At 43.2% G+C, this 106570-nt stretch overlaps 2 protein-coding genes across 2 annotated transcripts; both read right to left on the bottom strand.

Annotated features, from left to right (window-relative positions):
* Nucleotides 1–34278: 34278 nt before the first annotated feature.
* Nucleotides 34279–37273, bottom strand: Olfml3 (olfactomedin like 3). Its single transcript, XM_004667546.3, has 3 exons — nucleotides 37088–37273; nucleotides 36233–36518; nucleotides 34279–35548 (listed from the first exon to the last, which is right to left on the bottom strand). The coding sequence occupies exons 1-3, from the start codon at nucleotides 37199–37201 to the stop codon at nucleotides 34728–34730; spliced, it is 1221 nt and encodes a 406-aa protein (XP_004667603.1). The 5' UTR covers nucleotides 37202–37273; the 3' UTR covers nucleotides 34279–34727.
* Nucleotides 37274–39007: 1734 nt separating this feature from the next.
* Nucleotides 39008–102426, bottom strand: Hipk1 (homeodomain interacting protein kinase 1). Its single transcript, XM_045137908.1, has 16 exons — nucleotides 102309–102426; nucleotides 90629–91706; nucleotides 76084–76207; nucleotides 65777–65896; nucleotides 64932–65018; nucleotides 61702–61886; nucleotides 61239–61401; nucleotides 59228–59453; nucleotides 54064–54188; nucleotides 52652–52786; nucleotides 49851–49993; nucleotides 48859–49041; nucleotides 48199–48405; nucleotides 46355–46596; nucleotides 44844–44974; nucleotides 39008–43735 (listed from the first exon to the last, which is right to left on the bottom strand). The coding sequence occupies exons 2-16, from the start codon at nucleotides 91702–91704 to the stop codon at nucleotides 43247–43249; spliced, it is 3636 nt and encodes a 1211-aa protein (XP_044993843.1). The 5' UTR covers nucleotides 91705–91706; nucleotides 102309–102426; the 3' UTR covers nucleotides 39008–43246.
* Between the last annotated feature and the right edge of the window lie 4144 nt (nucleotides 102427–106570).

Genomic DNA, 106570 nt, shown 5'->3' on the forward strand with positions numbered 1-106570 from the left:
TCTCTCTCTCTCTCCCTCTCTCTCTTTCTCTCTCTTTCTGTAGCTCTCAAATAAATAAAATAAAATAAATTTTAAAAAAAAAAGAATATCATGCCCAGATATGAGTCACTCAAAGCCCTGCAGCAGACACAACATTGAAATGGCTAAAGAAGAGGAGTATGATAAGGGGAGCCTGCAGAGTTGCTGTGGGACTTCTGACTTGATGCAGTGGCTGTAGAGATGGAGAGAGGAAAACAAGGTCATGAGAGCCCAGGAGGATAAGAGAGAGAATCCAGAACTGGGTTCATAAGTGTCTGACTGGATGTTTTTCAAATCTTTTCCAGAATCAGAAAGGCAGGAGGAAGGACAGTGAATTCGGCTCGGGAGGGAAGGGGCTTGGAGTGCACAGTCGAGGACACACACAGAGAAGCCTGGAGAGGACTCCAGGATGGAATGTCTGTATGTGGAGCCTTGCAGTGTAAAGCCCTGGAGGAGATCATGTAAGGGAGAGACGAGGGTGAAAAGAGAAGATGGCCAAGGATGGGCAGAGAAATGAGAACCTGAGGAAAGAAATGAAGGTAGACAGGGAAGGTGGAAGGGAGAGAAGAAGGAAGAGAAAGAAGGAGGGAAGGAGAGAGGGAAGTGCAGCCAGAGAAGAAAAGCAGAATAAACGAGAGCCACGTGCTGTAGCACGCACTTATGAATCCAGCATTCGTAAGGCTTCTTACTTGAAAGCTGAAGGAGTATTTGCATCCAGTGGTTGAAGACCAGCCTGGACAACATAGTGAGACCAAAAAGAGCTCCAAAAAGAGGAGGAAGGAAGGGCAGAAAGAAGGAGGAAAAGAAAAGAAAGGAAAGAATTAGGAGGTAAAAGAAGAGAAACAAAATCAAGGAGGAAGCAGAGACCAACACGTAACGCTAACAGGTCAAATAACATCAAGACTGAGTCCGTACCCAAAAGGCCACTGGTAACAGCAGGAAGTGGGTCCTCACTGTAGGGGGTTGAGACACAAAGAAGAAACCACAGGTACCGCCCAGTAAGCACCTCTCTTAATGTTCATACCCATATATTAATGCTACTCTCACTTTTTCATTAAAGAACTTTCTCTTTTCAGATGGCAGTGACCTTGGGATGACTCAGAAGGCATCATGGTGCTGAGAAGTGACAGAGGAGTGCTCAGCACTGAGATATCTCTATTACACCTTCTAAGGCTCAGGATCCATTGTGGAAGAGGTGGCAGAAAGAATGTAAGAGCCAAAGGAAGGGCAAGACTCCTTACAACGTGCTCCTTCAGACACAAAATGATCTGGATATCCACGACCTCACAGTGCCTGACACTACCTACACAAGACCATCATAATAGGAAGAAAAGATGATGACATCAAAATAAAAGGGAGACTGAGCCGGGCTTGGTAGCACATGCCTTTATTAATTCCAGCACTCGGGAGGCAGAAGTAGGAGGATCACCTTGAGTTCGAGGCCATCCTGAGACAACATAGTGAATTCCAGGTCAACCTGAGCTAGAGTGAGATCCTACCTCAAAAAAAAAAAGAAAGAAAGAAAAATAAAAGAGAGACTGATTTTGAGGGGAAGGGGATATGGTGGAGAGTGGAGTTTCAAAGGGCAAAGTGGGAGGAGAGAGGGAATTGCCAAAGGCCATTGTTTACAATCATGGAAGTTGTTAATTATAAAAAAAAATAAATGAAAATAAAGCCAGGAGTGATGGCGCACACGTTTAATCCCAGCCCTCGGGAGGCAGAGGTAGGAGGATCGCTGTGAGTTCAAGGCCACCCTGAGACTACATAGTGAATTCCAGGTCAGCCTGAGCTAGAATGAGACCCTACCTTGGAAAAAAAAAAAAAGAGGGTTGGTTGGAATAGAAGCAAGGCTAGAAGATTCAGGGGAGGAATTTTCAAAGGATGAGAACAACTTGAGTAGATTCAGAGTTGAAGCTTGGAGAGAGAAAGGGGAGAAACACAGATGAGGAGGAAGAGTAGCTAGAAGGGGATCCTGGGAAAGAAGCTAAGGTTGGTACCTGTAAGGGAAGTCACATGGACAAAAAAGGGATGCTTCTGGATGCAATGAGCCTTCCAGCTTTCCTAAAATGATTCTCCACACACAGCTATCCGTTCCCTGTAAGATGAGACAGGTGACTGCTAATGAAAGGACTGGAAAGTTGGTTCCACTTCCTCCTTTCCTTATTTCCTTCTCCCAGGCTTCCTCCTACAATGACAAGCACATGGTGCTCCCAAAAGCCAGGAGCAAGGGCTTGGGGAGGGAGACAATAGATGCAGGGATGGGAAAAGGAGCCCAGCCTTTGATGGACAAAGGCTTCACAGCCCTCTTAACCCCAAAATCAGTGTTTTGCTGACCCATAAAGCAAGCTGAAAAGCCCACTGTTTAACCTTGCTGTTTCAACCTGTTCTCACAGACTCAGCCCCTCATTCTGGATCTACCTCTGTGAATTTTAATCTTGTGCCATGGGTGCATGTAGAGGTCAGAGGACATGTTTCAGGTGTTGGTCCTCACCTTCCTATGAGGCAAGGTCTCACATTGTTCACCACCACATATGCCAAGCTAGCTGGCCCACAAGCCTCGAGAGGTGATCCTTGTCTCCACCTCCATCTTGCCGTAGGCACACTGGAATTACAGACATGCGCTTGAGGGAATCCTAACTCAGGCCCAGACATTTGTGTAGCAAATGCTCCATCCACTGAGCTGAGACATCTTCCTCAGCCCCAACTCTCCATTTTTTTAATTGAACTTAAATATTTTTTTTTATTTATTTTTGATTTTCAAGGTAGGGTCTCACTCTAGCCCAGGCTGACCTGGAATTCACCATGTAGTCTCAGGGCTGCCTCGAACTCACGGTGATCCTCCTACATCTGCCTCCCGAGTGCTGGGATTAAAGGCGTGCGCCACCATGTCCAGCTTAGTCTCTCTTTTATTTTGATATCCATGATCTCACAGTGCCTGGCACTACCTACACAAGATCTTCATAATAGAAGAAAGAGAGTGACATTAAAAATATTTTTGTTTGGCTGGACAGATTGCTTAGTGGTTAATGCACTTGCCTGCAAAGCCAATTCTCCAGGACCCATGTAAGCCAGATGGACAAGGTGGCACATGCAGTGACTAGAATCCCTGGCGTGCCCATTCTCTTTCTCTGTGTCTGCCTGTCTCTCTCAAATAAGTAAATTTAAAAATTTTTTAATTAAAAAAAGAAATATCAAATATATATATATATATATATATATATATGTATATACATATATATATATATATATATATTTGCAAGCAGGGGGAGAGAGAGAGGTAGGGAGCAAATGGGTACTAGGGCCTCTTGCCACAGCAAATGAACTCTAAATGCATGCATCCCATCTCTCCATTTTTTTTCCCAAGGCAGGGTCTCACTGTAGTTCAGGCTGACCTGGAATTCACTATGTAGTCTCAGTCTGGCCTTGAACTCATGGCAATCCTCCTACCTTTGCCTCCCCAGTGCTGGGATTAAAGGTGTGCGCCACCACGCCCGGATTTTCGATTTTTTTTTGTTTATTTTATTTATTTATTTATTTGAGACTGACAGACAGGGAGAGAAAGAGGCAGGTAGATAGAGAATGGGCACACCAGGGCCTCCAGACACTGAAAACGATGCCACCTTGTGCATCTGGCTTATGTGGGTCCTGGGGAATCAAGCCTTGAACCAGGATCCTTAGGCTTCACAGGAAACTGCTAAACTGCTAAGCCATCTCTCCAGCCCCTCACCTCCCACTTTTAACCTAACCTGTCCCCTTGGCCTTGTGAGTTCTCTATTTCTGACTCCTCATTCTTAACTCCTTATCAGGGGTTCACCTTATGTTCTATTGTTTGATACTCTAGCTTTTTAACTGCCATTGTATCATGGGAAAAACTCATGTAATAAAGCCCCTCCTCGGGCTGGAGAGATGGCTTAGCGGTTAAGCGCTTGCCTGTGAAGCCTAAGGACCCCGGTTCGAGGCTCGGTTCCCCAGGTCCCACGTTGACCAGATGCACAAGGGGGCGCACGCGTCTGGAGTTCGTTTGCAGAGGCTGGAAGCCCTGGCGCGCCCATTCTCTCTCTCTCTCCCTCTATCTGTCTTTCTCTCTGTGTCTGTCGCTCTCAAATAAATAAATAAATAAAAATAAAAAAATAAAGCCCCTCCTCATTCAAATACTTGAATTAGTAAACAAAGATATAATGAATATAGTATAACAACATTTCTTTTAAATGAGGCCATGAAAGGAAAGGAAAAGCAAAGTTAAAAGAAGAAATAAGATAAACTAAAGGATAACATGAAAATGCCAGAAACATACTCCCTGGGTTTCTGTTTACCCAACTTTACATGGTTGTAGATTGAGTTCTGAGAGTCCCACTGAGAAGAGAGAAACACGCTGAAGAATGCAATTCATGCTGCTTTGAAAAGAAAAAAAGAAAACCTCAGCACAAGAAACAGGAAGTTCATAGAAGAGATAAATGGAGCCTCTAGGACGAGTATAAAGGAAAGAAAGCCTCAGGGTATTAGCCGCATCACTCCTTGAAGACATGGAATGTGCCAGGTGCTTGCTCTAAACAACTGTCTCCACTGGGAGAAACTGATGGAATAGTTGATAAATGTTCAAGTCTTAAGAGTTTAGAAAATCCGGAGAAAGCTTGTCTATAAGGGAGGGATAAATACATAAAAACTAAGCACAAATGAGACTATTTTAACCTTAATATTAAAAAAAAAAAGAACAGGGCTGATGAAATGGCTTAGTGGTTAAGGTGTTTTCCTGCAAAGCCTAAGGACCCCAGTTTGATTCCCCAGGACCCACGTAAGTCAGATGCTCAAGGGGGCGCACGCATCTGGAGTTCATTTGCAGTAGCTAGAGGCCCTGGCACACCCATTCTCTCTTTCTCTCTATCTGCCTCTCTCTTTCTCTCTCAAATAAGTGAATAAATAACTAAAATATTAAAAATAAATAAATAAAATAAAAAGAACAGTGTGGGCTTCAGATGATGGCTCAGTCAGGGAAATGCTTGCTACCTAAGCATGAAGACCTGCATTTGAATCCCCAGCACTCATTTAAAAGTTGGCAAAGAAACAAGGAGCCGCGGGGCTTGCTGACTAGCTAGGTTCAGTGAGAGACCCAGTCTCAAAAAAAAAGTGGGGAGGCAGGTGTGGTGGCCCAGAAAGCGCCATACCGCAAGGACCTCTCTCTCCATGGTGCTACCGAACATCCTCCCAACATGGCAGCTGACTTCCTAGCTCTCCCAGAGAGGGTGATATAAGAAAGAATATGGGGGCTGGGGAGATGGATCGGTGGTCTAAGGTTCTGGCTTACAAGGCCTGCTGGCCTGGGTTCAATGCCCCAGCCATCCACATAAAGCTGGATAGGTGTTCTTTTGTAGCAGCAAGAGGTTTTGGCATGCTGGCACACACAAACAAAATTAATTTTTTTAAAGATAGAATATGGTAGAAACCACAATCTTCTGTTGAATTTTTATTTTGTCCATTTTGACATTTTCATACATATATAATGCATTTTGATCTTATTACCCTCTCATGTCCCTTCTCTCCCAGTAACACCCTTCTCCATTGCTCACTATCTTAATTTCATGCCTTTTTTTTTAACCTGTTTTTAACCCATTGAGTTAAATTAGAGATGATTGCATGACCAAACAGGAAAGGTTATTTACTGTGGAATGGGAAACTTACCAGTAACTATAACACTGATGAGCTTGGCTCCCCCTGTTGTAGCAACCATTAGCTACTCCTGGAAGTGAGTATCATGTATCCTTCCCACATAGACAGTAAAGTATTGACAAGTAGAAACCATGATTTCTTCTAGGAGGCTTGGTGGGGAGGAGTGGTCTGGGGCTCAAACCCAATGCTTCACCTTTGGAGCTAGGCAAGCACTCCAGCCCCTGTAATCACAAAACATTTTATGGTCTGGCCTCAGAAGTCACTGTCATCATTTCTAGCGCATGCTATTAATGCACAGACCAGCTCTGTTCAACATGAGAGGTGACCACTCAAAGGCACCAGTTACTAAGAGGCAAGGATCAGTGACTAGTATTCAAAAAGGAGAAACTTGCTCCATACCATGAATGTCATGTTTAACATTCTCAATGCCAAGTACACGAGGAGTTAGGCCAGTTACATAACAGAGAAACCCTATTCCAAAAAGCTAGCTTGCCAGAGGCCAAAATTACATACACAGGTACCCAACTCTATGAAGGTATTGGGTTACTTGTGGATACAATTCATAATATCTAGAAGAATGGTGGGAATGGATGTCTTTTACCTCCACTGATGTTATTTTTTACCACCAAGCATTTGGTAAATGAGCTGTCGGGAGCTCAATGTTCTGCTATCTGACAAGTACATGGAGTTCAGTTCCTCCCTGTTAGCAGTTAGGGGCAGACCAATATTCCTTAATAGGCTGAGCTGAAGATGGGCTGTCAGCCACCTGTGAAAGTTCAGGAGCCTGGCTAGAACGTCTGGTTGGCAGGAGACTCTTGCAAGGAATACCTGCTCTGGTTGCAGACAGCCTTGGCATTTAGGGTGTTCCAACTCTCAATCCACACCTCTCTCCCTTGGCCAAGAGCAGAAAAACAATTCATTCCCTCCTGTTAATTTCAATCGACCCTTCAAATTCCAACACACAACCAGCCACTTCAACCTTGCTCTTCCACCATACAGCCCAGTTTCCTGGTCTCTCAGACATTCCTGTTTCCTTGTCCAAATTCCCCATGTCATACTCACTGACAGAGAAGCCAGGTTTGTCAGTGTACTCCTGTAATGCCAGTATTCTGGAGAATGGGCAAAATGATCTCCAGTTTGAGATCAGCATACACTAAAAAAAAAAGAAAGAACCAAGTGTGACCAATGGGCCACACAGAGGTAGATAGGTTGGCCCCCATCAATCCCATTTCAGATATAGCATAGCTCATACTTCATCCAGATCCCACTGGCTCAAGTTGTACAGCCTAAAACCTCATCTCTTCTCCAGAAGTCCTCCTCTGGCTTGCCATTACAAAGTGTACCTTTAGAAAAGGATTGTTCCAAGGGAGCCCAGAAATCATATCCGTAATTTTGTGTCAAGTTTGCTCTTCCCACCCCAATCCCAGAAAAATGCCTGAACATTCCTATCAGATTCTCGAGACCCAAAGAGGTTAAGAATCCTTGTCAAGGGACACAATGATGGGCCCACGAGCCAGATGCGGCCATCAGAGGTTGTTGGTTTGGACCGTTCTGTGTTTTGGTAGTTTTTGCCAACATTTAAAAGTCAAATGATTTCACATTTTTTTAAAAAAAAAGTCAGATTTCTGGCTTTTGAAAGACTTCGGGAATGGAGACAACCCCGAGTCCACATTCCCTGGCGGGGAGAATTGGCAAGCGGAGGGCGGCCGCTGCCCTTCAGATGGGGGACGGCTCCGCTTGGTCCCCTCAGGGAGCCAATTTCTTGTTTATGATTCTGCTGCTCCACACCCCAGTTCAGGTCTTTTGTTTCCCGTCTTCGTAAACCGGTGAATGCTCCCCACACACGCCAGTCTTCACCGGGTTCTCCAGCCTCGGTTGGGCCTTGCGGGTGACAGCAAGACAAGCCTCCCCACCTGCGGAGGCCCGGGTGGGCGGGGCCTAGCTCGGCGCGCCACGCCCACTGACCCCAGCGTCCTTCCTGATTGGCCAGTGGGCGGCTGGGTAACAAGCCCTCGTGTTAGCATTGCACAGTTTGCTCACACTTAAACCCGCTTCTGTCCGCTTGTGACAGCAAGGGTGATTTATTTTTTTAAGTTTTTTTTTGTTCATTTTTATTTATTTATTTGAGAGTGACACAGAGAGAGAAAGAGGCAGATAGAGAGAGAATGGGCGCGCCAGGGCCTCCACCCACAGCAAATGAACTCCAGAGGCGTGCGCCCCCTTGTGCATCTGGCTAACGTGGGTCTGGGAATCTAGCCTTGAACCAGGGTCCTTAGGCTTTACAGGTAAGCGCTTAACCGCTAAGCCATCTCTCCAGCCCAAGCGTGATTTTTGTTTCCACCGCTCCAGACCTTGGGTTCAGGAGTCACATGGCTCCACACTCTCTGTGTGACCTCAGTCAAACTGCATTTTAATGTCGCTTCTGCCTAGTTCCCTAGTGACAATGTGTCACTCACACAGAGCCATCATAATGGTAAAATAAGATCACTTCTTGTTAAAGCTTAGCCTAATATCGAGAACATAATAAGAACTTATTAACTCTATAGTTGTTGATAAGAATTTTAGAATTAGATAAACTAAACAAAATAAAGGAATGCAGATTTGGGGGTGGGGAGATGGTTCAGGGGTTAAAGGCACTTGCTTGCAAAGCCTGCTGGCTCCGGGGATTCGATTCCCCAGTGCCTACTAAGTACAACCAGATGCACAAAGTGGCACTTGAATCTGGAGTTTGCAATGGCAAGAGACCCTGGTGTGTCCATACTCTAGCTCTTAAATAAACGAATAAATAATTTTTTAAAAAAGAAAGAAACACAGATTTTTCTCTGGTCGAACCTAGTACTTGGCAGTCCTCTACCCTTCCTTCCGTGGGCTTTGAAGTGTATCTGGGAATATCCCAAGGTCCTACATACAGTTTAAACCTCTCTCCTAGCTGCTTGACCTGCCCTCCCTCTTACAGCAACACTGGAGCCAGACATCCATTCCCCACACCCCATAGTTCCAGGTCGTGTTGGAAGCTTCTCTTAAATACCTGCTCACCTCTCCTTTTTTCCAAGACCCCTCTTCTGCTGCCCCAGCCTTCGTGGACTTTCCCTTTCACTAATTCAGTTTGAAAGTCAAATATTCAAGCCGGGCGTGGTGGTGCACGCCTTTAATCCCAGCAGTGGGAGGGGGCAGAGGTAGGAGGATCGCCATGAGTTCAAGGCCAACCTGAGACTACATAGTGAATTCCAGGTCAGCCTGGGCTAGATTTAGACCCTACCTGGGGGAAAAAAATGTAACAGTGAGCAAAACGGACACATTCCTGGTCTCAGGAAGTTTCCATTCTATGGAAAGAGATAGATAAAGATACTAGGTAATGATGAGAGGCAAACAAAACTCGCAAATGGGAAAGGGAATGGAGAGGATGTGAAATCACTTCAACTCAAATGGCTAAGAAGGAGATGTCTTTGACACGGAGACACTAGGTAGAGGCTGGAAGGAGATGACGGAGTGGTCCATGTGAGTAGCTAATGAAGGAACGTTTCAGAGAAAGACAAAAGATGCGAGGTTGACCTGGCGTGAATGGACAGATTAGTGCAGCTGAGGGTGACGATAAAAAAGGAGATTGGGGGCTGGAGAGATGGCTTAGCGGTTAAGCGCTCGCCTGTAAAGCCTAAGGACCCCGGTTCGAGGCTCGGTTCCCCAGGTCCCATGTTAGCCAGATGCACAAAGGGGCGCACGTGTCTGGAGTTCGTTTGCAGAGGCTGGAAGCCCTGGCGCGCCCATTCTCTCTCTCTCCCTCTATCTGTCTTTCTGTGTCTGTTGCTCTCAAATAAATAAATAAAATATTTTAAAAAAAAAAGGAGATTGGGTCACTGAGTTACCCAGTCAGTCCATGTGCCTCCTGAAAGGTCATTGTAATGTCTTTTGACCTTTACTCTTTTTATTTTAATTTTTATTTATTTGAGAGAGAGAAAGAGTCAGATAGAGTAAAAGAGAGAATGGCCACATACCAGGACCTCTAGCCACTGCAAACAAACTCCAGGTACATGCACCACATTGTGCATCTGGCTTTACATGAGTACTGCGGAATCAAACCTAGGACCTTTGGCTTTGCTGGCAAGCACCTTAACAGCTAAGCCATCTCCCCAGCCCCTGACCTTTATTCTGAGTGCGATGAGAAATTAGCTGAGCCCTCACATTCTCACCTGCATGGCTGCATTAGCTGCTCTCTAGGCAGAGACATCTGCCTTGTGTCAGCTTTTTTATTTATTTATTCATTCATTTATTTATTTTGGTTTTTCGAGGTAGGGTCTCACTCTAGTCCAGGCTGACCTGGAATCCACTATGTAGTCTCAGGGTGGCCTCAAATTCTCAGTGATCCTCCTACCACTCTGCCTCCCGAATGCTTGATTAAAGGCGTGTGACACCACACCCAGCTTTTTTTTGGGGGGGGGAGAGAAGAGAGAGAATGGGTGTGCCAGAACCTCCAGCCACTGCAAATGAACCCCAGACATATGTGCCACCTTGTGCATCTGGCTTATGTAGGTCCTGGGAAATGGAACCTGGATCCTTTGGCTTTATATGCAAGTGCTTTAACCACTAAGCCATATCTCCAGTCTGACAGTCAGCTTATTATTTCATGCCCCTGCTTAACTGACAGAAGCTGTACATTCCTCTGGTAGAGCTTTGAAAGTCTGAGATTTGAGCTTAGGTCCGTCCCTCAGATTTCTCTTATGGCCATGCTAACCCAGCACCACCCCCTCCCTCAGGAAAGTGGAGCTCATCCTCATTCCCAGATGGGCCATAACATTCCCTCTGTTCTCAGTCCAGCTGCTCCCTATGCACAGCAACCCTTCCCCTTTCCTCTGCCTAGCTGCTCAATCATTCCACCTGGAGGTGGGAGGAGAGCTCCCCCAGCCAGAGGCTCCTCCGTCCTGAGTGTGTCTCGTCCTCCATCCATTCTTCCAGGCTGCCCTAATGGAGCTCTTGGAAGGAAGGGCAGTGTCATTTTTCTCTTGGTATCTAGTATTCAGTACAACTCCTGATATATAAGATAAACTCAATTAAATGTCATTGGAGAAAGGAAAACTCTCTCTGTCCTTCAAAGCCAAGCCATTCAGATAGAACCGGACCTTTTCTCTGAGCTTAAGCACTTCCCTGCATCTGGGTGCCAACATATGTCATGGCCCAGTCTTGTTGATTGGTTTTATCTATTTCTTTGTTTGAGAGAGAGAGAGAGAGAAGAATTGGTGTGCCAGGGCATTACAACTGAACTCCAGATGCTGGCACCACCTAGTACGCATGTGCAACCTTGCACTTGTGTCTCCTTTGTGCATCTGGCTTATTTGGGATCTGGAAAGAGATCAAACATGGGTATTTAGGCTTTGCAGGCAAGCATCTTAACCACTAAGCCATCTCTTCGGCCCTTGGTTGGTTGGTTTATTTATTTATTTTTGAGACAGGGTCTCTGTTGTAGTTTGAATGTAGAATGTCTCCCATAGATGCATGTGTTTTGAATACTTGGTGACCCCCGCCTGGTGGCATTGTTTGAGAAGGCTGTGAAACTCCTAGGTGGTGGAGCCTCCTTGCTGAAAGTGGATCACTATGGGGTAGGTCTTGAGTTACAGCCCAGCTCCATTTCCTGGTCATTCTCTGCTTCCTGCCTGCCAATAGGAGGAGCTGGCGTCCTGCTCCTGCTACGATGCCTTCTCTACCGTGATGGAAATGTATCTTCTCAAAACTGTGAGCCATAAGAAACCCATTCCTTCCTGAAGTTGCTTCTGTTCACGTCACAGCAAAAAGAAAGTAACCAATACAGTCTCATAATGGAACCGAGGCTTCCCTAGAACTCACCATCCTCCTGCCTCAGCCGCCTGAGCGCCCAGATCACACTGGTTCTGTGTAAATAGGCTAGATTTCCTCCTGGGTTATAAACTTAACAGGAATATTAGAATTCATGTCTGTGAGCCAGGAGTGGTGGTGCATGCCTTTAATCCCAGCACTCAGGAGGCAGAGGTAGGAGGATCACTGTGAGTTCCAGGCCACCCTGAGACTACATAGTGAATTTCAGGTCAGCCTAAGCTAGAATGAGACCCTACCTTGAAAAATAAACAAAATAAAATAAAATAATTCATGTCCGTGACCACATTTCTTTCTTGTCTCCACACTGTCTACACAGTGCCTCTCACAGGTAGATTCTTATAATACTAAGGGCATCAGCTTTGGATCAAATGGCATTTTGATCATGGTTTCCTGGCCTGTGTGGCGCTGGCCAGACAATTCACTCTAAGCTTCGGTCTCCTTTTATAAAAGATGGGGCAGGTGATGTATAGATCATGGTGCCATTGTAGAAGTGAAATGAGCCACTGCACACTTGCCAGTGCTTAAAGGCTCCATAAAGGCAGTTGTTCTCATTACAGGCAGTGTGGAATATTTCTCAAACTTATGTAAAATTCAATTTTTTTTTTTTACTTTTTTAAGATAAGGTCTTCCAGGCTGACCTGGAATTCACTATGTAGTCTCAGGACAGTCTCAAACTCACACAATCCCAGCTCTGCTTCCTGAGTGCTGGGATTAAAGGCGTGCGCCACCACACCTGGTTTCCAAGAAGGAAATATTTCATAGGATCCCTAAGAACCCACAAATACAAAAATCCTGACTTAAAATAAATTTGGGGGGCTGGGGAGATGGCTTACTGTAGCTTAGGTTAAGGCACTTGCCTGCCAAACAACCTCGGTTCTATTCCCCAGGACCCACATAAGCCAGATGCACAAGGTGGGGCATGCATCTGGAGTTTGTTTTTACTGGCTGGAAGCTCTAGCACACACATTCTCTCTCTGTCTCTTTCTCTCTCTCTGCCTCTTTCTCTCAAGTAAATAACTAAAAATAAACTATTTTAAAATAAATTTTGTCTTCAGAAACAGTATAAGAATTGCTATAGGGCTTCCTAAGGACCAATGTGTGACTTTCCAGATCCCACAAAAGCCAGACACACAAAGGTGAGGCAAGCACAAGGTTGCACATGCCCACTAGGTGGCGCAAGCATCTGGAGTTCAATTGCAGTGGCTGAGGCCCTGGTGTGCCAGTTCTCTCTCCTTTCTCTCTCTCTCTTTCTCTTGCTCTCTCTAAAATAAATAAATAAAAATTAAAAAAAAAAGAATTGCTGTAAAGCATATCTTGACACTGAAAAAGTCAAAAGTGAAACATTTTCTGGGGAACTTGCAGGCCTTGAGCTATGTCCTCGGGCCCATCTGAGCAGCTTTTGTTTACTAAACTGGAAGGCGAGCAGCAGAGGAGGCCCCTTCCTGGGTTGGCAGTGTGTTGCCCTGCAGGAGACATTTCTCCTGGTCTCTGCTGAGACCTCAGCTTTTAGTTTTTCCCACAGGCTGGGGGATGGGGATAGCCTATTTACACAGAACCAGTATGATCTGGGCACTCAGGCAGCTGAGGGCCTTGTGAGGAGAAGCCAAAGGCCACTGGTTTGTTCCTGGCAATTCTGCCTAGTGCCGGGCCTGCCTGTGGGTATACACACCCTCCAGCCCAGCCCAGAAGCCAGCAGTGCCTTGCATAAGACTGAAGGGCGTGGACTGTGGCAAGAGGACTTCTCATGAACAGACAGAAGTTCAGGGAAAACAAGCTAACTATAAGTTTGCATCTCTTACAGATGGAGAACTCACCATGATGAGAGAGGGCCAGATACACTAAGGCAGTTAAATACCTCCCTCCTGTCCCAGACCCACAGTGGAAAACGGATCTCTGTGGGACTGAGGACCCTTTGGGGGCTGCTGCACACTGCTCTCTAAACGTGACATCTCATCCTACCCCCACAAACACACTCCTCAACTCTCCTGCCTGACAGAAGCCGGTATCTGGGAGTCACCCTGACCACGAACCCAAAGTGGAAACTTCTAGAGATTTGCCAACATAGATTTTTGTTCAAAAGAGGCCTCCAGGCTCCTGCCCCACCAGTAGCATGTGGTAGTGTTTCATAGTCAGCCAGCTGAGACCACAGTAGTAAACAGATCAAGCTGTTCACCATTCCTTCTCCCCAAAACCTGAGTACAAGTCTCAGTGACCTGAGGGAACCAGCAGACTCATTCTGCAAGAACTAACAGTGACTACCGACACGCGGGATTAATCTGCGAGACAGCACCGGCCCCTGCCTCAGAAAGGGTCTCCCTGAAGCTTTTTCTCCACTAGGGACTCACAGTAGACAGAAGCTGATGAGCTTGGATGTTTATTTTTTCCTCCCTCTAGGAGATTTTGAAAAATGATGTTAACCAAACCCAGCATCCTAGAATGTTCCCAGTGGCAACTTTGCAGGGACACAGAGCTGCTGTCCCTGCAGCAATGGAATGTGACAGCTCCCGGAGCTCCCCGTTAGCAGGTTCACCTGTGATAGCGCTGGTACAGACAGGGCCGGCCCAAGCCACCTGGAGAAAAGTGTGGGGCTGGTGGAAGAATCAGCTCTTCTCTAAGTCACTTAGCACACCGTGATCTACCAGTACTAGAAGAAACGGGATCGCTGACCAGCAGAGCTTAGCGAAGCCAGCAGGCCCCCAATCTTGCCCACTTGATCCACAGTGTGAAGAACTCACGGGGCACAACTAAGCAACGTAGGTCGAAGCTCTTACTAGGTTTGACTTCTAGGAATTTACTCCAAGAAAAGAATCTATTTTGTTTTGCTGGAAATGGATGCGTTCACTCTGGAGTGTGCCATGGCTAATTTTCATTGTCAACTTGATGGGAGCAGGATCACGTAGGAAACGCTCGTGCGGGCATGTCTATGCAGGTGTTTCCAGAAAGGTTTAACTGAGGATGGAAGACTCTCCTTGAATGTGGACTGTACCATTCCATGATCTGCGGTCCTAGAATGAATAAGGAGAAAGCAGCTGGAATGCCAGTGTTCAGTTCTCTTGGCTTCCGGGCTGCAGACAGCATATGACCAGGCACCCTTCCAGCCCTGCCGCCATGCCCTCACCGCCCTGATGAACTACTCTCAAACTGTGAGCCGACAGAAACACTTCGTCCCTTAAGTTGCTTTTGTCAGGTATTTTGTCACAGCAACAAGGAAAGTAATAAGGAGTGTTATTTGTAAGAAACATAAATGACCCAACAGTAAGGGATGGATTGAGTGAGTTATGAGATTTTCGTACAGTACACCACCAACATCTCTCAAAGCAAAATTACTAATACAGGAAATTTTCTCCCACTGTGTATTGGTAATCATTAAAACAAAACATTTTTCAAACATTTCAGAATATTTCCAATGAGTTATTGCAGAATAAAACAACTAGCGTCAGCCTAAGCTAGAATGAAACCCTACCTTGAAAAAAATTTAAAAAAAAAACTAGAAAGATAAATTTTGTATGAGGGGGTAGGTGTTTTTCTATGTTTCTTTCACACTTTCCACAAGTAGCACGTATTGTTTTTCTAAATATTTTTATTTACTAACAGGCAGAGAGAGTGTGTGTGTGCTTATATATGGACATGCCAGGGTCTCTTGCCAATGCAAATGAACTCCAGGGACATGCACCACTTTGTGCATCTGGTTTTACATGGGTACTGGGGAATTGAACTGGGCTGGCAGGCTTTATAAGTAAGTACCTTTAACTGCTGAGCCATCTTCCAAGTCCGATATATATATTGGGTTTTTGAAGTAGGGTCTTGCTAGAGCAAGCTAGAGCCCAGGCTGACCTGGAATTCACTATGTAGTCTCAAGTGGCCTCAAACTTACAGCGATCCTCCTACCTCTGCTTCCTGAGTGCTGGGATTAAAAGTGTGTGCCACTGCACCTGACCCATATATATATATATATATATATATATATATATATATATATATATATATATATATATATTTACTATTTTATGTGTTTTTTTTTTTAAAGTAGTGCACTAAACAAAAAAAGTACTGGGAAGATGGTTTGGTGGGTAAGAGCACTTACTGTACTGTGCAGGCATGAGGAGCTGAGCTGAATCCCAGCACCTACAGAAAGAGCCAAGCATGTGACGGACAGCAGCTGTCACTACCTGCACAAGACCTCCTCAATATTGAGCCCATCTGTTATGCATGACGGAAGAGGGAGAACCAAAAAAGGGACTAGTTGGAAAGAAGGGAGCAGGGGCAGGGAAAGAAGAGAGTAGGAGGGGATTTTGATCAAAATTCATTATGTGCAGGTATGAAAATTACAAATAAAAAGTTAAAGGGATGGGCTGGAAAGATGGCTTAGCGGTTAAGCACTTGCCTGTGAAGCCTAAGAACCCTGGTTCAAGGCTCGATTTCCCAGGACCCACGTTAGCCAGATGCACAAGGGGGAGCATGCATCTGGAGTTTGCAGTGGCTGGAAGCCCTGGCGTGCCCATTCTCTCTCTCTTCCTCTCTCTCTCTCCCTCGCTCTCACTCTCAAATAAATAAATAAAGATTAAAAAAGAAAAAGTTAAAGGGAGCCAGGCATGGTGGCACACACCTTTAATTCCAGTACTTGGGAGGCAGAGGTAGGAGGATCGCTTTGAGTCTGAGGCCATTCTGAGACTACATAGTGAATTCCAGATCAGCCTGTCAGCTAGAGTGAGATCCTACCTCTAAAAAAAAAAAAAAAAAAAAAAAGTTAAAGGGAAGCAGGGCATGGTAACACATGCCTTTAATCCCAGCACTTGAGAGGGTGAGGTAACAGGATCACTGTGAGTTCAAGGCCAGCCTGGGCTACTGAGTGAATTCCAGGTCAGCCTAAGTTAGAATGACACCCTACCTCAAAAAGAAAAATAATGTACTGGAGATATGGCTCAGTGGATAAAGTACTCACTGCTCACGCTGGATTTCCTGAGTTCAACCCCAAAACCCCACGTTAAAAGTCAGAAGTCATGGTGGGCTTCTGTAATCCCAGTACTCCAACACTGGCCAAAGGATGGGAGGCTAAAACAAGAGAATTGCACAGAAGCTGGTGAGCCCCACAAAGAACAGCAGAGCGAGAAGCCAGAAAGAGAAAGGCTGCTTCAAATGAGGTGAACAGGTGAGGAACAATTAGAAAGTTGGCCTCTGACCTCCACATGCACATCATGACACGTGTGCTCACACTCACACTCATGCACACACATTAAAAAAAAACAAAGCTAAGCATGGCTTTGCATGCCTGTAACCCCAGTACTGAAGGCAGGGGCAAGAAGATCACTGGAGTTTATATATCAGCCAGTCTAACTGAAAAATAGGGAGCTACAGGTTCAGTGAGAGATTGTCTCAGAGAAATAAGGCCGAAGAGCAATAAGAGAATGCCTGCCATATTCCTCTGGCTTTCACGTGCACATGTATGGGTCATGCATGAGTCTGTACACACATGTGCATATACCATATATATATATGGTATGTGCACATGTATATACACACACACACCCCACATATACTATATACACACACATACAGTTGTGTGTCTCCCTAAAAGACAGACACACTTTTACTTAATATATGCACTTTTAGAGCAAACATTTTATCATCTTGCCCCCTGAGAAAAGACCACAGTTAGCAAAGGGCAGATGAATATAGGCAGAGCCATTATGAGAGTGCCGTTAGCAAAGCCAGCTGCGTGCTTTGCAGCACTCAGTGCAAAGTGAGAAGGTGGGTCCCTGTTTCAAAACCAGCAAGAATCTCAAGAAAGCAACAGGGGAATATAGAACCAAGCATGGAGCCTTTGTGCAGATACATAGGTCATATGCCCGGAGATGAACTCCGGTCACTGGCCTGCTATAGGACACGCTGGCTTGGCAGGTGAAGGGTTCCTTGTGGGAGCGACACTCAGGGGAACCAACAGGGAGTCTCGCTGCTTCCTCACTTGTCCCTAAGCCGATCTGCATTCCACACAAGTCCATGTTCCCAGCAATCAACCTTGGCCACACTTCATCATATATATGCAAATGAGAGCCAGCAAGATTACTTAAATCCCAAATCACAACCTCTTTTTTTAGAGCAATTGCTTATTTATCTACTTTAAAATACCAGAAAGATGTCAAGCCATCTTCTATCTTGAGATTAATGACTATCCTTAACTGACAGCAGGTAGTGAAGTATATATATATTTAAGATGTTTTCTGATTATTTTCAGAGTCATCAAGAGCCATGCTTTGCAGAGTATTCTAGTCTTTCTCTGACCCAAAATCTTTTTTTTTTTTTTTTATTTTCAGTACCTTCTTTTTGGAAGCAGAGAAGAAATTCATTAACAAATTCACTACAGAGCATTATTCATTTCACTTGTCTCACTCAGAGGTTTTTAATATCAGGAGTTTTACTGTAAATCACCCCTGTGTTGTGCTCGCATGAGCCAAAGAGCCATCTAACAAGGTCCACAGGGCAGCTTCCAGGCTCCCAACCCTGCCAGCAAGGTTGGAGGAGGAGCCTTGTCTGAGGGGGAGCGAGCTCATTACCTCACCCCCAGATTAAATTACGTGCAAAGCAAATTTCTCCCTTTGCAACCAGTCATGGTGCTGCCGACCAATGCGTGCCAATCAGCTTCGAACCACAGGCAGCAGGAGCTGGAGAGACGTGGATGGGGAGTCCCCAGGCAGAAACACGCAGAGCTGCTTCTCCAGGAAGCGGAGCAAAGCCTCAATTGAACCTCCACTCCAATAACCTTTCCTTGTTTCCTAAGGTAAGCCTGAGAGGTTTGCCCCACAGCCCCCAGTCCGATTCCTTTAACCCTTCCCCTCCTAGGCTTTCTTCTTTTCATCTTGCTCAAAATGGGGTGAACTTTGAACATTGGAAAATATTATCATGAAGAGCACCTAGTTTCTGTCCTCTGTACCGCTCTGCCGAACATTCAACAGCTTGTAAGGAGTTGGGCTCACAGCTGTTTCTTCCTCTTCCTCCCACCACCACCCCCCTTTTTAATTTTTTAAAATATTTTATTTATTTATTTGACAGAGAAAGAGAGAGAATGGGCGCGCCAGGGCCTCCAGCCACTGCAAACGAACTCCAGAACGCGTGCGCCCTCTGGTGCATCTGTCTTACGTGGGTCCTGGGGAATTGAACTCAGATCCTTTACCTCTGCAGGCAAACGCCTTAACAACTAAGCCATCTCTGCAGCTCCCCCTTTTTTAAAAGACAGAATCTCACGTCCCTCAGGCTAGCCTCAAGCACAATATTTGGCATGGACTGGTGTTGGACTCCTGATCCTCGTACCCCAAGTCCCTCAAGTGCTGGGATCACAGGTGTGTGCCATCCCTTGGCTTCATTTCTGTTTTTGTTTTGCTTTGTCTTACTTTAAAGTGAAACTCATGGTGCAGGTCAGCTAAGGCACTTGCGTGAAAAGCTAAATAACCTCGGTTCGATTCCCCAGGACCCATGTAAGCCAGATACACAGGGTGGCGCATGTGTCTGGAGTTCATTTGCAGTGGCTAGAAGCCTTGGCATGCCCATTCTCTCCCTCCCCCCTCTCTCTCGCCCCCTCTCTAGTAAATAAATAAAGATAAAATATTTTTTTTAAAGTCCTAATCTCTACATTTGTCCAAAGGATTAAATTAAACAGTATGGGCTGCAGAGATATCTTACTGGTTAAGGCGCTTATAGGCAAAGCCAAAGGACCGAAGTTTGATTCCCCAGTAACCATGTAAAGCCAGATGCACAAGGTGGCACATGTGTCTGGAATTTGTTTGCAGTGGCTAGAGGCCCTGGCACACCCATTCTCTCTCTCTCTCTCATAAATAAATAAAATATTTTTTAAAAAACTGAAGGGCTAGAGAGATGACTTAGTGGTTAAAGTGCTTGTGGACAAAGCCAAAGGACCAAGATTCAACCCTCCAGTACCCACCTAAGCCAGATGCACAAGGTGGCAGGCACATGCATTTGTGGCTAGAAGCCCTGTCATACCCATTCTCTCTCTATCTGCCTCTTTCTCTCTCTCTCTCTCTCTCTTTCTCTCTGTCTCTCTCAAATAAATAAATAAAATATTTTTTAAAAATAAGACAATAAGCCAGGCGTGGTGGCTCATGCCTTTAATCCCAGCACTCGGGAGGCAGAGACAGGAGGATCGCCATGAGTTCAAGGCCACCCTGAGACTATATAGTTAATTCCAGGTCAGCCTGAGCTAGAGACCCTACCTCGAAAAAAAAAAAAAAAAAAAAAGACAATATATTCATTGCTGATCTATGTGACTGATATTCATACAGCTTCAAACTGTTTACCTTGATCCAAATGAGTCCCTGTAGTGATGCGGCCTCGGTTGGGTTGGTTGTTGCTGTTGGGGGCTGGTTATTTCTCTCTGCATACAACTACCTTAGTCCTGTTTTCTGACCATGCATGCGCCAAAACCTTCTACCCCTGTGCTCAGGCTCCCCTTCCTCATGCCCTCTCTGTGCCTCTTCTCTCTAACACCCGCCTCCACCCTATGGAGCCTACTCAAATGTCCCTCATTGGAATATGGGCTCTTTCTCCTTGGAATTCTCACCATGTGCTGTCCCTCTCTTGAAGCACCTACCTTAAACCCCGAGGAGGGCTTAGGTAGCACAGGGAAACATACACTTTTTTTTTTTTTCCAGGTATGGGTCTTGCTGTAGCCAGGCTGACCTGACCTGGAATTGACTATGTAGTCTCAGACTGGCCTTGAACTCACACCGATCCTCCTGCTTTCCACCTTCTGAGTGCTGAGATTAAAGGCATGTGCCACCACACCCAGCTCAACACCCACTTTTTTTATCATCCCACCCTTAACCTCCTCACCTCCCACTCCAGGAGCTGTAAGCTACTGAGGATAGAGCCATTCTAAGCCTGGCCAGGGTTCCAAAGGCAAGTGTCCTGCAGAAGCTGTGGTCCAAGGCAAAGGTGAGTTAATAGGTAAATTATGTATGTCTGGGCTCCAGGGGATGCAAAGTTGGCAAAGAGACCACGTTCCCTGAGACTTACAAAGAAATCTTTGCAAGAGCATCTGGGCTCTGGCTCCCTGGCTGCTGCCCACTGGCATGTTTCTGTGCTTGGGGGAGGAACAGCTGCTTTTTGAAGGAACATAAGTCTGGAGAAAACATGATGATGGAGCACTCACTTGCCATGCATATGGAGAGCAATCTAGGAAAAGAGAAGCAAAAATCTGGATAGTCAAAGACCCTCTTTCCTTTCTGTTGTGCCACTCAGCCTGTTCCTCATCCTATTTTATTCAATTTCCATTGAGCTAGACCACTGGCCACGATGGCTGTACAGAGAAAGTTATTATCCAAGCCCTCAGGAATAGTCTCAGAATAGTCTGGTGAGATGGATCTTAGATTGGTTATGAAATACCTGACCAAAAAAAAAGGAAAGAGGGCTGGAGAGATGGCTTAGTGTTTAAGGCACTTGTCTGCAAAGACTTAGGACCCATGTTCTACTCTCCAGATCCCTCATAAGCCAGACACACAAAGGTGAGGCAAGCACAAGGTCACACATGCCCACGAGGTGGCACAAGCATCTGGAGTTTAATTTCAGTGGTTGAGGCCCTGGTGTGCCAATTCTGTCTGTCTGTCACTCTGAAATAGAAGAAGGAGGAGAAGAAAACTGGAGAAAGGAAGTTTAAAAAAAGAAAGGAAGGAAGGAAGGAAGGGAGGGAGGGAGGGAGGGAAGGAGAGAGGGTTGGTTTACTTCAGTTTCAGCTCCAGGTCACAGTCCATCATGGCAGGGGAAGGCATGGTGGTAGGGGCTTGAGGCTGCTGGTCATATTCAGCCTACAGTGAGGAAGCAGAGAGCAACCAGACCTCTCCTTGCCCAACAGTTAAGGTGGGTCTTCCCACCTCGATAAACCTAATCAAGATGATTCCTCACAGGTGATTCTAGGTCCCATCACAGACTGATAAATAATATTTAGAGGGATAAGAACAGATAGGATCAGAGGGACTTTTTAACAAGGCCAACCTGGAGCCCTTGCAGGAGCCCAATTGATGACAGCAGTTGGGGCCTGGAAAGAAGTCCTCGCAGGTTCCCTTGGCTTAGGCCACAAGGCTGCCAGAGGTGACCCATCCCTATACCAGGAAAGATGGGAGTAGAGCATCCTTGTCACACACCTACTAAACGTGTCATGTCCTCCCACTAGTCCACAGGCTGTGAAAATAGGTCAATGTGTCTTTACTTTTTTTGTTGTTTGTTTCGGACAGGCTCTTGCTATGTTGCCCAGGCTGATCACACACGTGGCCTTGTGCAATCCTCTCACCTCAGCTTCCTGAGCAGTTTTTAACTACAGGAATTAACCACCACACTGGTTTATCTTGTCACTGTTGGGAATAGAGGACACAGTAAACACTTCATCACTATTCATTAAGTTTTTAATTGATCAATTGTCTATTTCAGCTGGCTGTGACATTGAAATGTTCCCATAGTTTCTGCTTCTCCTCTGGGCTCCATTCAGACTTCAGCATCTCTCAATGGCCACTTCTGACTCTGACCTTTGACCCTGCTGTTCCTCCTGCTCCAGGAACTAAGCAAATGTGCCTCGCTGTACCCCAACATGATAGTTTCATGCAGCCTGAACACCATTTCTGGCTTTATGGGTTCATGTCTTGTCTGCTGATGGCCACTCCCAGAAGTTCAATCCCTCATTGTGATCCAGGTACCAGAGATTCCACATGCCCCTTTTGAGTACAGGATATGTATAAGGCACTTTTGCTTCTAACAGTTCCCCTAAATTATGATTTAAAAAAAATTAATTTATTTTTTTTTATTTGAGACAGAGAGAAAGAGAGAGAGAATGGGTGCACCAGGGCCTCCAGTCACTGCAAACAAACTCCAGACATATGTGCCACTTTGTACATCTGGCTTACATGGGACCTGGAGAATTGAACCTAGGTCCTTAGGCTTCATAGGCAAGTGCCTTAACCATTAAGCCATCTCTCCAATCCCCCAACTTATGATTCTTCACTTATATGGCGTCTTTCATTTTTGTTCCTCCATGCCAGACAGATTCCTGGCCCATCCCGTACCTAGAAACCCAGCACAGACAGGAGACACTGTACACTGACTATGGCGTGAACAATGAGAGTGGTCAACGTCTATGCAGCACCACGATGTACAAAACACTTCCGCATACGTTACCTAACTTGGTCATCACACTGACTTCGCAAGGAGATTTTAATAGTGTTGCTATCTTATAGATGAGGAAACTGAGGTCACATAGGTGAAAAACAGCTGCATGACAGACAGCCTGAACTTGGACATGGGCCCTATGTCCTCCACCCACACTGCCCTCTGAGAGGGAAAGCCAGCCTGATCCACTCCAGGCTATGAATCAGGAAATGTGTTTTTCTGCCTCACTTGCCCTCATTAACAACCCTCAGGACATAAATCACAATTTATGGCCGACAATTTGTCTGCAATTTACAGGCTTTCAAATGAATACTGAAGTGTGGTTTAAATGAGATTACTCCTATCTCAATTTAAAATCCAGTGATACAATTAGTATGCCCCATATGTCCCCTTTACCTACTAAATTATCCTAAGTGTTTCCAGTTCACATCTTTAAAGCTGCCCCTAGATGTCTAAGCAACATTTGACAGTAAGAAGTATTTTTACCTCAATTAGGGTTACAAGGGACTAGAAAGGATCGAATGGGAAAGAGAAGCTAGGCCATAATTAGGAATCAGTTGAAAGGTCACATCTGTTCACATCTGTGCTTGTTTACCTTCCTCGTGCTGGGAGAGAAACATGCCTAAGAATCCAGGTCACGGGTAGAGTTTCGGGGGTGAGGGAGAAACCACTGCTTCTTAAGCTACTACCAACATAAAACACACATGTGACACAAGTCATGAGTAAAGTAACACCGTGTGAAGAAGACTGGGAGCCAGGCCTGGTGGCACACGCCTTTAATCCTAGCACTCTAGAGGCAGCGGGAGGAGGATTGCCATGAGTTCGAGGCCACCCTGAGACTACATAGTGAATTCCAGGTCAGCCTGGGCTAGAGTGAGACCCTACCTCAAAAAAAAAAAAAGAAGTGACTTGGAAAAGTATGTGGGCCAGGCTAGGACACTCTTTCATCACTTGAAGAGGCAGACCAGATAACTCGGAGATTTCTTCCAGCTAAAAACAGGTGATGCTTCTGCCTCTGGAACACTCTGCCATCCTCCTTGTGACCCCCATCAAGGTACCTGGCATGCATGCCAACTGTAAATCTTTCAAAGCCCTCTCACTCCTGTTCTGCCTGAAACCAGAGTGGACACCTAATTAGAAGCAGCGATGGAGATTCCTCAAAATCCATCCAGTGGCTACAGGGAGAACTGACAGGTGACAGTGACAGAAGACAAAGAAGAAACACTAAGTAGAAACGCAAAAAACATAAGTAGCCACATTCTCTACATGGTATAATTGGCTCTGAAGGTATCATGACCTGGTGGCACAGAATAGTAATTGATGCTGACAATAAATGAGTCATAAAGAGAAGTTAAGTAATGGATGTGTCACTGGAAGCTGCTCCATAAACTTACAAACTATTGGGCACCCCAGGGCTCATGGGACTCTGTCTGGATGCTAGGGCTAGAAAGATGAATTAAGCATGGTCCTGGCCCTCAAGAAGCTTTGTGGACTTCAGACTCTCTAACAAAAGGATGGGGGCAGCAATAATGAAGTCCTTAGAGTCCCTTCCAGGAGTTGTGAATACTTTTGTGTATTGGGCTGTATTAGTTACTTTTGTGTCACTGTGACCAAAAGACTCCACAGAAACACCCAAAGTGAGGAATGATTGATTTGGGCCCATCTAGCAGGGAAGACTGGCAAAGGCAGCTGCTCCCGTCCTGCAGAACAAGAAGCAGAGTGGCCAGAACTAGGGGCGAGGTGATCAAGCTTCAAGGGCCTGCCTCTAGTGACCTACTTCCACCCGCTAGCTGCACCTCTTAAATGCTCCACAGCCCCACAAATTAGCACCACCAGCAGAGAAACAAACATTTAAACCATGAGCTTGTTGGGGATCTTTCAGCCTCAAACCACAGCACTAGGAGATGGTAATCCTAGTGATGCAATCCTATGTTGCAAGTGAGCAAACTGAGGCACAGAGGAGTTGACATCTCGTTCAAGGTCACACAGTTCATGAGGAGCAGAGCCAGTACACGCTGTCACAGAGGAAGGTTATCTTAATCTCACCTTGCTAGCTCTCTTCCTCCAAAAAGAGTAATCAGGGGCTGGAGAGATGGCTTAGTGGTTCAGGCGCTGGCCTACAAAGCCTAATGACCAGAGTTCGATTCCCCAGCACCCACACATAAGGCCAGATGCACAAAGTGGTGCATGTGTCAGGAGTTTGTTAGCAATAGCTGGAGGCCCTGGTGTGCCCATTCTCTCTGCTGATTTCTCTGCTTGCAAATAAATAAATATTTTGTTTTGTTTTGTTTTTTGAGGTAGGGTCTCACTCTAGCTCAGGCTGACTTGGAATTCACTATGTAGTCTCAGGGTGGCCTCGGACTCACAGTGATCCTCCTACCTCTGCCTCCAAAGTGCTGGGATTAAAGGCATGTCCCACCACTCTTGGCCTAATAAAAGTATTTTTAAAGAGAGTAATAAACTCCGCCCTAGCTGAAACCACAGAGGAATTGGGGAGATGAGCAAGAGTGCTGCTTTCACCGTGAACCTGATATCAGCATATCAGTGAAGGAGATAGACACTGAGGACACTCAACACCTACCAAAGCAGAGATCCAGAGGCTCCTAAGAGCCCATCACTGAAATAGACTTAAAATACACCCAACATGGCTCAGGGAATTTTGTGGAAGCGGGGGAAGAAAGATTGTTAGAGCCACAATTTGCGACATTATGCACAGACATTGCCTCTCCCTCTGACTGACTGCTGCCCCCACAATGCATGACTCACAATCCCCATGGGGTTGACCTACATCCCCAATGAGGAGGGCCTCTTTGGAAAAGGGACAGGGATGAGGGAAACGATGGTACCAACATGTGGTGTTTACATACTAAGTATGTCCATTACTAATAAAAATAAATTTAATAAGCCTGATGTGGTGGTGCACACCTTTAATCCCAGCATTTGGGAGGCAGAGGTAGGAGGAAAACTGTAAATTGGAGGCCACCCTGAGACTACATAGTGAATTCCAGGTCAGCCTGGGCTAGAGTGAAACCCTACCTCAAAAAACCAAAACAAGGGCTGGAGAGATGACTTAGTGGTTAAGCGCTTGCCTATGAAGCCTAAGGACCCTGGTTCAAGGCTTGATTCCCCAGGACCCACGTTAGCCAAATGCACAAGGGAGCGCACGTGTCTGGAGTGCATTTGCAGTGTCTGGAGGACCTGGTGCACCCATTCTCTCTCTTTCTCCCTCTGCCTCTTTCTCCCTCTGTCTGTCACTCTCAAATAAATAAAGAAATTTAAAAAAACAAAAAATAATAATAGTAATAATAATAATAATTAACAAAAATAGAGTAATCAGACTAGAAAAAGATCCGTTTGTAGTGATGGCTATAGGAACACATGCTGCCTATCTAAAATAATTTTGAGGGAAAGCATTGTAATAGGAAGGTTTCCGCCATCTGGGAACCACTGTGTAACACACACACACACACACACACACGTCTTGGCAGAGGTGATACAGATGCGGAGATAGGCCCACAGCACACCTTACTTTCTTCCCTAGTAACTTGTGCGGGATGCCTGTCACCTCTATTAATACTGGTAATGAAGAGATCTGAGGTGCAAAACTGGTGTCCTGCTTCCTACAGAACAGTGTCCAAATGGAAAAGGAAGGTAGTTGGGGAATTACCGGATCAAAATAGATGTTTTAATGCCACACGGAGATGGTCACCATCTATCCAACATCAAGATACCAAGCAGCACAAGCCTGGGAATGACATTTGTTGAGCACCTAGTAGATGGTTAAGGAGGACTAGTTCATCTGCTTTTCACAGGAAGTCTCTGAGGCAGAAAATAAGTTGTTGATGCTCAGAGAAATAACTTGCACAGGAGTACGTGGCTAGCATGTCGCAGAGCAAGGATTTGAAGTCGCCCAAGCTTGGACTTCCAGATCTTCACACTATCTTCAGGGCAGATTCTGGCCCCCATGGTTACTAGCTATGTGTCCTTAAACAAATGATATTACATGAGCCCTAGGGGTGTAATGTCTGCTGGTGTCTGGCTAAATGTATATACTATGCTCACCAAACTGCCCAGTAAGCACTTCTCTTAATGTTCATACACATATAGTAATGCTACTCTCACTTTTGGTTAGAGAAGCTTCTCTTCAGATAGCAGTGAGCTTGGGATGACTCAGAAGGCACCATGGTGCTGAGAAGAAATGACAGAGGAGTGCTCAGCACTGCAATATCTCTATCACATCTTCCAAGGCTCAAGGTCCACTGCAGAAGAAGTGGCAGAAAGAATGTAAGAGCCAAAGGAAGACTCCCTACAATGTTTCCTCCAGACACAAACTGGCCTGGATATCCATTACCTCACAGCACCTGACACTACCTACACAAAACCATCATAATAGGATAATAGGAAAAGATAATGACATCAAAATAAAAGAGAGACTGAATGAGAGGGGGAGGGATATGATGAAGAATGGAGTTTCAAATGAGAAAGTGGGGGGAGGGAGGGAATTACTATGAGTTATAGTCTACAATTATGAAAGTTGTCAGTAAAAAATAAATAATAAAAAATAATTAATTAAAACAACAACAACAAATAAATTACTTTAATCCCACTAGTTCCCAGGTTCCTGAGGCCTCCATTGTCTCCTGGGATAACTGAAGACGTAAGGAGATAAGCATCTGCAAAGGCTTTGCTACTTGAAAGGCCTTATACAATGATATTAACAGCAGCAATGAGACTTTTTCACTTAATTCTTTAAAGCTGTTTAAAAAATGTCTCATTTATTTGAGAGAGAGAGAGACAATGGGCACACCAGGGCCTCCAGACACTGCAAATGAACTCCAGATGTGTGCACCATCTTGTGCACCTTGCTTATGTGGGTCTTAGGGAATTGAACCTGGGTCCTTTGGCTTTGCAGGCAAGCACCTTAACCACTAAGCCATCTCTCCAGCCACTCCCTCCCCATTTTTTTGAGGTAGGTCTCACTCTAGCCCAAGCTGACCTGGAATTCACTATGTAGTCTCAGGCTGGCCTTAAACTCACAGTGATCCTCCTACCTCAGCCTACCAAATCCTGGGATTAAAGGTGTGCACCACCACACTAATCTTCCTTTAATTTGGACAGTTTCTATTGGATTTCATTTTCATAACAATTTGTGAAGTTGCAACTATGACTTTAACTTTATAGATGAAGTGAGACTCAGACATGAAATTGCTTACTTGCTCCAAGTCACGCTCTAGCAAGTGGCAGGGCTGGCATGGGAAGAGGTTTAACCAGAGTCCTTGCTCTGATCCAGAGGCTGAGCGCCTAGTGCTTCCCACTACCTTCTGTCGCTCTGTCATCTCTGTCCCCAGAGACACGGGACATGTGTGTGCTACTCTCACCTGAGAGTTTCCCCTTAGATGTTGGCGCTTGAAGTCATCACTGCGGGAAGTCTGGTATGTTCCGCAGCTGAATGGGGGATTGCTCTCAGTGTGTATCTACAGCTTGTCTTCATCCAACAGAATAATAAAATAAAATAAATGCCACTGAGAGTATTACTGCTTGCTGGAAATGTGCCACTCCTGAGACAGGCTCTGGGTTAGGGACTGCATGCTCCTTTGGGAATGCTTCTCAGGGGTTCACAGTGGAAATATGTGGGAACATGAATCCATGCAGATATTTACTTCTTCAGGAAGTAGTTACTGAGCACCTTCTAGGCTTTAGCGACACAAGTGTGAACCAAATACCACGCACTGCGCCAGGGGCACTAGGGAGAACAGGTGCTTATAGGAAAACACCTGACCCCATGTGGGCGGGAGAGGAAATGGTCAGAACAGGTGACCAGAGGTGGGGTTTCAGAGTCATCACATACTAACTGCACTGCCAGAGTCTGCACAGGTTGTATTTAATGCCCACAACAGCAATCCGAATCATGGATGAAGCATTACATCACTTTCATGTCAGAGGCAGATTCTGACCCCGAAAACTCTGGCCCAAGCTTGTCTGACTGCAGAGGTGGTGGTCTTATGGATACGTGGTTGACCTCTGAAAACAGTGTGCTCCAGCTCTGCTGGCAGGAGAGACAATATCCTTGTGTGAGTCAGCTTTTGTCCCTTTGACAAAAGACAGAAGAAAATGAGCTTAAGAGGAAGAAAGACTTGAGCTCATGGTTTCAGAGACTTCAGCCTATGGTTAGCTCCCCTGCCACTTTGGCCTGTAGCAAGGAGGCAAAATCCCATGATGGGGAGCAGGTAGTGAAACAAAAGTCACCTTCTGGTGGCTGGGAAGCAAAGAGAGAGGGGAAGGAACCTGTGCATCCCAATGTCCACTTCAGGGGCACACACCCTCTGACCAAATTCTTGAACTAAGAAGGCGCCATCATCTCCCAACAGCTGAAGACCAAGCCTTCAACATGTGAATTTGGGGTGGGGAGAGGCTTTTAATATCCAACTTGTGGATAGCTGACCTGGCCACCTGGAAGGCACCTTGGAGGACGTATGACTTGAGGGAGCTGTGGAGGATTCCCAGGCCTAGCTCAGGGCCTTTCATCATTCTACTGAGTCCAGGGAAGGAAACTCTAGTAGGTCAAGGATCTTTTCCCAAGAGCTCGGGATTATTTTTGTCTTCTAAGATATTTTTGTTGCTGTTGTTTTGTTATAAAGTCTCACTCTGTAACCTAGGTTGGCCTTGAACTCATGCAGTCCTCTGCCTCAACCCTCCAGAGTGCTGGTATGAAAGGTCTGAACCACCATGCCTGGTGGTTGGGATTAATTTTTGGATGGAGAGGTGAGGAGAAGATGAGGAGGAGTCTTTGAGTGGTAAGAAATGGAACCCCAGGTTGGAGAGATAGTTTAACAGTTAAGGCACTTGCCTGCAAAGCCTGAGGACCCATGTTCCACTCTTCAGGTCCCAAGTAAGCCAGAGGGACAAGGTGATGCAAGCATGCAAGGTTGCACATGTGCACAAGGGGGCTCACACATCTGGAGTTTGATTGCAGTGGCTGGAGGCCCGGGTGCGCCAATTCTCTCCCTCCCTCCCTCTCTCTCTCTCTCTCTCTGCATGTGCACGTGCTCTTTCTCTCCCTCACTCTCGTAAAATAAAAGGGCAATCTGTTGGGCTTGCCTCAAAAAATTTTTTTAAAGAAATAGAATCCCAGTCACACTGACTTACTCAAAGCCAACAAACCCAAACAAGGAGGTATTCATTTTAAAGACTAAGCATTCTGCAGAACCTAGGAGGCAGAGGATGCTGTCACCCCAGAAAGGATGGCTGGAGACAGGCTGTGAACATAACCCCTCTCCTGCCCTTGCAAAGTGCTTTCCGAGTGTCGACCTTGGCCTGCAATCTGGCTTTCACTGCCTCTTGGTAGTTAGCCAACATTACCTCCAAACACTTCCCTTCTAACTTCTGTAACCTGCAATTCTAAATCCCCAGAAAAAAGAATCTGATTTGTTCCTCCTTATGTTTATGCCTCACTGCTAATGTCAGGGAGTAAGGGTGTTCGTCTGCAAAGGGAAAACTATTCAAGGGAGTATTCAAAAGAACCCCAAAGGTCATGCCAGGCTTTTCTGGAGAGGGGCTTTCAGGCCCTAGCTGCTGGTGAGATGAGGCTGGGAACTAATTCTTCCTTTTTACTCTCATTCCATCCTTTACAGTGGTGATACACTGGCTTCCACATTTTTCAGTATAGTTATGAAATCCATAAAGATTTAATCTATAATGCTCCGTCTGCCTTGTGAAAAATATGCAAGGCAGAAGAGAGCTTACAGCCTCGGTGGCTGAGGCAGCAGAGGACTTGGCATCTGGGACAGAGGCTGCTGACAAGGTTGAGTGGGCAGGACAGCCCTGCCTTCCATCCTAGGGCTGAAGAGGTGGCTGCTGCCCTGAGTGTGCTGCAAGGTAGCCAACAAGCCAAACAGGATGGACAGCAGGTCCTAGAGACATCCTAAAGCCAGAAACACCAGAACAGCCTCAGTAACTCTCAAAATAAGTGCATCTCAGCTGGAGAGATGGCTTAGTGGTTGTTTGCCTGCAAAGCCAAGGACCTCAGTTTGAAACCCCAGGACCCACGTAAGCCAGATGCACAAAGTGGCACATGCATCTGGAATATGTCTGCAGTGGCTGGAGGCCTTGGCACACCCATTCTCTCTCTCTTTCTCTCTCTCTCTTTCTCTCACTGGAAAAAATTTGCGGGAAAGGGATGCTCCCAGGAACCCTAAGAACATGAACTAAGAAGGGACCCAGAAAAATCTGAGACTAGAGGAAGAAGTAGAGGGGAAGGGATCTGCTTCCTGTTGCACATGGCATCACCCTTTACATCTCTGTCCTCTCCCTCCCCACCATCCGGGGTTCTCACAGCACTGGCTCAGGGTCCTCCATTAACGTGACCAGGTGAGCAAGCACTAGGATTTCTCTGGTAGGCACTATGGAGGCAAGGACACTGAGAGCAATGTGGAAAGCTTACACAGTATGACAGGAAATTTGGGGGCCTGCTATGAAGATGGGGACCCTCTCAATCCTGCCTCATGATAGAAAAGCACAGATGAATCAACTCTCTGAAGGACAGTCCCTCATTCTTTTTTTCTTTTTGAGGCAAGCCCAACAGACTAGCCTTTTTTTTTTTTTTAATTTTTTTTTCTTTGTTTATTTATTTGAGAGTGACAGACACAGAGAGAAAGACAGATAGAGGGAGAGAGAGAGAATGGGCGCGCCAGGGCTTCCAGCCTCTGCAAACGAACTCCAGACGCGTGCGCCCCCTTGTGCATCTGGCTAACGTGGGACCTGGGGAACCGAGCCTCAAACCGGGGTCCTTAGGCTTCACAGGCAAGCGCTTAACTGCTAAGCCATCTCTCCAGCCCAAGACTAGCCTTTTTTTAATGCAAAAGACACACAGAGAGAGAGGGGGGGGGAGAGAGAGAATTGGCATGCCAGGGCCTCCAGCCGCCGTAATCAAACTCCAGACTTGTGTGCCACCTTGTGCATATGTGCAGCCTTGCACGCTTGCATCATCTTGTGCGTCTGGCTAACATGGGTTCTGTAGAATTGAACATGGGTCCTTCGGCTTCACAGTCAAGCGCCTTAACTGCTAAGCCATTTCTCCAGTCCCTGATTCTTTCTTTTATTCTTTTTTAAATTTATGTGTAAGATAGAAAGAGAGAGGAGTTGTGAGTATGGGGGTACCAAGGACTCTTGTTGCTGTAAACAAACTCCAGATGCACATCTACTTTGTATCTGCTTTACATTGGGGAATTGAATCCAGGCCAGCAGGCTTTTTAAGTAAGTACTTTTCACCACTCAGCCATCTCCCCAGGACCTCTTCCCTACTTGGTGAGAGTGTCTGGCCTTGGATTGGAGGCAGATATAACTTTTTCCATGGGCTTTTAACCCTACTCTCTTCCTGTCAGGCTTCTGCTCAACCAGAGCAAAGGTCAGCATATGTCTCTGCCACAGGATGGGCTTGTGGGGGGGGGGGGTGGTTGAGGAAGGGGTAGTGAGGTTGTTTGTACTGATTCGGCTGCCAAGGTGCTCTCTCAGAGAACTTAGCTTAATGGATTTGGACAGCTCATTGGATCTACCCGCACAGTTCCACTCACCTACCAAATGTTTCTAAAATAGCACTGGTCATTGTGTAAGAACCAAAAACAGAAAAAGAAAAGAAAAAAGAAACAAGGCCCCAGAGATTCCTGCTCTTTCTGAAAAGCCCCAGTGAACTTTTCCAAAGAAAATTTAAGCCTAAAAACAAACAAACAAACAGCACAAAGTCAGCTTTTTCCTTTCCCATTGAAGATTCTGGAAAAGGCCACACACACACGCCTGTGAGGCAGAAGAACCCAGTTTTATAAAATACAATTCATACACAGTGTTCCTTGCACTGATGTAATTTACACATACAGTGTGAGTTATTCTCACTGGGGCATCATAAAAAAGCCACTCCTTTATCAACAAAACCCCACAGGCATGTGGTTACTCATCAGCCACAGCTATACACAGTCATAATAGAAAGGAGGCAAGTACCCCAGCCATGTACACACACACACACACACACACACACAGTTGTATCGTCATGCAATGCAGGCATACACACAGTCTCAGAAGCCCCTCCAGTCTCACCCACATAATCTCACAGCAGACGTGTATAGTCTCGCTCAGTCCCACGCAGTCTCTCACACACAATCTCAGTCGCACGTGGTCTCACAGAGATGTGTGTGTGCATGCAAGCACAGTGTTCCAGTGCCAAGCTGCACCCATCTTGTGGACCCTGCTCTCTCCGGGCCTCCACTGAGAACTCCCTCCTCCACAGCCCATCCCATGCGTGCTGCACGGGAGCCAGATGTTCCGTGGGCAGACCCCTCTATGAGCTGACAGGCAATGATTATGGCTGCCAGCCCCACATTAGGAGAGAACTGAGTGGATAAGAGCCCCACCCGCCCCAGGATCCCAACAATAGGGCCTTTGTAAGGTGCTTCACTGCCTTTCTCTCCCCTTCCTTACCAACCTACGTCAGGAGAGAAGAAAGGAAGACAAAAGGAGAATCACAGGGCCCTGACTGATCCTAGGGCGGAAGGAGGGCTATACTTTAGCAAGAAGGCTGTGCACCCCACCACCACACACACACAGATAAATAACTCAAGAGGGTCCCCAGGGCTCCCAGAGGCAAACTCTTCCTCAGAAGCACAGGCTTTAGTCCATCAGCTAATCTTACTCTTATGGGCTGAACATGGGGATGAAGGCTAGGTGGGGACTCGGTGCTGAGAACAGCAGACAACATGAGTTGAGAGTTCGAAGCCCAGAGCTTTCCCTTCTGTGTTTTTCTGCCTTTCCCAAACAGCCTTGTGCAATCCAGTGCCTGAGGCCAGGGAAGTAAGCCAGTAAAGGGTTAAGTTTCCAGGACTCCAAGGCATACTTGAGGCAGCTTTCAGCACTGGAATGGGTGGGTGGATGAGGGTGGAGAGAGGGAAAGTGGCTATGTGTTGGGGAACTGGTTAAGACCAACATCTGGGACGGTCACTGCCCCTCCTCCCTGCCCAAACCGCAGACGCTGTGGCAGCAGGAAAATCAGAGCGGTTCAGACCAAGGATTGTGCAACCCAGCCCCTGGGAGAGCCCGGTGCCGGTGCCGGTGCCGGTGCCGGTGCCGGTGGCGGCCATGTGAGTGAGGGTTTGGGCTGGAGCTCAGAGAGTCCACTTCAGAGGTGAGACTTAACGTTCTCACTTGAAACACTCATCCGTTGCACTCTGGTATCCACACTCGACTGTGATGCCAGTAAGATGTATTTTCTGGTCAGAAATCTGATGAAACCTGGGCTAGAAGCTCTGCCCCTGGGCCCCAGTGTCTGACAGCCAGAGACTTGGTGCCATTGGTGGTTCTTGGTGGCCGCTGTGAAGGACAATGGGTGTGGAGGGAGGCCTTTTGACCAGCCTCCTTGCAAGCTGGATTCTGCTGCTTCCCCAGGCGCCTTGCAGTCAAATTTGTAACTGGAGAAGTTACTCTCCCTCAGTGAGGGGAAGACAAAGCCCAGCCAAGTCCCTAATGTGGCTAAAGGGGGGGTATAGAAAATGAAGGGCTATGGAGAGAACTCTGATGCAAGGGCTACCCCAAACAAACACAGGAGAGGAGCAGTGGGTTTCCTTTTAATGCAAAATGCCATACAGAGTGACATGGAGAGTTTCAGAACTGGAATGAGAGAGAGGTGGGGCTGTCTCCTTGAGTTCCTTTCTCCCCAGGTTCATACTGAGGGCAAGAATACTGTCATCTGTTGTCTGAGGATGACCCCGTTTGAGGGCCAGAGCTCTAGATCTGAGCTGTTCTGGGCTTAAACTTTGAGAGCATGGTGCAGGAGAGAGATCATTTAGTGTTTTTACTATTTTAGCACTAAAAGGAGTACTTGAGGTCTGGAATTCCATTTGAAACAAAGGGGCTATGAGAATGTGGATGTCATTGGTTTAAAAAAAAAGATAAGGAATTTGAACTACAACGGGCAATACATTTGGAGGATGAGGAACAGGAAATCTAGTAGGGCTGTACGTGTATGGGATGAGATTCAAAAAACACAGGCTAGCTCCTCAAACTTCCTCCTCTTTCTTCCTCATCTCTATCTTATAGACAATCTGGTAGCCATCATCCCAGGCATAGAGCTGGCGCTCACGAGGGTTATAGCGGAGGCTGGCATGGGCACCATATCTGCGAGGAAAGTAAGAGAGTGCTGCTCGTTCAGGGGTCAGGGTACCGCTGGCATCAAAGGAACATTGAATACGGGCCCGACTGGCAGGACGAGTGTTATAGACAACGTACAGGGTCCCACAGATGACAAAGGCAGCCTCTGCATTCTCTCTGGGACATGGTGTATCCCACTGCTGCTCTGTGTCCAGTGTCTGCGGATCTAACTTGGCAAGACACATATGCCTGTCATCCTCCTGAGTGGCATAGATGGCCCAGAGACCCTCCTCATCAGCGGCCAGGTCAATGTACGTGTCTGCTGTCAGCCCATAGGGGGGGATCAACCTCTCTGCGGGGAATACTGAGCTGTCCACTACCGTTCGGTTTCCCAGGTGGAACTTGATGAGCTGCAGAGTATTTTCCAATTCACTGCCCCCTCCAGGTCCTCCAGGAGGCCTCCGGGCATAATAAAGGAAGCCACCATACACCAGCTGCCCTGTGCCTACCCAAGGAAAGGGCACACGGATTCGGGAAGCTTTCCTGGCAGCAATGGCAAGGGTGAAGTCACGCAGCCTTGGAAAGACAAAAGCAGTGTCATTCTGAGTCCCATCTAACACGTAGATCTTCTCTGTTGGCCCCAATGGGTCTTTGGTCCATAGACCAGCTGGGCCACCAAAGCGCTTCAGAATCTTCATTGACCTCACCTGGGAGATGGTGTAGCCACAGTCTGTGGAGGAGAGAAGCAGGGAAGAGGAAATATAGGCCAGAGTTCAATACCTATTGCAGGAACTCCCCCACAGTGGGCCATCTGAAGAACAGTGGGCATTCATTCATCCTATGGATGTTTCTACTATCATGGAGGCTTGACAGAGGAGTAACTAGTAAGGCATGGGCTCCCAGAACTTTTTTTGGGGGGGGGGTGGATTTCAAGATAGGGTCTCACTCTAGCCCAGGCTGGCCTGGAACTCACAGTGATCCTCCTATCTCTGTCTCCAAGTGCTGGGTAAAGGTGTGCCGCCACATCTGGCCAGAAATGTTTTTAACCATGTGTGTGTATGTGTGTGGTGTGCATGTGTACACGTGTGCACATGCACACACATGTGCTCAGGGTTCACTGATTCAGCTAGTCTAGCCAACTTGCCCCCAGGATCTCATCTCTGCCTATCACTGGAAGTAGAGGTAGGCTACTACGCCCGCTCAGCATTCAAGTGGGTGCTGGGAGTGGAACTCCAGGCCCCAGGCTTGCACAGCAAGCACTTGATCCACTAAGCCATCTCCCCAGACCCCCGAAATGCTTCCTAACGGACTCGTCTTTAGCGATTTCCTTGAAACAGGTTACAGAAGCCAGAGCCACGGTGGCTTGGGATGAAGGGGTTCTGAGAGGGTTGGGGACCTCAATGGGACCACTCACCTGTCACCATATCATATTTCTCATTTCTTCGGCCCTTGCCCTTGGCCCCAGGGCCTGCAGTCACCTTCTCATCTAGCTCCACACAAGGCAAAGCTGGGTTCTGGGTCTCCAGATAGTCTACTTCCCGTTCAAGACGGTCCACTCTCCCAGCGATAGTGTCCGCCTCAGTTCTAAGGGCCTCCCGCTCCTTCTCTGCCACCTCCAGCAGAGGCAGCATCTTGTTCTTGAAGTCCCGCAGCTCCGCGGCATGCCGGCTGCTCTGGTCCTGGCACTGGGCCAGCCGTTCCTGAACGGATGGGGGATCAGGAGGGAGGGCAGGCTGCAGAGTTACAACTCTCAGGCAAGGAGAGGCCCAACTAGGGAGCCGGGGAGAGGGAAAGGAGAAACCTCAACTAGGCTTCAACAGCTCCTTCCACTCCTAGAGCAAACAAAACCAGTTGTCCAGAGGTGACAGCTCGGATTCACCTAGGCCAGAATCTGTCAGCCTGTGTTCTCTGAGCAGGAACCATGTGGGCCACTAAGATGCTATACACTTCACTGTTTTAAAAGGGTTGGAGGCAGGAAGTTGCAGGCAGATTCTCATCCTGAGATGCATCCCCACCATCCTGACTCTCATTTACACTGTTCCCTGAATTCCATCCCATCTCCAGAGTATAGCACAAAGGTCTACTTTCTTTGCAATAGTTTTATGTGGGTATATGGGCGTTTGTAATTTTGAGGGTTACTAAAAGGTAGGATTTGCTGTGTTTTTACAAAGCCCTCCCTATCTCTTCATCCCCAGAACCTTGACAAATTAGTTGAACCAAGGGATGTGGAATCATCCCAGGCTGGCGAGAAGAGAAAGGAGTCCCTCACCTCTAAGGCAGCTAGTCGGCGCTCCATGTACTCCACAAGGTGGTGCTGCTGTCCTTGAAGGGGTCGCGACCAGGACAAAAGGAAGAAGAGAAGGAGAGGAGCGCTGGACCCCATGGCAGCCTGAAGTGGGGCCAGAGTAGGAGTGTGCTGTGGGCCTCTTCCCCTCCAGCCAGCCCACGGGTTAGCTTTGGAGGCGGGGTGGGGGCGGTGCCTTCTCTTTCTGATCTCTGGGTTTCCCTCACTACTCTGGAATGCTTTCAGTCTCTTCTCAACCCCATCCCCCTCCTTTCTGCTCCAAATGATCAAACACAGATGGCCCCCTTGCACAGCAGCCAGAACCCTTAACCACTTCCAGCCTAGGCTTGTAGACTTTTCAGAATGGGAAAGAGGTAGAAGCCTGAAGGCAGAGACAGTCAAACAGGAAAAGGAGCAAGCTGCAGAAGGCCCAGAGTCTCCCCAGAGAAAATTCAGCCAACTCCATTCCTGTTTGAGGAGATGCATGCTGACTTCCTTCATTAATCCTTCCCTTCTCCAGCCATTCCAGAATGGATTTTCGGCCTTGTTCAGTGAAACTGGAAACGTGGAGATGAGGTTTGAGGGAAGGAGATGGGAAAAAGAAAAGGCAAAGTGAAGTCAAGTTCTGTGGCTCACTGGCACCACCTTGTGTTGAGCACCTGGTGCTGCCTATTGAGATTAATGGAGAAACCAAGCCTTGGACCTCAACCACATGGAAAATCTGCACAAAGCAAGCTACGTGGACCGAATTGAGAGGTTTCATGCCCAACTTTCAGATTTCCCTACAGACTACCCAATGCCACTTCTCTTATTAGGGTTCAGTGGGGTAACCCTATGTATGTGGTGCTCATTTCCATATCCCAACCAAGGCTGCAGAAGTGTATTGGTCACTGTGAAGGAGCCAGGAACACTGTCAGAAGTCAAACAAAAAGTCGGGCGTGGTGGTGCACGTGTTTGATCCCAGCACTCAGGAGGCAGAGGTTAGGAAGATTGCTGTGAGTTCTAGGCCAGCCTGAGACTACATGGTGAATTCCAGGTCAGCCTGGGCTAGAGTGAGACCCTGCAGGGGGGACGGGACACAAGATGTCAAGCAAATACAGCACTTCCTCAAGAACCTGTAGTGATTAATCTAGACAAATCCATAGTTCTTTTATTCACTTAGGAATCAAGAGCAGACTTGACCTCTTTACCAGTGCACCTCTCATGGAGAAGCCTTGGTGTCTTTCTGTGGTGACTCGAGTTCCATTCTGCTACTTGAGATGTTCAGTGAAATATGCTAGGTTTTATCAGTTTAGCTCAGAAGTCTCTTTCAAAGGGTCAGATTCCCTAGACGCTTCAGTCTTGGGAAATATTCTCTAGCAAACCCTATTTGTTTACATTATGAAGATTTGTATCAAGAATGAAATAATCAGGCTGGAAAGATGGCTTAGCCATTAAAGTGTTTGTCTGTGAAGCCTAAGAACCCAGGTTCAATTCCCCAAAACCCACGTAAGCCAGATGCACATGGTGGCGCCTGTGTCTGGAGTTCATTTGCAGTTGCTAGATGCCCTGGCACACCAACTCTCTCCCTCCCTCCCTCTCTTTCTCATAAATAAGTAAATAAAAATAAAATATTTAGCCGGGCATGGTGGCACACACCTTTAATCCCAGCACTTGAGGCAGAGGTCGGAGGATCATGGTGAGTTCAAGGCCATCCTGAGACTTCATAGTGAATTCCAGGTCAGCCTAGGCTAGAATGAAACCCTACCTTGAAAATCCAAAATATAAAATATTTAAGAAACTTAAAAAAAAAAAAGAATGAAATAATCTCTAGCATTCTCCTGATGTTCAAATGGAATGTGTTTAGTTCAAAGATGTCATTCATTGATTTCTTTGTGTCTCTAAAGAAGTAAAAACAGTCACGAGTCAGAAAATTTACCCATTTTATTGATGCATTGCCATTGCTCTACGTTTTATCATATTATGTAGAAAATACTGAAAATACAAGCTACTTTGTAAAACCAAAGACAAACATTGAATCCAAAGATAAACTATGTTTTACAACCCTTTTCCCATAGTTAGTATTAAATTTTAAATAACTATTTCTTTTGTTAAAATGATTATTTTACATACTCCCTAAGTACACCTGCATTACAAACACAGCTCAGGAATTCTCAGAAACTACCTGTTTCTAGAAGCTTGTTGTAAGAGGAAGCACACAACCAGAAAAGGGAGAAAGCAAAAAATAAAAATTAAAAAATAAAAAAAGGTTAAAATCACACACAATAACTAGCATATCAAATACATTTAATAAAGTAGGAGTTTCATTGCAATATCAAGGATTCAAAGCAGAAATACTAACATTACATATAATGTACATATAATGTACTGCTACATGTATGAGATTATTTTTCAAGCTGAATTGAAACCACACATTATATAAAGTTTAACAACAAACAACCATGTAGACATGCTGCACCATCCATCAGTTTAAAAAGAAATCAAAACAGGAAGCAGGCTTGGGCCATTCCTGTCACTGAGAGGCAATTTCATTTCCTATCCTAAAACAAACCATCTCAACTAGAAGACTTCTGCATTATAATGCAGAATAAAACACACCTTACTGTGCTTGCCTGGCTAAGGGAAGTCAAGCTTAGCCCCTCTAGTGGAGGACGATGGATGAGCAATCACAAAGCAGGCTCAGAATGGCCAGTACTGATTGAAATGGGGTTTTTGTTCCTGGGGTTGGCATGTTAGTTGAACTCGACAAATGGTATCACTTCCTGAGAGCTATTAGGAACTCTGGAGTGATAAGTGTCCTGATGTGCCTAGATGGCCATACTGGCTCTCCTTACCATTTCCACTTCTCTCACCTAGAAAGGGAAAAGCTGGAAATGCAAGTTCTCACAGAGGCCTGGCCATGCTGACCCGAGCCAGGTGCTCACTGCATTTACAGGGCTTCCTCCTTGCCACTGGGGCTAGCAATCAAAGTGAAGCCCTGGGACAGATTCTAAACCATGTCAGTACATACACATTCAGTAGACACAGATGAATATTTATCTTGGAAAATGTGAAATGTCAGTTTCCAGACTGACAATCTCTGAAGTTTTGAGAGCCACACACAATGCTAGTCAGATGATAAAAGGTAAAGATACAAGCTCTTGGACACTATCTTTTCCCATGGATTTAGGACTCCTATCTTCAATGATATCTGCTTATTGAATGGGGAGACAGGGTAGGGGTTGTTTTTTTTTTCCCCTAGCATCTCATTTATTACAAAAACAATAAATCTTTTTCCTTGAACAGGAAATATAAGGAACAAAAAGGTTACCGTTAGAAACTAGACCTGCATTTAACAAAATCTGAATGTGTTTGGGGACAAAAGGAGACAAAAATGTCATACACACTGACGAGAGAACTGTTTACCACTAACTTCACAAACGGCTTAGTTGTCTTGACCAAAAGAATGCTGAACACATAGCTTAATAAATATTTTTAAAACACAGAAAGCATGTTCCTGGTAGGCTGTATGACTACCTGCCCCATTCTGGAAGCCCTACTCCCTATGATGAAGAACTCCCAACACTTTGACAGTTCCTTGGTGTTTAACCTGGTACAGAGCTTGCTGACCAGGTTCCATGAAATCTCCCATCTCCACCTGCACCTCCCTGACACCATCTCTCTACAGAACCGGTCCTAGAACTACCTCAAATACAATTTTCAATTCAGATGGAACACATCAGTAGCTTAGGGTCAACCTTCTCCTCTCAAATCCTCCATGGGCAGGAACGTTCCCATCCCCAGTAGCTTCAGCTTGATCCAGACCCATGCAGGAGCTAAGAGTACTAGGACAAGGTCACAGCTTGAAGGGCCCCAAGAATAGAAAGGCTGTTAAAAAGAGCCCTCAAAAGCCTCAATGACCCAATAAGGCTCTGGTTCCTTCTTAACATTCTTCACTGATGAAGAAACTTTCTGTGAGTTTCTTGTCACCAGTGGCTCTACAAAACTCCTCCTTGTAGTATGGGGACATGGTAAGCAATACAACAGGCTCTTTGGTATAAACACATCTGTTACATGGTTTTGTTTTCTTCAACAAGCAAATATTTTACTAGCAATGTCAACTATGTGCAGGAAGGACTACCACATGGGAAAAGGAAAAAAAAATCTGATCCTAAGTGATTGCACATACTTTTAAAATACATATATTTAAAATTGGCTTGACTCCTCTCACCTGCTTCCTGAACTCTCACAGAAGCAAAGTAGCAATGCACAGTGAGAGTGCCACATAGGAAAATGCTTCTGTGAGAACTGAGCTGAGAATTGGAAAGGGATAGAAATAAATGGCAGTAAAGAAGACAAGCTGCTGTTTTTACTTTTCAATGTTGGCAAGGAAACTGAGAACAATGCATTTACACAACACAGCTACTAATCCTGTTCTGATAAATCCCAGCGAACAGCTTAGGGTTCACGGGGATTTGCTGGTCCATCCTAAGGCAAGCTCACTGTAAACTATTAACCACTACATTATCATATAAGGCACTACAATAAGGGAAGGGAGGAGAAGGGGAAGAAAAAGACACACACTAAACAACTCCTCACCAGACACACCTGTGCAAAACAATTCCAAGGGTCTCCTCTCCTTGCAGGCAATGCCCCTGCTCATTCAGCGCTACAGTAATATGCTCTAAGATAATTGCAATTAGTTCACATACATTCCAACAAGTATCAGTTCATTTTGGTTTAAATACAATGGAGACATTAATTCTATCTCCGGGGTTAACACTGGAGGATCAGATACACACTAAATACACAATTCAAGTGTAATCACTACACATCTGATTACAAATAACATTTTGGGTTAGCAGGAAAAATTGCTTGTTATATTTTCTAATCAATATGTACATATTTAATTATGCAAAATATTAAAACACCACCATTACAAAACTTCTAAAATATCTTTAAATTCAGTAATAAACTTTTAAAATATTTTTTGCAATTCCTACATGCACTTATTATATAAGTCTTCATAAGAGAGCATTCAATTGCTGTTGGCATACAAAGGAAGCAACTTTAAAGTATAAAAGCATACACAACAACCTTCTTATCTGGTTGTAGTTTTTCAGCCTTCTCCCCAAATAAATCACATAAAACAGAAGGGAGAGACGAGGAAAACATAGAGGTGTATTACTGAACTTCACAGAATTTTTCAGGCAAAGCTCATCATTGCCAGTATCTCATACTGGAGAGATTTTGCATATAGTTAAGCCACTGCCATACAACAGAATCACCTTTAATGGCTTTTCTAGTAATAAAATTTAAGTTGAACCAGAGCGAGAAGGAGGACTTTAAAAAAATAATTTAAAAAAGAATTCACGGTGCTTCATTTAAAAATACTTGGTGCTTTCATGGTGAACATCAATTCTCTCACAGTGAGTTACCAGCAAAGAGTGAGCTATCTTTTCACCACTACTTTGTAATGAACACAGCACTAAGAGGGAAGATCTCAACACTTAACCAGTCAAAAAATAAAAACTGCCCCAAATATAATGCAACATGAAAGAAAAACTAAAACACTTTAAGTTTAAATGTTCCATAAACAAAGATAAACTTTGGAGGAGAAATGCCTAACTTGTATAAGCTGCTTTTTAAAATAAGAGACAAATATCTCTTGGTTTTTAAACAAACACAAAGTAATGATTTTTCTCTTCTCACCTGTTATTAGATTTCAAATCCTTTTTATCTGCATTTTCCCTCTGGCCAGCAATCACAATAAAATAAAGTTAAATAAGAAGGTTGTCACTTGTTTTGAAAAGCATTTATGGAAATCAAGCCAGAGAGACAAAATAGATCTTATAGAGGAACTTCAGAACAATCTCTGTTTGGTAACTGCAGAGATGGACTTCCGAATTCTTCCAAACACCAAAATTGCTGTCACAAAAATAAAGAATTAAAAAATAGGGCAGACTTTGGGAGACTACAACAATGCAGTCAATACTGAGACAGGTTCTCCAGAGAAAAGACTTCTGCTTCAGTGGGCCCCTGCAGAATGAGTTGCTGGCTAAGGAGTTTCAAGAGAAGACAATGGAGGTGCTCACCATAGCCCGTTATTAAGAACTCGGGGCCAGTAGCAGTAGCCATGAACCCTCCTCCTTCGAGCTCACCAAACTACAAATAAGAATACTGGCTGATCTTGGTGGGACTCAGCGGGTATCCAGTGTAAATTGTTGAGCCTCGGGACGACCCAATGTAGGACTGAGTGGCAAACTGGTGTTGGTACTGAGCAGGGCCAACACTGGCAGAAGTGAGGAGGCTAGGCCCAACACTGACAGGGACCTGGTGCACCAGAGTGCTAGGGTGGGTGGCGTAGGCTGCAGCATGCCTTGAGGAGCCCTGTGGGGAGAAAAGATGAGCAATGGAGCTGGTGGAGCCCAACGCAGCAGCAGAGGTGGGGGCAGCGTACGTATACAGGTGAGGCTGGCTTGGCAGGTGAGCAGGGGCTGGGGCCAGGTGTGGATGCCCTGTCGAGTGTAGTGGGCTGCCGTGCTGAAAGGCATAAGGGGCTTGGGAGAGTGGGGCAACAAATGCCTGCTGTCTGCGGGGAGCAGGGTTGCTGCTTCTCTCTTGCGAAGTTGGAGCCGACGATGATTGCTGGTTCTGGAAGGAGGAAGAAGGGAGTGAGGAATCTTGAGGTCACTATGGCTAGGAGTCAAGGTTCTGATGTATATTGTTTCTAGACTGCCTAGGCAGAAAATCTCCCAAACTGGCAATGAGCATCCCTTTGCCTCCTGGCAGAACAGATCCCAACTCAGCAGAGACAGCAGTACTTCCCTCTTAAGTATGACAGGAAGAAGAGAATCATGAGGTCACAGAGTTGCCCACTCCTGCAAGTTTGTAACTCAGCTAACGCTATCCTGAAGTCATTGGTTTTCAGTTTTGCTCACTTTCCTTCCTATCATTTGTTCTCCCCCAAGTTTTGGAAGTGCAGAGACTGAAGCACACGCCCTACCACGGACTTCATGCCGGGGCTTGCACGTGCTCTTCCCACAACCATGCCCTCACACCAACACACAAGCACCAGGGTTCGCAGAGAAGGGGTGAGCATAAATGGAGTGAAGTGGCTCTTACTACCCAATCAGAAGACCACTTGACAGGGCAAAGGGCAAGTCCAAGGTTCTAGCAATAGGTCAGATTAGAACCAGTTTATTTAAGTGCCTAAAATTTTTTTCCAAGCCTAGCATGGTGGCACATGCCTTTAATCCCAACACTTAGATAGGCTGAGGTAGTAGGAGGATCACTGGGAGTTTGAGGCCAGCTTCAAACTATATGGTGAATTCCAGGTCAGCCTGTACTAGAACAAGACCCTACCTCAAAAACAAAACAAAACAAAATTTCCAGTCTCTTGACTCAAGTAAACAGTGTGAGATTCTGGATACTCATGGTCTGAGGATAAAGGAAGAGGGTCTGGTCCGAAAGCATGTGCTGGTGTAGAGCCAGGCATGGCTGAAGCACCAAGGTTCTTTCTAAATTACAGATGGGCTACCCTAAGGATTTCTGATGGAAAAGCTAAAATGAGCATCCCAAACTCACATCAAATGCAGAGACATACACATGCATATACGACGCAGGCCATAATGACACCAAAGTGTATGACACAAAAGAAGCTTCATTTGGCTTTATTCAGTAGTCCAGACCGAAACAGGGTTCTCCAGAGACTAACAACAGGAGAGAACTGAAACAGCAGGCGGCAGCCGCTAGCTCTTACCTGGCTGAGGTTGAGTGGCTGCACTGCGCTGGTCCCCCCGCGTTGAGCTCGGTACCCTGTGGGGGTGATACAGCATCCAGACGACTGCCCACTCACTGAAGCCACTGGCTTAGTCTTACTGCTAAGGAGACCTGAAAAGGGGCCAAGGTTAGCCTCGCTGAGCTAAAGGACGGCATCACATTAGTCAGTCCACATTCGTACGTGGTTTGCAAAAGTTGAAATCTCAGGTATATCTTACCTCAATTTCATCTACACCAGAAAAACAAACTTTTTTTTGCCGGGCATGGTGGCACACGCCTTTATTCCCAGCACTTGGAAGGTAGAGGTAGGAGGATCACCATGAGTTTGAGGCCACCCTGAGACTACTTAATGAATTTCAGGTCAGCCTGTGTTAGAGTGAAACCCTACCTCTACAAAAAAAAAAAAAAAAAAAAAAAAATTTTTTTGTCCTGCCATAAATGATCCTCAAAAAGTTACTTGAGGGCTGGAAATTTGAGACTTGTTATTGCAATTAGTAATACTCAACTAACACAATAATTAACCAAGGGGCCTAAGCCAGAATCCAACAGAGCAAAAAAGGTAGTTGATAATAAAACTAACAAAAATATCACTGCAGTGACATTTGGTAAGGGAAAAGTCTAAAGTATTCCAAAAATACTTTTGTAGTAATTTTTAATGTCATTAAGACCTATTCTATCCTAGATCATAAAATTCAAACCATCTATTACAAATCTACTTGCTCACTAATTTTTCTTGCTACATAACACGTCTTGTCCACTTTTCCTAATCAGCACTAAATATGTATGAAACACTATGTTAGTACCAAATACAATTTCATTTTTATATCAAAAAAGACACAACAAATAAATTCGACATTATAAGGAACTGATTTCTAAATTAAGTACTCTGCCAGACATGGTGGCACACTCCTTTGATCCCAGCACTCAGGAGGCAGAGGTAGGAGGGCTGCTGTGTGTTTATAGGCCACCCTGAGACTACACAGTGAATTCCAGGTCAGCCTGGGCTAGGGCAAGATATTACCTCAACAAACCAAGTATATGTATGTATGTGTGTATTTGTACTTATATTTATATTTATATTGATGCTATAGGGCAAGACTGGCTCAGTGGTTAAAAGTACTTGCTGTGTAAGCCTGACAACCAGAGTTCAGTTCCTTGGATGCAAGTAGCACATGTGTCTATAATCCCAACACGCCTACTATATCGGGTCAGGAGAATCCCAAAGCTCGCAGGCCAGCTAGTCTGGCATTCACAACACAAAAATGAGAAATCCTGTCTCTCAAACAAGGTGGAAGGCAAGGACCAACACCCTGAGGGTATCCTTTGACCTCCACACAGGCTCCCTGGCAACGTGCATACACACCCACACAAACACAATTATCTATGCTACCAATTTTAACCACTAGCATAAGTATCTTATATTAAAATGTTAAGTATACAAACACTAAAAAGAAAACTCAACTCAACTCTAGCTGTGAGGATAGCACTTACCTGAGGCCTGGGTTGCTACGGTGCAGTCACCAAGCTGTGTCTTCAGTGGAGGCACAATGATGGTGCGGGCGCCACTGCTATCTGCCACAGTCCTGCCAGCTCCCTCAAGCAGTGGTCCGCTACTGCCCCGGAGAGTGCTCAGGGCTTCAGTGGAATACGGGCTGCTCAGGGAAGAGTCAGAGTCTGGAGAATCATTCACAGTGACATAACTGATGACATTAGACCTTGCCTTCAGGCCAGAGCTGAGGAGAAGAAAATGTATAAAGATTCAAGTGCTTTTTCATGTCCCATGCCTTCTATGTCTCTGCTTCTTACATAACAATGATGACAATGACAGCATGTTGATGATAATATCAGCAGCAGCCAACTTCTGCTTATTCTCTAGCAAGCACTATCTTATAATTTCCTTGTATATTTATGTGTCACTGAACCCTAACCATTTCATGAGTAGGGAGTAGCAGGTGTTGTTATATCCATCTTGAAGATGAGGAAACTACAACAAGCAAAATGAAGAAATTTATCAAAGGTCACACAAAGGATGAATGGTGAAGAAGGACTGGGACTCAGGACAGAATGACTCCAGAGTCTATGACTATTCTACATTGCCCCTCAGCCATTCTCATTCACCACTATTTCATATTCTCCAAGCACCACCTTTGCCCTTAACGTTTCTCTAGATTCAAAATGGTTCCTTCCTATCCATAATCAAACTTCTCACTATAGGTTTGTTTTTGTTTGGGCTGTGTGTTCATGACAGGGTTGGCTTTAGTCAAAGCAATCAAGCTGGCAACATCATAATTTTGCCACTATTATTACACTGTCCCCTCACTGGAAAGTTTACTATATTTCTCCTCTCAAAATCAACTCAACAACAACTTTCAAAACTTACTTGGGGGGCTGGAAAGATGGCTTAGCAGTTAAGGCGCTTGCCTGCAAAGCCAAAGGACATAGGTTCAATTCCCCAAGACCCACGTAAGCAAGATGCACAAGGTGGCACATGTGTCTGGGGTTTGTTTGCAGTGGCTGAAGGGCCTGGCATGCCCATTCTATCTCTCTCTCTCAAATAAATTCAATAAATAATTTAGCAAAGGATGCACCTCTTTAAAAAAATGCTAGAAAGAGGAAATACACACACACAAAAAATAAGTTCTTTTTGGCTTTTAGGTCATCTGGTAGGACAGGGGCATTCTGCATCTTTCAGAAAAAAAAGAAAAAAAGAACCTTTTTAAATTAAGGTATGAGTTTCAAATAATCTCCTATCTACTCTAGTTCTTTTTCATATGCTTCTGTTAATGGTACCTGTTTTCAGGACAAGCTGCTTGAAGGCAAGGAGCCTGTCTGTACTATGATGTGTGCCAAGCCAGAATAACCTATCAACCTACTCACTAATGTATGAGAAAGACTGATTAAAATGATGAGTGTATTACATAACATTATAGAAAACTTGAACAGAGTTCAGCTATGTGAACTTAAGTGAATGGGGTTTTTTTTGTTTTTGTTTTTGGGTTTGTTTGTTTGTTATTTTGGTTTTTCGAGGGAGGGTCTCACTCTAGCCCAGGCTGACCTGGAATTCACTATGTAGTCTCAGGGTGGCCTTGAACTCACAGTGATCCTCCTACCTCTGCCTCCTAAGTGCTGGGATTAAAGGTGTGCGCCACCAACTGGCTAACTTAAGTGTTTTGACTGAATGGATTTACCAAGGCCATGTTTCTAAAATGCCATATATATATATATATATATATATATATATATATATATTTTTTTTTTTTTTTTTTCAAAATTACACTTGCATAAAGCCAACAATCAAAGACTAACAGTGCCAGGGAACCATTTACATCTCTTACCTATTGGGCTTGTATTTGTTGTCCTCTTCCTCATCAGTGTCACTTCGGATGGTGATGACACTCACAGGAGGGCTGGGAGTATCAGGAATGATGATTGGCTGGTGCTGATCTTGGACAGGGACTAAGGAGTTATAAGAAGACGTGGTACGGAGAGGACTGCTCCCACCCAGGGAGTAGACTTGGGAAGGCAGAACATCCAGAGAAGATCTGTGGTACAAGTTCACAAGGAAAGATGTTCAGTCCTAAGCCCGCCAAATGCATACCTTTTCCCTAGATTGTTTTCTAATCTGCTCTTTGGTTCCTTGTTATCTAATCACTAAACTAAAACAATTATAAGAGTTCTAATAAAAAATTAACTATGTTGGCTAGTGTTTCCCAAGACAAGAATTGCAAACTATGAAAGAAATTTTATTTTTGTGGGCCTGTTATCCCCCAAGGTGAAATTTCCCTATATAAATTGGGAAGATAAAAACACCCTATGGGTGTCCTGTGACAACAGACCGAAAGGAAGACTCTAACCAGTACATGCCTGCCATATACGCCCATATGAAAAAGTTGGAGTGCTCAACTTGGCAGGCACTTGCTGCGTCACACCAAAACTGTCCATACCAGTGCAGTCTCAAGCTGACAGCTTTCACAACCAGCCTAACGCACACTTACTTAGAAGAGGCTGGAGCAGACTGCTTATTCTTCTTTGAAGGCAGGGAACTGGATTGCTGTTGTCTGACAACATGGGCAACACCAACATTCAAAGGCTGGGCAGTGGCCAGAGTCACATGGCTAGTCAGCAAGGATGGCTGCTGCATGATGGTGCTGTACTGGCTGCCATGAGAATGGGCATTCCTGTACCAACAGAAAGAAAGAGAGAAGAGTAAGTCCCCAAAACACCTGAAACTCAGGACCAAAAAGCTAGTAAAGGGAAGAGTAGAGCTACATTTTATTTTTAAAGTCAGACACCAGGATTATAAGGCTTTAGGATCTTACTATGTCCCTTCTTAATCACTTACAGCTGTCTTAAAGTATGAAGTAAATAATTCCTGACCTTATAAGCTCTTACTTTCTCATATGCTAAGTTTTCTTATGATTCCATCTCCTAGATTAATGAGTCAATTAAGAAAATAAAGGAGGGCTGGAGAGATGGATTAAGGTGCTCGCCTGCGAAGTCCAAAGACCAGGTTCACTTTCCAGGACCCACGTAAGCCAGATGCACAAGGGAACACAAACATCTGGAGTCATTTGCAGTGGCTGGAGGCCCTGGAGTGCCCATTCTCATTTTCTCTCCCTATTTCTAACCTCTCTTAAATACATAAAGAAAAATAATTTTTTTAAAAAAGAAAAGACTCTCAAATAGAGACATTGTTCCTCTATTTTCTTCCTGGTCTCTTTATATCATGCACTCCTACTCTAAAAGGTCTGCCTTATCCAGGCGTGGTGGCACACGCCTTTAATCCCAGCACTCGGGAGGCAGAGGTAGGAGGATCGCCATGAGTTCAAGGCCACCCTGAGACTCCATGGTGAATTCCAGGTCAGCCTGGGCTAGAGTGAGACCCTACCTTGAAAAACCAAAAAAAAAATAATAATAATAATAATTAATTAATAAAAAATAAAACATCTGCCTTGTCAAATGTCCTAGAGAGAAACAGGTTGCTTGCCTCCAGTCTGCCAGTTGCTGGCCACTCCCCATGGCCTCTGGAATCACTGCTGTAGGCTGGACAGAGTTGTGGAGAGCTACGCCAGGCAACTGTTGCCAAGTTGAAGGCAGGAGAATTTGTTGAGTTCCTCCAGGCCATGCTTGCTATAAGGAAACACACACAAAAAGATCCAGACTTTATTCACTCTTGGCTTTTTCTTCAGTTTTTCAGATGAAAGAAAAAAATTGTATCTTAAGAAAAATTACTTGTAGATTGTTAACTTGCAGAGATTAACTAAGAGGTCAGAAGGTACAGGACTACAAATGTTATAAAGGGGAAAGACAGTGTCATGGTTTCTCTTGTCTATCTCCTTAACTGACCACCAGTGTCCCTGCAGGTACGAGTTTTTACTATAATACAGAAAAAGGAACCTGAACGGTCAGGTAAGCTCTGGTTAAACAGAGTATCATTTTTTTGCAAAAACTTGTAAAATACATCCTTAGAAGGAATTATGAGGATTCCCTTAGGATTAAAATAATGGAAATTCTATAATTTGAGTGTAGATCAAGACAGCAGGTCAATTCAACACATAGAACACAGAACAGAATGGTCCCTTTATAAAAGGATAATACTTAGAAAATGGAGCCAGACACAGATGACCAAACGTGAAATCCTTTGGCAAACAAGCTTATGCCAGCAAAAGAAAGCTAGCACCATCATTTGTAGCCATATGATAGAATTAAAAATTAAGTTACTAAGCGAAATATTTTAAATTAGGTACAGAAAGCACCATATTATTTTCAATAGTCACATGTTTTGTGTAACATTTGTAGAACCATACTTCAATATAAAAACCAGTCAGCACAAGAAAATGCATCACTTAAGTTTTTTAAGAAACTATGGCACTTGCAATAGACTAAGCAACAAATAAGCTTTATGTACTTCTTAGAGAAGCTCTAATATTTTCTTTAAAAAACAGCAAGAGATTTGGGGGTTTCCTTTTTAAACTTGAATTAAACAGTACAGTTACCTATTTGGGTACATATGGTTCTGTTTCATGATTTCAAACTGCAAGGCCATCAACACACTGTTTTTAAAATATTTCTGCAAGTAACAGATCCACTTGGTACAAATACTGGTTCCAAACAAGAAGCCTTCAAAGCAGAGAAACTGCAAACACGTCTGCTACCACACGCAGAATTTAAAACAAAACAAAACAAGCCAAACAGAAAATAAGAGAAGTATGTAAGTCACACCATGCGGCTTTCCATAGCCAACACCTGCACAAGACAAAGCATGTAGTTTAATACAAAGCAGGAAGTAACATTCCAACGTGAGGCAGAAATCTGGCGTTCCAAGCGACGAACTGTTATGACAGAGGAAGAACAAAAATATGCAAAACTTAGCAAATGGCTAGTGCAACTTAAGAAACAGCAAAGGGGAGGTGTCAGCCAGCATTCCCAATTGCAAAACCACAGGCTTGGTTCAACCAAGGTGTAAACATATTCGACTCACTAGGACTTGGGTTTTAAGCTTTTGAGAAAGTTAATCCGGAGCTGACAAAGACTTTTAAGCTAAATACACAAATTCCAGCCAAGTATATTTCTGGAAGTATTTTCATCTACAAGCATTGGAGAAATAAATTTAAATCCACTTTTAAAGATTAAAAGATACTTTGATACTATCAATTAGGTTTCAAAAGTTTGCCTTTTGAAATGTTAGATGAAATGTTAGATATAAAATAAGCAATTTTAGCTCACCCAAATAAAAGCAAAACACATGCCCCAAAATCACTCTGAAGGTTACAAATCCTGAAATACACTTCAAAGTTCTGCTTGTTTTTTGTCTTTAAGCCCAATATAACTATAATTGCAGTTACACTCAATGATTTTCCCCCATGACTTTTAATAACAAAAATACTGTATTTATAGCCGGGCATGGTGGTGCACACCTTTAATCCCACTTGGGAGGCAGAAGTAGGAGGATTGCCATGAGTTTGGGGCCACCCTGAGATTATATAGTAAATTCCAGGTCAGCCTGGGCTAGAGCAAGACACTACCTCAAAAAAATCAATAAATTACATTTGCAAGTTTGTCAGCCATATTCCCATCTTTGTATTAAAACCTATTTGTAAAATAATCTCTCCAAACCCCCCTAAAAATGAGTTCACCTTTAATTTCAATCAACAGTATGATCCATAAGCAGATTCTAAAGGGAATATCTTTAGATGGAAGGTGGAAGCTGCCACTGATCCTGAATGCCAAAAAAAGCTAATCTTCATGTGCTCACAGAAGGAAAGTAATGTTAACTGGTAAGCAATAAATTAAATGCATTTTACGTATTCTATAAAGAGGAAGAAAAAAAAATAAGGAAGCTAACTTGACAAGGAGTTCAAATTTGGGCCATCCGGATACCTGTAGCAGATCAAAACTAAAGGCCATTTCCTTCATTCTCAGGGATAGAAGGTAAGAAGCAGAAAACCGTGTGGAAGCTCTTCTGAGGCTGCATACCCCATGAGCTCTTACCACACTAGGCTGGCAAAGAAGAATCAAGGGATCCGGTTCCTTACAGAGTTCAATGGAACCTCAGAATCAAGCAGTGCTTCAGCAAATGTTAGGAAGGAGAACAACGAGACAATTAAAGATGTAGCAAGAACACAGCCACAAGATGGCACATGCTTCCATGCCCTCTGCAAAGACTATGCTAAAAAATTATTATGAAAAACAGAAGAACAGAACAAAAACAAAAAGGAAAAATACAAAAGAAAAAAAAAAAAAAACCAAAGAACTTCGTTAGTAACACAGTCAAGTGAGGGGAATTACCAGTACAGCCGCAGTCTGTTCAACCAGCGCCGGCCGGCCGGCTGCGCAGCTCAGAGTAAAGGGCACCGCATACTGCGGTGTGATGGTGGCTACTTGAGGGTGGAGAGTTGCTACCATTAGTGGTGTACAGCTTCCCTGAAATGTAGATTAGGCAGGTGAGTGAAATAAACACGGAAGCAGGTTATCTGGATTCAGAAGGGGTCTCATCCCCCCTCCCCAAGTTATTACCATCAGTGAACTAATTCCATACACCTAAAACATATACACCAAATGCAACTTTTCCCTTTCAGCTTACCCTACTAGGTCAAATATCAATGACAAGAGGCCAAAAAAAAAAACAAAAAAACTTTACATATCTTTCTTGTGCCAAAGTCAAAGGACCAGTTGTATAAAACAAAGTTATTTATTAAGAAATTTCAAGGAGGCAGATGTAGGAGGATTGCTGTGAGTTCAAGGCCACCCTGAGCCTACGTAGTGAATTCCAGATCAACCTGGGCTAGAGTGAGACTCTACCTTGGGGGAAAAAAAAAAGGAAATTTCAAAATGTTCTATGTAGGGACTGGAGAGATAGCTTAGGGGTTAAGGTGCTTGCCTGCAAAGCCCAAGGACCCAGGTTTGACTCCCCAAACGTCACATAAGGCAGATGCACAAAGTCAAGCATGCATACAAGGTGGTGCCAGCATCTGGAGTTGGAGTTTGATTGCTGTGGCTAGGAGCCCTGGCATGCCAATTCATTCTCTCATTTAAAAAAAAAAAAAAAGCCAGGCATGGTGGCACACACCTTTAATCCCAGCACTCGGAGGCAGAGGTAGGAGGATCACCATGAGTTCAAGGCCACTCTGAGACTACATAGTTAATTCCAGGTAAGCCTGGGCCAGAATGAGACCCTACCGCAAAAAAAAAAAAAAAGATAAAAGAATTTAAAATATAATATTTGGCATTATATAAATACTTCATGGTTTTCTCTATGACCTTATTTTCTCAATCATCTGGCAAATGCATATTAAAGTTCTCTGCAGCCTAGCTAAACACAAGGAATGAGGGAATGTAATATTTAAGGAGGAAATCCTGTTGTGATTTAGACTCTCAAAATTGGTAAAATTCAAAGACTAAGCCAAAGATACCAGGGGAGCAAAGTGAAACATTATTTAGGAATAAAAACTGATACATGCATACTATTTCTTAAGCATTTCTCAATGCCTGGGTATTTACACGTCTAAGAAAGACACTGGAAGAACTGCAGTGACAGGATGAGTAGACTGTCCTGTGACAGGTATTTCATGTTAAGACCTTTGAATCGTGACCAAGAAAGATCTTATAGTCAAAGCCAATACCATTTTCAAGACAAAAAAATATCTGAGGATCCACAGTGCTTCAGTAATAATGAGTATGCACAGTGCCCGGGCTCTTACCTGCGTAAGCACTCCTGACTGTATCTGTAGTGGCTGTGCAGCTGGCGCCTGGGGCACAATTGGCACAGCATTATCCATCCTCACAGGGAATCCAGAATGCTTTGTTGTTGCTTGTAGCCCAGTTGCTGAAAACAACATCAGAGTTAGTGGTTTTGCTGAGTCAGAGTACTCTTTGTTGGGGAGGGGAAAGGGCTTAATTTTAGTTTTCCCACTACTGAGGTCTTAATTCTAGATGCTTAATACAAAAGACTTTCATTTATAGAAGTCTTGGGAGTTAAGAAAAGGGAGACCTTGTTCCTTCCAGGTTAGAATAATGCAAAGACATTTAACACAGAATGTAATTTTTTTTTAGTTTTGTTTTTGTTTTTTTCCAAGGTAGGGTCTCACTCTAGCCCAAGCTGACCTAAATCTCTGTTGTCTCAGACTTGCCTCAAACTCATAGTGATCCTCCTACTTCTGCCTCCCAAGTGCTGGGATTAAAGGCAAGCAGGATTTTTTTTTCCAAAGTTATAAAATTTAAAACACAATACTTATCCCATTCCCATTATGGGTACATTCAAATAGCATAAACTTCATTTAATAAGTTACATTTTTATCTTTTTTAAGGCGGTACTTAAGTGTTTTTAAAGCTGTAAGACCTGAATGTAACTTGGTAATTTAAACTTCAAGTTACCTGTTACCCTTCTGTTTAGAATGTTTTAAATCTTCAAAAAAGTATAGCCTAGTTCACAAATTGGTCATGTTTTTTATTAAACCATCAAAAAGTGAAGAAATTATGCCTAGAGTAAAAATATTTGGAAAAAAGACACTTCTGCCTTATAGAAACTCTCTACTTACTTTAGAAATCTCCTCTTGTTACTGACAGCCTCCTAATATAACTCATTTGTATCTAAAGAACAGCTAGGAAAATGCTGCCTTTAAAGCAATGACCATGTCTTATATTTTTAATTATTATGTTCTAACTAAATAAAGTGGTGCTCAGGGCTGGAGAGATGGCTCAGTGGTTAAGATCCTTGTCTACAAAGCTTCCGGACCCAGGTTCAATTCCCCAGTACCCATGTAAAACAAGATGCACAAGGTAGCTCATAGACCTAGAATTTGTTTGCAGAGGCTAGAGGCCCTGGTGTGCCTATTCGTTTAGATTTTGGCTATACCTCTAACCTACTAATGCCTGAACTTTTCTTAAGTGAGGATAAAAGCATTTTAATTGGAAGATTTTGTCAGTAAGATTCTCTAAGATACTAATCTCAATTACTCTATTTCTTTGCTCCTTCCCTAACCTCATGGGCTCTCCTAAATAAGGTCTTACATGTAGCCAAAATGGGCCACAAACTTGAGATTCTCCTGTCTCAATCTCCCAAGTGCTAGAATTATAGGTGTACACCACCATGCCTAGCTTACTATCTCTTCATATTACTACAGAGGGGCCAAGTGAGCATAACTTATAAACCATAATACTGCCAGATAGTCTTAATTTGCTACTAGTAATTTATGAGTAGTTTAGAAACAAGTTTTCATTAAGAAAAAATATTCTAAAAATGAACAAAGGAAGAGGGAATAGTAAAATCATATTTAACAGTCTAAGAATATCTTTTAAAAAAATATTTTGATACATTTATAAGAGAGAGGGGGAGACAGAATGAGAATGGGCACACCAGGGCCTCCAGCCACTGCAAACAAACTCCAGAGGCATGCACAACCTTGTGCATCTGGCTTTACATGGGTACTGGAAAACTGAACCTGGGTCCTTAGGCAAGTGCCTTAACTGCTGAGCCATTCCTCCAGCCCAGAATATCTTTTTTTAAAAGCGCTATTTGTTTAAAAAAAAAAAAAAAGTGAGTCTATTTCAATCAAATGGAATACTATGGAAAATAATTTATAGTGCTGACCTAAAAATATGACTTTAAAATATTAGAGTGCTACAGTTATTTAGGCTAAATCACAGCAGTGAAGCTAGGTTAAAACTGGCTGCCTCTTTCTACTATGAAGTTGAAACAATGACAAAAGGCAGTTGTGGGCTGGAAAGATGGCTTAGCAGTTAAGGTGCTTGCCTGTGAAGCCTGAAGAACCAAGTTCTCCCCAGAACTCATGTAAGCAAGATGCACATAGTGGCACACGTGTCTGGATTTTGTTTGCAATGGCTAGAGGCCCTGGTGTGCCCATTCTCTCTTCCTTCCTCCCTCCTTCCCTCCCTTCCTCTCCCTCTCTCAAATAAATAAGTGTTTAAAAAAGAAAAAAAAAACTTAATTTCTTTTTTTTTTTTTGGTTTTTCGAGGTAGGGTCTCACTCTGGTCCAGGCTGACCTGGAATTAACTCTGTAGTCTCAGGGTGGCCTTGAACTCATGGCGATCCTCCTACCTCTGCCTCCCGAGTGTTGGGATTAAAGGCGTGCACCACCACGCCCGGCAAAAAACTTAATTTTTAATAAAGGCAGTCATTTGAGATGGCAGACCCTGAATCCTGAACTAAGAGGATTAGAGTTCTGTTCTTGTTTTTGTCATCTTCATTTAACTTTAAGTATAGAGAGCTATATGGAAGTATCGAAAAAAGAGTAAAACTGCCTAACTGGATACTCCTCTAAGTACAGACATTTTGTAAAAGAAGTGAAAGTGGGCACATGGCAAGGACAGGAAGTCAACCACCAACTCGTTACAACTATCTGAATTTAAATACTGAAAGGCAGTAAGCAATAATATTTCAAACTACATGTAATAAGCCCTACTGCCTAGTTTCAAATCATTTTTCTGCCACAAATAATTATAATATCTTGGGCACATCATTTATAAATTAGGGATAACAATATTGCCCACCTCTTAGAGTTGTTTATAAGGATAAATGAATATATGTAAAAGGACTTAGGACATTATCTGGCATATATAGTAACATATTTCAGGTAGCCTCATCACTACCTTAATTTCAAGCCATTCAACAGTTTTAAAATTTTCATTACTAGCCCCTCAGCTTACCTAGACTTCCTAGACAGGAATATTATTTCCATAGTTATACCTATCTACTTATACCATGAGATTATTCTACTTTCCCCCTCTACCTCTTCAATTTACAGTTAGTTTTATTAAAGGAGCCCAAAATTCTTTTGTTTTATGTAAGTATCATCCAAGAGGCAACACAAAGCTTCACGAGCCCACATCTGAAAATAGTTGCAATGACTCACTTTGGAAAAGGTAAGAGAAGGGATGGCTAATTTATCAAATTCAGTAGAAAGGAACCATTTAATATGCAGCAACCCGAGTATAGAATTCACTATTATGAAGCACTTTATGTAGAAAGTAATTGGCTAAGTTTGCATTTACAGGTTTTGACTCTGCTCCTCCGCTTGCCCTGCGGTCTCTCCCTGCTTTCCTCCGCTATCGCTCTCCTGTCCTCCCGGTAATCTCTCAGTCTCCCCCAGCCCCTCATTTCCTTCTGCTTCCTCCGACTCTGTCAGAAACCAAACAAACAAACAGTCATAATCAATACGTAACTGAAGTAAAAACAACAAAAATGCTTCCTTCTATATAAAAGTGTAACAAGAAGCCTGAATGCCACTTTTCCCCCACATTGATACTGATTTTCTCCTTCTTTATAAAATTATTTTTTAGGTTAGCATACAAAGTAGTGGGATGCACTGTGGCATCTTCATATATATATATATATATATATATATATATATATATATATATATGTCATACTTTATTCCTTGTTATATTTTATTCTCATTCATTCCCTTCCTCACCTCCCTCCTCCAACTGGTTCCCTTTCTCACCCCTTTGACATGTATTCCATTACCCTATTCCCCACTACCTTAAGATCTCTCCCTCCCTTGTCATGATCCCCTTTCTAGCTGCATGACCTACAAACACACAAATATAATTTTTAAGTCTAGGATCTGGATAAAAGAAAAACTATAGTATTTCTCTTCTGGATTATTTCCCTTTTTAAATTTTTAGTTACTTGTTTGTTTGCAAATTTGGAGACAGCTAACTATGTAGCCTTGACTGGCCTCAAATCCTCCTGCCTCTGCCTCTCCAGTATTAGGGTAACAGCCAGAAGTCACCACTGTGACCAGACATTGATTTTATAATGGGAAAGACAAGTGTGCTGTTAGAAAATATCCATAAATCATTTAATCTTCCAGGTGGCTTACCAAATCAAACAGCACATTTCCCATATTTCAGAAAAAAACGAACTGGGCAGATTGGATTACAATGAGAAAATGAAGCCGATGAATATGAAAGTTAAATCTTACTGCAATGCACGTAGTCAGCCTCTTTCTTCTGCTATCTGACTGGAGTTTGTAACTATGATTTACAAGCTAAAGCAGATATTTTTACTGCCTTACTCACACAAGCAACTCAGCTTATACAACTTGTCAGTTCAACAAACAGTGATCTTTACTGCTGAATGAATTTAAGAAGTTTCTACATTCTTTATTTTATTTTATTTTATTTTATTTATTTATTTATTTATTTTTTGAGGTAAGGTCTTACTCTGGCCCAGGCTGACCTGGAATTCACTATGTAGCCTCAGGCTGGCCTCAAACTCACGGCAATCCTCCTACCCCTGCCTCCTGAATGCTGGGAAAGTTTCTACATTCTTAAATATGATGTTTACATCCTAGAATAAAATAATCTTTTTGTTGTTTTGAGTTAGGCTGACCTGGAATTCACTGTGTAGTCTCAGAATGGCCTCAAACTCCAGAGATCCTCCTACCTCTGCTTCCTAAATTCTGGGATTAAAGGGGTGCACTATCATGCCCAACTAATATAACCTTTTTTGGGGGGAAGAGGGTTCAAGATAGGGTCTAACTGGGATTAAAGGCATGCACCACCATGCCTGGCTTAAAATAATCTGACTTGGGGCATAATTTTGTAACATTTTTTCTTACAACAATTTTAAAGACATATATATTCTACATATATACATATATAAGATATGCAACATTGACAGAAAGCCTCAATAGGCAAAAAAAAAATATCAGGCAATTCAGCTAAGAAAACCTAAACTGAGCTAGCTCCTCTACTATGTCAGAGATATAACTAATGTTAAAAGGGAAAATTCCATTTGCGATATCCTCCAATTTCAATGACCTTCATCATGAGAGACAATGTCTAACTTGTCAAATCTGCCTACAACGGGCAAATCGAATGAAACATTCCTCACTTACTTTGGAAAGCAGGTGGACACACTATAAACGTTTGTTGGAATGGATCTGTTTGGGTGCAAATCTGGGTGGTTCCAGGTTGCAAGGAGACACTCTGCTGGGCCACTCCAGGAACTGGCGCAGCAGATGATGGGTACAAAGCTGACTGGTAGTTTAGCAGTGAGACATCCGAATTAGCCAGAGAAAGAGTAGCAGCGGCTGCAGTAGAACTGGAAGCAAGAACACTGGCCTGTAAACAAAAGGACAGTGTTTATATACTGATGAAATACGTAAGATGAGAGCTAAGTCTCCTAAAACCCAGGCTGGCCTCCAACTCACAGCAATCTGTCTACTTGAGCCTCCTAAGCGCTGTTGTGGGATTACAAGAGTGAGCTACCATGCCTGGCATGATCTCGAACTCCTGAAACTTCTGCCTCTGTCTCCAAGTGCTGCGATTATAAGGGTGTACCTCCACTCCTGGTTGATAAAGGACTGGGGATCAAACCCAGGGCTTTGTACATGCTAGACAAGTATTCTACCAAGTGAGCTATAGCCCCAGCCACAAGAGAAATTTAAAACAAGGTTTTATAATGTAATGGTAATTGGTTTTGAAATAACTTTGCTACTAAAGAACTTTTCCTGGACTGGGATTTAGCTCAATGACAGAGTATTGGCTTAGCAAGCCCAAGGCTCCAACCTCAATATCAAAAGAAAAAAAGGAAAGAAAAAGAAAAATTCCCCAATCTCTAAAGTTAAGATATATATAAAGTTGAGTAAGCAAAAAAAAAAAAAAAAAAAAAAGAGAAACTGGTGGTTGTCCTCTGGTCCTATACTGGTTATCACTACACAAACCTCAACCATTTCTGTACATAAATTGCTCTGTGGGAAACTCCAAAAACCCTCATAAGCTCTTCTACTTAAAAAGTAGTCTGAACTGTGAAGCTTATATCTTTAGGAACAAACTTAAAGGTAAATATCACTAGTTAGCTAACAAATGCAAAACTAGCCTTCATGGTGATTATTCAAGGGCTGCGGAGATAGTTCAGTCCATACGGGGTTTGGTTTACCATGCAAGAGGCTGTGACTTCCACCCAGAACCTATGAGAACATGCCAGGTAGGAAGGTGTAGGCAGGCAAATCCCTGAGGTTCTTTGACAAGCCAGCCTAGCCTACATGATGACTTTCAGGCAAATGAGAGGCCTTGTATCAGAAAAAGGAGATGGGGGCTGGAGAGATGGCTTAACAGTTAAACACATGCCTACAAAGCCTAAGGACCCAGGTTCAATACTCCAGGTCCCATGTAAGTCAGATGCACATGCTAACGCATGTGTCTGGAGTTCATCTGCAGTGGCTAGAGGCCCTGGCATGCCCATTCTCTCCCCCCCCCATCTCTAATAAATAAATACATAAACACAAATCTTTAAACAAAAGAAAGTAGATGGTAGCCAGGCATGATGGCACACACCTTTAATCCCAGCACTCAGAAGGCAGAGGTAGAGGATCACTATAGTTCCAGGCCACCCTGAGAATACATAGTAAATTCCAGGTCAGCCTGAGCTAGAGTGAAACCTTACCTTGAAAAACCAAAAAAAGAAAGAAAAAAAAAAGTAGATTGTGCTTAAGGTTGTCCTTTGATTTCCACAGGTGTGCACACCCACCTAGAATCCCCATTCCCACATACATATAAGTATTTGAAGTACCCTTAAATAAAATAAAGTCCTAATAGGAAAAAAAAAGGGGGGGGAGGGGTTATCTGGTTAAACTTAGTATAACTAAGAAGAGCAAGAAATTCAACAGTTAGACCCATCTTTATGCTAAGACTCATGAGGGCATGAAACAGACCTTTGAATTTAAATTCTGTCAGCATGTGGCATAAGGATGTCAGTCTATCTGGTCTTTATCTCTTTTGCCAAGCAGATAAGTCTCAAGAAGCAAAAAGAGGGCCAAAGCAAACACTGGTTTCGTCATTTCAGTCTGCATTCTTACTGGTTTCTAGCCAACTTACACTTGAATTTCCAAAATCATTTACTGATACCTGATTGTGCACTGTATTGAGCTGGTTGCTAAAGCTCATGGTCAGATTTGTGCTTGTATTTGGAGCCACATGTGTGGTGAAGGGACTCTTGATTTGACTCACGGTGTCATACATGTGAACCCTCCGCTTGCAGATTTCCATGTTCTGGAAGCAAGACTTAACACTGAAAAAGACATTAAAGATGTTCCATATGGATGTTGGCTTTTGAATGGATGTTGACATTTAAACAGCAAATAACTCAAGATGAACAGAGGATTTTTTCCAAAAATCAAGAGTTTTTATAATCATAGGAGGGAAAACATACATCAAAATTTAAATCTCTTGATACTTTATCAGACAGAAACCACCAGTGATACAGATATATAGGCACCAAAGTGACTGCAAACTGAAGAGTCTTATTTATAAAATGGCAACTCAATCAAGACCACAGCATACAAAAAGCTACAGAGTGTATCATACTCACTGATTACTATGCGGAAAATCCAAAAGGTGAGTCATTGTCACAAACTGGTGATTAAGAGTTTTCAGAGGAGTGACTCTCTTATCTGCATCAATTGTTAGCATTTTCTTCAACAGATCAATGTACTCTCTTCGATCCGCCTTCTCTGCCAACATGTCTGTTCCCTCTAAATCTGTAGACATATTTACCTTCCAAGGGAAAATTAAACATATTATATTTTTCCACTTAACTTAAATGGTAGATGAAGAACTTAGTATACCTACTTTTCTCTCCAAATAGAAAGGAACAGATATTTAGTGTTAGCAGTTGAGGAAAGAGAAACTCCTCAGGAAATTGAGTAAGAATTTTACACGAAAAAACTCTTCCTACATCTCCCAAGTGGTAGAACAGACCTGAATTAACGCCTGGCATTCAAAATTAGGAACAGCCGGGCGTGGTGGCGCACGCCTTTAATCCCAGCATTCGGGAGGCAGAGGTAGGAGGATTGCCATGAGTTCAATGCCACCCTGAGACTCCATAATGAATTCCAGGCCAGCCTGGGCTAGAGTGACACCCTACCTCGAAAAACAAAAAAAAAACAAAAACATTAGGAACAGAACTTCCTCCATATAGATCAGCTGACAGAAAGCTTTAAAAAAAAAAAAAAAAAAAGCCACGCTGCATGCAGTTCAATGGGAGAGAGAGAAATCACCAGTGAAGATACTCAACAGTGGACATTGCAAGCCTTATATTTGGCCAGCCAGGCCAAATGATCCAACGGGTACAACAGTGGCACATCTGTTATGGGGAAGACCAAACACTCTCTAATTTGACTGGAGGCCCGCTATCCCTGATACTGAGCTATCCCTGATACTGAAAACCTACAACAAGGGTAGTCATGAGCCCTAAGGGTGTAATGTCTGCTGGTGTCTGGCTAAATGTATATACTATGCTCACCAAACTGCCCACTGAGCACTTCTCTTAATGTTCATACCTATATATTAATGCTATTCTCACTTTTGGTTAGAGAAGCTTCTCTTTGCAGATGGAAGTGACCTTGGCATGGTGCTGAGAAGAAGTGTTAGAGGAGTGCTCAGCACTGAAATATCACTATCACACCTTCCAAGGCTCAGGATCCATTGCAGAAGAGGCAGCGGAAAGAATGTAAGAGCCAAAGGAAGGGCAAGACTCCTTACAATGTGCTCCTCCAGACACAAAATGGCCTAGATATCCATAACCTCACAGTGCCTGACACTACCTACACAAGACAAGACCATCATAACAGGAGGAAAAGATCATAACATCAAAATAAAAGACAGACTACTGAGAAGGGGAGGGGATTATCATGGAGAGTAGAGTTTCAAAGGGTAAAGTGGGGTTCAGGAGGGAATTACCATGGGATATTGTTTACAGTTATAGAAGTTGTCAATTAAAAATAATTGGGCCGGGCGTGGTGGCACACGCCTTTAATCCCAGCACTCGGGAGGCAGAGATAGGAGGACTGCCATGAATTCGAGGCCACCCTAAGACTCCATAATGAATTTTAGGCCAGCCTGGACTAGAGAACCTACCTTGAAAAACCAATAAATAAATAAATAAATAAATTAGGAACAGAGGCTGGAGAGATGGCTTAGCGGTTAAGGCACTTGCCTACAAAGCCAAAGGATCCAGGTTTGATTCCTCAGTACTCAACTAAGATGCACAAGGTGGCACATGTGTCAAGAATTCATTTGTAATGGCTAAAGACCCTGGAGTGCCCACTGTCTTACTTTCTCTCACTCTCAAATAAATAAAATATATTTCTTTAATTGGGAACAGGGCTGGAGAGATGGCTTAGTGGTTAAAGTGCTTGGCTGCAAAGCCAAAGGACCCAGGTTCAGTTCGCCAGGACCCATGTAAGCCAGATGCACAAGCTGGCACATGTGTCTGGAGTTTGTTTGCAGCGGCTAAAGGCCCTGGCACACCTAGTCTCTTCTTCCATCTATTTATCTATCTGCCTCTTTCTTTCTCTCTCAAATAAATAAATACACACTTTTTAAAAATATTAAATGATAGAATCCAATTTTTTTTCAGAGTTCAATTTTTATTTATTTATTTGCAAGCAGAGATACAGAGGACAGATATAACAGAATAGGCAGACCAGGGCTTCTAACTGCTGCAAATGAACTCTAGATGCATGGGCCACTTTGTGCATCGCATCTGGCTTTACATGGAAACTGGAGAATCAAACCAGGGTCATCAGGTTTTGTAATCAAGTACCTTTTAACCACTGAACATCTCTCCAGCCCCAATTATTTATTTAGTAGAGAAAAAAGGGACAAGAAAGAAGTCCTTATAAATAATATTTTAAAATATTGATATCTACCCAGACCACTTAACAAAAGCAAGGGAGAGATAGACACAAGTTGACTGTCCTTTATTCAAAATGCTTGGGGCTAGAAGTAGTTCAGATTCCAAAGCTTTTTGGATTTTGGAACTTTTGCACACACTTTACCAGCTTGAGTACCCATAATACAAAAATCCAAACTCCAAAATGCTATAAAATCTGACAGTTGCTGCATGTCATTTTTATGTTCAAAGAGTTTTAGATTTAAAAGCATTTTTGATTTTGATATTTGGATTAGGAAATTGTAATCTTTAAAGTATCTTTCATCGTTGGGTTTCAGATGGTCTTTGTTTGTTTTTTTTGTTTTTTTTTTTTTTTTTTTTTTTTTTTGGTTTTTCAAGGTAGGGTCTCACTGTAGCCCAGGCTGACCTGGAATTCACTATAGAGTCTTAGGGTGGCCTTGAACTCACAGCAATCCTCCTACCTCTGCCTCCCAAGTGCTGGGATTAAAGGCGTGCACCACCACGCCCAGCATGACCTGGAACTCACTATGTAGTCTCAAAGTGGCTTTGAACTCACAGTGATCCTCCTACCTGTCTCCCAAGTGCAAGGATTAAAAGCATGCACCACCACACCTGGCCTTCAGACTGTCTTTTAATACATGACAGAATATTAATGTGTTTTATCTAAAAAGTTTAAAGTATCAAAAACACATTGGGGAGGTAATATGATGGAGAATGGAATTTCAAAGGAGAAAGTGTGGGGGAGGGAGGGAATTAACATGGGATTTTTTTTTATAATCATGGAAAATGCTAATAAAAATTTTTAAAAAAACACAACAGATAAATTTGCCTTTAGTGAAATCAACAGAAACATGTCTAATTACAGAACTACATAAATATCTGACTTTGAAATTTGCTGTACCTACCTGAGCCATGTCATCTAAACAGTTAAAAATGTACTTCCGAGCTTCTTTTGACTTTATTCCAGTCTCCAACTCATGTTCTTCAGGTGTCTATAAAACAAGGATTTAAAAAAATTCCATATGCACATTGTTTTCACATTATATACCATATTAAAGTCAGGATAAAAAAAGGTAAGTGTTGTTTCCTTGTCGATCATGAATGACAGATTACAACTGGAAAGTCTCCCAATAGAGAGCTGTGACCTTGATATCTGGTCATGTGATGAAATTGATATGTAAGCCACAATTTACAGGGAATGTCAGTGAAGGAGGCAGGGTCTTTCTTCTCTTAAAGCTACTTTCAAATGAACAGATATCTTACTGCTAGCTGTTTAACAGCTCAGAGGCAGAGTATCATAAGTTTTATCAAATTATTCAGATTCCTCAAACTGAAACAGTGTGCTCAGACATAAAAAGCAGATACTATTTCAAGAAAATACATAAGGCCTGAATGTGGGCAGTTAGAAAAGTAGGGTGTTTGATCATGTCAGTGAAAGTTCTCTGTAACAGTCATGACTAAATTTCTCTAGCTCTTTGTATCACTTAATGATGAGCACTATTTCCCACACTCCCCTCAACTATTAGTTCTAAATATGCAAAATAACTTCAGCCAACTTAATTACCACTAATTATCTTGTCTCTTAACTATGAGTAATGCCAAATGGGTATAATGAAGTAATTTTTCATAGGGTTCCTCCTGCAAACATACCCCCCGCCCGACAATCTCCTTTTCCTCCTCCAAGGCAAAAGTTTACTAATTAGTTTATATCTGGGAAGTCAAAAATGGGCAGAAAATAGGAAAGACAGACCTTAAGCCTCCACAATGGATATCCCAAATTAGGATCTCTGTTGAAAAACCTGGTTGTTTTTGTTCCAGCACTGAGAAGATATTCAGCAGGCAGGCCTTGTGTTTGTGAAATGTAACGAATCTGAAACATCAAACCATCCAACATCAACTTCAAGTGGAAAAAAATAAGTACTAAAGACGTTTACACTAAAATATTAACTCCAGCCAAAAAAAAAAAAAAGGAGCTATTGTAAAGAAATTAACTTTGACTAACACAACTGAAATTTATTTGTAAATAATTTATACATATAAAACACTAACCCATCCACAAGGTTTTTTATTTTACCAAATATTTACTTAGTAACTATTATATTACTACATCTGCTATTTAAAAGAAAACCCAAGCCGGACGTGGTGGTGCATGCCTTTAATCCCAGCACTCGGGAGGCAGAGGTAGGAGGATTGCCATGAGTTCAAGGCCACCCTGAGATGACAGAGTTAATTCCAGGTCAGCCTGGACCAGAGTGAGACCCTACTTTGAAAAGCCAAAAAAAAAAAAAGAAAACCCAGCTTTATAATTCTTGAATGCAATATGTGCTGCTTTTTTCTAGACTTTTAATTTTAAAAATTCAGAAAATTAGATTTCTAGGACAGACCAGAATAGTTTCCAGCTCAGGTAAGTGATGAAGACAGTCTGGACAGTGCAAGTGGCCATGGACAGCAATGAATGGCTGGGAAGTCTAGGGACACAACACTCCGGAAATAGGCCCCCATGCATTTAGGCTGCACAAATGCTACAAATTGCACTTTTGTTCACAGAATTTGTCTCAACTATATTATTCAATCATGTACACAATCTTTCTTAATTTTTTTTGAAATCTGTAACTCACAAGACAAAGGCAAATGTTTTATTCAACACTGAATCCCTAGTACCAAAGTCAGTACTCAATAAATACTAACAAAAGTTAACAAATAATATATAATAGATGAACCCAAAATAGATTACGTCTGAGTAGTAGAAACAACAGGAAGTTGAGGTTTTTGTCTCTTAGCTTTCTGTACCTCTAATTTTTTTCTATACAAATGCACTTATGAAAAAGGAATATTAGGCTGGGCATGGTGGTGTACGCCTTTAACCCTAGCACCCTGGAGGCAGAGGTTGGAGGGTCACTGTGAGTTTAAGACCAGTCTTAGACTACATAGTGAGTTCTAGGTCAGCCTGTGCTAGAGTGGGACCCTACCTTAGAAATAAAGAAATATTAAACTTTTTCATCTTATATATGTCCCATTGTCAAATTAGAATGGGAAGACACCATCCCAACACTTCTACAAAGTTTAAAATGAAGACAGCTTATCAATAAAAAAAATATTACTATCACTGAATTACTGTCATTTGTTATATTCAACAATTAATTTTTTTACAAATTTGAAGGCATTAACCAGTGTCTAGAGATGATACACACAATTGACTTCAACACTGAGAAATGCACTATAAAATCTCAATCTACACATCTATGAAAAATTCACAGCAAAAATCATACTTCACAGTGAAAAACTGGATGCCCTAACTTCAGAAACAAGACAGCAATGTCTACACTAAATGTTATTATTCAACAATGAACTAGAAGTTCAAGGCAAAGCATTTAAGCAGGGGAAAGGGCATCTAGATTGAAAAGAATAATGTGTTTGCAGATGACATGATTTTGTACATAGACAATTACAAATAACTCATAATAGGGTTCTATTCGAAAACTATTAGAATTGGGGCTGGAGAGATGGCTTAGCAGTTAAATGCACATGCCTGGAAAGCCTGACAGCCTGGGTTCAATTGCTCAGTACCCATGTAAAGTCAAATATACAAAATGGTACATGTGTCTAGAGTTCATTTGCAGTGGCTGGAGACCCTAGCATGCCCATATTAATTCATTCATTGTCTCTCTATTCCTCTGTCTCTGCTTCTTCCTCATTCTCCCTCTCAAATAAATAAATGAGTATGTATTTTTAATTATAATAGGGAAAAAAATCAAATGTTTAAAAGTAAACAACAAAGTGTAAATAAACATGTATCATGACAAACACTGCTAAGGAGCAATGAAGTTAACAGAAAGTCAACTCAGATTTTGGATCCAAAGATTTATAATACTTTTGAGATAGAAATACTTCACAAACTGACCTATATCTGAAAATCTTTTCTTTTTAAAGAGAGAGGGAGAGAAAGTTGGCATGCCAGGGTCTCAGACACTGCAATGGAACTCCAGATGCACCACCTAGTGGGCATGTGTGACCTTGCATGTGCCTCACCTTTTGTGCATCTGGCTTACATGGGATCTGCAGAGTCCAACTTAACTGGCTTTTGTTAGGAAATTAACAAATCAATTGTAATTTCACATAGAAATGGAAGGATCCCAAATAGTCAAAACAATTTTCAAAATCAGTAATAAGTTGGAGAATTCAACTTCCTGATTGCATAAATCACTACAAAGCTAAGGATATCTAGACAGTATGGGTATGCTACAAGAATAGATACACAATGCAATGCCTAGACTAATGATGGAAAAGACAGTCGTTTGAACAAATAGCATTTGGGAGAACTGAATATCCACATCAAAATCAAAGTTTACATCATGTAAAAAAAATTATCTCAGGGCTGGAGAATTGGCTCAGCAGTTAAGTGTGCTTCCTATGCAAGTATGAGGGTCTAAGGAAACCTGACACCACCAGAGTTTGAATATCCAGATCCCACATCAACTGCTGGGCATGGTCATACACACCTGTAACCCTGGTCCTACAAAGGACTAATTAAAATAGTAAGCTCTAATGCCAGTAAGAGTCTGCCTCAAAATGAAAATGAGTAGAAAAGCAATGGACACCAGAAGTTCTGCTCTAGCCCCCACCAGCAATGTTCCTCTGTTCCTCTCCAGGAAAGCATACAGGGTACTACAAGGGTACATGTTAATACCTATCTCTCTCTCTCTCTCTCTCTCTCTCTCTCTCTCTCTCTCTCTCTCACACACACACACACACACACACACACACACACAATCTCAGAATTTGATTTGCAATAATTACTTATATATAATACCAAAAAGTATAGACAAAAGAGGGAAAAGTTGGCAAACTGGGCCTCATCAAAGTAGAAACATGTCCATCAAACTACACCATCAGTAGCTAAAAATCCATCCCAAAGAATAGAAGACATGGTGGTGGCGCACGCCTTTAATCCCAGCACTCGGGAGGCAGAGGTAGGAGGATTGCTATGAGTTCAAGGCCACCCTGAGACTCCATAGTGAATTCCAGGTCAGCCTGGGCTACAGTGAGACCCTACCTCGAAAAACCAAAAAAAAAAAAAAAAAAGAATAGAAGACATGTAAAAATTACGTTTGGGGGCTGGAGAGATGGCTTAGCAGTTAAGCGCTTGCCTGTGAAGCCTAAGGACCCCGGTTCGAGGCTCGGTTCCCCAGGTCCCACGTTAGCCAGATGCACAAGGGGGCGCACGCGTCTGGAGTTCGTGTGCAGAGGCTGGAAGCCCTGGCGTGCCCATTCTATCTCTCTCCCTCTATCTGTCTTTCTCCCTGTGTCTGTTGCTCTCAAATAAATAAATAAAAAATGAACAAAAAAAATATTTAAAAATTACGTTTGGTAATGGATGAATTCCTAGAATTGAAAAAAACTACAACTCAGCAACAAAAATCAATCATCATTCAAAAACTGGCAATGGGCCAAAGAAAATACACGAATGGTTAAGAAGTACTTAACAAAATGTTCAAGGTCCGGGTGTGGTGGCGCATGCCTTTAATCCCAGCACTAGGGAGGCAGAGGTAGGAGGATGGCCATGAGTTCAAGGCCACTCTGAGACTACATAGTGAATTCCAGGTCCTGGGCTAAAGTGAAACCCTACCTCAAAAAATCAAAAACCACAAAAAAAAAAAAAAAAGAAGTTCAAGGGCTGGATAGATTGCTTAGCAGTTAAGGTGCTTGCCTGCGTAGCCTAAGGACCCAGGTTCGGTTCTTCATGTCCCACATAAGCCAGATGCACATGGTGGTGCATGCGTCTGGAGTTTGTTTGCAGTGGCTAGAGGCCCTAGCATGTCCATTCTCACTCTTTCTCTCTGTCTCTAATAAATAAATAAAAATAAAGTTTTAAAAGAACATTCAATATCATTAATAATTATGGATATGCAAATCACACTGAAATAACATTTTACACCCACAAGGATGACTACTTTCTTTTAGAAAGTATAAAAGTAAATGTTGTTGTCTAGGATGTAAAGAAATTAGAACCCACATACACTGCTAGTGATATGGTGCCGCCTCTGTGTTAAATGGTTTGCAGGTTCTTCTAAAAGTTAAACACAAAATTCTATATAATACATCATTTCGGTCTGGACAGAAATTGGCCTTGATATTCAAGACCTCACAGTGCCTAGCAATACCTATACAAGACCCTCATAATAGGAGAAAATGATGATGACATCAAACTAAAAGAGGGACTAATGGAGAGAGGGAGGGGATATGATGGACAGCAGAGGTGTGAAGGGGAAAGTGGGGGAGGGAAGGGGACGGAAATACCATGGTTTGTTGTCTGCAAGTATAGAAGTTGTCAATAAATAAATATGCGTGTGTGTGTGTGTGCATGCACATACATATGAAAAGAGAGCAAGTGCTGAGTGTGGCAGCACACACCTTTAATCCCAGCACTGGGGTGGATCACTGTGAGTTCGAGGCCACTCTGAGTGAATTCCAGGTTAGCCTGAGCTAAAATGAGACCTAACCTCGAGGGGGAAAAAAAAAAAAAAAAAAAAAAAGGAGGGCTGGAGAGATGACTTAGCAGCTAAGGTGCTTGCCTGCAAAGTCAAAGGACCCAAGTTCAATTCCCCAGGACTCACAAAAGCCAGATGCACAAGGGGGGAGCATGTGCATGCAGTTCATGTGCAGCAGCTGAAGGCCCTTGTGCACTCATTCTCTCTTTCTATTTGCCTCTTTCTCTTTTGCAAATAAATTTTAAGAAAGAAAGGAAGGAAGGAAAATAAATGTATATGGCTGGAGAGATTATTCAGTGGTTAAGGCCTTGTCTGCAAAGCCAAAGGACCCAGGTTCTATTCCTCAGCACCTATGCAAACCACATATACAAGGTGGTGCATGTGTCTGGAGTTTGTATGCAGTAGCTAAAGGCCCTGGCATGCCCACTCTCTCTCTCTCTCTCTCTCTCTGCCACTTTTTCTCCCCCCCCAATGTGTGTATATATATGTATACACACACACACACATACATACATACATACATACATACATACATACATACATATATATTGCTGTTGTTTTCAACGTAGGGTCTCACTCTAGCCCAAGCTGACCTGGAATTCACTCTGTAGTCTCAGGGTTGCCTCAGACTCATGGCGAACCTCCTACCTCTGCCTCCTGAATGCTGGGATTAAAGGCGTGCACCACCACGCCCAGCCTAAATAAAAAAAAATTTTAAATAGAAAGTGATAATTATGACATGTCAGAATATCTATTTATATGGAAAAAAAAGTGTTAGTAGTTACCTGGGTTTAAAGGAACCCAGACTTGGGAGGAGGGTAAGGATTCACTGTGAATGTACACTAAATTTCTTTTTTGCATGTGTATGTATCCTTGTGAAAACAGAGGACAACAGTGGGTGGCCTCCTCTATCACTCAGCTTTGTGTTTCCTTCAGTCTCTCACTGAACCCAGAGATGCTATTTTCTGCTAAGATTGGCTAACCAGCAGGCCCTAGCCATTCTCCCATCACTGCTTTCCACAGGACTGGGGTTACAAGTGTACATGACACAACCAGCCATTTATGTGGATTCTGGACAAGTAGACCCCCACAGGTCCTAACACCTGAGTGGCAAGTGCTCTTACCTATTCAGCCATCTTTCCTGCTCTGGTATTGAGTTTCTTTATGAAGTGACTAAAATGTTCTGAAACTATGACGGTGGCCGCACAACCCTGTGAACATACTAAACCACTCATCTGTACACTTGAAATGCCTGGCTCTATACAGCTATTTAAAAACATCTCTGCTGGTTCCTGCTGTAGGAATCCTACTGTATTACCAATGATGCACCAAGATCAACCATCCCCAATCTTGTTCCCAACAGCAGCATCCTGCTTACTCAATGTGGAGAAAACTACTTCCTACACCACCCAGAGTTTTCACATCAACATATTGCACAGAAATTTTCACAAGTATCATGTTGTTCCCTTACAAGAAACACTATGATTGTTCTCTCAGAATCTAAATCTAACTGTATTTGCTTCCATTTCCTAGGAAATTTACAACACTAATGTCACAAAACAGCTAGACTAGAAAAGGCACTTCTGGAAGCTGCACATGCTCAGAGTAAGATCTGTCAATCAGATCATGAATCACCTAGTTATACACAAAACAATGTGTGTGTATTTGCTAAAATAAACTCAAAAGGAGCTTAGATCCCCCCCAAAAAAACTCAATGGTCTGGTCCAATCAAGACCATGGTTGTGGGGAGGCTGGAGAGAGATGGCTTAGCAGTTAAGGCACTTGCCTACAAAGCCTAAGGACTCTGGTTCAATTCCTCAGTACCCATGAAAGCCAGGTGCACAAGGTAGGTCATGTATCTGGTGTTCATTGGCAGTGGCTAGATGCCCTGGTGTGCCCATTCTCTATCTGCCTCTTTATCCCACTCTCTCTCAAAAATAAATAAATAAATATATATTTTTTAAAAGACCATGGTTTTTCTTTTAAATTAAAAAGCCAGTCTGTTTCTTACAAGTCGGATTGAAAATTGACAAAGCACAACATAGCTGGTTACTTATAACATAGACAAGCCATTTTATAGCTCATTCAAACTGATGTCAAAAAGACAAGGAATGGAGAAATGGCTTAGTGCCTACAAAGCCCAAGGACCCATGTTTGACTCCCCAGGTCCCACATAAGCCAGAAGTACCAGGTGATACATGTGCAAGGCCACATATATACACCAGGTGGCACTTGTGTCTTGAGTTCAATTACAGTGGCTGGAAGCTCTGGCATGCCAATTCTCTCCTCCCCCCATCTCTCTCTGTCTCTCACACACACATTTAAAAAAAGGACAGTTTGTTGGGCTTGCCTCAAAAAAAAAAAAAAATACAAAGTTCTAAACTTAGAGAAAGCACTCTCTTGCTTTTTTTTTTCTTCCATCATTCAAAATAACCATTTATCTCTCAAAAAAGGGGGGGGGGATAGAGAAACTGCTTAGCAGTTAAGGCAATTGCCTGTGAAGCCTATGGACTCATGTTTAAATCTCCAGGTCCCACATAAGCCAGATGCACAGTCACGCAGGAGCACAAGGTTGCACATGTGCACAAGGGGGTACATGGGTCTGGAGTTCGACTGCAGTGGCTAGAAGCCCTGGCGTGCCCATTTTCTCTCTCTCTCTCTCTCTCTCTCTCTCTCTCGCCCCCTTCCTCCCTCCCTCCCTCTTGCTGTCCTTCTCTCATATTTTAAAAAAAAAAAAAAAGTCAGTCTATTATGCTTGCCTCAAAAAAAAAAAAAAAAGACAAAAACTGTGTGTGTCTACAGTGAGCTGGACAGAGTATTAGTTTAGGATATGCTGAGAACTGAAGACACTGTCAGCATAGCATGGACTCTTTCAAGAAGTGAGAAGTCAGTTTATTCCCATGGCAAAATTTTTCCTTCATGCACCAGTTCCACAGAAGCCCATCTTTTAAAGCATGTCTATTTTAACTCAGTCATGATTTATTACAAACTTTTACAATTCATGAGTCAGCCAAGGGCTGAGGATATGGGTCAGAAGTGAAAAGCACCTGGATGCAAAGCCTGCTGGCCTAGATTCAATTCCCCAGGACCCGGATAAAGCCAGATGCAGAAAGTGGCACATGGGTCTGGAATTGTTTTCAATGGCAAGAGGCCTTGGTGTTTCTTTCTCTCAAATAAATAAGTAAATAAATAAATAAAAATAAAAGAGGTAACCAACATGCCTATAATCCCAACACCTGGGCGCTGGAAACAGAAGGAACAGCAGTTCTAGGCTAGCTTCAGCTATATAGTAAGTACAAGGTCAGCACAGGCTCCATGAGTTCTACCCTCCGCCCAAACCCCCCGAAAAAATTACAATTCAGATGGTTCCTCTCATAAATATAGAGACCTAATCACTACCGTAGCTTTGGGGATCTAATGTGTTTCAGTTACTTTAAATAAGCCTAGGTTCACTTTTAAAACTCCAACTCACCCTTACTTCATTTTCACATTTTAACTCAAACCACCCAGTTATAACTGAAGTTAAATGGAATGAATCATTATTAGAAAAGTATCAATCTAGAAGTTCCTTGGCAGCCTTGGTACACATCTCATTTCCCTTTCCCACCCTCTTTCCTTCTGTTCTCTCTCCCTCTTTCTCATAAACATTTTTGTATTACATCTTTTTATTTTTCTTTATTTATTTGATAGACGAAGATATAGAGAGAGATTGAGAGTGCCATGGCCTCCAGAGGCTACAAACAAATTCCAGATACATACACCATCTTATGCATCTGGCTTACATGAGTCCTGAGGAACTGAATCAGGAGGCTTTGGCTTTGCAGGCAAATTTTTAAAACATAAAAGTACTGGGAGTTGGAGAGATGGCTTAGTGGTTAAGGCACTTGCCTACAAAGACTAAGGACCCAGGTTTGATTCACCAGGACACACATAAACCAGATGCACAAGGTGGCACATGTTATCTGGAGTTACTTTGCAATGGCTAGATGCCCTGTCATGCTCATTCTCTCTATCTGCCATTTTATCTCTCAAATAAATAAAATAAAATAAAAGTATCAGAGGCCGGGCATAGTGGCACGCATCTCCAGCACTCAGGAGGCAGAGTTAGGAGGATCGCCATGAGTTCAAGGCCATCCTGAGACTACATAGTGAATTCCAGGTCAGCCTGGACCAGAGTGAGACCCTACCTCAAAAAAACAAAACAAAACAACAACAACAAAATAAAAGTACCAGGGGCTAGAGATGGCTTAGCAGTTAAGGCACATGCCGCAAAGCCTAAAGACCCAGGTTCAATTCACCAGGACACATGTAAAGCCAGAAGCACAAGATGGTGCATGCATCTGGAGTTCATTTGCAATGGCTAGAGACCCTGGGGTGCACTCACACGCTACCTCTATGCTTCTTTCTCTCTCTCTCTCAAATAAATAAATAAAATATTTTTTAAAATAAAACCACCAGCCAGGTGTGGTGGCGCACACCTTTAATCCCAGCACTCAGGAGGCAAAGGTAGGAGGACCGCCGAGAGTTCGAGGCCACCCTGAGATTACATAGTGAATTCCAGGTCAGCCTGAGCTAGAGTGAGACCCTACCTTAGAACCCCCCCCCCAGAAAATAAGCAAATAAAACCACCAATCTTACATACTACAATTTTTTTGTTTATTGCAGAATTACAAACATAACTTTAAATCAAACAGAAAGTAAATTCTATTTTTTCAAAATAATAAGACCAATAATAAGACTCCCATTTCCATATTAAAATTTCACTAACACTTTTTTTCTCTGTAGAATCTACCTCATTAGTAACTACAGTTGACCAGCACTGGAACAGAAGGGTTAAGACACCAACTCTCTACCCATTCATACTAAAAAATTTGTATTCATCAAACCCAGACCTATTGCATGCTGAACAAGTATCCTACCACTGAGCTATAGCGCCATCCTACATATAACTTTTGACTCCCTAGAAACTCCATTACTAGAAGCCTGGTGTGAATCAGAAGCCTTACCAATACCATAAACAGGTGATTAACATATATTTTATAGGTTATATATGTTATTTAGTAAAAACTACTAACAGAAACCAGAAAAGATTAATTTTTTTGAAGACACAAAGCACCTAAGCAGAAATGATCAGTGGCACATGGCATTTAAAGCAAATAATTCCTTGCTCTCGAGCTCATCACAACAGCATAGGGAGGCAAAAGTGCTACAATTGTCAGCACTGCACACAGGCAGCGAGGGGTGCGCAGGGATGACGTAATGCTACACCACTATGCCTGCTTGCGCTTCTCTCAACGAGGAATGCCATGTTTGCTCTATGTTTAAGATTTGATCAATTTTAATTTTTATAATGCATTTACATATATTTATGGTAGGTAATGATCAATGTATATTTTATGTATTCCTGGCATGCTTTTTCTTTCAATATTCCTGCGCTATGTGGTTTATCTGTTTGTTCAAACTGTCATCGAAAAGAATCCTGCATATGTATAGGTCTGTGCAGCTCAAACCTGTGTTGCTCAAAGGGCTACCACTCTTTCTTTCCATTTCCATGCAAATAAAAACTTACCTGGTCATATTCTGAAGCACCAGGATAAAGAGGCCATCCCAGGAACAGCTCAGCTATTACACAGCCCAATGACCACATATCAATAGCTTCACAAAATGGTAAGCCAAGGATAATCTCCGGGGCTCTGTCAAAAACAAAACCATACAGATAAAATAATAAATAAACATTATTTGAGGAAATTACATACACTGATTAAGTCTTGTTGTGTATCAACTAAATGTACATTTATGTAATGAAACTGAATAGTCATCCAAAACTCTCAGGGCCAGAAGTAATTTAGAATTCAGAATCTGTTGTTGTTGTTTTGGGTAGAGTCGCATACCAGCCCAGGCTGACCTGGAATTCACTATGCAGGCAGGCCTCAAACTCAAAGTGATTGCCCTACCTCTGCCTTCCAAGTGCTGGAATTAAAGGCATACACCAGCATGCCGGCAAAATACAGAATTTTTTTAATCCCAGAAAGATAACATGAAACATAAGCTACATGTTACACAATCCCAATGGAGCTCATGGCATTATCCCATAATTCAGCATATTAATATTTCTACAATAAAACACTGAGTAGACAGACTAAGTTATCTAAATGAAGACTTTAAATAGCCTCATAATGGTTCAAATCAAGTCCTGCTAATAAATGGGTTACTTTAAACTCACAGGAAATTTTTCAGTTTGGGGAGATTTCTAAATACTAAAATCACAGATAAAGAACCATAGATTATTTTACTTTTTTTTTTAATTTTTATTTGAGAGCAAGAAAGAAGCAGACAGAGGAGAGAGAGAATGAATATAGGCACACCAGGGCTTCCAGCTGCTGCCAACGAACTCCAGACACCTGTGACACCTTGTGCATCTGGCTGACATGGGCCCTGGGGAACTGAACCTGGGTCCTTAGGCTTCACAGGCAGGGGCTTTAAGCACTAAGCCATCTCTCCAGCCCCCTCTATGTTCTTTATACATATTGAGTCACTTAATCCTTATAATATTCCTTTAAAGTATTGTTTTATGTTACCAAAACAAAGTTGCACATTTTTCACATTTTAACATCTCTGAAAGGTTCTTACAAATGATAGCATTTTTAATGGCAATGCTTGTAGTTTTTCACATGACATACAATGGTGTTTTATTAATGACATTTTAGATTATATGAGATAAAATATGACCTCCATTTCTCCATTGGACAGATGGAGAAGCAGGCTAAATAGCTCACCTGAGTCCACACAACTACTAAATAATGGCACCCAGCAGTCCGGACCTAAGTCTGAACTCTTTTTTTTTTTTTTAATATTTTATTTTTATTTATTTTATTTGATGGAAGGAGGCAGAGAGTGAGTGTGTGTGTGTGTGAGAAAGAAAGGGAGTGGGCATGCCAGAGCCTTCAGCCACTGCAAATAAACTCCAGACACATGCGCTACCTTGTGCATCTGGTTTATGTGGGTCCTGGGGAATCAAAGTTGGATCCTTTGGCTTTGCAGGCAAGCATCTCAACCACTAAGCCATCCCTCCAACCCCTGAAGTCTGGACTCTTAAGCACTTCATCATGTTCTCTAAAAGAAGTTTCCTTTCTCTCTCTCTCTCTCTCTCTCTCTCTCTCTCTCTCAAGACAGGGTCTTATTCTAGCCCAAGCTAACCTAGAATTCACTATGGAGTCTCAGGGTGGCCTCGAACTCACGACAATCCTCCTACCTCTGACTCCCAAGTGCTGAGATTAAAGATGTGTGCCACCACACCCAGTTCCTTTCTTTCTTAAAGTCAGAGAAATTGGACAACAGAAAAATGAACAAGTAGCCGGGCATGGTGGCACACACCTTTAATCCCACCACTCGGGAGGCAGAGGTAGGAGGATTGCTGTGAGTTCGAGGCCACCCTGAGACTCCATAGTGAATTCCAGGTCAGTCTGGGCTATAGTGAAACCCAACCTCAAAAAAAAAAAAAGAAAGAAAGAAAAATGAACAAGTATCTATGCAGAACCACAAGTGCCTAGGCTTTCCAAATTCAGTTCATAAATAATTATTTATGTTGTGTGTATGTGTGTTGGGGTTGTCTGAGCAGAGGGAAAATAAAGATACTGCTTTTTTGTTGTTTTTATTTTTGGGTTTGTCTTTTGTTCTGCTATTTTGAGAGAGGGTCTCAATATACAGCCCAAACTGGCCTTGAATTTGTGATCTTCTTGCCTCATTCTCCCAAGTGTTGGGACTATAGGCCACTATGCCTGGCCCTAGGATATTTTCCCAAAGGATACTCTCTACAAGTGATTATATAATAACCTTTAGAAAACAACTTAGACTGGGAGACTCCATAGCTTTACTGATCCTTACACAGAAATAGCAGAAGTCCTAGGCCTGTTCAGACTTGACAGCCAAAGGTGAAATGATTAATATCACCCATTTTTGTCAGTATCAACAGTATTTGATATGAGCTTCAGTTCTTGTCACTAAACAACAACAACAAAAACCTCACTGGGAATGATGGCACATGTCTTTAATCCTAGCACTTGGGAGGCAGATATAGGAGGATCACTAGGACCTCAAGGCTACCCTGGGACTACATAGTGAATTCTAGGTCATCCTGGGCTACAGCAAGTCCCTACCTCAATAAAACAAAAAAGGGGAGGAAAAAAAACATTAAAAGTGACAGTCACAGAGGCGTGTGGGTCCACTCCTATAATCCCAGCACTGGCACTAGGAAAACAGAGACAGGCAGGTTGCCACAAGTTCAAGGCAAACCTCTCTATCTAGTGAGTTCCAGGATGGCCAGGACTGCAGAGTGAGACCCTAGCTCAGAAGAAATCAAAGGGTGTGGGGGGAATAATATTCCTGTTGCAGTTGGTGGATGGAATTTCAAAGTTCAACTAAATTCCAACCATTCTAGTATGTTTTTAAGTCCTCACAAGTCTAATAGGAACATTAATAAAGCAAACAGTAAGAGTACCCAGAAACAATATAAAAGCTATTCTAAAATTGAAAAGAAAAAAAATTTCCTACTCTCAATGAACATAACATTAATTTTCAACTTCATGACAGTGCCAGAAATAGCTGGCAGGGAAAGTGCATGTGGCTTTGTGCCAAAATAAGAACTGGGCTCAGAACATTCCAAAGCATCAATTGGAGAGCAGCAGACTTTACCATCCCCACTATACCAGGAAGACATTTTAAAATCCTGATCACAAAGGAATAGCTAGGGTACTTGATAACTTACTCCTTTAAAAAGACAGTAATAGTATATGACAGCTATTATCTTTTAAGGCCCAAAATTTCAAAGAAATTAAGGGAAACACTAATTCCATCCCTTTAAAAAAAAAAAAAAGAAGAAGAAGAAGAAGAAGAAAACAGAACCAACCAAAGATTGGCTGGAATCCTCCCCCCCAAATTTAGTCTCATCCTGTTTCTATAATGACAAAGTAGCTAAGGATTTCCAGCAACAACTCACTCAAAACAGCAATTCTTCCTAGACAGAAAGGCAAATATTGAAAGAAAAATAAATAGGACACATAATAAGGCTCCTCAAGTCACTGAGAACTTTTTATTAGTGTCCAGAAATGTTAGGATTAACTAAGTAAGAAAACAGAACTTTTTTCTTCATTACTGAGCAACTAAGGCATCATTATAGCAGGTTTATCTCTAAGGACTGAATGAATGTTTTAAACTCTGATCTGACATTACAACTGTTGGAATTATTTTCATTACATCTTTTTCCTTTGGCCTATATAGTTTCTCAATCCCTCAATATAAAGTCAATGATAGCGCTGAGAGTGTAGTCAGTGATAGAATACTCTAGGCCCTGGGTTTGGTCCCTAGTACTCTACAAAAAAAAAAAAAAATCTATGGATGCCTGGCATGGTAGTGCATGCCTGTAATCCCAGCACTTGGGAGGCAGAAGTAGGAGGATCCCCTGAGTTTGAGGCTACCTTGAGACTGTTTAGAGAATTCCAGGTCAGCTTGGCCTACAGCAAAACCCTACCTCAAAAGACAAGGAAAGGGAGGGCATTACCATGGGATATTGTTTACAATCATGGAAGTTGTTAATAAAAAAATAAATTAATTTATTTTAAAAAGACCACACACTGTCATAAGAAGTTAGCCTGGATATTATAATGTAAAAAAGCCATAGGCTACATTCTAACAGAATTTTCTTTGGATACAGTAAAATTTAAATTGCACATATTTTTCCATGTGAAACATATTTTGAAAAGTTTTAACTATTTAAAAATGTAAAGGTCATTGTCATCTTTTAGAACATATAAAAGACTAACAGGTAGCAAATAACAGTTGTTGATATATCACAAGGCTAGATGACTAAATACACTGATGCCACTGGAAAAATGGCTACAATGAAGGTAACATTAGGGAACTGGGCAGGGAGCTGGCATGGTGGCAGGCTGCTGCACTGGGCACATGAGGGGCTCTGTTCAATAACTAAGTCCTAATTGTCAAAACATCCCTAGGTGCCAGGGTTTCTGAAATTATTCTTAAATGTACAAATTCTGTTCAGGAATCTGCTATTTATAGGGTACAGCAGAGGGAATTTGATTTTCTCCTTGTCAATCAATATTTAGATATGTGGGGATGGAGAGATGGCTTAGTGGTTAAGGCAATGCCTGCGAAGCCTAAGGACTCAGGTTCAAGGTTCCAGGTCCCACATATGGCAGATGCACATGGTGACACACGCATCTGGAGTTCATTTGCAGTGGCTGGAGGCCCTGGCGTGCCGATTCTCACTGTTTCTCTCTTTCCCTCTCTCTGTCTCAAATAAATAAATAAAATGTTTTAAAAAATTAGGTATCTGATTGGTTGTTTTATATTTCTTTTTTATCTTTTTTTTAATTAGTTTTCTATTCTGCAAATGGTTGGGTTTTTTTGTGGACTTGAGGTTAGGCTCAATTGGAGATAAAAAAAAAAAAGGACAATGGGTAACAAAAGAGGAGTCTAACTTACTTGGCCCTTTGTATTCATGATTCTGCATTTGATCTCAAAAGTCTTTCAGATAGTTTAACTGTTCTTGTCTGAAAGAAAATATACTGTATCTAGATTGTAAACATTCACACAGGTAGAAGGAATTTTTAAGGAATTTCTATTACATTATCCCACAGAACAGTAACCTGCATCTTCATTTCTAGATGAACCATTCTGTTTCATCTAAATGTCCATGTGCAGACAGCATCTTGACTTATACACCCATCCCGACAATGCTTTCTTCAAGGATTTGTATTCCATTGTTGGTGAGAAGATCTAATTTGGTCTTAGAATATTAATTTGTAGTCTTTGGTGAAATGATAAATCATCATAGCTTGAAGGTTATAATTTATCATTTTACCAAAGACTACAATGCAGCTCTCGTTTTATGCAAATCCTGAGAATCTAAATGAATATGCCGCTTTGGTTTTAGATTATAGCTTAGGTCATCTATTATCTACCATTGAAAGTTTAAGCCTTTTAGATAGTTTAAAAAAATTGGGGGCCACTTCAGACTCTGGATCACATATATTTAATAAAATGAACAGCAAGATGTATAAGGAAAAAAGAAAGAAAGAAAGTCTATGGAACCCATGTTCTACTTATATGTACAATAAGAAAGCTGAGCCAGGCATTGTGGTGAACAACAGATCTTGGGAAGCAAAAGCAGTAAGATTTAGAGTTCAAGGCCAGTCTGGGCTACATAGTGAGGCCTTAAGATAAGTACAGGAGACTGGGAATGTAGCTCAGTTGGTACAGTGCTTGCCTAGCATGCATGAAGCCCTGGGTTTGATCCCCAAGACTCCATAAACCAGATGGTGCATGTCTGTGACCCCAGCACTTAGGAGGTGGTAGCAGGAGGATCAGAAGTTGAAGGTCATCCCCAATCACCATAGTGAGTTTGAGGCCAGCCTTGAATATGTGAGACCTTGACTCAAGAATGAGTTAAACAATTACTCATCTGACCCCTTTCCAGGTTTTCAGCTCTAATAGTCTGACAAATCCACAACAATAGAAGAGTGTCTACTCAAGCATGGGAAAGAGAAAGCTAGAAACACACACACCAGGAGCATTCACTTCTGTAGGAAAGCGGTACTAACTGCTCTAGACATCATGGGTTGCCCCTTGGAAGAAACATCCCATCCTTAAAAATGCTCTAATTACTGTAGCCATATGTAAAAACAGCAATTTGATTCCCCAACTTTAAACTTTAAACTTTGTTATACTGAAAAGGTCCGCCAAGATCAAAAAATTCCTTTACTTCACTGAACACCCAGAGCAAGCGGAGCACAAATTACTTTCTGGTCACTTTCATGAACATGGGGTGTATTTTTTTCTAATTTCTAGGGCAGCAAACCAACCATATTAGAGCTGTTATATAAAGTCCAACTTCCTGCAACTGTGGCTTAGATGAAGATGCTGTTTCACAGTGAGAGGAATTTGATGGTTTGTGTAGGATAAATAAAGCTATGCTTTTCTTCTCTAGAACATGTCCTTCCATAAATGGCAAAGTGATCTGAGCTTGAAATAAATGCTGGCTAGTATGTTCAGAAAGGTAAAACTTTGAGCTTGTAAGTATGGAAAAGTTCAGTCCCTAAAACTCAAGCCTCAATGATAGCAACTGTTCCTAGAGTCGGTGTACATTTGCAGTGGGCTAGAGAATCAAGCATCTCACTTCTACTGTCTTATTCATTTAGCCACAGCCACTATGGCCAATGGAGACAGCAAATTTCTGCCAAGTGGAATATTTTGGCATGTCATCAGCAAGACAAAGCAATGTAAACTTAAGAGAAGGAAAGAAGGGTAGACTTGGAGCCAGAATGCTTCACCAGCCTACATTTCTGAAAGACAAGAATGTGAGGACTGGGTGGACTCTAATAAGGAAACAAAGCCACAAGAAAGAAGCTAAAAAGGACCACTGAGGACATAAGTACTGATACAGAAGGAATGCCTGAGTGGACAGTCTGTCTGCCTGAGGCTCATTATCAAGCATTACTGTGAAACAACAGAACATTCCAGCAAAATCCTAAATACAGTTAAGCCTGGATGCTGAACTTTGGAATACACAGTAATTATTCAGTAATACACACAATTACTTTTTAAAAATATTTATTTATTTGCAAGCAGATAGAGAAGTAAAGGAGAAACAGACAGAAGAAACTGGTACCCCAGGACCTCCAGCCACTGTAAATGAACTCCAGATATGTGTGCCACCTTATGCATCTGGCTTTCTGTGGGTGCTGGGGACTCAAACCTGGGTCATTCGGCCCTACAGGCAAGTTCCTTAACCATTGAACCACCTCTCCAGCCCAGAAATACTTTTAAGAAGCAAAACAAATTCCACTTGAAACTATTCTTTTTTAATGTGTGCATGTGTGTGGGGAGGTGTATGCATGTGTATTTGTACAGATGCACACACATCCCACGTATGCACATGCAGAGGCCAGAGAACACTGGGTGTCCTTTTTTCCTCATCCACATGTTTCCTTGAGATGGAGTCTCTCACTGAACCCAGAGCAGTCATTTCTTTTCAGACAGACTAGCTGCCCAGTGAGCCTCAGTAAACCTCCTATCTCTAGTCCCCACAACATTGGTGTTGTAGGATACATGGCCATGTCTAGCTGTTTTTAGGGGTGTTGGGAAATCAAATTTAGGACCTAATGTTTGCACAGCAAACTCACTGAACCATCGGCGAGGCCCCTGAAATTATTCTTAAGGTGAGCAACTAAATTTATAAGAAGCTTTAATGAAGGATACTTTGTTTTGAGAGAGAAAAAGAGAAAGAAAAGAGAGAGAATGGATGTGCCAGGGTCTTTCAGCTGCTGTGAACGAACTCCAGATGTGTGTGCCCTGTGGGCATGCATGGCATTGCATGCTTGTGTCACTGTTTTGTCTGGCTATACGTGCAACCTGGAGGATTAGAACAGGAGTTCTGAGGCTTCACAGGCAAGTACCTTAACCACTAAGCCATCTCTCTAGCCCAAGAATTTAAATTTTTTTAAATTTATTTCCGAGACTGAGAGATAGAAAGACGTGGATACAAGAGAGAGAATGGATGTTTTAGGGCCTCTAGGCACTGCAAACAAACTCCAGACACATGGACCACCTTGTGTATCTGGCTTTACGTGGGTACTGGGGAATTGAACCTGGGTCTTCAGGCTTTACATGCAAGGTCTGAACCACTGAGCCATCTCTCCAGCCCAAAGAATACATTTTTAACATGGCACGCCTTTATGCCCAGCATTCAGGAGGCAGAGGTAGGGGTATCGCTGTGAGTTTGAGGCCAGCCTGAAACTACACAGTAAATTCCAGGTCAACCTGGGCTACAGAAGAGACCCTACCTCAAAATAACAACAATAATGAAACATAATTACCCTATTGACAAATTGAAAGGAGAAAGATACAAAGATTAACAACCTAACACAAGGAATCATTCAGATAGATTACACCTTAGAGGAGCCTAAGCAGCCAAAACTACTCCTGAGTTCTTCATTATTTATATTAAAATCCCACCAAAAATGGTTGTGTAAAATATATGTGTCCTTTGGTTCTCCCTTCAGCAGTGTGAAACTGTTACCTGCCTTTGATAGGACATGTACATGGCTAAGGAGCAGAGAAAAAATGCAGACAGGGGGCTGAAGAGATGGCTTAGCAGTTAAGGCATTTGCCTGTGAAGCCTAAGAATCCTGGTTCAATTCCCCAGTACCCACATAAGCCAGATGCACTAAGGGGTGCATGCATCTGGGCCCTGGCATGCCCATTCTCTCTCTCTGCCTCTACCTCTCTCACTCTCTCTCTGACTCACTCTCAAATAAATGAATAAAAAAATGTTTTTAAATGCAGTCAGACCTGAACTTGTGATCTTGCAGAATGCTACATTACTACTGGGAATGTGAGCAGTGGTAGGAGTGTTCAAAGGGCATTATTAGAAATCCCATGAACCTGTGGAGTGCTGTGTATCTGCACTATGAATTTGGGTGCTGATGGGACTACTCAAGGACAGTACTAGAAGTCAATGTAGTTGGTACCTAAATCTCCCAAGGCATAAATAAGCTAAAGTAAAATTTCAATATTACCCATGGTTGCCCAGGGCAGCAAGAAACCAGAAACTATAAGCCCTCAGAGTTCAAGTCAAATATCATAGCTTTATAAAACTATGAAACAATTTTTGAAGCCAGGGAGATGATTCAGTGATTAAGGTGCTTGCCTGCAAAACCTAACGACCAAGGTTCAGTTATCCAGTACCCACATAAAGCCAGCTAAACAAGGTAGCACATGTATCTGGAGTTCATCTACAGTGGCTGGAGGTCCTGATATGCCCATATTAGTGTGTGCACACTGTGTGTGTATGTGTGTGTGTGTGCATGTGTGCGCGAGTGCACACACTTCTCTCTGCTTGCAAATAAATATTTAATTTTTTAAAAAGATGTTGGGGCATGTCAGCAGACATCTTTAATCTCAACACTCAGGAGGCAGAAGTAAGAGGATCACTGTGAGTTTGAGGCCAGCTTGAGACTACAGAGTGAGTTCCAGGTCAGCTTGGGCTAGGGCAAGACCACCCCTTGAAAAACAAATATATATATATATATATATATATATATATATATATATATATATATATATATATATATATATATATTGCCAGAAATGGTGGCACATTCCTTTAATCCCAACACTCGAGGGGCAGAGGTAGGAGGATGGCTGTGAGTTCAAGGCTAGCCTGGAACTACAAAGATCCAGATCAGCCTGGGCTAGAGGGAGACCCTACCTTGAAAAATAAATAAATAAATAAATAAATAAATAAATAAATAAAAGATCTTTTTTAATCCCAGAACTTGGGAGGCAGAGATAATTTTTTTTAAAAAAGGTATTTTTAAAGTAAGTACGGATCAAAAACACCATTATTATGATGCCTGTACTTTACTATTCAAAGCAATCTACAAATTCAGTGTTATTCTTATTAAAATAAAATGATGCTTAAACAAATAACAAACAAAAAAACTCATCCTAACATTCATATGGAATCTCAAGGACCCTGAGCAATCAAAACAATATTGAAAAAGAACAAAGTTCTTTTCAAACTTACAAAGCAATTGAAATAGCATAATAGCCAGGGGTAGGAAGTGGGTCACTGTGAGTTCAAGGCCAGCCTGAGACTACCTAGCAAATGACCATACCTAAAAAAAAAAAAAAAAAAGAAAATAGCCAGGTGGGGTGGAACACACCTTTAATCCCAGCACTTGGGAGACAGAGGTAGGAGGATCACTGTGAGTTCAAGTCCAGCCTGAGACTCCATAGTGAATTCCAGGTCAACCTGAGCTAGAGTGAGACCCTACCTCGAAAAACCAAAAGTGAATAAGCAAACATAATATTATTATATGGACAGATATCCTCCAGGACCCACGTAAACCAGCTGCACAAGGTAGTACATGTGTCTGTAATGTTTCCAGTGGCTGGAGGTCCTGGTCAGAGCCTCTCTTTCTCTCTCCCTCTCACTGCCTCTTTCTCTCAAATAATTAATATAAATATTTTTATAAATATATATAAGCAAAAACAGGAAATGTAGAAAACCAGACTTAATCAAAGTTAAAAACTTTTGTGAATCAAACACAAGCAATAAGTGAAAAGACAACCTATGAGATGTGGGAAAATACCTGCAAATCATGTATCTATTAATGCCTTGATATATAAGAAACTCTTAAAACTCAGTAACACACACACACACACAAAAGAAAAACAGGACTTTGGGCTGGACAGATGGCTTACTGGTTAAGGAGCATGCCTGCACAACCTAAGGACCCAGGTTGGATTCCCCAATACCCAATGCCCAAGGCTGTGCATGTGTCTGGAATTCATTTGCAGCACCCAGAGGCCCTGGAGAGCCCATTCTCTCCCTCCCTCTCTCTCTCAAAATAAATTTTAAAAATATTTTTTAACCAGGAGTTGAGAGAAAAAATAGATATTGAATAGATATTTCTCCAATGAAGATATACAGATACAGGTCATAAGACCTAATATTTTTACAACCATAGTGTGAGTGTATAGCTTTTTTCCTGAGTTTTTGTATGATTTAAAAAGCTTTACATTGGGCTGGAGAGATGGCTTAGCGGTTAAGTGCTTGCCTGTGAAGCCTAAGGACCCCGGTTCGAGGCTCGGTTCCCCAGGTCCCACGTTAGCCAGATGCACAAGGGGGCGCACGCGTCTGGAGTTCATTTGCAGAGGCTGGAAGCCCTGGCGCGCCCATTCTCTCTCTCTCCCTCTATCTGTCTTTCTCTCTGTGTCTGTCGCTCTCAAATAAAAAACTAAAAAATAAATAAATAAATTTTAAAAAAGCTTTACATTATATCTATAAATAATTCCTAGCTTAGCATGTCTATTTCCTTGAAATTTACTATAGATATTCAAACTTATTATAGGCATTACTATAGAAAATATTTCCTTATAAATATATTTTATGGTTACCAATTTTTTGTTGTTTCTTGATTTTTTGCTTTTGATAGCACTGAGGATTAAATTCAGCATGCTAGGGAAGCCTGTAGGACTGAACAGTATAACCAAGCCCATGTTTCACTGCTTGACTGGATGTTTGCAGGATCTGGACTTATTGCATGACTAGCAAACAAAGCAGCAAAACTTAAAAACTTTAAAAAGGGCTGGAGGCCGGGCGTGGTGGTGCACACCTTTAATCCCAGCACTCAGGAGGCAGAGGTAGGAGGAATGCCATGAGTTCAAGGCCACCATGAGACAACATAGTGAATTTCAGGTCAGCCTGAACTAGAGTGAGACCCTACCTTGGAAAAAGAAAAGGGGGGAGGGTGCTGGAGAGATGGTTTAATGGTTAAGGTGCTTGCCTACAAAGCCAAAGGACCCAGGTTCAGTTCCCCAGTACCCATATAAAGCCTAATGCACAAGGTGGTGCATACGTCTGGAATTCATTTGCAGAAGCTTGAGGCCCTGGCTTGCCCATATTCATATTCATATTCTCTCTCTCTCTCTCCCCCTCTCTCTCCCTCTCTCTCTCTATGCTTGCAAGTAAATAATGAAAATTTTTTTAAAAAAGAAAGAGGAAACTAAAAATGGGCTGGAGAGATGGCTTAGCAGTTAAGGTGCTTGCCTGTGAAACCTAAGGACCCAGGTTCGATTTTCCAGGACCCACATAAGCCAGATGCACAAAGTAGCACATGCATCTGGAGTTGGTTTGCAGTTGCTGAAGGCCCTAGTTCACCCATTCTTTCTTTCTCTCTTTCAAATAAAGAAAGATAAAATATTTTAAAAAGAACTAGATAAATACACAAGGTACTAAAATTAGGAGCTGGAAAGATGGCTTAGCAGCTACAGTTTTTGCCTGCAAAGCCAAAGGACCCAGGTTCAATTCACCAAGACTCATGTAAACCAGATGCAGATGATGCAAAAAACTGGAATTCATTTGCAGCAGTTAAAGACCCTGGTGCACCCATTCTCTCCCTCTCTCTCTCCCTCCCTCCCTCCCCCCCCCCCCTCACACACACACACACACACACTTTCTCTCAAATAAATAAAATATTTCAAAGTTTAGTAAAATTAAATTAAAAGCACACTTTTTAAAATTGTTCACATGGGCTGGAGAGATGGCTTAGCGGTTAAGGCACTTACTTGCAAAGCCAAAGGACCCAGGTTCTATTCCCCAGGGCCCACATAAGGCAGATGCACAAGGTGGCACATGTTTCTGGAGTTCATCTGCAGTGGCTGGAGGCCCTGACCCACTCCCTCCCTCCCTCCCTCTCTCTCTCTCTCTCTCTCTCTCTCTCTCTCCCTCTCTCTCTCTCTCTCATTCTTTCTCTCTGTCAAATAAACTTTTTTAAAACTTGTGTACGTACACGTGTTCTTTGTGTGCACTGGCATGTATGTGCTACCATGTGCAGGTCAGAGAACATTTTTGTTGTTGTTGTTGTTTTTGAGGTAGGGTCTCACTCTAGCCCAGGCTGATCTGGATTTCACTATGTAGTCTCAGGGTGGCCTCCAACTCATGGTGATCCTCCTACCTCTGCCTCCCAAGTGCTGGGATTAAAGGTGTGCACCACCATGCATGGCTTTTTTTTTTTTCCTCTCTCTTTCTTCTGTGTGTGTGTCTGTGTGTGTAGCTACAGGGCTGGAAAGATGGCTTAGCAGTTAAGGTGCTTGCCTGCAAAGGCTAAGGACTCATGTTCCATCTCTCTCCAGATCCCAAGTAAGCCAGAGGCACAAAGGTGACCCAAGTACAAGGTCACACATGGTGGTACAAGCGTCTGGAGTTCAACTCAGTGGCTGAGGCCCTAGCACACCATCTCTCTCTCTGTCTCTAAAAATTAATTAATTTAATAACATAAGATAGTAGCTACATTAGAAATACCAATCTTGCTACTATAGAAAAAAATGCTGTAGAATAAACTGATGCTAAGGCATTTGTACACAGTATGAGCATGAGGAAAAAATACAATGGTATGGGGGGGCTGGAGAGATGGCTCAGCAGTTAAGGTGCTTGCCTGCAAAGCCTAAAAACCCAGGTTTAATTCCCCAGTACCCACATAAAGCCACATGCCCTAAGTGCACATATGTCTGGAGTTCATCTGCAGTGGCTAGAGGCCACAGCTCGCTCGCTCGCGCGCTCTCTCTCTCTCTTTCTCTCTCTCTCTCATCTGACTATTTCTCAGATAAATAAAGTATTTTAAAAACAAAACAACAGCCAGGCGTGGTGGCACATGCCTTTAATCCCAGCACTCAGGAGGCCAAGGTAAGAGGATCACTGTGAGTTCAAGGCCACCGTGAGACTATGTAGTGAATTCTAGGTCAGCCTAGGCTAGAGTGAGACCCTGCCTCAAAAAAAAAAAAAAAAAGAAAACAATGGTATCTATCCAAATTCATTTTAAACAAGTAAATATCTTTGTAAACAAAAAACTCCTTAATGAGAAAATTAGGTATAATGGTAGCCAAGAAAGAAGCAGATGCCAGCATAATTCTATATCAAGCTTTACATTAATTTTTCTAGTGCTAAATGCAATTTCAGAAAAGAATGTCACATATAGGAATGCTACATACACTTGTAATGAGCTAAAACACATCCTTTTTCTATCTTAGAATCTATACACAAATAAGATCCTAGATAATATAATCTATATAATATACATCAAACACAAAGACAAGGCCTGGAGAGATGGCTTAGTGGTTAAGGAGCTTGCCTGCAAAGCCAAAGGACCCAAGTTCAAAGGACCCACGTAAAGCCAGATGCACAGGTGGCACATGCATCTGGAGTTTGTTGGCAATGGCTAGAGGCCCTGTCATGCCCCTTCTCTGTCTCTTATCTGCCTTTCTCTACATTATCAAATAAATAAAATATATTTTTTAAAGACATTAAACACAGCTGGGCATTGAGGTGCACGCCTTTAAACCCAGCACTTGAGAGGCAGAGGTATGATTGCCATGAGTTCAAAACCACCCGGAGACTACCAAGTGAATTCCAGGTCAGCCTGGGCTTAGAATGAGACCCTACCTCGAAAAAAAAAAAAAAAAGAACAACAAAAAAAGACATTAAACACAGACCAATCTCCAGTATAGCATGTTTCTCAGGATTTTGCACTTGCCTGTAGTAACGGGACTGTAGGTAGGTTGAACACACAGCTTTAGAAACGTGACTAGCAGACCCAAAGTCAATGACCTTCACTCGGTAGGGTTGGCGAACTGGATCAACCAGCATTATGTTTTCAGGCTTAAGGTCAGCATGAATCAAACCAAGGCTCTTTAGCTTCATCAAGGCTGTGGCAACCTGCTGCAAGATGGGTCTGATGTACTTGAGTGGCAGTGGGCTAAACTTGTTCTGCTTTAGAAAATCATACAAGTTCTGCTCCAACATCTCAAACACAAGGCAGGTATGATTCTTATGCTGAAAGCACTCATACGAACGGACAAAATTATACTCATCGGCATTTTCACTGCTTAGGCGGGAAAGAATGCTCACTTCAATCTGTCCCTGTCTGGCATAGGAAGGGTGGTTCTTCAAGATTTTAATAGCCACGATTTCCTTGGTGCTGCGCTTCCAGCACTTCGCCACCTGCCCAAATGTCCCCCGGCCTAGGAACTCCAAGACTTCATAGCTGTTGGTCATGGAGCAAAGGATCTCATGCTGAACCAGCTGGTAATCACCTTCTCCGCTAGAACTGCTACTCTTCGTGGTCACAGTGGTGGTCGTGGCAGCAGCACCCACCACAGTTCTGTTTTGCAGCATGAGAGGGGGGTGTTCTTCTATGATCTGCACGCTACCGTTGCTGTCGACTTCCTCACTTTTTCTTTTCAGTCCACATTTTTGATATGGCTCAAGCAAAGAAACGTTGCTCCTGTGAGTCAGGGTCTGGCTGCTTTGGAAAGTGGATGGGGCAGCACTGCCGGAGCTATCCGCAGCTGTGACAACAATGTGCTCCACTGCGGGAGCCGGGAGAAGGAGACCCTGCTCGTAGGCAGGAATGTTGAAACTTGCTACCTGGTGAGAGGAGCCGGCTTGCCCTTGTGTGGCTGGGAGGGTTTTGCTGTGGGTATAGTATTTGTCGTTGCTGCTCTGTCCTGAAACATCCCAGCCAGAGGGCTCTATTTTCAGTTTCTTCGCACTGCAGAAGGCACTGGACGACACTGATGGGGGGGAAAACACCTGCAGCTGTGATGCCATACCTACATGGGAAAAAAGGAAGAATTAGACCACAAGGGTAAAAGATGCAAGGTTTGCCAACAGCATTTGTGAAAACACTTTTTAGCTGATGAAAGACACACATAACATTTTCTTCCTCTCAAAAGCTAATTCAGTTATAACCAACATTCACTGAGATAGTATCCACAATGTACCAGATGACGTGAAGGCTGAACATACAATAATAGTGTACAACCAGACTGATGACAAGGCTAGAGATTACCTTCTGAAGAACAAAGCCAAGTTATTCTCAGAAAAATGTGTGAAGAGGCTAGGCCCGGCAGCGAATGCCTGCAACCCCAGCATTTGGGAGGCTGAGGTGGAAAAAGACCGTTAAGTTTGAAGCCAGCCTTGGCTACACAGTAAGACCTTATCAAAAGAAAGAGATGGGAAGAAAGAAAAAAAAATGAAAAAAGAAGCCAGTGTGGTGGTGCACACCTTTAATCCCAGCACTCAGGGGGCAGAGGTAGGAGGATCTCCATGAGTGCAAAGCCACCCTGAGACTGCATAGTGAATTCCAGGTCAGCCTGAGCTAGAATGAGACTCTACCTGAAAAAAACAAAAATAATAATAATAATAAAAAGCTTCTGGGCATGTTGGCACATGCCTTTAGTCTCAGCACTTGGGAGGTAGGATGATCATCATGAGTTCAAAGCCACCCTGAAACTATCGAGTGAGTTCCAGGTCAGCCTAGACTACAGTGAGATCCTACCTTGAAAAACAAAAACAAAAAACAAAAAAAAAAAAAAGAAAGAAAATGAAAGAAGAAAAACATGAAGACAGGAAGTGAGAATAGTCCAGCTGTCCTAAGTGCTCAGAAACTTCAAGTTCAATAAGCCCAAAGACCAAACTCCAGCCTGTTTTTCATAACAAAATCTGTTGCCTGGCAGCAGACACCTGTAATCCCAGCACCTGGAGAGGTGGAGGCAAAAGCATAAGTTCAAGGCCAGCAACTACATGAAACCTTGTCTAAAAAAAATAGGGCTGGAGAGATGGCTTAGCGATTGAGGTGCTTGCCTGCAAAGCCTAAGGACCCAGGTTCAAATCCCCAGTACCCACATGGTACCAGGAGGGAAGAGTTCAAACAACCTCAATACAAAGTGAGTTTAAGGCCATTCTGGGCACGAGACTCTAAAAAATCAGCAAAAACAAAAAGAACAAGGTGTCATACCATGCAGTAATAATACTGAAAATAATTCATGAAATGCCCTTTTGTTTGTGGATTAGTTGGTTGGTTTTTAGGGACAGTGTCACATAGCTCAGGCTGGCGTCAAACTCACTAAGGAGCCAAGAATGACTACTCCAGCACTTGGATGGCAGAGGTAGGAGGATCACCATGAATTCTCGGCCAACCTGAGACTGCATAGTGAATTCCAGGTCAGCCTGAGCTAGAGTGAGACACTACCTCGAAAAACAAACAAACATAACTATAATCTTTACTCTTATCTGCCTCTTTATCTTTTTCTCATAAAAATAAATACTGGGCTGGAGGGATGGCTTAGCGGTTAAGGCATTTGCCTACAAAGCCAAAGGACCCAGGTTCGATTCCCCAGGACCCATGTTAGCCAGATCCACAAGGGGGCACACGCATCTGAAGTTCGTTTGCAGTGGCTAGAGGCCTTGGCGTGCCCATTCTCTCTCTCCCCCTCCTCCCTTTTTCTCTGTCAAATAAATAAAAAATATATATATTTTTAAAAATATAAATACTAGGGCTGGAGAGATGGCTTAGCAGTTAAGCGCTTGCCTGTGAAGCCTAAGGACCCCGGTTCGAGGCTTGGTTCCCCAGGTCCCACGTTAGCCAGATGCACAAGGGGGCGCATGCGTCTGGAGTTCGCTTGCAGAAGCTGGAAGCCCTGGCGCGCCCATTCTCTCTCTCTCCCTCTATCTGTCTTTCTCTCTATGTCTGTCGCTCTCAAATAAATAAATAAAAAATGAACAAAAAAAGTATTTTAAAAATATAAATACTAGCTGGGCGTGGTGGCGCACGCCTTTAATCCCAGCACTCCGGGAGGCAGAGGTAGGAGGATCGCCGAGAGTTCGAGGCCACCCTGAAACTACAGAGTGAATTTCAGGTCAGCCTGAGCCAGAGTGAGACCCTACCTTGAAAAACCACAAAAAAAATAAAAATAAAAAAATAAATACTACATTTACCACAGTAATGTTATTGCTAGCTTTTTTGGCCACTAACAAAAAGACAGATACTGATGAGTCAAATTTTCACATTTACCACTCCACCAAAGCACATGTTCTAGGACATGCTAAATATCTTTTATCCAGAAAGACAAATCTAGTCCATCCAAAGGAAAAGAACCACCTAAAACTTCCCCAGCCTTCCCCACAGTGCATAGCTTACACTGTCTCTTCAATGTGGCTGACACCATGCAGACCTCAGCTACACAAGGTGAGAAAAACACACAGAATCACCACTTGTTTATACTTCACTCTAAAATTAAGTTAAAAAGCCATTTCTAGACACAGACACTGTTCCACTAATCTGTCTTTGCAAATGAGAAGCAATTCTCTTCCTAAGCAAAAACTCACAAACAAGCAGAATTACCATTTGTGGATATTTTAAAGTTGAGCAAATTATAAATATTCTCAATTTATACAAGAATAGCTCCCAGTAAACTAAAATTTCTAACTTCCTGAAATTTTTTACCTCGTGGCTACAGCAATGAGTGTCTTTTCACTTACCAAAAACTTAGAAATCATGATAAAATGATAAATCTGCCCACTGCATAAATCCCAAACTAGAATTGATAGGCTATTGGTACTTTTACTTATTATTCAAAAGAGAAATAAGTCTTGTTAGAGTCAAAGATTTTCAGAAATAGGTATTTAATAGCTTTCTCACTTCCTGGCATGGCCACATCTATCTAACATTATTTACTGGGTACCTTACACAGTAGATGACCTTCCCACAAAAATTCAATGTGCGTGGAATGTTATGGTTGACACCAAGATAACCATTTTACAATGTTCTGATCTTAATCCTCAGTAACATATCTACAATAAGTTTTTGCTGCTTTTGTTTAGTGTCACTCTTGCCTCTATGATAATTTAACAACTGATGACCTAAATAACCTAAATCCACTACTACATATTGACTATTTCCTCTAAAATTTGTCCTGAGCTGACATGTACATACTCTCCAGTACCCACTGATATAGTCTTACACAAAAGGTAAATAAGGGCTGGAGAGATGGCTTAACGGTTAAGGCGCTTGCCTGCAAAGCCAACGGATCTCAGTTCAACTCTCCAGGACCAAATAAGCCAGATGCACAAGGGGGCGCACACATCTAGAGTTTGTTGGCAGTGGATGGAGGCCCTGGCGTGCCCATTTTCTCTGCCCTACCCCCTTCTGCCTCTTTCTTTCTCTCTCTCTCTCTTAAATAAATAAATAAAATATATTTTTTTAAAAAAGGTAAGACCTAGAGAGATGGCTCAGCAATTAAGGCACTTGCCTCCAAAGCCTAACAACCAAAGTTGGAGTTCTTTGCAGTGGCTAGAGACCCTGGTGCACCCATTCCCTCTCTCCCTGCCAGGCATGGTGGAGCACACACCTTTAGTTCCAGCACTTGGGAGGCCAAGGTAGGAGAATTACTGTGAGTTTGGGGCCAGCCTGAGACCTGACCTTGAAAAACAAGAAGCAAGGGAGGCAGAGGAGGGAAAGTAAGAGTATATGTCTCAGGCTGGAAAGATGGCTTAGTGGTTACGACACTCTCCTGTGAAGTGTAAGAACACAGGTTTGATTGCCTCAGGACCCATGTAAACTGGATGCACAAAATGGTGCATGCATCTTGAGTTCATTTATAGTGGCTATAGGCCCTAGTGTGCATACATTCTTTTCTCTCCTTACAAATTAATAAAAATATCTTAAAAAAACAGTCTGGCATGACAGTGCATACCTTTAATCCCAGCACTTAGGAGGCAGTGGTAGGAGGATCACCATGAGTTTGAGGGCACCCTGAGACTACACAGTGAATTCCAGGTTAGCCTGGGCTACAGTGAGACCCTACCTTGAAAAAACAAACAAAAAATAAATAAATAAATAAAAAGAAAGAAACAAGGCTGGAGAGACGGCTTAGCAGTGAAGGCACTTGCCTATGAAGCCTAAGGATCCATGTTTGACTCTCCAGGTCTCACACAAGCCAGATGCACAAGGTGACACAATCACGCAAGGTCGCACACGCACACAAGGTGGCACACGCATCTATAGAGTTTGAGTGCAGTGGCTAGGGGGTCTGGCACACCAATTCTCTCTCTCTTGCTCTCACGCTTAAAAAAAACAGGGGCCAGTCTATTGGGCTTGCCTCAAAAACAAAAAAAGAAACAATTCTTCTTCAACTAGATTTTGTCAGGCTTAAGCTGACAAATACACTGAGAAAGCCTTTCACAGAACTACTTTATATTAGGTCAAGCTCCCACACTACACTCTTCTTCTTTACACTTCCACTTACCCACTTCATTTATGCCAGGAACTGTCTAGACACAGGAGATATCAGTGGTATTCAAGGTGGACACGACCCCCTTATCTCACAGTTTTCATTCTCCCAGAGACTGCCTCCCATCCCCCTCCCCTCCCCCTCCTCTCTGGTGGTGACATTTAAACTGAGACTAAGTGACAGAAAGCCGTTCTAGAAAAGAACTGTGTGTGGATAGGAGCATTCAGTATAGACGGAATGGAATAATGGAGAGTAATAGAGGGAATCAAGTAGGTAGCAGGGAGAGTTGACATCCTTATGGCTACTCTTGATTTTAAGCTTCACCATTTAGAATTATTTATTTAAAAGCTGATTTAGGAGCCAGGCATGGTGGCACACACCTTTAATCCCAGCACTCTGGAGGCAGAGGTAGGAGGATTGCCATGAGTTTGAGGCCTCTCTGAGGCTCCATAGTGAATTCTGGGTCAGACTGGGCTAGAGTGAGACCCTATCTAAAAAATAAATAAATAAATAAATAAATAAATAAATAAATAAATAAAAACTGACTTAGGGGCTAGAGAGATGGCTTAGTGGTTAAGGCACTGTGAAGCCTAAGGACCCAGGTTCAATTCCCCAGCACCCACATAAGCCAGATGCACATGGTGGCACATGCATCTGGAGTTTGTTTGCAGTGGCTAGAGGCCCTGGCGTGCCCATTCTCTCCCTCCCTCCCTTACTCCCTCCCCCCCTCACTCACTCACTCACTCAAATAAACAAATAAAATATATAAAAGCTGACATAGGCCAGGTGTGGTGGTGCATGCTTTCAATCCCAGCTGAGGTAGAAGGATTGCTGTGAGTTTGAGGCCACCCTGAGACTACACAGTGAAATCCAGGTCAACCTGGGCTAGATTAAGACCCTACCTTGAAAAACCAAAAAAAAAAAAATCTGATTTAGGACATTCCTCACGAGCACAGCAATGTTCACAGTGTTACTATTAGCATCTATCATACTAGTTGGCATATATATGTGTCAAGTAATTGCTAGAATGACTATAAAGAGATCGCATTGCCAAGCGTGGTAGCACACTTCTTTAATGTCAGCACTCAGGAGGCAGAGGCAGGAGGATCACCATGAGGGCAAGGCCAGCCTGGGAGTTCCAGGTACGCCTGGGATTGAGCGAGACCCCACCTGGAATCAAACAAACAAAGAAATTATCATCTGTGGTCTGCAAGAGAATATATATGCTACTGTCCTGAACATAGTAATACAAAAGAAAAAAGTAGGCTTGAAACTCTAAGCACACCATTTGAAGCAAAGTTTGCCAGCCCCTTTCCTGCAGTACTTACTTCCCTCATATGGTACTGTTATGACAAGCCAGTTTCCCAACTGCTATTGCAAAAGCAGGGTGTGGAAAGGTAGTGTTAGCAGCCAGTGGAGCAACCTCAACTATATGTAACTTCAGCCCTTTAAAAAGTACTCTAATGTTTTGGTAAACTGGCTGAAGGATGCCTTTTTTCTAGGCAGGATATGTTTCCTAAATTTCAAAACTTTTCTTAGATTGATTTAGAATAACAAATTTATAGAATTGGATAAAAGAAAAGAGGGCTGGGTGTGGTGGCAAATACCTTTAATCCCAGCACTTGGAGGCAGAGATAGGAGAACCATCAAAATGAGTTCCAAGCCAGTTCCACACCTTTAATAGTACACTGATTTTAAGCTTCACCATTTAGAATTATTTATTTAAAAGCTGATTTAGGAGCCAGGCATGGTGGCACACACCTTTAATCCCAGCACTTGGGAGGCAGAGGTAGGAGGATTGCCATGAGTTTGTGGCCACCCTGAGACTAGTGAATTCCAGGTCAGTCTGGACTACAGTGAAACCCTACCCCCCTTAAAAAAATTAACAAAGCAGAGATGAATATGAAAAATAAGTAAATAGCACTAAAAGAGGAGGGCCCTGTTCAGATCAGCCAGCAAGACCAAAAAAAAAAGCAGTAAGGTGACAGGGGTTTGGCTAATGAGGGTAGAAGAGTATCTCTCAAGAATGAGATTGTGGCCAGGCATGGTGGCACACACCTTTATTCCCAGCACTTAGGAGAAAGAGATAGGGGGACTGCTGTGAGTTCAAGGCCACCCTGAGACTACAAAGTGAATTCCAGGTCAGCCTGGGCTAGAGCAAAACCCTATCTCAAAAAACGAAAAACAAAAACAAAAGAATGAGATGGGACTGGAGAGATGGCTCAGCAGCTTATGCTCTTGCCTAAAAACCCAGGTTGGATTTCCCAGTACCCATGTAAGCCAGATGCACAAGGTGGCACATGCATCTGGAGTTCACTTGCAGCGGTGAGAGACCTTGGCACACCCATTCTTTATCTGCCCCCCCTCTCTGAAATAAATAAGTATTTTTCAATTAAAAAAAAAGAGTAAGGTGAGTTTTTCCACTATGCCAAGGTATGTGGAAAAATGAATGACTGGGCTGGGTGTGGTAGTGCACGCCTTTAATACCAGTACTCAAGAGAGAAGTAGAAGGATTGCCTTGAGATTGAGGCCACCCTAAGACTACATACTGAATTCCAGGTCAGCTTGAATTAGAGTGAAACCCTACCTCAAAAATACAAAAAGAAAAAAGAAGATGAGTGATTGTATGGAGCAATGAAATGCATGTGACTGCTACAGAAACACTGGCCAAAGAAAAAAAATACAGGGTTTGTACAACAAAGGTGGACCTTCAAAGCATTTCTAAAGCTGGACATGATGGCACACAGCTATAATCCCAGAACTAGAAAGGCTGAAGTAGGAGGATCCCTGTGAGTTCAAGGCTAGCCTGGGGCTACAGAGTAAATTCCAGATCTGCCTGGGTAAGGTCCTATTTGGGTGGGCAGGGCCAAAAAACAACAAAAAGATTCTATCTAAAATCCCCTGATTCCAGGATGGAAAAAAAAAAAAAAGCAGAAAAAAAGCCAAATGAGTTTTACAGAGTTAATGAGCAGCAATGTTGGCAAAGAATTCGGGTCTCTGATGCTTTTTCACTGAGCATGCTGGGAAAGCACTGTACCAGGTACCCTTAGAGAATACCAAAGAATGCAATACAACTAAGTTCCCCACTTTCAATGACTTCAGAAGACTGATGAACTGATATGGTCCTCAAAAAAGAGAAAAATAATATAATTTCTTAAGTATTGAAGTGTGCACTACAGAAAAGCATTTGGTATATAGAAACTGGATTTCAACTAAGGCTATGAGAGAGGTGGGGGGGAGAGAGAGAGAGAGAACAGAATCACATCAGGCACCCACTAGTTCAGTTATAAGTGAAACTAAAGGAGGCTGAGCTCAGGAGTTTGAGGACAGCCCCATCAACACAGCAATAGCCTGCCTCCTATGAAAACAAACCACAAAAAAGAGGAATCAAAACAACAAATTAGGACTGGAGACATGGCTTAGCTAGCGGTTAAGACTGCAAAGCTCACGGACCCAGATTCAATTCCCCAGTACCCATGTAAACCAGATAGATGTACATCATGGCACATGTGTCTGGAGTTCGTTTGCAGTGGCTAGAAGCCCTGGCGTGCCCATTTTCTCTCTCTCCAATCTGCATCTTTCTTTCTCTCTCTCTCTCTCTCTCTCTCTCTCTCTCTCTCTCTCTCTCTCTTTCTGTTCCTATTTAGGAGGACTAGAGGGATGGCTTAGCAGTTAAGGTGCTTGCCCACAAAGGACCCAGGTACAATTCTCCAGTACCCATGTCAGCGACATGTACAAAGTGGCATATGAATCTGGAGTCCATTTGTAATGGCTAGAGACCCAGGTGCACCTAGTCTTTCTAGCCACTTCTCTCTCTATCTCTCCCTCTCTCAAATAAATAAAATATATATTTTTAAAAATATTTAAGAAAAAAACAACAAATTAAGTGGCAGGCTTTTTTTGTTGTTGTTTTGTTTTTTAGCAAAATGATACTTGTGAGGCCAGGCATGGTGACACATGCCTTTAATCCAAGCACTCAGGAGACAGAGGTAGGGTTACGGTGAGTTCGAGGTCACCCTGAGTCTACATAGTGAATTCCAGGTCAGCCTGAGCTGCAGTGAGACTCTACCTCAGGAAAAATAAATAAATAAATAAATAAAAACAAATAAAATAACTTGTGTTCAGAATGGTATGAATTGTAAGAGAAGAAACCAGACTGGAATTAGTCAAGGAAACAAAACTAACAAAATAATAAATTGTTGTTTTATATACAGTCATGAAAATGAAAATAAAAAGACAGTTGGCAGATCAAGCAGCTCATGTTTCCAAAATTATTCGAATTACAAAAGAACCAATTAAAATACATAACTAACAAGCTGCATAAATTCCAAGTGTAAGAAGTTCACAAGGCAGGTTTGGCTCAGCAATTCCTACCAACCAACCACACTGGTGGAGCTGTGCTTATAAAAACAAAAACAGAATTCTATTTTCCAGAATACTGTGAACTTTTGACTTTTTTTTTCTTCTGGGAGGAAGTTCTAGTTTGATTTTAAATCCCATTACCAATCAACTTAGCCTAAAAGCTGTAAAAGTGCAATGTCCAGAGACAGGTAAACTGTTCATGAAGTTATCACCAGCCAAAGTTCTGCATACCCCCCAGACCCAGAATATACCTACAAGATCTCATTTAAAATTTTCTTCAGATGCTCTGCTGGCTGGCTGCCTTCAATTGTAACCACAACTACTTTACCAAAATATCCTTCAAGCCAAGATGAGAATCTTAAAGTCAATGACATCCTTCAGTATTATAACACAAAACCCTAAGATAATTACATGCAAAAACCCAAAATCATCAGCTGAATAACAATGATTAGGTAAAATGAGTTGTTGGTAGATTTCTTTAATGTTTTACAGAAAACTTCAGGGGGGAAAAAAAAGCTGGCAATGGTTTGCATTCTCTATAATCTTAACCCCAAAAAACAATCTTACAGACCAGAAATCAAAAATAGCTTTACACAAACAAGAACAAAACGCTAGGTTTTGCTGAGGGCATCAGCCACTTAATTTAACCCTACTTCATCCAGAGCAGAAAGGCACGATGCTGTTTTCACGAGAGTTACGAAGAAACAATTAAAATAAAGAACAGACTAGGGCAGCAAGTCTATACCTGAAAGCAATATGCTGCTGCCATTACTGAGCGTTCTCAAAGTGTCACTAACAGACCAGAAGGGACATCTGGGGCTACCTTAAAGTGAGTGTAGGACAATGGAATCGGTGCTTACGTGGAGAAAAGATTTCCTGAAGCTTGGACTTGTTTATTCCCCCCCAGCCCGTGCCAGTCCCCCTCCCCAAACAGGAACCAGAGCGTGCCCAGCATAAACACGGTCATTGCTGTCCGTTCGTCACCACAACAAACTGGAGGTTAGAGCAGCGCTCCTGGAAACCACCGAGCCTCAGCCCTCGGTTGCTAGGCACAAAAAGGGACTCTTCCCCCAAGACCTGTTTAGCACTGTGGGCCTCACCCAGGAGCTCTGGTTGTTTCCCCCCAACCTTTTCCCTCTTGCATTTATACACACACACGCCCCCAACCCACCCACCCAGCCCTTTCAAAGTGGCGACAGGCAGCAAAAGTTTCCCCGCGAGCCAGACTTGTGGCTGTGCCTGGCAAAGCTAGACATTTGGATGGGCTGGTCCCTCGTTGCCTCCACCAACCATCATTACAAATTAGCAACCCCACGATTACAGAGCCATCAGCGGAGAGGACAAAAACGCTTCCACACCCACCGCCGCCTCCTCCGGACCCGGCTCCCGGGTCCCATGCGGCACAAATAAGCCCCGACGACGGCGACAAGCGGCAGGGTGACGCGCGCACACGCGGCAGCCCCACACGGGGAGCCGGGTGGGGGGCACCGGGCAGCTGAGAGCTGACAGCCGGCCCCTGTCAGCATCCGAGGACAACAGCACGCCCGGAAGAAGTGGCGAGAGGACCGGCGGTTGTCCCGCAAACAAGTCGGCGGCCGGCCCTCGTCGACCCCGCGGCCGGGCGGCAGGAGACGGCGCCCCCGGGAGCGGCCGAGGGAGGTGTCCCGGGACGTGGGGTCGGGGGGAGAACCCGCGGCCCGCCCGGCCCCGCCTCGGGCAGATCGCGCCGGCCCCGGCCCCTCACCGCGCACCCCGCCTTCCCGGCCCGGCCTCACTCACCGCCGGTGTGTGTGGTTCTCAGCCGCGACTGGGGGCTGCCGTGAGGAGGCGGCGGAGGAGACGCGATCCGGGGCCCCGCCGCCGGGTCATCATACCCCCCGCGCGAGCCGGCCCGGGCCCCGGCCCCCGCCCCCCGGAGCCGTCCCCGCGCCCGTCCCGCGGAGGGAGCCGCTCCAGCCTCCCGCCCGGCCCCTTCCCGCCGCCGCCGCCGCCGCCGCCGCCGCCGCCGCCTCAGCCCTGCGCGCTCCCGCCTCGGCCTCCCGCCGCCGTCCGGGGCCACGGCCGGGGCCCCTCACTCCGCAGCCGCCGTTGTCGCCAGACCCGACGAGCGGAGCCCCGAGCGACCGCCCTCATCCGGCCAGCCCCGCCTCGCCGGAACCATTCCCCCGCCCAGCGCCATGACACCTACTGAGGCGGAAGTGCGGAGCCGCGGGCGGACTAGGGCCACGGCATCGTGCGGGTGGTCGCGGGAGCCGCTGGGCCTCGGCCGGGAGCCAGCGCGGCCCCGAGCGTGGGCCTCGGGATCCCAGCTCTCCCAGCCCGGGAGGCCCCGCGGTGGCTTTTTTACCGGCGGCTCCAGTGGGGGGAAATCCAGCCGAAAAATGTCATCCCAGCCAGTGTGACATCACCCCGCCCGAGATTAGGCAGCTCGCGGGGCTGCAATGCTTTCTTCTCCCGGAAGCCCCCTTCTGGGTGAAGAATTATCTCAATTTAGGCTTTTAATCTTTCGTTACTATGTAGAGACTTTCAAGCCGTGGACATCCATGTAAGAGATCTGGAAGCCTCTCCCCATCAGCTGCTCCCATCGCTGTATTTGTAAACAGAAGATATGAATTTAGCCTGGCGTGGTGGCCCACGCCTTTAAACCCGTTGCTCGAGAGGCAGAGGTAGGAGAGTCACTGTGAGTTCGAGACTAGCCTGGAGCTACAGTGAGTTCTAGGTCACCGTGAGCTAAAGACCCTACCTCGAAAAAGGAAAAAAAAAAAAAAAATCCCTCAAAACATGCAGTGACCTAGCGGGTTGTGGTAGCGCACGCCTTTAATCCCAGCACTTGGGAGGCAGAGGTAGGAGGATTGCCGTGAGTTCGAGGCCACCCTGAGACTACATAGTGAATTCCAGGTCAGCCTGGGCTAGAGTGAGACCCTACCTAAAAAAAAAAAAAAAAAAAACACCCAGTGAGCAATATCAAGATTGTAATTTTCTTACTTCGACATTAGGTACTAAAGCTGGGTATTCAGGAAAACAAAGTTTTGGACACAGCATATGAAGAAAATGGCTGAGCTGAGCGTGGTGGCGCATGCCTTTAATCCCAGCACTTGTGATGCAGAGGTAGCAGGATGGCCATGAGTTCAAGGCCACCCTGAGACTACATAGAAAATTCCAGGTCAGCCTGGGCTAGAGTGAGACCTTTCCTGGAAAAACCAGAAACAACAAACAAAATAAAAGAAAACAGGGGGCTGAAGAAATAGCTCAGCGGTTAAGGTGCTTGCCTGCAAAGCCTAACAACCCAGGTTCCATTCCCCAGTATCCACAGAAAGCCAGATGTACAGAGTGGCACATGCATCTGGAGTTCATTTGCAGTGGCACAAGGCCCTGTCACACCCATTCATAGTCATTCTCTCTCTTTGCAAACAAATAAATAAAATATATTTTTGGTTAAGAAAATTTTTTATTATTATTATTTGGGGTGGGGGCTTTTCCAAGGGTCTTGCTGTAGCTCAGGCTGACCTGGAATTCACTATGTAGTCTCAGGGTGGACTCAAACTCATGGCATTCCTCCTACCTCTGCCTCCCAAGTGCAAGGGTTAAAAACATGTGCCACCACACCCAGCTTTAGCTTTAATAAAATAATAAAATATACGTTATGTTGTTTGTTTGTTTTTGTTTTTTGGGGTAGGGTTTCACTCCAGTTCAGGCTGATGTGGAATTCACCATGTAGTCTCAGGGTGGCCTTGAATTCATAGTGATCCACTTACCTCTGCCTTCCAAGTGCTGAAATTACAGGCATGTGCACCACACCTGGCTAATAACATACATAATACACATACTGGGATTCCCGGCCTCAACATCCCTTTTCTTTTTGTTAAAATATATTTTATAGCTGGGCGTGGTGACACACACCTTTAATCCCAGCACTCGGGAGGCAGAGGTAGGTGGATCACCATGAGTTTGAGGCCATCCTGAGACTACATAGTAAATTCCAGGTCAGCCTGGGCTAGAGTGAGACCTACCTCAACAAACAAAACAAAACAAAAAGAAAGAAAACTAGGTTATTCTAGAAGATAGTTGCCAGCTCAGCCTCAAGAGATTCTGTATTTCAGATATACCTCATGCTCTGTAAAATGTTCTGATTCCTAAAATAGGAAGTATTTTTAGAGAAATGAGTATCTGTTCATGTGTTCCATCCCACAAATGACAGGCGGTGGTGATCCCAACCGCAGAAAGGGACTGTCCAGCATCAGGGATATTTGCATGTATTCTTCCAGGAGGGGCACACACCTAAGAGAGGCCTTTGCAGTCACTTCTATTTCTCAGACCTCACTCATTATATAGCCTTGATTTCCTCACAGAAATTGACAAGTTGTTTTTGTAAAATATCCCCCAATGCCTTTTAAAGGGAAGTCGTTTGAGTTTCTCCCTGTCTTAACAACCCTGGGACCAGTTCCATTTTATTGGGAACAGGAAAGTTCATTTCCCTAGAGGACTGGGGTTAGAAAAAGTGTTCAATCCCACAGGGCAGTTTTGTTTATTATTTTCACAGAAACTTCCTTCTTACTGTTTAGAGGACATGAAGTCCCCACACTAGGCTGACCCTGAGAGGGTCAAGACAAGAAGAGTAAGCATGCCTGCTTGGAGAGCCAAGAAAGGAAGGTCTGAGCAGAACAGATCCTGACCACAAAGCAAGCTTCAAACACACTAATCACCTTACCTGGGTTCACCCAAGCTCTAGGGCATACTCCTAACCTACTCTCTCACAGTTAAGTCATTTTCCTCTTTTTAAGCAGCACAAAGTTTACCTGTAAATAGCTTTCCTGATTGACTGCCACACTATTCCAATTTACATCATCATCTGACTACTTAGTTGTACCTTATTTATATTTGGTCTCTAGTGTCATTGTTCTTGAATCATTTCCTTAATCTGTCTCATTTTCTTTCTTTTTTTTTTTTTTTTTTTTTTTTTTGAGAGCGACAGACACAGAGAGAAAGACAAATAGAGAGGGAGAGAGAGAGAATGGGCGCGCCAGGGCTTCCAGCCTCTGCAAACGAACTCCAGACGCGTGCGCCCCCTTGTGCATCTGGCTAACTGGGACCTGGGGAACCTAGTCTCGAACCGGGGTCCTTAGGCTTCACAGGCAAGGGCCTAACTGCTAAGCCATCTCTCCAGCCCAATCTGTCTCATTTTCTAGTAGGGCCTCTGTAGTCCCAGACTGACCTCAAACTCATAGTAATCCTCCTACCTCACCTTCCAAGAACTAGGAAAGAAGCTTTCTTTCTTTTTTAACTTATCTCTTATTTATTTATTTATTTTAAATTTTTTTGTTTATTTTTATTTATTTATTTGAGAGCGACAGATAGAGAAAGAGGCAGAAGAGAGAGAGAATGGGCATGCCAGGGCTTTTAGCCACTGCAAACGAACTCCAGAGGCATGCACCCCCTTGTGCATCTGGCTAACATGGGTCCTGGTGAATCAAGCCTCAAATCCTTAGGCTTCACAGGCAAGTGCTTGACCCCTAAGCCAACTCTCCAGCCCTATTTTTTTTAAAATATTTTAAACCAAAAAAAAAAAAAATCAAAATAGGCTGGGCATGGTGGTGCATGCCTTTTAATCCCAGCACTCAGTAGGAGGATCACCTTAAATTCAAGGCCACCCTGAGATTACATAGTGAATTCCAGGACAGCCTGGGCTAGAGTGATACTCTATCTTGAAAATCCAATGCCATATATATATATATATATATATATATATATATATATATATATATATATATATATATATATATACACACACACACACACACACACATACACACACACACATACATACATATACATATATATATACATACATACATATACATATATACATATATATACATACGTATACATATATATATGTATGTATGTATATGTTTATTATTTATAAAATTTTTGTTACTTTTTTGAGAGGAGGGGGGAAGGCAGATTGAGAATGGATGTGCCAGGGTCTCCAGCCACTGCAAACAAACTCCAGACAGATGAGCCAGCTTGTGCATATGGCCCAT

Source organism: Jaculus jaculus, chromosome 19 (genome assembly GCF_020740685.1).
Source record: "Jaculus jaculus isolate mJacJac1 chromosome 19, mJacJac1.mat.Y.cur, whole genome shotgun sequence".
Lineage (NCBI taxonomy): Eukaryota > Metazoa > Chordata > Mammalia > Rodentia > Dipodidae > Jaculus > Jaculus jaculus.

Coding starts and splice junctions, on each gene's coding strand:
- Hipk1 (XM_045137908.1), bottom strand. CDS start 91,704: ATGGCATCACAGCTGCAGGTGTTTTCCCCCCCATCAGTGTCGTCCAGT. Junction 61,402..61,701: donor GATTTTCCGCATAGTAATCA/GTGAGTATGATA, acceptor TGTCTTTTTCAG/TGTTAAGTCTTGCTTCCAGA. Junction 52,787..54,063: donor AGTCAGGAGTGCTTACGCAG/GTAAGAGCCCGG, acceptor TCTACATTTCAG/GGAAGCTGTACACCACTAAT.
- Olfml3 (XM_004667546.3), bottom strand. CDS start 37,201: ATGGGGTCCAGCGCTCCTCTCCTTCTCTTCTTCCTTTTGTCCTGGTCG. Junction 36,519..37,087: donor GCCGACTAGCTGCCTTAGAG/GTGAGGGACTCC, acceptor CCATCCGTTCAG/GAACGGCTGGCCCAGTGCCA. Junction 35,549..36,232: donor GAAATATGATATGGTGACAG/GTGAGTGGTCCC, acceptor TCTCCTCCACAG/ACTGTGGCTACACCATCTCC.